Source organism: Mytilus californianus, unplaced genomic scaffold (genome assembly GCF_021869535.1).
Source record: "Mytilus californianus isolate M0D057914Y unplaced genomic scaffold, xbMytCali1.0.p SCAF_12, whole genome shotgun sequence".
Classification (NCBI taxonomy): Eukaryota; Metazoa; Mollusca; class Bivalvia; order Mytilida; family Mytilidae; genus Mytilus; species Mytilus californianus.
Window position 1 is genome coordinate 48,657,926 of NW_026262604.1, and position 137,598 is coordinate 48,795,523.

General features: G+C 32.7%; 1 protein-coding gene across 3 annotated transcripts; it reads right to left on the reverse strand.

Moving 5' to 3' along the window:
* Positions 1–55,648: 55,648 nt before the first annotated feature.
* On the reverse strand, positions 55,649–120,395 carry LOC127721945 (colorectal mutant cancer protein-like). Of its 3 annotated transcripts, XM_052228792.1 has the most exons (17): positions 120,145–120,395; positions 118,427–118,553; positions 112,514–112,637; positions 110,615–110,781; positions 78,944–79,057; positions 78,149–78,291; positions 75,542–75,645; positions 74,169–74,332; positions 72,557–72,823; positions 70,695–70,801; positions 70,186–70,294; positions 67,611–67,992; positions 66,175–66,319; positions 64,721–64,946; positions 63,294–63,470; positions 61,128–61,427; positions 55,649–58,185 (listed from the first exon to the last, which is right to left on the reverse strand). In XM_052228792.1, exons 1-17 carry the CDS (start codon positions 120,294–120,296, stop codon positions 58,108–58,110), a joined length of 2,886 nt encoding a protein of 961 aa, XP_052084752.1. In that variant the 5' UTR covers positions 120,297–120,395; the 3' UTR covers positions 55,649–58,107. The 3 variants fall into 3 exon arrangements, with proteins under 3 accessions (XP_052084752.1, XP_052084754.1, XP_052084753.1); XM_052228794.1 differs by lacking the exons at positions 110,615–110,781; positions 112,514–112,637; positions 118,427–118,553; positions 120,145–120,395 and adding an exon at positions 99,279–100,284; XM_052228793.1 differs by lacking the exons at positions 110,615–110,781; positions 112,514–112,637; positions 118,427–118,553; positions 120,145–120,395 and adding an exon at positions 86,885–87,640.
* Positions 120,396–137,598: the final 17,203 nt, after the last annotated feature.

The following is a 137,598-nucleotide window of genomic DNA, read 5'->3' on the forward strand; positions in this document are numbered from 1 at the left end:
GAAGTGTACGTAATATAACTACTCCACAGAATTTTTTTATATTTTACATGTGGATTCTGCTTGTAAAATTACATCAGAATATAAAATAAAAAAAGGGGGTAACCGTTTTCGTTTTTCAGATACAAGCTGTTAAAACTAACAGCATGATACGCCAGAAATACAAAGGATATATAGGGAAAATCATAAAAAACGGCAGATATTTTTACTTTATCATGATTTTCTAATTCGTTGGTCAACAAAATTTTTTTTAAATTCGAAATGCGATTCAAAAATAAACGACGAATCCGTTGGTGCAAAGAAAGTCCTTAGCAACCGTGCTAGTTTTCAAGCCATATTCTCTTGAAGTTTGATTTTTAGCGGAAAATTATAAAATATTCGGCGACGTTATTGATGTCTGCTGTAACGTCACCACAAATTCTACTCTATAACGCTAGTATACCCATTGTACTGTACAGTATTGTCATACAAATCGTGAGTGTGTGTAACACATTTTCCTAAGTATTGGAAATGCTAAAAAAAATAAAAGCGTAATCGGTTGACATGGTTGATAATGATATAAACTGAAAAATGATTAAGGATATTTCTGCTGCTAAAATAATGCAAATTGGTAAATAAAGTTTGCGAGTGAAAGAAAGTTACTGTATAGACTTTAACTCCATCTTTTCTTGATTAGACAGGGTTCCACATCTTTTTTTTTAAATATTTGTATTGTTCTAATAATTTTGAATAAAATATCGAGTTGTCCAGATTAGTACAGAATGATTCTATACATATTTGAAAAATTCGGTTATGATTTTGGGATCGCTTCTTTTCATCCTCACCATTTCCGGCACTATGCGAGGTATTGCGTACACAACCCATTCTATTTGTCAAGTTCACATATGTGCACGTGATTCTACAATTTTACTTGTAAAACAAAACAGATCGGAGTTTTTTATATAACTTCCCGTTGCTTAGATCACTGCCTGTGTTATGCCTTAGCATTGTGTATATTGTAATGCTAAAGCCGTATTGTTAAGTCTAAGTCTTAAGCTTTGTGTATTATAGTTATATGCTGTAAATGTGCTGGTGTCATGATATAAATGTACTGGTGTCATGAAATAAATGTACGTATGTAATTCTATACGAATGTACGTATGTAATGCTAAACGAATGTACCAAGGGCATCCAGTATGATGCTAAAAAATGTTTCTAGTGTAAATTCATTAGATTGTATCCAGTATAATGTAAGGAGACCACTTCTAAGCAAGGATCGAAGCTCATAAACTCGGCAATAAAATCAGGACCTCTAGAAAGTTCGGAGAGCCGACAACCTTGCTTTGGAAGTTGGCAAGGAGACTGTTCATAATGTAATGCTATACGAGTTTACCTTGCGTATTGTGCCTGTATCTAATGCAAATAAATTGGGTTTTTTAATGTGATCTAAAAATAAGGAGATGTGGTATCATTGCAAATTGGACAACTATCTGCCACAGTTTAAGGTAGATCTATCGGGTGTATTTTTTTCTGAGCGTCCTTTCTGGTCATGTTGCAAAATTACTTACTTCTTTTACAAAAAGTTTACCAAGTATCATTCAATATACAATAAAATACCTACAACTTGAAATTTAAAGATTGAACTATCAATTTTTTTTTTTCAAGAAAATTAGGCCCGTGACCCCCCTTTTTTATATATACGTATATATATTTCAGAAGTATTAATTAACGAAGTTATCTCTTCGAATTTTAGACAATTCTATCGTTTAATGTTTCTTCAATAGGGAAAAACTTAAGTTTCCCCCATATAAACAAAATAAAATACCCTAAATGTTGTTAATTTCAATGAATTGTTACGAAAAAAACAAGGTCTGCGATCCCCAAATTTTATATTGAAATTTGAAACTACGTTGACCGAAAAGTCTTTTACAGAAGCTTACAAAACATTTATCGCCGTAAATTTTGACACCCTAGCTGCCTTATTGAATGAAGTGGATATAAGAATTTATAATAGGCAACCATAAGGCCATCAACCATGAGAAATATCTCTAACGTTTAGTCGGTTATAAAAGGCCCCGACACAGTAACATTATTTTCTTCACCCTCTCCCTTCTTCCCTATACCTTATACTCTATAATTCTATAATACTAGTAATCTTCAATATTGAGACTTGAGAAGAAAAAATTACTTCAAAATTGTATTCTCTACTTCTGAATGATACACAAAAGAACAACACAAGAATGCAAATTTCGCTATCCTTTCGAAATTGGAATTTATCAAGAAAAAAACTGCATGTTCTATTTTTATCATACATGTGTAGTTTCAGTTTCAACCATGGTTCTAAATTTAGATTTTACTTTCCCAAAAAATTGCGGACGGAATAGAAGACACCTGTTTATTTTCTGCTCCTTGAGAACTGAGATTTGGATGAGAGAGATGATTTACTTATTCTGAGATAAATGTCACAGTGCTAAATTCTTAGTTTCTGTGTAATGTTTTGTAGACGGAATCTGATTTTTTTGTTCGTTTTTTTTCTGTAAGCTTTGTCCTTCCATTTATGTATACATGTTAAAAATGTTTCACTTGTGGTCGATTACCCTTTATTATCGTTTATACTTTTCACACAAATATGAATTATCCTAAAATTTTCAATTGCTTAAAAAACGGACATGCCAACGCCTTTCTAGTTCAACATACATATTTACATGCAATCTACCGGTAATTATTCGTTACCTTCAAGATTACGCTACACTGACACTGTGAATTTCATCTTTTCAAATAATATTGCGGGGTCAATTCTGGATTGATTTTAACGAGTATGATACGACTAGAAGCAGAATTGTCACTAGTTTATTTGTTTATTTTTAATTTCTGTTAAAATAAATACGAGCGGTATTATGTACCCGCTCCTGCGTGAGCCTAAAACAAAAACAGTTTCAGACTAACACACAATAGGATACTAAGATAGATCTAAGATTTCTGATTGGAGTCAGCTAATTTCTTTGAAATTTTGACATAGCACAGGAATACTTGTTTGGGTTCATGATAGACCGCACAAAGTCATTAAAATGATGTTTTCTCTTTCATGTGCCCATTTCCCGTTGAGTAGGGGATATAACTTGCGTAACTAACGACGCACGTTTTGTATCCCGAATTCCGCTAGAGGCGTGCAATTACGTATACTTCGCCTTAAGTTCTTTTTACGCTAATTTTTTCAGAGAAAAAAGTCAAATAAAATGAAAACATTGATTAAATAGTTGGTTATTTTCCAGTGTGAAAAACAAGCAAATGGTATTTTAAATGCAGCCAAGGGAAGCAAGCAGATGATACCTTAAAGAGTTACATACCGTCATGTTTTATCCAGAAATAAAGACGTGAAATTGATAAATACCTTTTTCCATGTTGCTATATCACTTTTGATACACGATGGGTCGGCGTCAATTTCATTTCCATCGGGATCGACCATCACTAGGTCACATAGTTTCCAATTTTGTCTGTAATTAATAGACGTGCATTGTGACGTAATGAAACATTCCTTAGCACATTCAAGCAGTGAAAGGTGATGAAATCTAAGAAGTACGCCTGTCTTTGAACATTTACCCTTTTCGATCATACCGACCCCAGAAAGATTTGGTTTCTTGCACGTATCATCATCAGCCGGGCAAACATCATTCATATTCAAACAGTAAATTATATCTGTGAATTGTAGCACAATAAATAACACTGATTTTTTTAAATGCATACTTGTTTATCAACTGTTCTTAACTTTTCCGTCAAACGAAAGAACTGACCTTTTTGTATGCATCACTATTTAATTACAGAAAATATGTAAATTCGTCTAAAGTTTATCAGCAAACGGATGAAAGGCATTTGTTTCAAATCATTTATTGGAAATTTATCATGTTTCTAGTTGGATAAATTAAAACAATTTGAATTTCGCAGACCATAGCAATACCGGTAAACGTTTAATTACGTTCCATGTTCTCAATGCAAATATCAATATTGTGATCATATGTGATATCTTATTTTTCATTATGATGATGAATAAAGATAAGATATACCGGCAATTTATTTGATGCTAAAATGAAGTGTTCTGGAATAAGCAATATTATTACTATGAAATTGCATCAGATCGAATGTTTCATTTTGTAAATTTCTTCTTCACCAAATATGTGTCACAATCTTACACGTACTCATTGCCTATTTCAAGAGGAATTTTTATATATAAAAATCAAATGAACTTATCTAATATGGATCTAAAAAATAGTCTATAGTTATTTGCGAAAACAAAAAGAAAATAGAACTAAACTTATCAATAAAAAATGAATTAATAAGTGGCTAAGGTCATTTCTGCGAAAACATATAGTTTGATCTCTCTGTCATTTATTTTCGAAAAGGAGAATCCTTTATCAAGGGGCAACCAAAAACCTTAAGTCAAAAGGAAACAGACAACACGATAACCAAGAGAATAAAGACGAAAAGACATGCACAAGTTCACAATACTTTACAAAAAAATCAATAGGTTGGGATCAACAACCCAACCAAAAATTGGCTAATACCTCTCTAGGTTCTTTACTCGCATCCGTCGTGTTTCCCATGACAAGTAAAAGCAAAGTATGTCACAAACGGAAAAACGGACGGGTTCTAACTACGACATGTTGATTACAACAAAGAAGTCTTGAATGGTTCAATCTTTTGTCGCCACTTTGATGAGACTTGCACAGCGCGTTGGCTCAAGTAGGTGTTACAATGGGACGAACATTATAATCTATGCGTGAAACCGTCATGTTTTATACCAGAGTTGAATGTACAAGAAAAGAAATTGAATACACGGAATCTTAATATTACATGAAAAAATGGGAATTATACCGAACCCAATTAAAACTGCTATAAAAAGAGAGGCGAATGATACCAAAGGGACATTCAAACTCACAAGTCGAAAATAAACTGACAACGCCATGGCTAAAAGTAAAAAGACAAACAAAAAAACAGTACATAAAACACAACATAGAAAACGAAAGACTTAGCAACACGAACCCCAACAAAAACTGTGTGATCTCAGGTGATCCGGAAGAGTAAGCAGATCCTGCTCCACATGTGGCACCTGTTGTGTTGATCATGTTAGTACAAACCCGGTTATAAGTCTAAATTTGGTAGGTCACATTCGGGGAAAAGGGGACGGGATTGTAGTTACGACAATTGGAACATACCCGTTGTCATCTGTGAAACGGATATTACATAACGGTCAACCAACTCGTGATGGCGTCCGTAAAATTTGCGAAGGGACGATTTCAACTTCATCACTTGGAACTCTTGGTTTAATAGCTTCCTTATGAGCAGCAACCCTATATCATGAAATGATGATAGGGAAAAAACAAGCCCTGAAATATGGTATCAACTGGGAGATATATACTCCGTATGCAGGCGCTGCTGGAATGTTGCTACATAGAAATGGGAAGTTCACAATTGGAAAGCTGAAATCATCTCTTTTGTCATAAAGTTTTGTTTTCAACCTACCATCATTGTCATTTTCTAGATGTAAGTCAAGATATGAGGCCGACTTAACTGTATCTGTTGTATAAGAAAGATGACTGTAAATTATAAATTTTCAGTTAATAAATTATTTATTGAACTAAAATAAGGTTGCAACAACGTTAAACGAGAAGTATCTAACGAAGTATCTTTTTTTTTTCCTATGAGGGTGTATTAAAAAAGCACGTAGAATGATAGAATAAATTTTAATTATAACTTTGAATTATCTTTGTGTACTGTACTCATTTTGACCTTAATCTACAGCATGTGGCGACAGAAAACTCTATTGGCGGAATAATATCCAAATAGGATATTGGATATTTTCCACAAATGCGTATCTCAATATAAAACGAAAAAAATAACAACTATTAGATGAACAAAGGTATAAATATTCAACACAATTGTTAACTGTCCAGAAACTATTTCATTTGCCTTCTTATTATTGTTGCATGCGTAATCAGATTTTAGTAGTAAGTGCAGACACTTCCCTTTGAACTATGTAATCTTATATAAGATAACAGAAAGTTGTAAATTAGAATATCTTGGCTGTCTACATTTAAATGTAACGCGGAATTGCATGAACATTATCAAAGGTGAGTTGCTTTGCGAGAGATACTAAAGGAACATTTAAATTTATAAGTCGAAAATAAACTGAAAACGCCATGGCAAAAAACGAAAAAGACAAATAACAGTATACGAAAAACAAAAGAGAAAACTTAAGACTGAGCAACAACAACCAACCGAAAACTGGGGGTGATCTCAGATGCTCCGGGAGGGTAAGCAGATCCTGCTCCACATGTGGCACCCGTCTTGTTGTTCATTTGCAAACGTTATGTTTTTGATACATAGTGAGTAGTACAGTGTTGCTTCACTTACAAAATGAATCAATTGTAAAAGTTACCTTTGCAGTACCTACATACTTAGAAATGTTTCCTAACTTGCTGTTTGACAAATTATTTTTAACATCCATTTAAAATGTAAAACATTGTACAAAAGAGATAAAACTACCTGCCTGAAAATGGTATCTTCCTGTATTTGATAAAGACGACAGTAGTTACCGAGGTTCAAATATCGTAAATCGATTAGGAAGAGACAAAAAGAGTCGAAAGATACCAAAAAGACATTCAAACTCATAAGTCAAAAATAAACTGGCAAAAAAGAAAAAGACAAAAAGACAATTACTTTAACAGTACTTTAAACACAACATAGAAACTAAAGACTGAGCAATACGAACCCCTTCCAAAAAAGGGGTACCAATTTAAGGAAATTTGAATAGAATTCCTGTTATTTTGGAAACAACTTATTTTTAAGATTATTTACTTCTTCCCTTTTATTTAAAAGGGTGGTGAATATCTCCCTTTTATTAAACTTTTTTGTGTCATAGGATCCATATGACTAGAAATGTAGATCTTTGGTGAAAATTAGTAAATGCCGTATGCATTTTGAAAATAATGAATTTCTAGGTGTAGTAAAGATTTACTTATTTGAGTGGAAAATCATGAGCCCGATCATTTTACACACAAATAAAATAAAAAGAGATCCAACATCGCTCAAAATCTGCCAGGAAGAACATCTTTAGATCAACATAAGACGTTCAAATAGAAAGTAAAGTGTCTTTTTTTATGTGTCAAACTTTAAGTTGTTACAGCAAGTGTGTCAACACTTTCACATGCTACTAGTATTCAATTCCGAAATTTACAAAATGTATACACAACTTTGGCTAACTTCATGTTTTTGAAACACCATATAATAATGATATCAATGTAAAATTATTAAGTATGTATTTTGCTAGAAATAATATAGGGATGCTCAATTTTTGCGACAGTTTTCAATGTTATCCTGATCTTATATATCGTAGGAATAATTTTACCTTGGGGTTAGTATTTTTTTATAATTTTTTTAATTGACAACGGCGATTAGCCGTTTCAGAGTCTAGTGCTTTCTGGGTAAATTTTAAAAAGCGTACACTAAATCATTGTAACTGACTAACACTTTCAAATGCTGGAAATGCATCCAATGATATGACGTTTGGCGGGATTTTTGAGGTAAAAATAGTGATATAGCAAATCAACCGTAAGCTTCTGAAACTGTCTTTATTTTTATTAAGAATCAGATTTATCATACATTTAGCTTGACATACTATAGTGTTATCCAACATTGACGATATTTTCTGATATATATACCTGGATCAAAATTATGACATGGATAAATTAATTGTTAGAAGCAAGTGAACTGTAAAACAATGAACATAAATGTCAACAATACGAAGATTCAGAAGATTTTTTATAAAAACAGGAAAGATTTGACGTTGAATTCATAAGCAGTACCCTTCATCTACGCCTGAAATTTGTAATAGTCAGTAATTGGTCATGTGTTGGAACTAACACCGAACATAACGGAACTGTGTGTCATTTATCTAGAATTACATATTAAACAATTTATATATTTGTCTTTTAATTGCAAACGCTAAACGTCATCGCTATTTTTTCTAAAATCTGATGGTGTCATGTTTAATATGTATTTTGAAGCTTCACCTTACATACGCAAACACAATATGAGTCATGAGCAAATGTATCCAAACTTAATATATACATCTTCCATTGATTTCATTTGCAGGAATGTATTCAATTCTGTTCATTCTGTTATTTACTTTGCACATAAGTATATCAAGTAAGTATCGTATTCAGCATTTTTTAATACCTTGTACAATAACTTGAACATTTGGTAGTTCGAATAATGACTATATACAAGTTCTTGGCTGAAAAAAAGATAAGCAAATAAGTATCATTTTCCTTTTGCTACCCTCAGACATCAATATCCCTAGCCGGATTTGGCCTGACATTTTTACCTTTTGGTGTTCAATTGTCTTCAAGTTCACAATCATTTAACTTTTAAACTGTTTTGAATTTATAATCACTTTTGAGTCTTATGAAGACGAGACATGCTTTTGGCACTAGAAATGATAATTGTGATATCTTTAATGACTCTTGAAAACCGCGATATTTTTATTATTCATATTTGAATGATTAATAATATAAAATTGTGGTTGTGAATGGCAAAGTATGCTATATTTTCCAGTACAAATAGCTGAAGTTAAAAGCGCTATTCCTGCAGTCCGCACTGTTAAACGTGTGTAGGGGTTAATGTGTCATGAATCAGAACATAATTACCTACTTATTATACCATGGCAGGCAAGACGTTAATATATTGGTAATTTTCTAGTTTTTCATAATATTTTGGATAATATACATATTCCCAATATCCCTTCCTTTAATTCCCTGCGTTGCATATAGACGTTTTATTCCTACAGCCGCATTAGTGTTATATGTTTATATTGTGAATAAATCTAACAAAAAGTATAAAAAGATCTGCAATTAACATAAAATTCCCTTCGGGCATTTGACTGGCTCATCGGTCTTCTGGTAGCGTGTTCGCCTCGAGTGCAGGAGGTCGTGGGTTTGAACCCCGTCTGGGTCAAACCAAAGACTTAGAAATTGGTATTTGCTGCTTATCTACTAATCTATATATGAGAACGGGAAAATACTGGTCGACGCAGAATCAGTATAATATGCCCGGAAAGGGTGATATTTCTTCCTGCGTTTTGTTACCTTGTGAACTAGGACGTAAACAAATCCGTCCCATTGTGTCAGTATAGTACAAAGCAGGCTTATATTCATATCATAGTATCATGTTCTAGTCTTGAATATGCAATTCATTTGCCAATGGACATTCTTCAAAAAATCCTACGTCTGAACATATATGGAACAGATCATACATGCTGTGCCTCCCCCCCCCCCCAAAAAAAAAACCGCCAATTATTTGTAGCCAGTTGAATTTGAATATTAAATAAGTATTAAAAATCACTCTTCAATTGTTCACAAGTATGTCAGATAATGGTTTACTTTTATAAATTGTAACTTGGATGGAGAGTTGTCTTATTGGCACTCATACCACATCTTCCTATATCCAGATATCAGTATTCACATTTTCTAATTGTGTCTTACTTGTAACCATAAGGGGCTCCATACTTAAATAAGTCAACATTGTTGTATTTTGCCTCCAATGGTGATTTTACATAGTGTTTGGTCAAAATAGTTATCACCCAATGTTTTACCCAAAAGATATTTATCACACATTAGAATCTTTGTAAAATACATCTTGTAGCTGTTTTGTCCTACTTTTCTTTTTCCGTTGATTTGTTGTCATTTGAGTTCCATTGGAAATTATTATTACAGGAAAAGTTGAAGTGCCATTGCCAAAAAAACATCTTTTAGTCAGAATCTTGAAAATATTTCCTGCTGAATATCTTGTTTTCACTAAAATACATAAGGAATGAATTCGTAGCGTCGTATAGGTCGAGTTCCAAGCACCTGCACGTTTAAAACCATTACAAAAACTGTCTAAGGGGTCCGTAGGTGGCCTGTTGCTAAGTAAAATGCTGCTCCTTTCCAACATACCCTTTTTTCTCAGTGCCAGTCAACATTTTCCACAAAACGTTGAAAAAATTAAGACTTTCTGAAATAATAAATAAAATTAAACAATGTGGTGTCAACTATTTAATATATATTAGAGACCGGGTACTTAGGATTCTGAGAATGATATTTTAAAAATGCGTATTTTGTAGATTGTGGCAGAATTTGCTTATCTTGTAATGGGGTAGAGACTGTTAAAGAGTGTTTAGACGTAGAAATATGTGGAGATGATGAGGTATTAATATTGATAAAAGGAGAAGCGTTTTGTTGAACGTGGTTATAATCTATTCTTAATGTCACTTTCAATTCATACGTTACAGAACCATTAGTAGTACAATTTACTTTGGCCAAGTGAGTTGAAAACTTAGGTTTAAATCAATTTGTAAATTCTTTAACCCATAATTAACAATTTACGATATAATTTATGTATAGTAAACAATAATGAAGACGGGACAAGTACATATATAAAGACAGAAAAAAAGACGAGAATGCAATGACTTCGTTGTATTTTAAATAGTTTACATTATTACTACTGGTTTCGAATATATTCGTGTACATTATTCTTCCTACCTCCGTTGTTGCTTAAAATGTTATCAGTGAAATCGTCTATTGAAATATTGTATTATGCATGTTTAACAGGAATATCTTCTGAGAGGGGTGAAACTGGTAGGAATAATGTAAACGATTTTTAATACAAAGAAATATTTGTATTTTGTTCTTTTTCGTTTTCTTTATTCATATTATAAATCGTATATACTATAAAACAGGAAATTTCAGGATCCATAATACACATAAAGCATAAAGAATGTTAACAAAATAGAAGCACTACTTTTACTTTTCATTTTCATGTGAGTGTATTTTCTTATAGTTTGTCTGCCACACCAGTACGTGTCAGTTGTTAAAAATTATAACAAAGGCTGCAAGAACATATATTACAATCATTTATTAACAGGTTTGCTTTACACAAAAATACCAGACTCTTCTGAAGCAAGAGTTGTATGATTTCGGATGCTCTCTTCATCAGGTGAGAACTTAATCTACTTATAATTATCAGAATAATACTAAATTTATTAGTAAATCATAAACTAATAAAAATTCTTGCATCCCAATCCTCTTATACAAAACGGCGTCTGGCGGACTATATTTCAAGACTGGTATCTTTCATGATACGTTTTACGCACATTGTTTTATTTTTCTGTCGACTTTTAAAACTATTGACCAAATCAACAGTGTGCATCCTATTTGAATAAATTTGCAGTATGTTCAATAATTAAAAAAAAGAACACAACATATTCTCCAAGTAAACTATCTGAATACCGACATTAAAATAAAACAAGAAAATAGAAAAAAAAGAAAAACTTTTTGCGACCAAGGATGTATATAATATCAAAATACGGGAGGAACTATATTACCAAAAGAGGCATAATAGAATATCCAAATCTGGAGATACGAAGAAACATGCCAACTGAATAGAGTGAAAACAGGTATGTGTCACATTGTGTTAAAACAGATATCGAGATATATCAATTAAAAATTCAAACAACAGTAGAATAAAAAAATAATCAGACTTTTTAAAAATATATCTAAAGTGGAAGGAGAACAGACTACACTAACAAGGCGACAAAAATTGTAATATTTTATAACAAACTAAATTGAAGAAACCGAACCATATCAAAGACAAGCGTGAAACCTTATGTCCTGGAAAGGTTATAAAAACAGTTCCGATTGTGATATTAAATATAAAAAAATCTTCAGAGATACCAAGCTCATATTTTGGTAGGCCAGATATAAGACTCGTAAGTGCGCATAAAATAAAACTGTTAAATGGTCATATCAAATTCGAATTTGAAGAGCCTTGGAAAACAATAACTTCAAAACGTGGTGCAAAATTCTACTAAAACGATCCATACTTTGAAGGCACTTGTTCATATCATAGTTTGGCATCTTTAAAAAATATTTATCACTCATTATGTTGAGCAATTTTATTATAAGACATTTAGATTTCCTTGTTGTTTTGTTTTTATACCTTATTATCAATTCTAAATGGAATTTCGAGATTTGAGCATTTGTTATTTATTATTACCTATAATTAATCAAGCATTTTACTATTTTGACAAATAATAATTGTCAGTTAACATTGCATTATATTCTATTATTTTACTTTTTTAAGTACTGTATGTGTTGTGCTCCAACTTATCTTTGAGTATGTATAAACGAAGAAAACTATTAATTCTATTGTAGTATTGTTTATCTGGAAGTTCTGGCTCGGTATTTGGAAAACGTCGCACAGGTCGCCATATACTTTGCCATACTTGCTGCAACAGTACAAATGTATGTAATATGAAAAGTTCATGTGACCCTGACACTTGTTCATCACATGAAACAAAAGGTATTAATTGTCTTTTTATTTAATGTTTATCTTACTTCACACAATATGTAATAAAGGTAAAATGACTATTCAGGTTACACATTAATGTATTATACAAACCAGCTGTTAACCGTTTGTCATAGGAAAAGCATAGAATGGGAGGAGCTTTGAACAGTTCATTAAATTCCTTCTAATAATTGTTATTACACGGTCTCCGGCTCCTTGTACAAGAAGATAATGACAGAATAAAACATAATATAATAGCAAAGACCATACAATTTCCTATTTTCGTATAAAATGCATACAAAACAAATTATCACAACATAACCATATTAAGTTTAGGCTTTAGAGTTACTCTTCCCCTAATTTACCTTAACACCAGTATTACTCCTAAAAATAATCCTAAATGAAAACACGATTCCCTGGACTTGAGGCAAATGAATATTTAATCACTGAGAGGAACTATAGAAAGGTGTAACAAGGTTTAACGTTGCATATAAACGAAGAGGCGGTATTGTTCAATTGTTTTATCAAATATTTAAAATGTTTTTAGAAATGTCGAAACCTCTATACAGATAAATAGGTCGCACGTACCAGAAAATATTGTTCAAGGGACACCATGTCCTCGTTTTTACTCCTTTTTCTAGTGACCCAGCCAAGTGTACATAAAGGAGGAACTGGTTTCTGTTCGGCCTGCTTTGGTTGGATACCTGTTGTTATCAAGACGGAATACATATTTTAAAAGTATATATCACTGGATGTTCAGTCACTTCCTCCGCATCACAAAGGTCTTGCTTCGTGATTTTAGCATGCTTAAAATATTTGTCCCTGAGCTTTACGCAAACAACTACCAATCAATTTATCTTTTTTTACTTGTTAGGAAATAAATAATACCTCCGCAATATGATTTTAAAATGTTTCCTCCTCATCACAACGTTTCCCACCTCTTCCCACTCGCCCTATTTACTTTGAAAGGAAACCACAGTCATTACACATCAAACAAGGTTTTGCATCTATCCCCTAAAGAATTTTAAGCGATGGAACACAATTCAATTATAAAAAATTGGCTCTCGGCTCTGTAAACCTCAATGAAAATTACACGGTAACAGTTCATTTACATTTCCATGTATCCCACTGAAAGCATTGGCTCCATGCATGCATTTTCTGAAAACATTTTGTTGATAGCTAATGATAAGCGCTACTATTTAATTGACATATTTAATTCATGAATAGCACAGTTAGTTTCATTGGTCAGCATTTAACCTTCCACATGTGTTATTACCTATTTATTGTACTAATCATTTATGGCCACGCCCTATTCATTAGCATATTTGTTGCAGTAAGCTATGATTTTCGTGGTTATGTACATTAAATATGTAAATTTGTAAGACGCTTGCAATAAGTATAACTTATACGTTAAACATCATCATATTTACTTTATTATAAGTATCATCACTTTCCAGTTAAGTCAAAAGTACTCTTTTCTTTCATATTATTTAGTTTCTCATAAAATGGGATGTAATGTCAAATTTGTTGTGATCCTTTCAGTAATATGCAGGTCTCCCTGCTAAAGAAATAGCGGAAGCTTCTATTGTTTGATTAAATACAAATAAAAAGTAAGAATGAAACATTTTTTCTATAAATGTCTTTTACAGACAGCAGCCTGCCAAGAGAATGTGACGATTTGTTAAACTCTACCACAGGAGTGTATACCATTTATCCTGATGGTCTTCATCCAGTTCAAGTGTATTGCATTATGGCAAATAATGAGAAGTGGACAGTAAGTTTTAGAAACTCTTTTGTATTCATTAATGAGCATCCACATGAAAACAATTTATCAACAATACAAGGCTTATTATTTAAAAATAATATCTTACATATTTCATGATGTTTTGTCACTGTTTAATCAATGCGATGTACTGTCCTATCATCACTGGTACTGTTACAAAGCTCCTCTCTAAAGCCATAGCCAAAACGTCAAAGTTGTAACATAACAACGTTTTTTATGCTATATTCCTGAAATGTATGTACGACGAAAGTATTACTTATATGAAATTATTATGTTAAAATAGTTCAAAAATAACATAGTTTTTAATTTGTTTTGACAAATTTTAAATTTTGAATATATGATTGTTGTTTGCTTAACATTTATCGGCAATTGGTAAAGCACATTCTGATAGCAGACATATTAAGTCAGTCTTTTTTTTATTTAAACCACATATTAAATTTATTAATGATCAACAACCGATGCATATTGTACCTTGAATATCACCAGGTAATACAGAGACGATTTAATGGTTTTGTAAGTTTTGACCGTACGTGGGAGGAATATAAGAGAGGATTCGGTTCTGTTGGTGGTGAATATTGGCTTGGTAAGTACCTTGTTCGAGAGTCGACATTTTTTTTTAAACAGCACTTACTCATCATAAATTATCGATTATAGAGCTTGACATTGATAATTACTTCCTTTAAGGAAAATGTAGTTTTAATAATATCTGCAGCTCTGTTTAGTTGTGATGGTCTGTTTGTTAAAATTGAATAAACTTAATAGATTTTGGTAATGTATGAATGTCCTTAAAAGTTTATGGACTTTGTGTCACAACTTAATAGATTTTGGTAATATATGAATGTCCTTAATAGTTTATGAATTTTGTGTCCCAACTTAATAGATTTTGGTAATATATGAATGTCCTTAATAGTTTATGAACTGTGTGTCCCAACTTTAATTCTAGAGCATATTTTATGAAGTTATTCCAAATAACTTTTCTTGATCTTTGATATGTTTGTTTGATAGTATTCCAAATATTGTCATTTTGCTCTTTAATTTCAGGGAACGAAAATATTCATCAAATATCCACATCTACTAGTCATAAGTTATCGATTTATCTAGAAGATTTTACCAGAAAATTTGCCTATGCAAATTACTCTGTCTTCGATCTTGGTGACCAGCATAGAAAGTATCAACTGAGGATTAATGCGTTTTCTGGAACATCTGGTTTAAGTATGTATAAAATATTCCTTGATTGTTTTTAGCATTTCAAAATTCGTGAATCTAATTAAATTGAAAAAGCCTAACGAAATCACTAATACAAAAGAGAGGCGAAATATACCAAAAGAATAATCAAACTCGTTATTCTAAAACGAACGGACAATGTTATATGCAAAACACATAGAAAAATAAAGACTGAGCAACACGTACCCCACTAAGAACCAACAACATACCTTTTTAATAATTTTTAAGATGAAACTATGAGGTACCTTTCAAAAGCCTTGACAAATCCGATAAAACGAAAAGAAAAAAAACTTTCCTTGATCAGTAGTTCCCTTTGATAACATGAAAAACAACGGTAGCATTGGGTGTACAAAACAATTAAGAGTAATGTACTTTGTCTATAAAGTGTCTGTATGCCATTTTGTTTTTCTTTGTTGACATAGTTGTTTTTATAGTGATTAAAATTAAAATACAATGTTGCCTGCTGTACCTCATTATTTGACATGTATACCTATTATGTCTCTTTGTTTTGCACTCACATTGATGCAAATATAATTGGATTCTATGCGACTGTCATACAAAAGAGAGGTCTAGCTAGCTATAAAACCAGAGTTAATCCAACATTTTCTACATAAGGACATGTCTGTACCAATTTCGGAATATGACAGTTGTTTTCCATACTTTTGATGTGTTTGCCATTTGATATGGGACTCTCTGTTTTGAATTTTCCTTGGAAGTTTTTTTCGGTATTTTTGTTATTTTTCTTTTTAGATTAAAACAAAACTAAGCTTCAGTGATGAGAATGTTTCTTTACACCATTAAAGACCTTTAAATGTAGGATTGTTTAGATAATGCACAACAAATACAAAACAATCCAGACGGAGACCTTTTTATTAGATTTTCATTATTGAAAAAATTAAATCTGGCAATTTTTTTGTTGCTTAGGTAAAGAAGGTAAAGCTTTAGGCTACATGCCGACGTAGTTTTAAAAGGTCATAGCGACGTTTTGTTCAACAAGGTCCGAAATAAAATTTTAACAGTGAATACAAAGAAATATCAGGTAAACTGCCAGTGATAAACATTTTGCAATAACAAAGTTATTGAGACAATGAAATGTGATTAACTCCCAGTACTCTCAACAATTTTCATTCTAGCATGTAAATGCTTCATCGTTCTTTCTAATCAGTCTTTAGTCTTAGATACATGATTGTTTTAGTCGTTTGGCTTGAAATAGCTGTTAGTAACTGCGAGTACGTTCAAATCTGTACTTCGTGTATTTTTTGTTGTTAGGGATGAGGGATGGATATATACCCTGCCACGTTCTGTCTGTGTTTTTGTTTGATGTTTTTCTTTGTATCAATCTGATGAGTTAAGCCTTTTTTAACTAAGTTTTATAGTTTGTTCTTATGTTGTGCTGTTACACCATTCTGTATGTGCCTGTCCCAAAACAGGAACCTGTAGTTCAGTGGTTCGTGTCTGTCTTATTTGTTTTTCGTAAAATGTTTGGTATAAATATGGCCGTTAGTTTTCTCAATTGACTTGTTTATTATTTTTCATGTTGGGGCCTTTTATAGCCGACTATGCGGTATGGGTTTTTTCATTGTTGAAGGCCGTATGGTTGCCTATTATGGTGAATAGTTGTCTCATTGTCAATGATAACACATCTTCTAATTTTTATATTTAAGACCTGTGACGTAAAACATGTGTTCTAATGTTCCATTACAATGGATTGTCACTATAAAAGTATATGAATTTCAGAGAATGAGGGGTATTTATTAATGAGATTGCATCACAATCACGTGATTGACTTACCTGAGCAAAATCCATTGGATTTTGAATATGTTCTGATTGATATTTTAGTCTTAGATTCATAATTTTTTTTTTAATAGTTGTAATTAGCTTTGAACTAGCTGTTAGGAACTGCGTGTACTCTCAGATCTGTACTTAGTGTCTTTTTGTTGCGGGGATGTTTAAGTACCCTGATACGTCCACTGTGTTAGATTTTTTCTGCTTTGTATCAATCTGGTGAGTTAAGCCCTTTTCAACTAATTTTTATGGTTTGTTCTTGTGTTGTACTGTTACACCACTGTTCACGGGTAGGGGGAGGGTTGGTGCGCCTTCAAACTAGTTTAATCCCGCCACCTTCTGTATGTGCCTGTCCCAAGTCAGGAGCCTGTAATTCAGTCGTTGTCGTTTGTTGCTGTATATCATATTTGTTTTTCGTTCATTATTTTGTACATAAGTCAAGCCGTTAGTTTTCTCGTTTGAATTGTTTTACATTTGTCTTTTCTGGGCCTTTTATAGCTGACTATGCGGTATGGGTTTTACTTATTGTTGAAGGCCGTACGGTGACCTATAGTTGTTAATTTCTGCTTCATTTGGTCTTTTGTGGAGAGTTGTCTCATTGGCAATCATACAACATTTTCTTAATTTTTTTTCATCTCTATACAAAAACTCAGAACTATGTAATTATAATAGTATTTAGTACATTAGAATGCCAATATCTCATTAAAACTCAATTTAACAAACTTAATAAATATTTATCACAAAAATGACAGTATACATGCTGTCAAGAATAATTACCTGTTCAAAATGTACGAATGATTCTGTCTTAAAAATGAACTGAAAATGAAAAAAATCACTCTTATATAAAACATGATTATTTTAGTTAGTATGTATTAAAATCTTTACAATTTATTTCAAGATATTTTTATTTATTTTAGGTGATCATTTAATAAGCGCTCATAACACACATATGTTTTCTACCAAAGACCAAGATAATGACATTGATGGTCGGAACTGTGCTGTACAATTCGGTGGTTATGGAGGGTGGTGGTATAGTAACTGTTTAGATGCTAATCTTAATGGACCTTACATGGCAGGACCTGCTAATAATGTAACATCGATGTTTTGGCGCGGATGGCCGTCTTCTTACTACTCTCTGAAAAAATCAACAATGATGATAAAAAGATATTCAGAAAGACCGTAATCAGGAAACAGTCCTGTTCAAATGATAAATGTTCATATTTACAAACTTTTTTTTGCTTATGCACTGCCGCAAAAGGAAGGATCTGTACAAAAGTTTATTTCAAATTGTTTTTATTTGCAGATATATTAATCGAATGGATATTTGACTATATCAAGTTATGTCTTGAATATATATGCTGTGAAAATAAAACATCTAAACATTAGACGTGACATTAGATCTATGCCCTAACGTCTTGTTCATCTTTTTGTAATTGCTCTCTTGTTGTTTTCATTGGTTATTTGTTATAGTCATCAACGCGCTTCGGATTAGGGAAAGTTGCGTAAACATTTTTTTATAATGTGTGCATTGCATTTTTAATTAATAACTATATGGTTCAAAGTCATGGTTAATAAAGGCAACAGTAGTATACCGTGGTAACACATTGATTGCAGCACATTTGTAAGAAGCACGAACACAAAACAAGCGATCGTTCCTTATTGTACTACCCAATTAACTACAAAACGGTGCTTTCAATAAGAAAAATCTTTGGATCTGAAATTGGAGATTTGATGATTTTAAGACAAGTTTAAGAACATTTTTGGTCGATTGTATGTGCATGCTTTCTATACAAATGGTCATATATTTTGAATGATTCCATCAGTAATATATCAAAAAATAAAAGAGATAAATGCATTATATAATTCGATTTTATAGTTATAGTTCAACAAGCCGAAGTTGTGTGACAAAATTTAATCAAATCTGTGACATAGCCCATTGTACTGTAATCTTAAGTGCTGCGGGACACATATGAAAATTTGCTATTTTTGAACGTTCTCATACATATCAGATGTGATTGAATGTTGAAACTGATACCATTTATTTGATAATTTCTGCTATTCCTTTTAGATTTAAATTTGTCGAAACTTAAGTGTGCAGCTTCAACAAAATATCAATTCCAATCAGTTCGACGACGCTAACAGCACTTTTTCTGTAAAGAACAGACTGGCCTTTGTGAGTCTTGTATGTTTTTTTTAATTTTAGTTCATTTGTATGTTTTGGAGTTTAGTGTGACGTCCATTTTCATTGAACTTATTTACATTTTTGTTTAGAGGCCAGCTGAGGCCCTCCTCCGGGTGCGGATTTTCTGGCTGTGTTGAAGACCCATTGGTGGCATTCGGCTGTTTTCTGCTCTTTGGTCGGGTTGTAATCTCTATGACACATTCCCCATTTCCATTCTCAATTTTAATAATGTGAGATGAATCTAGGGTAACTTAAAGAGTTAAAAATCTTTAAATTCTTTTGAAAAAGGGAGTTTTCTTCTACATAAAATCGGGACCTCGGTGGCATAGTGGTCTAAGAAGGCGAACTACTGTATCACTAGTCTGTCAACACTGAGGTTGTGAGTTCGAATCCCGCACGTGGCAGGTGAAACGACTCCTATCGTAATTGACTAGGAATGTAATTTATTCTACCGAAGATCCGTGGTTCTCTCCGGGCACTCCGGCTTCCTCAACCAATAACCACTGACCTCCACTAAATAGCACAATAGTTGTGAAAGTGGCGTTAAAGACCAACCAATCAATCAATCAATCAATCTTAAAAAAGCAGTGTAGGTTAGCGTTTGAAAATATAGATATAAGAAAGAACTCTAATTAAAAATTTAAACTACAGTAAAGATAATCATCGAAATAAAGTAGAAAGTGTCAAAAAGAAATTATGTATAAAGTTGAAGGTTTAAGACCACCCATTCACCCACTTTAATTTAAAACATATCTAAAAGTAGCACTTTACTTACAGAAAATAGTGCTTTTTATGTCATTGTTTACTTACAAACAAATTTGCAGAAATGAAACTTTTGGTGAAAGAGAAATATATATAGACCATTTGTAGCCAACATTTACTTGTCCATGATTTTCTATTAAAAATTGAGGATTTATGCGCTCTGTAGTATACTTATTTAAGATTTCCAGAAAATCAGTGGTTAATTTTAGTAGCACTTGACTTACAAACATTGGTGATTCACTGCATGACTTTAAACATTGGTTGAAAATTGCCATATAGAAAGGTGATACATGTACAATTAAGAATATACCTGGTTTCTATGAAGTTAAAGTTAAGGTTAAATATTGAGAAAGCTGTGAAAATTGAAAACTTTGGTTGATTATATAATGGTTTTAAATTGGTGGTCTGACACCTTACATGCATCATACCAAATTCACGAATTGAGTATTTGTTGAAAGTATCATATATTGTTTGCTCTGTCGGAAATTTTGCTTTGTAGACATCAAAATCACAACTCATAACTCGTATGAATAAACTTACATGCATCAACAAAGTGTAGTTCGCTTTCCTCGGCATTTACTTGACACTGTTTTCCTGTTGCACATTTGTAGTCTGCACATTTTCCAGCCAACGACATAAACAAATATCAAAGTTTTCAAATATCTATTCCAATGTATATGTTTCCAATGCTCGAATATATTTGTTATTGTCATAAACCTAGACTTTGGAAAGGCATTGTCAATCGACACAAAAAAAACATGCAAAAGAAGTATTATTACTGTAAATGTCACGTTTATGACGTTTTCACCACTTATAATGACATGGGGTTAATTGAGTAGATAACATCGTTAAGTAAACAGTTTAAAAACAGTAGATATAAACATACATTCAAAAGGCATTGTTTCAATTGATATATCAAAACCACTTCAGATTTGTTTAGAATGCATATATGCGTTAAATAAAATTTTCTAAATAATAATTAAGTTGTACTTATGCTTAAATTTTTCAGCGGGGGAAAACAAGATACAAACATTAATAAGATAAATAACTGACCAACATAGTCGGTTTCTTTCCAGTGTTATAAGCAAGCAAATAGTATCTTATATGCAGCCAGGAAAAGTCAGGAGATGAGGTCCGAGTACACAGTTATTTCGTAGTGCATTTCTTTTAGACAATAAATGAAAATTAAAAAAATCCCACCTGCGCTTTCTCAATAATATTTTTACAGTGTGTTGTACTACTTTTGGGACAAATTATATCAAAATTATAGAAAACTTCATCGGCTCTAACTCAAAATATGGACAATTTCATGCTGAGGGGGTCTTCAAATCTTTTGACAGCCTCCGAAGTGCTAATTTTTAACATTTTTCAGCTGGACCAAATCACTACTTTACTTTAAAATTCATGACCCAAATTTTTTTACAGTGTCATTTCACCCCCCTACTTACTATTTGAGTCATAAAACATGGAGAAATAAATTCGGAAGGGGTATAAAAAAAATCGACAAGTAACACACTGTCCACACTAGGGACTATATTCGTGGACAACGAAAATCAAAGGACGATAACTGTGTACCCGGACCTAATAGGGTAGAAAAAGTTGACCAATCTTAATGAAACTTGGTATGACCAAAGCTTATTAAATTATAAGACTGCTTACAAAGTTTCATGGCAATAGGATATATATTATAGACAATATGACTAATTCTATATTCAACTTTGAGTGTTAAATTTAGATGTTAAAATTGAAAATTTTCAACTATCAACATTTGGGGCTTAAAAAATTTAAATATTGCAAAAAAATACTTTTGAAATGCCTTAATATATAATATATTATGTATTAAAAGCAATAGAGTACTCATTTGATTTATCAGACTTATCATAATTATTAAAAAGTCAAATTTATATGAGCCTGTTGCTAAAAATGGAGGTTTTCCAATGAAGGGGGGCCTTACATGAAGATGTAATATTTTCCAGCAATTTTAAATTTGTAAAGCTTTTTGGTTATAAACAATCCTTACATATGTATTTAATGTACTTTAAATGGAAAGAAAACTTACAAATAACATATCACATTAGTTTAAAAGGGTCTTAGGCCAAGTAAGACTGAAAATAATTTAGGGTCAATTTAGGCCGTATCACATATTTACATTTAAAAATGCATATTGAAGCTATATGAAATAAAATTTTGTGTCTTTTCTATCATTTCTATACTCAGGTGACATGATACAATAAATCTGAGCACAAAAAGACTCTTGCATTCAACTTTTTTTGCAAACAGTATGGTCTGATACAAAGATTTTTCACTTTTTAGTGAAAAACATGCATGCAATTTTAGTCTCAACAGGCTTATATTTGAACCACTTGCTATCCTACAGAAGAAAAGAAAGATATTATGTGACATAAAACAGGTACAAAAGACATTGTTAAGTGCTTTTTATACAAATTTAGTGAGGTCTTTATAATGGACTTCAACTTTTATGTTCCAAGCTCCTCACATTTAACTCGATCCAAACAGGGCGTTAGACGAGGACCATATATACAACACATTTTGAACATATTGTCTGAGATAATCTTCTTTTCTGTAGATTCAGAGTTCACAAATGAGTAATACAACTGGATTGAAGCATAGAAACACAAATATTGACACATAAAAACCTGTCAGATAGAAAGTCAGAATGCCACTTATGCATCAAAATTGAAAAAGCTATGAAATGCTTATTTTGACCATAAAATGCCAAAATTGGTCATTTTTGCAGAAATTCTATCAAATAAAAGTTTTAATCCTTTAGTTTTATGCTATTTGATAAATTGACACCATCAAATCATTCAGGGAAGTTGCCAAAGTACAGATTCTATATTTCCTGATTTCACCTCTTAGGTCCGAGTACACAGTTATTTCTTTTAGACAATAAATGAAAATTAAAAAAATCCCACCTGCGCTTTCTCAATAATATTTTTACAGTGTGTTGTACTACTTTTGGGACAAATTATATCAAAATTATAGAAAACTTCATCGGCTCTAACTCAAAATATGGACAATTTCATGCTGAGGGGGTCTTCAAATCTTTTGACAGCCTCCGAAGTGCTAATTTTTAACATTTTTCAGCTGGACCAAATCACTACTTTACTTTAAAATTCATGACCCAAATTTTTTTACAGTGTCATTTCACCCCCCTACTTACTATTTGAGTCATAAAACATGGAGAAATAAATTCGGAAGGGGTATAAAAAAAATCGACAAGTAACACACTGTCCACACTAGGGACTATATTCGTGGACAACGAAAATCAAAAGACGATAACTGTGTACCCGGACCATGATACCTTAAAGAGCGCCATACCGTCAAGTTTTATCCAGAAATAAAAACGAGAAATTGATACACGTTGAGTCGGCGTCAATTTCATTTCCATCGGGATCGACTTTCACAAGGTCACATAATTTCCAATTTTGTCTGTAATTAATAAATGTGCATTGTGATGTAATGAAAAATTACTTAGGACATGCAATGAAAGGTGATGAAATCTAAGAAGTACTCCTGTCTTTGAACATTTACCCTTTGATCATACCGACCCCAGAAAGATTTGGTTTCTTGCACTGTCATCATCAGCTGGGCAAACGTCATTCATATTCAAACAGTAAATTATTTCTGTGAATTGTATCACGATAAATAATACTGATTTTTTTAAATGCATCCTTGTTTATCAACTCTTCTAAACTTTTCCGTCAAACGAAAGAACTGACTTTTTTGTATGCATTACTGTTCAATAACATAAAATATGTAAATTCGTCTAAAGTTTACCAGCAAACGGATGAAATACGTTCGTTTCAGATCATTTAATGGGAATATTACTAATGTTTAGTTTTATCATGTTATAGTTGGATAAATTAAAACATCTTAAATTACGCAGACACCAGTATGCGTTAAATAACGTTCCAGGTAAGATCTCAATACAAATATCGATATTGTGATCATCTGTTATATCTTATTTATCATTATGATGATGAAAAAAAGATATACCGACAATTATTTTGATGGTTAAACGAAGTTCTCTGGAATAAACAATATCAGATACAATTGATGCAAAATACATGTATTTTTGTTTAGAAAAAGTGGGGTATACACAATAATCTGCTAGATGAAAATAAATTTCAAAATATAAAATTCTTTTAACCGTTACATTTTCGTATAGGTTGATACGTTCTCATAAAAGGGAAAACACAATAGGTAATTGTTAATAAGAAAATTATTACTATGAAATTGAATCAGATTGAATATTTCATTTTGTAGGTTTCTTCATCACCAAATGTTTTTTCTCTGTCTTACACATACACATTGCTTTTTCAAAAGGAATATTTATATAAAAAAATCAAATGAGCTTATCAAATATTGTTCTAAATGAAGGCAATAGTAGTGTTCCGCTTTTCAATAGTCATAAATCGATTTAGCTGAAACAAATCCGTGTCACAAACCAAAACTGAGGGAAACATAACATTACGTGACAGGAATACAGTACAAATAAATGCAAGAACATTCTGGACAGAGAAATACATAAATGAATATTAAAATAGTACATTTCAACATGTAAACCACAGAATAACAACAAACACCTAAAATATTAATTTACGACAGAGCACAAATACAGCACAATAGAATAGTGAACTGTGCGTCACAAGAATGGATCAACGCCACAAAAGGTGACGTCATAGATAAATTTCTAAAAATAGAATATAAAATTGGGATTCAGTTTATAATGGTGTTATTTTATGTATTTTCTAAACATTACAAGAATATTAATATAGAATTGTGTTAGTAATGGTGTGATTATTTGTATTTTATAACCATGTCGGTTTTTCTTCTAAATCAAACTGTGTAAAAACAAATAAATCCTGTGGATATAGTTGCTTTAAACTAAAATCATATAAATGAACTAGGTGATTAATATCTTTACTTTTACATACATATAGAAAATAAAAATAGTCTATAGTTATTTGTGAAAACAGAAAAAAAAATAGAATTGATGAATAAAAAATGAATTACTAACGTGGTTAAGATCATTCTTGTGAAACATATAGTTTGATTCTCCATAATTTATTTTTAAAAAGGAGGATTCTATACCAAGGAGCAATCAAAAACCTTAAGTTGAAAGAAACAGACAACACGATGGCCAAGAGAAAAGATATGAAAAGAAATGAAAAAGTTTACAATACTTTTCAAAAAAAGGCAATAGATTTGGATCGAAAACATAAAGAAAAAGTGTCTTATATCTCTCTAAGTTTTTTTATTTGCATCCGTCGTGTTGTCCATTTCAAGTAAAAGGCAAAGTATGTCACAATCGGGAAAAACGGACGGGTTTTCGAACTACGACATGTCGTTTACGACAAAGAAGTCTTACACGGTTCAATCTTTTGTCTCCGCTTTGATGAGACTTGCACAGCGTGTTGGCTCAAGTAGGTGTTGCAATGGGACGAACATAAAAATATATGCGTTAAACCGTCATGTTTTATACCAGAGTTGAATGTACAAGAAAAAAAATTGAATACACAGAATATTAATATTAACTGAAAAAATGAGAATTATACCAAACCCAATTAAAACTGCTATAAGAAAGTTAACTTGTTTATTATAAATTTTCAGTTGATAAATTATTTATTGAACTAAAATAAGCTTGCAGCAACGTAAGACAAGAAGTACCTAACGAAGTATCTTGTTTTTTCTTCTTATGAAGGCGTATTAAAAAAGCACGTAAAATGATAGAATAAGTTTTAATTATGAATTTGAATTATCTTTGTGTACTGTACTCACTTGACATAAATCTACAGCATGTCACGACTGAAAACTCTATTGGCGGAATAATATCCAAATAGGATATTTCCCACAAATGTGTATCTCAATATAAAACGAAAAAATAAAAACTACTAAATGAGCAAAGGTATGAATAGTCAATACAATTGTTTACTGTCCAGACACTATTTCATTTACCTACATTTAATTGTTGCATGCGTTTTCAGATTTTGGCAGTAAGTGCAGAAATTTTCCTTTGAACTTTGTAATCTTATATAAGATAACAGAAAGTTGTAAATTAGAATATCTTGTCTGTTTACATGTTTATGAAACGCGGAATTGTATAAACAAATATAAAAGGTAAGATGCTTTGCAAACGTGATGAAATTGATATATAGTGAGTCGTATTTATCTTTACATAACTGTAAAAGGGACATGCAGTATTGCTTTACAAACATATTAATCTATAAGTAAAATTTACGTTTGCATTACCTACATACATAGAAAATGTTCCTAACTTGCTGTTTAACAAATCATTTTTAACATGTATTTAACATGTTGACACTACACAAAGTTTAGACTACCTGCCTCCTTTTGGATATCTGCATGCGTTTGATAAAGGCGACAGTAGTTCAAATCTCCTAAATCGGTTAGGAAGAGACAAATGAAGGAAATAATGAAATAGAATTTGAAAAGAACCCCTCTAATTTTGGAAACTTAATTTTAATTAGGATTATCAATTTCCGCCCGTTTACTTAAAAGTATGATTCATATTTCTTTTATACTTTTTGTGTGTCATAAAATCATTTACAAGTGCAGATCTTTGGCAAATGCTGTATGTATTTTGGACATTATAATTTTTTTCGAGTACAGATTTATTTATTGGAGTGAAAAATCATGAGCTTGATCCTTTTACACAAAATATAAAGTAAAAGGAGATTTTGATATACATTTATGAAACAGTAATACAACAATGCTCAAAATCCGCCAGAAAGGACATCTTTATGTCAACATAAGGTGTTCAAATAGACAGTGTCTATTCTTATGTGTCAAACTTTTTAGTCCAGACAAGTCTGTCAACACTCTCACATGCTACTAGCATTCAATTCCGAAGGAACTCTGACTGTATTGTACATGTTGAGGATAAAACAAATGAATTCAATACAAAATGTATACTCACCTGTATACATAAATTTGGCTAGCTTAGGTTTTTGAAACACCATACACTAATTATCAAAACAAGAAATATTTAACGTGCTCTTGAATTCATATATATGCAGCACACGTCATCTGCGCCTGAAATTTGTGATATTCAGTAATTGGTCAATTGTTGTAAAGGACAGCGCACAATCGGAACTGTGTGTCATTTATCTTGAATTACATAGTACACAATTTATATACTTTTAATTACAAACGCTATACGTCGTCAGGATTCCTTCTGCAATCTGACGGTGTCATGTTTTATATGTATTTCAAAATTTCACCTTCCATAAACAAACATAATATGAGTCATGATCAAACGTATCAAAACTTCAAATATACATCTTACATTGATCTTATTTGCAGGAATGTATCCAAATCTGTCCATACTATTATTTAATCTACACATAAGTATATCAAGTAAGTATCATATTCAGCAATTTGTAATACATTATACAATAACTTTAACATTTGACAGACTATAGATAAATTATTGCCTGAAAAGGATAAGCAAATAACTATCTTTTTCATTTTGCTATCCCAGCCATTTGGATTTGGTCTGTCAGTTTTTACCTTTTGGTGCTTAATTGTTATCAAATTCACTATCAATTCAACTTTTAAACTGTTTTGATTTAAGCATCCCTTGTGAGTCTAATGAAGACGAGACACAGTTTTGACACTATAAATGATAATCGTAGTATCTTTAATGATTCTTAAAAAACTGCAATATTTTTATTATTCATATTTGAATGATTATAACATTTTGGTTGTGGATGGCAAAGTATTTTATATTTTCCAGAACAAATAGCTGAAGTTAAAAGCGCTATTCCTGCACTCCGAATTTTAAACGTGTATCATGAGTCAGTACATAATTACCTACTTATTATACAATTGCAAGACGTTTATATATTGGTAATTTCCTAGTTTTTCATAATATTTTGGCTTATATACATTTTCCCTATATCCTCTTCTTTACTACCCTGCGTTTCATTTAGACGTTTTATTCCTTCAAGTCACATTAGTTTCATATGTTTGTATTGTGAATAAATTTTATAAAAAGTATAAAAAGATCTGCATTCAGCATCAAATTCCCTTCGGGCATTCGACCGCCTCATCGGTCTTTTGGTGGAGTGCAGGGGATCGTGTGTTTGAACCCCGTCTTGGTCAAACCAAAGATTTAAAAATTGGTATTTGCTGCTTATCCACTAATCTATAAATAATCACGTGGTATTGAGGAGTGAGAGCAAAAACTGGTCGGCGCAGAATCAGTATAATGTGCCCATGTAGGGTGATATGTCTTTCTGCATTTTGTTATCTTGTGAACGAGGACATAAAAAATCCGTCCCAGTGTGTCGGTATCGTACAAAGCAGGTTTATATTTCTAGCATATCAACATGTTCTAGTCCTGAAAATGCAATGCATTTGCCAATGACGTTCTTCAAAAAATTCTACGTCGAATCATATGGAACAGATCATACCTACTGTAACAAAAAAGAAGCGAAAAGTAGAGTAAAAGAAAATACCGCCAATTTTTTTTTAGCAAGTTGAATTCGAATATTAAAATAAGTATTATAAATCTTTTTGAATCTTTAAAAATTCGCCCTGCAATTGTTCACAAGTATATCAGATATCAGTATTCATTATTTCTCATTGTGTATTACTTATAAAAAGTAGGGGCTTCATACTTCCTTTATTTTATGGTCAACAAAAAAACAGTGAATATAAAAGCCTCATCAAATGATCTTGTCAATACTATTACGATATTTAATAAGGTCCTACCAAACACATATTTTTGGGATTATTATTTTATACAAAGATGTTAATTAATGCAAGTCAAATATTTTGTTGGGCATACCTCGGTCAGTAATTGATTTTAACAAAATATTACTCGGGAATAGAAATATGGTCACCATTGGCCTTCTTTCGAACGGCAGTAAAACCCTCGCCAAAGTTGGGAGTCCGTTTGTCTGTGCGGGATGTACAAATTTGCAGCCACGTCCGGTCATATGGGGACGTTAAATCCGATGCCTCGTGTAAAGAGGGTGTCACGCTCTTTGCACGTTAAGAACCCTTTGCAACAACGCTTTGAGGGGTCCGTAGGTGACCTGTTGCAAGGCTAAATTTCTGTCCCTATCCAATATACCCTCATTTCCCCTGGCAGTCTAAATTTCTCCGACCTTAATCCTGGACCCCTCTATTACAGAACCTACCTATTGTATTTATTGTTAATTTGTTCTCGTCCTGGATATGCATGAAATATTTGCTATTGGACGTTAAGCAACAAACAATCAATCAATCCAATTTTGGACGTTTTATCTATTATGTCTGTTTGTTTTGCTCACACATTGTTTTTAATATAAAAAGGATTTTTTTTTTGCGACTGTCATACAAGTGAGAGGTTTAGCTACATGTAGCTATAAAACCAGGTTTAACCCACCATTTTTTCTTAAAATGTCCTGTACCAAGTCAGGAATATGGCAGTTGTTATCAAATAGTCCGTTTCTATGTATGTTGGCGTTTGTTTTTGTTACACTTCAGATTTTCTGTTGTTCTGTTGTTTTCCTCTTATAGTTGATGTGTTTCCATCGGTTTTAGTTTGTAACCCGGATTTGTTTTCTCTTAATCGATTTATGACTTTTGAACAGCGGTATACTACTGTTGCTTTCATTTGGAAAATCTTTGTATTTAATCAGATACATCGATTTCGACATGTGTATGACGTCAGCCAAATGTCCAGATTATATCAGCATATCAATAAAGCTAACCTGCTTTTGAAAGGTTTGCAAATTTTAACTATTGTTGCAATGTCAGGACCCAAATGATTGCCCTCATCATAAATCCTCTTTTCCATATGAAAAAATTTGAAAATGATGAGTTATGATAATATTTGATCACTGAAATGCCAAAAATAATCAAGCGTTTCAAAAGAAAAATAATGCTGTCTATGAATAAACAGGTTTATATAATCTGGACACTTCAGTGCAGAAATATTACTATCGAATCATAAACGAGTCAAAATTGTTATATTTTGCCTAAAATGGCAATGTTACACGTAGTTTTCGATCAAAATAGATATGAGCTAAGGCCTTACCCAAAATTATATTTTACACACATTAGCATCTTTGTAAAATACATTGTGTAGATGTGTTGTCCGATTTGTTCTTTTTCCGTTGATTTATTGTCAATTGTTCTCAATACATTTTGATCTCCATTGAAAATGATTATACAGGGAAGGTTGAAGTGCCATTGCAAAAAAAAATCTTTTAGTCAGAATCTTTGAAAATAGTTCCTGCTGAATAGGTTGTTTTCACTTAAACACATAAGGCATAAATTCGTAGCCTCGTATATGGCGCGTTCCAAGCACCTACACGTTTAAACTCATTGAAAACGCGGTCTTAGGCGTCCGTAAGTGGCCTGTTGACAAGTAAAATGTCTGCTCCTATCCAACATAACCTCTTTTTATAGTGATAGTCCACATTTTCCACAAAACGTTGAAAAATTACGACTTACTGAAACGATAAATAAAATAAACAATGTACTTGGGTGTCAACTATTAAATATATATTAGAGACCATGTACTTAGGATTCTGACTAATAATATTTTTAAATGCTTATTTTGTAGATTGTGGCAGAATTTGCTTATCTTGTTATGGGGTAGAGACGGTTAAAATGTGTTTAGATGTAGAAATATGTGGAGATGATGAGGTATTACTATTGATAAAAGGAGAAGCGTTTTGTTGAACGTGGTTATAATCTATTCTTAATGTCAATTTCAATTCATACGTTATGGAACCATAGTGGTACAATTTACTTAAGCCAAGTGAGGTGCAAACTTAGATTTTAATCAATTTGTTAATTCTTTAGTTAAACTCCTAAATATATCCCTAAATAAAAACATGGTTCCCTGAACTTGTGGCAAGTGAATAATGCATCCATGAGAGGGGCTATAAAAAGGTAATACTTTGCAAACAAACGAATACGCAGTATTGTTCAATTTCTTTATCAAATACATTGAATAGATAAATAGGTAGCACGTACTTGCAAATATTTTTTAATGGAGACCATTACCTTTTTTGCCACCTTTTCTAGTAAACCTGCCGAGTGTATTTAAAGGAGAAACTGATTCTGTTAGGCCGTCTTTGGTTAGATACCCGTTTTTATCTGGTCTAAATAAATATTCTAAAAGTATGTCACTGTTTCCTCCACTTCACAAAGGTTTTTCTCCGTGATTTGAGCATGCTTATATAGTTGTCTCTGAGCTTTATGCAATCAACAACCAATCAATTAATTTTTATATTACATAGCATTTAGTCTATGGTTCAAAATGGGATTTTATGTTTTCAAATTTGATGTGATCCTTTCGGTGCTGTGCATGTCTCCCTATTAAAGAAAAAGCGGAATCTTCTGTTGTTTGATTTAGCGCAAATAAGAATTTAGAATGAAACATTATGTTCTATAAATGTCTCTTTCATACAGCAACCTACCAAAAGAATGTGACGATTTGTTAAACTCTACCACAGGTGTATATACCATTTATCCAATGAGAAGTGGACAGTAAGTTTGTCAACTCTTTTGTATTTATATATGAGCATTCGCATAGTACAAATTGGTTTAAATGGTACAAAATTGCAATGATATTTAAATTGTTTTGACAAATTTGAAATTTTGAATTAATGATTATGGTTTGCTTAGCATTTATCGGAAATTTTTTAATCATATTCTGCAACCAAACAAATAAAATCCATGATTTATTATTGAAACAATGCATTGGATTTTTTTTTATCAACAACTGATATATATTTGACCATGTCTATTATCAGATACTACAGAGAAGATTTAATGGTTATGTAAGTTTTAACCGTTCGTGGGAGGAATATAAGAAAGGATTTGGATCTGTTAGTGGTGAATATTGGCTTGGTAAGTACCTTGTTTGAGAGTCGACTTTTTTTTAAACAGCACTCCCTCATCATAAATTATCGATTATAACGTTTAATATTTATCTTTGACTGCAATAACTTCCTTTTAGGAAATCGTAGGTTTAACAATATCTGCTGTTCTGTTTAGTTGTGTTGGTCTGTTTGTTATAATTGAACGCACTTAATAGATTTCGATAATATGTCCTTAATAGTTTATGAACTTTATATCCAAACTTTAAGTCTAGAGCTTATTTATGAAATAATGATCCTTGATACGTTTGTTAGACAATATTCAAAAGATTTTCATTTTTGTTGTTTAATTTCAGGTAACGAAAATATTAATCAAATTTCCACATCTACTAGTCATAAGTTATCGATCTATCTAGAAGATTTTACCGGAAAATTTGCATATGCAAATTACTCGGTCTTCGATCTTGGTGACCAGCATAGAAAGTATCAACTAAGGATTAATTCGTTTTCTGGAACATCTGGTTTAAGTACGTATAGAATATTACTTTTTTTTTTTAGCATTCCCAAATTCGTGGATTTAGCTAATTTGAAAAGGCTTAACGAAATAACCAATAAAAGAGAGAGGTATAAGATACCAAAGGAATAATCAAACTCATTAGTCGAATACGAACTGACCTTGCGATGACAAAAAAAAACAAAAAAAAACACCAAAAGACAAACAAAAGTGCACAAAAAACATAGAAAACTAAAGAATGAGCAACAAGTACCCCACCAAAAACCAAAAACAATCTTTTTTCAATAAATATGAAGATGAAAATATCCACCTTTTTAAAGTCTTGACAAAACCGATAAAACGAAAAAAAAAACCTTACCTTGACCAGTAGTTACTTTTGATAACACGAAACGCAAAGTTAGCATTACGTGTTCTTTTTAAGACTTATGTGCATTTTATATAGTGTCTATATGCCATTTTGTTTTTCTTTTATGACATAGTTGGGTTTTTATAGTGATTAAGATTATAACACAATGATGACTACTGTATTCCGATTTTTGACATTTTTACCTTTTATATAAAAAGATGTGGTATGATTGCCAATGAGAAACAAGAGACCAAATGAGACAGAAATTAACAACTATAGGTCACCGTACGGCCTTCAACAACGAGCAAACCCCATACTCATCTATAAAAGGCCCCGAAATGACAAATGTAAAACAATTCAAGCGAGAAAACTAGCGGCCTAATTATGTAAAAAATAATGAACGAAAAACAAATATGTATCACAGGAACAAACGACAACAACTGAACTACAGACTCCTGACTTGGGACAGGCACATACAGAATGTTAAACTCGTTTGATTAAGCCAACCCCTTCACCTAACCGGGGACAATGGTGTAACGGCACAATAAAAGAATAAACTATGCAAAACAATAAACGAAAATAAGATTATTACACAATGTTGACAGCTGTACCCCAATTTTTGAAATTTTTACCTTTTATGTCTGTTTGTTTTACTCACACATTATTGCCAATATAATGAAAGTCTATGCGACTGTTATACAAGTGAGAGGTTTAGCTAGCTATAAAACCAGGTTTAATCCACTGTTTTCTACATAAGGAAATGTTTGTACCAAGTTAGGAATATCACATTTGTTTTCCATGCGTTTCATGTGTTTGAGCTTTTGATTATGCCATATGAATCATATACATTCGAATGAGGAATTTGTTCGTTTAAAAAACGAAAGTTCTGCATAAACGCAAGAATTCATAAGGACGATTATATATTTATGTTCACCTTAGCTTACAAACGTACAATCGGTGGACAGAAACAAATCTGTTAAACTATAAATAGGTAAACCAACAAATATGAAAGTGACTAGACATGTAGACATTTTACTATAATAAAATTACCTGTTAATGTGTGTTGCCATCTCAAGCTATCGATAGTGAAGACTATCATGTAACATCGTGTTACTTAAAGGATTTGTTAGTAAAATAAATTGGTTTTATAAACTGGTTTTGCTTTTAATTTATTTTTATCTTTTTTTGAGAAATTCTTAAATTTTGGCAAGTGCAGACCTAAAAACATTACTTTTGTTCAGTGCGAATGTAGGATTTAAAATGCACATCTACGCCTTTGTTAGATACTACTCTGAGGCAACTATCTAAAACTCAGAACTATGTAATTGTAGTAAATCAAATGTCATACATTTTAGACATAGCTGTGTTCGGCATTCTACTTTTAGTTTTTGCTATTGTAGTCATAGTCTATGATATTTAGGTATATGGTTCACTGAACATGTAACATGGATTAAAACCTTTAAAGAACTCTCTAAATCTGCCAGTAGGACTCTTAGCTGTTTGGCTGTGAAATTTTATGCTTGTGGTGGTGGGACGTATCAACTGTTCACAAACGTTTGGTACAACCAATAGTGTTATATGGTGCGCCGATATGGGGACTTACGGAATAAAGACTTGTTAATAACGTTCAAGAAAGTCCTTGGAGTGACTACATTTACCAACAATACTGCAGTACAGGGTGGTTTATGATGGCTGTCATGTTTTCTAAGCAAAGACTTGAAGTATTAAGATTCTATTATAACTTGAAAATACAAATAATTTTCGTATTTTCTAAAAGATACATCTATGGTCGAAACGAAAGCGTAGATTCTGGAACTTTAATGTAGTTTAATTATTTCGCAATATGTCTGTTGAATACCTAATACAGCCGGAAATTACTAAATAACTGTTTAAAAGTGGTTAAAAAAAATACGAATATTAGATGAACATTTGAGGTTTACCAAACTTTGGAATGACAATTCGAATGTAAATGGAAATAATTTGAGACGTTATAGACATTAAAAGAAGGACCTTTATCTTGAACACTATGTTATCAACTCTATGGCACGCCACTTACGCAGTTATTTATGTAAACTTAGATTTGGAAATTTACCTTTGTCTGTCAAGACGGGTCGTTATGCGAAACCACCAATACCGTTAGATGAACGAATTTGTCCATTTTGTCATAATGCAATAGAAGATTGGGTACACTTTTTGATTAACTGTGACATTTATCGTGAGTTGGAGTTTAATTTGTTTCACAGAGCTATGGTCATGAACAATTCTTTTTTTACAGCCTGATTTTGATCAATTGATATTTTTGTTACAATATGCTGAATTACATTACGAGTTATTTGACTTGGAGTATACTAAGTCTATATCAAGGAGACGTCAAGCATTGAAAAGCAATTTGCACTCTTGATTGTATACTTCGTAAAAGTCAAAATTACATTATATATTTTTTTTTAATTTAATTTTATTCATCTTTTATTTTAACTGAGAGACTATTTTTATAAACAAGATTATTTCATTTTATTATTCACAAACTGTTTATATAACCTCTTTTCTCTAATTCTTCGTCAATTTATCCCTTTCTGCACCCGTTGTATATAAAAAATTTAATCAACGTGTGGTTCGTTTGATCTCAGTTCTTCATTGGTTAAAATCCGATTATGACGTCGAATTTTCTTGCTTTCCTCTGAATTTCCTATTGTGACGGCATGAAAAAAGGCGACCATGCCTGATGACGTCACATAGAAAGAACACATCTTTTTGCAGATCATTCGAAAAGAAGGAATAAATTTGCCTGCGTATTGTTTGAAAATCATTAGAGAAACAGATTCCACCACCAAATCTCGTGTAATACGATATTTATCCACTCTCGACAGTTAAATTTTAAATATTTAAAACGCTCGGCGAGCCTCGCGTTTTAAATTTGAAAATTTAACTGTCTCGAGTGGATAAATATCGTATCACACTCGATGCAGTGGTATAATCTATATTTATATGCATTTTATTTAACAATATTATTTTTTACGCCATTCTCAATAGTGTCGCTTTTGTTTACTTTTTTATGTGAAAAATTCTGATAAATAACATTATTGACAATTTACTATGTTTCACAATTTTTTTATTTCATAAAATGGTTTATATATTTGTATGTATAGTGTCTCATCAGCCTACTTAGGCTGGGTATTTGTCATATTTTATTACTGTACAATGTATAATATTATATAATCTGTATATAACTTTGTAGATACATATGTGACACTTTAATATCTCATTAAAACCCAATTTAACTGATTAAATAATTGTTTATCAGTTTATCACAAAAAATGATAATAAGCATGCTGTCAAGAATAGTTACCTGTTCAAAATTTACTTATGATTCTGTCTTAGGATTTAAAAAAATACACTCTTAGACAAAACAAGATAATTTTAGTTAGTTTGCATTAAAATCTTTACGATTTATTTCATGATATTTTTATTTATTTAAGGTGATAGTTTAACAAGCGCTCACAACACAATCATGTTTTCTACCAAAGACCAAGATAATGACATTTATGGTATAAACTGTGCTGCACAACACGGTGGTAATGGCGGGTGGTGGTAAAGTAACTGTTTAAATGTTAATCTTAATGGACCTTACATGGCAGGACCTGTTAAAAATGTAACAGCAATTATTTGGTTTAATTGGCCGTCGTCTTACTACTCTCTGAAAAAGTCTACAATGATGATAAAAAGATATTCCAAACGGCCGTAATCAGGAAATAATATTCCATTTGAAATAATAAATTTGCATATTTACAAACTTTGTTTTTTATCATTAACAGTAGTTGCTAATTTTATGAAAGCAGGACATGTAAGAGAGTAGATTGTCATCAGCGTTTATAATTTGGAGTAATATTAACTGAATGAGCTTTTATTAAGTCGTGTCTTGAATTAATCTGTTGTACTAATAAACTGTCTTTCTTTAGTTAAAGTTATTGGGTTGAAATAATCCGTACAAAAATTTTACGGACGCCATCACGAATTGGTTGATCGTTATGAAATATCTATTTCATAGATGACGACGGATATGTTCCAAAAGAGAGGTGAAAGATACCAGAGGGACATTCAAACTCATAAGTCGAAAATAAACTGACAACGCCATGCTAAAAAAGAAAAAGACCAACAGACAAACAATAGTACACAAAACACAACATAGAAAACTAAAGACTGAGCAACACGAACAAATGGGGGTGATCTCAGGTGTTCCAATTGTCGTAAACACAATCCCGTCCTCTTTTCCTCTAATTTGAATGATACTTATCACCGGGTTTGTTCTTACATGAGCAACACGACGGATGCCACATGTGTAACAGAATCTGCTTACCCTTCCGGATGGTGGGTTTGTGTTGCTCAGATTTAAGTCTTCTATACTGTGTTTTGCATACTGTTGTTTGTCTTTTGGTAGGTTTCGGGGTTGTTTTCCATGTCATTGTCAGTTCGTTTTCGACTTACGAGTTTGATTATCCCGTTGGTATCCTTCGCCTTTCTATTATAAAAAAATATTAAAACATTTATTGTTCTGGACATTGGCAAAAATGATTAAGGCTTCACGTGTCTTCCTTGGAAATATTTTTTACCAGCTGCGCATCTCAAATTGTAAATCTTTTTCAATACTGTATGAATCTTCTTTCATGCAAATCATCAGAAAAAGAATGTATCATTCTGATAAATTAATAGACATTTTTAAAACTTCTAGAGATTTACAACAAGTGTATGACTCCGATCTGAATACGAATAAGAATAAAACTGGACAAAATATGGGGTGATATCTCAAAATAAATTTAAAAAAATAATAAAAACTTTGACTTTTCCTAAAACTATCTATTGAATTTTGGTTGCTAGCAATGATAGAACATTTTTCTGTTAAACTTCGTACACTCTTTCATTCGAGCTAATTATTATCTGGTATAATGTGTCACCACATGATAACAGTTCGTATAGATTTCATAAACGAGTAAATACATTTTGATCTAGAAATGATTCACTTGATTTGTGTGTAAAAAAATTCATTAGGGCTACAGTATCTTGATTGGCGGAAATTTCACAAATCTTGTAGAAATGTCTCCTTGAAAAATAAATCACATTTGGTTGTCTGTCTAAGTATTTTTTATGAAGTTCTAAAAAATCCAAGATAATTTATTCTTCTCTTTAGTGTCAAGTTTACCATTGAACTTGATGGGTTTATTTTAAACAATATTTTGTAATCTTTATTCAACTAGTTGATGGCTAAGATAATTGCCTTTTTTAGCTTAATGATTTAAAAGCATGATGATTGGATATCCCAAATTATTCACATGGCCAAAGAAGCGTTGTTACTGAATTTTGATTTTTTTTTTAAATAAATGGAAACAGGAAGACAGCAATGTAGTTCATCCAAAAAAGGGTTTGATAGGAAATTGCAATAATTCAAATGTATATGTATTTCTTTTCATTTCTCCAAGATTGAATACAGTAAGAAAAGAAAAAATGCCCCCACCCAAAAAATAGTAAACTCAAAACAAGACAAAAATAATAAATCTTACATGAACTACAATATCATTCTACCTATACCAGATTCAACAAAAATCAATGATAACCACTGAACCAAAGGTTATTATCATTTTTTTCTTGTTTAAAATATCAACTTTATAAAAATTCATGCAAACCAAAAAATATGAATGTATGTTTTCGTTATAATTCAAATAAAATGTTTGCGTGCGAACCATAGTCTCCCTTACTACAATAAAATCTACGCATAACGTAAAACAAATATACAGAAACGCTAGACAAGATAGACGAGACTGACAATTCAGACAAGACAGCCGAGACAGACAATTTCGACAAGACAGACGCGACGGACAAGTCAGACAAGACAGAAGAAACGGACAAATCAGATAAGTCAGACAAGACGGACAAGTCAGGTAAGACAAGTAAGACAGATAAGACAGATAAGTCATACAATACAGACACGTCAGATAAGACAAACAAGTAAGACAAGTTAGACAAAACAGATTACTAGAAGTCCTATAAATAAGACAAGACAGAAAATTTAGATAATTCAGACAAGACAGACAACTCAGATAAATACGATAAGATAGACAAGACAAAAAAGTCAGACATGTTAGACGAGACAGACAAGTCAGATAGGACAGATACGTCAGACAATACAAACAAGACCGACAAGACTGATAAGGCCAATAAGTTAGACAAGACAGACAAAACAAGACAGACAAGGCATAAGTTACAAACATTGGACAACATCGGGAACATTCCTACAATTTTCAAACAGATAAGTCAGACTAGTCAGACAAGACAAAACAGACAGATTATACAGACAAGATAGACACATTACACAGACAAGAAAGGTAAGACAGATCATTCAGAATAAACAAACATGTCAAACAAGTCAGATAAGACTGATAAGTCAGACAAGACAGACAAGACAGACAAGACAGACAAGACAGACAAGATAAACAAGACAGACAAGATAGACAAGACAGACAAGACAGTCGAGACGGACAAGCTAGACAAGACAGACAAGACAGGCGAGACGGACAAGAAATTCGAGACAGACAAAACATACAAGAAAGACAAGACAGACAAAACAAACAAGTCAGACAAGTTAGTCAAGACAGATAAGCCAGCCAAAACAGACTAGTCAGATGAATTAAACAAGACAGACAAGTCAGATACGTCAGACGAGACAGATAAGACAAACAAGTCACAACAGACTGATAAAACAGATAAGTCAGATAAGTCAGAAAATACAGACTAGTCATACAAGTCAGACAAGACATACCAGTCAGACAAGACAGACCTGACAGACAAGACAGACAAGTCAGAAAAGACGGATAAGTCAGAAAAGATAGACAAAACAGACAAGACAGACAAATCAGATAAGTCAGAAAAGATAGACTAGTCAGAGAAGTCAGACCAGATATACCAGTCAGACAACTGAGACAAGACAGATCAGACAGATAAGTCAGACAGACAAGACAAACAGATAAGTCAGACAGACAAGACAAACAGACAAGTCATATACTAACAAACGATCCATTCCGATACAGAAATTCAGCAGATAATGTTAATTAGAACCAAAATTTTTTTTGGGATCGCCCCTTTTGTTTATCTGTATGATAGGTAGTCTATTCGTACTCGCAATTTGATTCTGACAGTCATTGTAAACCTTTGTAAATCGAAAAGTCGTCTAGACAGACACTTACAACGACACCGATACCTACACTAACTACAAAAGTAGAGGGACCGTGTCAAAATGTCGAAATATACTGAATGAATGACCTCGTAAAACTTGGTTGCAGAGGTAAAAAATATATTCTGTAATTTGTTATATATAATTTTTTATTTGGAATCGGAGCTAGAAACACCGATATTCAATCTGATTTTTTTCAGTTGTCTCCGTTTGCAACCCTTCAACCGGAATAGCGTTACGGTAGAATATGCAATTGGCGTATTGAATTGCTAGAGAGCATGCATTTGAAATACTGTTGAGATACCGAATGAACAAATTATCTTTCATAAGTGATATTTGTGCAGGCTTAGTTTATCGCCTCCTAAATAAAGTATCTTATTTCTAATGAAGCAAGTGTATATTAATCATTGTGGTCAGGTGGGGTTAAACAAGTGTTGCGTGTGCACAAACCGCCCAGTTTACATATCTATATATTGTATTGGCGTTTTTATATATTTTCTTACTATCCAAATCTTTTCGAACGTACACGAAGAAGGTTATTCGAAAACTCAGAAATCTGTATTATTAAGTTTGTGCTATCATTATAGTCAGTTATGTTTTTCTCTTTTCTGTCATATATTAATTGCTTTCTATGAAAATCTTATTATCTTTGAATCAGGGATCACAACGGGCTATATAAGGCTGGTGCTCCTGCATCCATCAGTAACATGAAATTCTTTTTTCAGTTGATGGGCTTCAAATTTGATGTCTGAGGCCTTTATCTGACAGCTCTCTGAGTTTATCATTCACCATGTCGAGGTCTCCAGTTATAACATGACCAACTGGACTATATTTTACGACGAACAAGAGCAATCGAGAGGTTTGGACTTTACATCCTTGAAGGTAAAGGTCTCTACTACCCTCTTGCGAATGAAAATCTTGGTAGCAATGGGTTTTGTATATATAGGTATATACCGTATATTAAACGACAAGTACAGATTTTTGGTAGAGATAATATTGATAGCATCAAAACGGGACTTCTAAGCGAATTATATTTAAAAAAACTACCCTTTTCATTATCTTTAGAAGTAATTTCAGTGTCCATATTTATTGTGAATAATTTGTATTAACAACGGTAGTGTTTAGTTGTGAAAACCTTAAAAAATGAGTTGAGCTTTGAAAATAATATATGGAAAAGAATTTAGGTCGAATATTTTGAATCTCCAAAGGTTTTTTAAACAGAAGATAACAAACCATCTATAGACACGGTGTTGTAGGATTAAATTATGTCCACCGGACACTTTTTCACAGTAAATTGTGTTCACGGACATAATGTTATCATGAAATATCGTTCGTACAATATTTACCTATGAAATCGTGTCCACATATATGAAAAAGTGTCCTTCAAAGAAAGGACAGTATTTCATGTGAAAAAGTGTCCACCAAAGAAAGGACAGTATTTCATGTGAAAAAGTGTCCACCCTCAAAACCTACACAATGAATACAAGCTTCAGTTTTTTATCTAAATTAAAGTTTTAAAATTAACATGGGGGTTTTTCTCTATTAAAAAATGGTATGTAAACTTGGCTAATTAAGCATAAATTATACAATAAAACATGTATTAATACACACAAAAACAGAACTTACTTTATGAACTATGTGAATAATAATACATGTATACGTAATTCATTTCAATTTACAAAATCATGTAATATTCAAGAATAGTATTCATAAATAGTGTTCTTCCTACATTTGGTCTTTCTTGTTCTTTTCACATGCGTTGTGACAGGAATTTAACACCTTCCATTTTTGTTTATATCAAATTATAACTGGTTCTTAATTGGTTTGTTTTAGTAATCGAAAATTAAATATAGCTAAAACATTTCAGTGACTTTTTGATTATCTTCCTTTAAAGGAAACTTTTTACTGTGAAAAAGTGTCATTTAATTGAAAATCAACCTTTACAGGACAGAATTTAATAGTATTTTATTATGAAATTATGTCCGATTGAACGGACAATATTTCACAGCATCGGACACATTTAAATATACCTTTTATGTGAAAAAGTTTCCGAGTGGACACTTTTTCACAGGACACTTTTATGGCTCACAGTGTGAATTGCAGGTGGTGTATATTTTCAAAAACAGTGAATATTCTTGTATCGAATAATGGTGTTCTAATTTTCGATGAAACCATTATGAATTGGTGGACCGTTTGTCTAGTCCGATGTGTACTAGTGATGTCAACAAATGTAGTTATTCTGTTATCTTATGCACGTGTCTATGTTACCTTGTAATTAGCTGATTTCCATGATAGAAATCATAGTAGGAAACGCCTACCCTGGATTTTCTACCCCAGAATAGATAACGGTAGATGATTTTGGCAAAACGTTTAGGAATTTTGGGTCATCAATGCTCTATAACTTTCGTATTTGACTTGTTTATTTGGACGGTCCATTTCATTTCATCTGTAAGATGATAAATCTTACGGAATTATGACAAAAAAGGGAAACGTACTTATTGTTATGTGTTTTATAACACAGGTTTCGTTCCGCTAAATTATTTGCGCAAACAACATTTCAAGGTCAGTTATGTCTATTTTCTAGTTACGTAAACATAGAGAATTACATGTAGGCAATCATAGAGAATTACATGTAGGTAATCATTAACTGGATACGATACTTCCGGTTCATTGGTGATGGTTGACATATCTTTTGGTGCTGGGAATTCAATGATATTTTTGTTGTATAGTGTGCAATTTAACATTTAAAAAGTACAATTTTGTGACATCCACGAACAACTACAAGTCCAATATATATCCACTTTTATTTGAAATAGAAGCAGTTGAGACGAATATCACACAACTCAATTTGACTTTCGCGGGGTCCGTGCATTTCCGGTCCGCGAACTTCAAAAACAAACTTGGATTTCCTTCATACTTTGACTACTATATCATAAACAAAACACATAAATTCAATACCATAGAACAGCATACATGTTAATTTAAAGAAAATTAACTAAATTTCTGGAAAGGAGCAGGCTTGCCCCCCATGGGACAAAAAATATACGCCCATTATAATTACAGACAGTTAGGGGTACAATCTAGAGTCCCAAGCGTCAACAACAACTGAGCGCAACATTACTTGGTATTGTGCAAAAGGTGCCAGAATTAAAGCGTGTAGAGAGTGGCTCGAGAGTTCCATAGATACCTTGATAGAAGAACACGGCAATATCTGGGTATATGTATGGGCAGGCACATGCGACTTCACTATCAAACATGGGCGATATATATCTTTAAGAACACATGATGACTCAGTTGTAGATGATATAATTACTGAAACAAACCTAATTACACAATGTATTAATGCTCACCCAGGGTCTAAAGTAACTATACCAGAAATACCTTTATACTCAATTGTATATTGGAATTGGGCTGCTGGGATTAGTAAAGATCATATACAAAATTTTTATCAACATGACAAAGATTTAGAGGAACAAATAGTCAGTATTAATCGAAAAATCAGGGAAGTAAACACAAGTAATATTTCCTACTCTCCAAAGTTTAGCTCCGACTCAACATTAATACAAAAACACAGGAAAAGTGATCGCCACAGGGTGACAAGACGGTTGCAGCATAGGTTCGAGCTATACTTTGATGGTGTACATCCAAAACAGCTGCTGTCAAAGGTTAGGTTAAGAAAAATTGAACAGCAAATAATTAAAGACTGTTGGGAAACTTCTAATTAAGCAATCTACGTACCTACAATACAGTAAGCGTGGGTTACACCACACTATACTGCAAAATATATTTAATACCACCAATTAATACAACAATCTGTGGTGTTGCTTTTCTATCTGTAGTAAGCGTGGGTTACGCCACACTATATTGGTACTTGTTCAAAACTGTAATTAACATCTACATCCACATCTGAATGATATTATCTCTCTCTCTATATATATATATGTACATAGTTTTAATCCACCAACAGGAGATTGGTCACTAGATACTTTTGTTGTGAACTATATGAATTACTTTGAAGCATATTGCCTTTTACCACATTAGAGCAGTGATCGTAGGTTTCACTACACTAAACTGCAAAACGACAAAATTGGTGAAAAAAAGAAAAAATATAGTAAGCGTGGGTTACGCCACACTCAACTGAACTGAATTAGATATTAAAACATTCTACTTGGGAAATAGGTGACTTATCAAAATGGCCTTAGTTACAAATAGCCGTGAGAAAATAATTGTTGATCCAAATACTATACAGGATAACTTAAAGGATAACAATCATGTCAATCAAGTACAAAATCAAATTAAAACTAAAACATACTCGCTTGATATAGATAAAGTACTTCAAAACAAGCTACAATCAGCAAAAAGGACTGATATCTCCTATAAAATGACTGGTGGAGGGCTCATCGATACATTAGATTTGGCAACATTTGAGTTATTTATTGCTGCAATATAAAGCTATTGTAAATGCTATCCAATTTCTGCAGGTTAAATTACATTTCAATCTGAACACGATAGAAGAGGTGTATTAGTACAAAAAACATTTAAGGTTCAACTAAAAAACAGTGAATCCTATACCCTAAATGCCTATACAACAAAAGCTATCCTATTGATAAATGGAAAATCTATAACTCACTTTATTGAAAATGAATTACCAACAATCCACCACATGATATGCAATACCTATGTAAATAACCAACAAATGAATACTAGTACTATTAATAAACTACTAGAAGAGCAATTGCAATACATAATGGATAACAGATCAACAAAATGAAAGCCAAATGTAGAAAATGCAATAGAAATGTTATCACAGGAGCTGTACAGTGCAACAAGTGCCAAATGTGGGTGCACTGTCTGTGATAGTTGTAACAATGTTGTACACTTGACATGCATAGCTCAAAACTGCACAACGCAAAAATGTCAAGCATGCTTTGGCTTAGAAATACAAGATGAACAAGTCAAGAAAGTCTCTAACTATGATACATCAAAAGAACTTGATAATGATACAACCATGAAAACACCATATGGTTAACAAACTGAAACTCCATCAATCTGTCTCGACGATAATATGTCAGTAGAAAAACTTAACACACAAGTAGATACTGTCTCAAAAACAAAAAAAAAACAAAAAAGAACTTAAATACAAGCAACAAAACTCAAGACGGCACAATTGCTGAACAAAGAACAATATCTAATAACAAAACAGAAAATGCGTGTATAAATCAGAGCAAAGTAACTGATGAAACACAAATAAAATTTAAAGATTTAAGACAACTTGAGTTAAAACTGAAGAAACGAGAAGATGACATCCGATTGAGGGAGATGAGAAATTCAGAACTTAATACTGAAAACATCCGTCTTCAATCCACCGTTCTCATGCAAGAAACTAAAATATCAGAACTAGAAAATACAATAAGAATTCTTAACAGGAAAATAGTTGTACTAGAAGATACTGAGTCTGAATCCAAAAGAACAGAAGCCAACTCACCATTACAAAACTGCTGTCACCAGAAATGTGTCACTGAAACAGATAATTTACTACTAGCTATGCGTGAAAGAATGACAAAGTTCATACTACAGAGAGTGGATGCCCAAATAGACCAACTTGGGAGCGAACAAATACCTGTACAGTCAACCGTTATAAATAATATGCTGCCAAAAGGTAACACAAATGAGACATTCACAAAGGAACATGTATATACCAGCACAAGCACAGAACACAGAGACACTGTTAGAAATTCTGGGGATATTCCTCTGGCAATGAATGTCGCACATCAGTCGCCACAGTATCATGTCTCTCATCCACCTCCGACAATGAATGTCACACATCAGCCTCCACAGTATCATGTCTCTCTTCCACTGCCGGCAATAAATGTCGCAAATCAGCCTCCCCAGAATCATGTCTCTTAACCATTGCAATCTCAATATTACAAACCAAGCAATAAAGAAGGGAAAGCAATGCAACAACATCAATTTCCTTTACTGAACAACTCAAATATGTTTACTTCAAGTATGATAAATTCACAAGACAGAACGAAACATTTTCAAGGTTATCCACTCTTATACAGACCTACCGAATTGCCCAGGCCAGTATTAAACGATTATAAGGACCAAAATGTTTTTTCATCAGGAAAAACTCTTACACAACGGAAGGTAGTGCCAGCAGAAACCAGAAATGTAAATAGTGATTTTAAAGCTCACCACTTAAACATTTTATCTTTTAACTGTAAAAATATTAAAACCTGTGATCCATTATTTTCTGAAATACTTTTTAATTATGATATTGTATTGCTGCAGGAACACTGGCTATTTGACTGTCAACTGCCACTTTTAGATAATATTCATAGTGATTTTAATGGTACTGGAAAAGCAGTTGATTCCGATGATCCGCTACCACCTACCCACTTACCAAGAGGGTATGGTGGGGTTTGTATATTATGGAAAAAGAGTATTGATCACATTATCACCAAAGTAGTCTGTACTAATAACAGAATTCAATGTATTGAAATAACAAATACATGTGGTAAAAATATTTCGGTGGTTATTGTTTATATGCCATGCAAGGTTAATAGAGTAGAGAAATTGATTGAATTTCTAGATTGTATTGAACAACTTCACTCACTCTGTAATCAATACAACAACACACATTATATTGCTATAGGTGGCGACATAAGTGAAAATATAATTGATAAAAGTGATTCAAAACGCTATGAGGCAGTCAGAGTATTAATTGATGACCATTGCTTATATACAATAGACTTAGGACGAACATTCATAAATTACAAGCATGAAGAAATATCCTCTATCGATTACATATTACTAGATAAAGAGCTGTTTGAGAACAATTCCAGTTATCTTAAACTTGACTCATGTAGTTCCTTAGTCTCAGATCATTATCCTATAACCTGCAGACTAAATATCAAGGTAGAACATAGGCACCAAAGTACAAAAACATTGCCTGTTAATAGGAAAATTAAATGGAGTACTATTGACGTTAATCTATACGAGAAAATTGTCAACAAGTCACTACCAGCTATTTCAAGTGAGATACAATCAGGTCATGAGCTAACTAAAGTGATGACACAAGTTAATACCATTATGAAAAATGCAGCAATAGAATCAGCGCCTAGAGCAAAGGTATACAAAGAAAGAAACAAAAACCTAAGATAAGATCCTTTAAAAACAATTCAAGCAAGTAAAAGATGCAAAGAAGCTTTCGCAAAATGGAAAGCAAACGAAAGACCGACATCACAGGATAACAAAATATACTGTGATATGAAATTAGCTAAATACGAACTTAGGAAAACATGTAGAATAGAGATAGCGCTGAAAGTCCTAAGTGATAGACATGAAATTTTAGATGCTAGAACAAAACATGATCAAATATTCTACAAGTTACTTGGTAAACAAAAAGGAAAGATAAAGAATTGTATATCCGAACTGAATATACAAGGCAATATATATATATCCGACAATGAAATTATAGTGGGATGGAAACATCTTTTCAATAAATAAGCTCAACCAACAAATGATCCTGATTACGATGTGGCACAAATGAGTGACAACCCTGAGGAACTGCAGGTTCTTATCAACATGGCATACAACTATAGTCGAAGGGAGAGATATAAGCTTCAACCAGTAAAGAGTGTTATTCTGCCAGTGTATCCAAATCGTAGAAAACAACAAGAACTTTCCTTTCCTTGGCATATAGGCAACTCCATTATGCCAATAGTTAACCAAACAACCCATATGTGAGTCTTACGCACATCAAAATCAGACGATCCTAATCCGTTATACGAAAACGTGAAAAAAGCAATACGTGCCATGTACAGTCTAATGTCATCAGGTTTGCATGGAAAAAATGGACTAGACATACAAACTTTACTACATATATTTAATATCTATGTCATTCCTGTACTTCTGTACGGCCTGGAATTAGTAACTCCTTCAGGAAAAAACTTGGATATTATTGACATATTCCACAAAAAACGCATTAAACAATTACTTTTTTTACCAACAAGGACAGCTACCCCCGCCATATACATTCTCTCTGGATAAATGCCAATAGAAGGCCAAATACATAAAAAGATTCTATCCTTATTTGGAAATATATGCAGACAACCATATGATAGTATAGAAAAACAAATTGCATACAGACAACTACTTATAAAAACGGATGATAATCACAGCTGGTTTATTAATGTTAAAACTTTCCTAGCGAAATACAACTTACCATCAGCATTATATTTATTAGACAGTCAAATTCAAAAATTAAAATGGAAGACCATCGTAAATAAAGAAGTATCAAAATATTGGAAACATTTCATCGAGGGTCATTGTAAGCTGTTCCCCTCACTAAAGTATTTAAACAGTCAATATATACCAGGAAAGACACATATATTAGTAAACCTAACTGCTAGTAATTCCATGCAAGAAGGTCAGAGGATACCTGTGAAACTGAGAATAGCAACAGGAAGCTATATACTAATGACTGACAGAACAAGGCACTCGAAGAACTATGGACTATTGGCAACGTGTCCTTTGTGCCAAACATCAGATGAAACCTTAGAACACTTCTTACTTCTTTGTCCTGCACTATCGGACCATAGAAACTCAATCTTAAATAATATCCGACTACTACACAAAAAGTTTAGTATTCATTTCAAGCACAACGGGAGTGTAGTAGACCTAATCCAAGTGATAATTGATTCAAGCATAATTGGTTTACTGGAACCCAATTGTGATAATTCAATCCTAATGGACATAGAATTTCAATCAAGGAGACTATGCTTTCTACTACACACAAATAGGTCGAGAATTCTTAATGATAATGATCGAAAATGAAGTCGGCTTAATAGATACTTTAAGCGTGGGTTACGCCACACTTTAATGACACAACAAGGATGAGACTTCAATATTAAAGTAAAATGGGCGTGGGATTCGCCACACTTGACAGCTCAGTCATGGTCCACAACGTCACCCACTACAAACTTATATTAATAGAACAATGTTAAAGCTTGGGTCCCGCCACACTTCTACGACGGTCAACAACATCGTCCTATACAAGTATACGTCAATACAACAAAAGCGTGGGTCTCGCCACACTTTACTGAAAAGGCTAAATACGTGTCATCATTTATTTGAAAGTTAGCGAAGATTACGCCACACTATACTAATTTACTACAACCTACTCCAATGAAGTCCTTTGAAGCAGTAATCGTGGGTATATTGCCACACTATACTGTGCAATGCAGATAAAAGTTAACTACTTAAGTAAAACCAGTGAACTTGCAGAATAACGATTTCCGTGGTGCATATATATACATGTAAATAAACTGTAAATATTGTGGAGGTGTTTTAAATTTTAAATTTCATGATAGTGAACTAGTTCATATTTTTACGCCGGTAAATATGTATATATTTAACACTCTTAATATTAAAACATATTAACATTTAAAGATGATGAATGACTACCTACGCGAATTTTATATTTTAAACATTAAGATACACATGTACTTTTAATCTGGTGGTGGAATACTCATTAATTGAGGTGCTCCTTTATTGGAGGAAGATATGGAAAACAAGTTACAAGTTACAAATTAGGGTCATTATGACATTTGACACTGTCATTTTATCATTTGTTTACAGAGTGGAGACTATCAGTATATTTTATTCTTAGAAACTCTTAATAAATAACAGGGTCCGTAATTTCAAGGAAGTATCAAAAACATGGTAAGAGTAACCAGAATGCGTACTGATTTTACGATAATTTTATGAATGAACAAGAGCAAATTGACCTCTTTCAAAAAGAAACACGAATTAAACAACATAAAACCGTATAAGAGATAATTCAGTCAAATTTTCATTATTAAATCATCAACTGACATGATTCAATATTTTGTTGAAACATCTCAAGAACGAAATCGCAGGTATAAAAAATACGCTTTTTTCTCTCGGATTTCTATGTTCTTTGATAGTCAAACGGTTGTCCCCTTAAATACAAAAATACATCTACAATAACATATGTTGACACTTCTCATACCCACTAATGTTTTTCAACTGTTTCATTAGAAAACATACATGAATGACAGACCAGGAATCTGCTAAAAAAAAAATTTGGCTTGATCTGGGTCACATAGGCTATATGCCATAGCATAGAAGCAATTGCTTTAAAAATTATGTAAATATATTATACATGTTATAAGGCCACACAAAACAAATTAGGCCAAGATAAATAAACATGATAGTTACAATATCATAACAAGATGCGATGAACATCGTCAACAAACTTTAAAACATTCACTGAACTAGCATCATCAATGACGTATAACTGGAATCATGTATTTTTAATAATGTAAACCTAAAGGTTAAGGCTAATCTCTTTCCAATTTTTCGTTTCTGTCCACTTAATTGTACTGCTAGCTAAAGATTGGTCCAAATTCCCCTTTCTGTCTACTTTGTTGTACTGCTAGCTAAAGATTGATCCGAATTCCTGTTTCTGTCTACCTAGTTGCTATTTGAAGATTGTTAGTTACTAGTATGTGGATATCTTAAATGCCACAAATTCGCATTGAATGGATTGGATGATCTTGTTGATTGACATTTTAATATGCAATATGCAATGTTATTTGCATCGGAAAGCATCTGCCTTGTAGCAAATATTTGTATATGAAATAACAAGAAGTTTAAGCAATTATACTAGTAAACGTGACTGAACTGTCAATGTGATGTCAAGTGAATATCCCCATTGACATATTGATGTGTAACTTGTGGTAATTCCGATGGTACCCTTTGGGGGGGGGGGTAACAATATACCAGCAGTGATATCAACCTAGTCCTAATAAATAGAAATACCACTTTATAAATTTCGTGCATTCAAAGACCTTTTCTTGATTTACCTTCATCAGGAACGCTAAAATAAATCCAAGTATTTGAAAGCCAGGAATGTGTAAATACTTTGAAACGTAAGGAGCTATGTGAAGAAAGGAGACCTAAAAGGATAGTAAAATTCAGTTCAGGTCAACCTGAGACATAATATGTTTTTGTATATTATTCACAGGTTCAACTTTGCCTAAGTTTGTTTGAACCTTAGTTTCAAAGTAATGTCTTAATTATTCAACATGGAATTTTGGAAAAGTATGTTTAAAATCATCTCAGTATCAAAGCACTTGCTCCTGTGATAATGATACCATCGGGGATTAACCGTGAGTCCACCAACATGGAATAGACCCAGCGCTAGAAAAATAAAATAACCCTTTATAAATTTCGTGGGTCCGAAGCGCTTTTCTGAATTTACAAACCTGAGGAATTCTCAAACCCAAACATTTGAAAGCAAAGGATGTATAAATACATAGAAACGTTAGAGTTGCTATATATACTACCAAAAGATGGCAACATTTAGCTAAGGTCAACCTGTCTTGAGGGAATTGTGAGTGGAGTTGGGACCTTTGTAAACCAAAAATATTTTTAAAAAAAAAAAGTCAATCAAGGTCAATAATCATAAAAGTTAAATAACAAAAAAACTGAACTCCAAGAAAAATTCAAAACAGAAAGTTCCTTATCAAATGGCAAAATTTAAAGCTCAAAAACATCAAACGAATGGAAAACAACTGTCATATTCCTGACTTGGTACAAACATTTCCTTATGTAGAAAAAGGTGGATTAAACCTGATTTTATAGCTAGCTAAAAGGAGTCAACCAATAATGTCTGTTATTACAACTTTTATGTAGATTTTAATTGGTTGTTCACTTTTGCTTTGACTCTTTCTCTAGATGTCATCGCTTTGAAGTTGTTTTTTCACTATTTTGGTGATATAACTTTTAAAGAAGATACCCAAATAATGCCTGTAGGCAAATTGGGTTCAATTCCTCTCAGCTGTTTCTTCAGAGAAGAATTTAAAAAAAAAGTTTATAGACAGACAATGGTCACCAAGAGGATCTGAGCACTCAAAAAATATTTTTACCTCTACTACATTCTTTAAATGCCGGTCCCAAGCCAGGACCCTATAATCGAGTGGTTTTCATTGGTATGAAGTCTTCCATTATTAACTTTCTTTTAAAAAGAAATTAGCTTAAAAATGGCTACTTATTTTCTCTTTGGAACAATTTCAAGTTTTGTTATTACAGGTCCTTTTATACCTAACTTTACAGAAAGGTTTTTTCTTAGTGTTGAAGGTCATAACCCGTGACCTGTAGTTGTTTATGTAAAATCTACCTGCGGTTTTGTTTTTGGTAGATAATTTTTTCAATGGAAATCATACCATATCTCTGTATTTTTATAGTGGCAGAACATTAGGTAAATAAAATGTTGACACAGAGATATGTCTCGCCTATTGGCATAGAATTCAGAAAAAGACAATCTGATGGACAGCAGCATTGCTTATTAATTCAGTCACTGGACTATGATCTAGTGGGCAGGGCCTGAAAATGGTTGATAAACTGAGATGTACAGAAAGTAATGTAACTTTATAGAAAAATATCGTTGTTTATTGTAAGAAGTCCCTATCAAACTATAAACTTAAGCAGAAAAACTTAATATTGAAAATTGGAAATTAATTTAAAGTCACTGGTCCATATCCTAGGGAGCAGGGCCTCAAAATAGTTGTCAAACTGATATGTACTGTTAGTAATGCAACTTTATACAAAATATCATTGCTCTATCACAAGTAGTTCTTATCAAGCTGACCTAAGCAGAAAAACTGAACATTGAAAATTGCTAATTAATTCAAAGTCATTGGACCATGACCTAGGGGCAGGGTCTCGAAATAGTCATCAAACTGATATGAACTGATAGTTATGCAACTTCATACAAAATATCATTGATCTATCACAAGTAGATCCTATCAAACTAACTTAAGCAGAAAACTTAACATTGAAAATTGCTAATTTATTCAAAGACACTGGACCATGTCCTAGGGGGCAGGGCCGAAAAATAGTCGTCAAACTGATATGTACTGATAGTAATGCAACTTCATACAAAAGTATCATTGATCTATCATAAGTAGATCCTATCAAACTAACTTGAGCAGAAAACTTTACATTGAAAATTGCTTATTAATTCAAAGTCACTGGAACATTACTTAGGGGGAGGGCCTCGAAATAGTTGTCAAACTGATATGTACTGATAGTAATGCAACTTCATAGTAAATATCAATGATCTATCACAAGTAGTTCTTATCAAACTAATTTAAGCAGAAACTTAACAATTGTTGATGCTGGAGCTGTTGCTGCCGTCAGAAAAGCAATCCCTATATCTCGCTTTCTGCAACTTTCGTCGCAGGTGAGACAAAAAAAAACCTAGATTCCAAATAGTGCTGAATAAAATATTATGAATTTTGTCAAAGAAAAACTAAAATATCAAAGTAGTTAAATCTTTTTTAATGAGATTGTCTGCTTCACAATAGACACTTCCTATGTAATTATAAATTATAGATAATAAAGCTACAAACATAGTATCAAAAAATTAAGGCAGGCAATTAAAAAAACGTTTTTCATTAATTGGTTAATATTAAAAAATCACTTTAACCCTATAATGTAAGCAAGTTTAAAAACAAATTGATAAAATAATTGAAGTTTTGGCAATAAATGAATGATTTTAGTATGGAATTTCATCCACAGTATATTAATTTTCAAATTATGAAAAATTCATAGCTTTCAAACAACACATACACTAAAATAACAGTCTTAGATGCTATAACAATCTCTTAATGTTTTTATAAATATAAAACTCAAATAATATCAAAAATAGCACCAATGAAATAAAAATATTTGTTCCCTTTCATCTTACTTACAACAAACACTAGGATATATATATGAGTTTGAATATTAATTTAAATTATATAAGACATTCACAGATATTGTCAATTCTAAAAGCTGCTATCACATAGCTTTAATAACCATTTCTCATAGATTTCATTAAGAAATCAGCATGAGGAAAACACCTCTGCTGTACAACGTGGTCTTGAGGGACATGATGCTGGTGGATGAAAGCCCATGGGAAGTCCACTAGCCCAAACCCTTGCGTACTCCGAACAAAAACATATTTTTAGGAAGTTGGAACATAAGAACAATGTATGCCACAGGTAAAACAGCATAAGTAGAAAGAGAAATGGACAGATTTATCCGGGCCTTAAATGCCGACCCGCATGAAGAGGTAGTGTGAGGTGAGGTGATGTATTTTAACAATACTGTATCTCATTAATTTATTTTTAAAATGCAGCATAGTTTCAAAATTGTTCCCTATCTGTAAAAAATCTTTTTTACAGTTAATCTGTATGGAGGTGTATTAACTTATATCTTTGTCCAAGAAAACTTCCTGTATTTATCATCATCATTCAAAATATTAAGAAAACATCAAAAGTAGGCATCAAACAAACAATAAATAATAAATTAAAATAAAAACTTTGGTTTGATTTAGGTCAAATATTATCATATTAAAAAACAATTGAACATAAATAACATAAAATGTAAGTTGAAAATTGATGAAATATTCTCAATGCAGATTCTGAAATAGGTCAAAAGGATTTATAATAGTTCCAAAAATTCATTACTCTGATCTTTGAACTAAATTTGTTTATAAATCAAAATAATTATACTCTGGAACTGATTTCAGTAACATGTGGTAAAAAAAATCAAACCGATAAGGATCCAAAAGTTCCTTGTTTAAAAAAACCACTCAGTTAAATAATATAAAAATATGTGTACTTAGCATTTCAAAATAAAGTCCAAGCTGCCATGCATTCTAACCATTATATAAGAAGCATTTAAAATATCTGATATCTATCAAAATACTGACCTGTCAAAAGCAATTGAAAGACATTTTAAATATTTACAGTGTTTAACCATATTTTAGCTTTAAAATGACATTTATTCTTTAAAACAGAAACTTATAAATGTGGCACTTGCATTGAATACAGTGGAATTAGTCATATTCCACAAAACAGGAGAACAGACTAATATGTATGTAAGTAAAAGACAAGCCTATACTTTATTTATGCTCTTACCTCTCATTATGGTACGATAAAATGTGTTATTGTGTAGTAAAAGAATATTTCCCACAGAACGTAACAAGAAGTTAGGGTGCAATATTCTCTTATATCGTTCTATATCTATAGTGCAAATATAGCTTAAAATTATTGAAGTGACAAAAAAAATGTTTAAAAACAGTTATTCAAACTTTAATATACAAATCAAAGGTTATTGCATGAATTTATCTCTTGTAGAATATATATTGCATGAACTTGTAACAAAATTTACTCAGGACAATATTCACCCATATACATGCAATAATTCCGATTTATTTTTAAGTATTATATTATATGAAGCCAGTACTTCGGTATTTGCATGAAAACAAGGATATTGTTTTATTTAGATTTGCTGTTATAAATTCAGAAATCATTTTAAATTAAGGAATGTGTCTTCCTAAGGGAAAGCTCTGATTCCTTTCCCAGATTGTCTTTACTTTTGGCTCGTTTGGTTCTATCAGCTCTTTAACATCTGTATTAGGTTTTGGATTTACAAATATTTTGGCCGAGAGCATCACTGAAGAGACAACAATTGGGGAATTGCATTTGATGCAGTAAAATTGGTACTGTTAATGTTGTTACAAATATATTTTAAAGAACCTTTCTTTCCTTTCAAAACCATGCTTGAAGATGACATGTTTTCTGTGAAACAAATATACTTAATGATAAAATTCAATCGTTTTGATCAAAGTGTTTAAAAAATTCTATCATTTTTAACAGAGTGTTCAATATTCCAAAGGTATTGAAAATACAGATATTGGTCAAATCTCAAACAAAAATATTCATAAATGTCATTTTTACACTGAAATATGGTCATGTATTAAATTGATAAAATCTTTATAACTTATAAAACCACACAAATATACCTCCACTTTCACTCTATAAGTTTCATATTTCTGACAATGATAAAAGGTATAACTTATATAAAATCTAATACAAATTCATGGTAATCAACTATGGCACAAAATATAAAGTCTTTGCAAAAGAGGAGATATGATAAGGGCCATTATTTGGCCCCTGTAGTTGCAAAAATAGTAAAATTATCCAAATCTTTCAAAATTTTGTTAATTTTATTGATAAGTGAACTAATAAACATAATCTGAACACTTTAGAGCAGAAAGGTCACTTGTGTGATGTTACTATGACATCATGAACATGACGAAATTTACACATTTGACCTCAAATGGCCATTTTACGCATCGTTTTGGTCAAAATATAATTGAGCTAGAAATTTGCATAAAAAATAAAATAAACATCTTTTTTGGGTAAAGCTGTTTGCTCATATCTAAATATTAACGACAAGATTTCAAATTGAGGCTATTTAGGCAGTTTTTGTTGTTGTGCACTAAATCTAAGAAGTTTGAAGCTTTGAAAAATATAAATATTGATGTTCACCAGACTAATTTCTTATGAACATCTGAATGAAGTTATTTGATAGATTTTTACTTCTTTTTTTATTTTAGAATTCAAGGGGCCAAAAATTGGCCTTATAATACCTTCTCCTTTATATATATATATTTGAATAAAAAAATCAAATAAAAACATCTTAAACTTTCAAAACACTGTGGATATATATACTTACAATGCAATAACAAAGATATATTTCTCAATTTCAAAGCAAAGCAAAACTTTCAAAGATTTAAATAATATGCATAGTAAATTTTCAACTCATCACTGACATAATAAAATATGAAAATGATTATTGCATAAAATTCTTTCAGTTCAACACAATAAACAAAAAATTCAGATTAAAGCACACTTTGTCAGATCTATAGTGGAAATATGTCATTGATATAGAAATGAATTAAAAATGTAAAGCATTTTGACAACGATGAAACATATTTTGGCATTTTGTTCTCTTATAAGAATGATGTTATATAGTTTATTTACTACATACAGGATAATTTAGATCAATTACTGTGTATTAAACGTACATAATACATTTTTCCGAACAAAATATTCCGAATGTGACTGGTCTTACATTATCAAATCCCTATTTCAACTTTTGTATTAGTTGAATAATATTGATTATTACTAATAATTGGAAGTGTTGGCTAATTGAAGCCATCCATAAATTTAAAACTTTCAGTCAACTGATTCTAATCAAGTCAGTGGAGCAATGTTTGATACTCTTGAAATAAAGTATAATACAATTCACTGTCAATCCATCTTCCCTAGCCAAGGGTTAAGATCCACTTCCCTTCTCTCCACCCTTTGTGGATTGAGATAGAATTTCGGAGACACAAGGTAATGATTTTCATTGGTTGCAGTCGAAACTCGCTGCATCCAATCACAAAGCGCCTATAACATAATCAAGTGTAAATGTAGAAAGTGTATGTAAACAATTGGCACGTGCTTATTGTGCAACAAGTCTTTATATCCCTAAACATACGACTATATTTAGTGACAATTTGAATGTTTTTAATCAATTAATAGAAGTTCCTGTGTATGTTTCTTGCACAAATGCATGAATGTCAACGTATATTTTCGTTTCCTGCTTTACCAACTGTGTAGAATCTAGACGCTACCGTGTTTTTACCTCCAAATTGAAGAGTTCAAGTGCTACCATTAGTCAAGAATAATGTATTCGGAATGGGCGTGACTTTAATCTACCAATAGATGGCGCAACATTGTTATCACAAATGTTGGCTTAATCTGCCAAGGGTGAAGAGGAGGGAAGTACTGGATCTTAACCCTTGACTAGCGAAGATGCTGTCAATCAAGCAAACTGAATTTTCTAAAAGTGTGTCACTCTTAAAATAACATTATTAAAGGCATTAAGACAGTGAATTTATCACATTTTAGAACCAAACGTTAAAGGCAATAAGATTGCTGCTACAATGCGTAGTAGGGTGTCACTCTTAAAAAACATTAAGACAGAGATTTTTAACATTTAAGAACCCACAGATAAAGGCAACAAGATTGCTGATACAAGGCAATGTATGGATTCATGAAATTTTGAAAATATTCCAGCTCTGGGTGAAACATGATTCTAAACAGGACACAATATAGAAGTTTAATCACAGTCACATGACATGCAAGCTTGTGCTATAATGACGTCTCGCTGAGGGGGACTTTTCTACACTCCTCCTCCAACATTAATATCTTCTGTTTCATCAGGCGTATCTACAATAAAGGTAAATATGTGAATTCACAGCATGACCATGGACCAGAACAACTTTCACTAAAACTAATACTATGACAAAATGATAGTAAGGAAAAAAAGAATGTCAAACATGAGTCAATTAAACAAGTTATTTTGGTACATGTAATAATAAAGAGAAATAATATTTCTTGCAACATATTTTTAAAAGATAACATCAAAGTTGTTACACAAATTATGTTGATTGCAATGGCATACTGTGGAATCATTTATTATTCGTGTGTTACAATTTTCATCAGTTGAGGATAAAATGATATTTTGAAGATATTTGATTTTTTGGTTTGCAAAAGTCTGTTTACATTGTTAAGAGAATAAATACTTTAACACCGCCACATTCTGTATGTGCCTGTCCAAAGTCAGGAGCCTGTAATTCAGTGGTTGTCATTTGTTGCTGTATATCATATTTGTTTTTCCTTCATTATTCTGTACATAAATCAGGCCATTAAGTTTTCTCGTTTGAATGTTTTTACATTTGTCATTTTGGGGCCTTTTATAGCAGACTATGGGTTTTACTCATTGTTGAAGGCCTTACGGTGACCTATAGTTGTTAGTTTCTGTGTCATTTGGTCTCTGGTGGAGAGTTATCTCATTGGCAATCATACCACATCTTCTTATTTTTATATTTGTTGACATTTGAATTCATGGTTTCCCTACAACAACCACAGTATTTTACCATTCAATACAAAACTAGAAACCTATATCAATCAATGGTCAATAGATTGTCATTACTTCATCCTTTTACCTTTGTAGAAGACATTTGAGACTCAGATCATATGAAAAAAATAGCAAGATGACCTAATTATACTCATATGTGGTAAGGTTTGTTCGATGGTTACAATTTCATTGGGTCAGTAAGAAACATGCACACAATGGTTCTTCCAACAATGGAAAAAAAAATCAAACTGAAAAAAAATTATTCAAATTCTTAGAGAAGTTAACTAACAAATAAATTATAATCAATAAGTACTGCACAAAAGAAAAAAATTATGATTTCAAATTATTAAAAACTGTTGAATACTTTCCACTAATTTCCAAAAAATATCAAATTTCAACTTCAACTTTATTCCTAAACTAGAGGCTCTCAAGAGCCTGTGTCGCTAACCTGATTCTACTTTGGTTTTGGAAATCATGTAAAAATAGATTAAAATCATAACAGATACCCTAATAATGAGTAAAGCCAAACTTGGTTTAATATTGGCCCTGTAATTTAATAAAATATCCTGGTGGCCATCTTGAACAGTAAATCGACAACAAAGTAGCAACACTTGGTCAGCACCTCATAAGAAGCATTTATGCCATGTTTGGTTTCATTCCATTCAGTGGTTCTCTAAAAGAAGACATCTGTATGTATTTCCCATAGGGTCCTATGTTAAACTAAGTCCCCTGCTGGTGGCCATCTTGGATAATGGATCGGCTTCAAACTAACAACACTTGGTCAGCACCTCATAAGGAACATTCATGCCATGTTTGGTTTCATTCCATTCAGTGGTTCTCTAAAAGAATACATTTGTATGTATTTTCCATAGGGTCCTATGTTAAACTAAGTCCCCCGCTGGCGGCCATCTTGGATCATGGATGGGCTTCAAAGTAACAACACTTGGTCAGCACCTCATAAGGAACATTCATGCAATGTTTGGTTTCATTCCATTCAGTGGTTCTCTAAAAGAAGACATTTGTATGTATTTCCCATAGGGTCCTATGTTAAACTAAGTCACTGCTGGCGGCCATCTTTCATTATGGATTGGCTTCAAAGTAACAACACTTGGTCAGCACCTCATAAGGAACATTCATGCCATGTTTGGTTTCATTCTATTCAGTGGTTCTCTAAAAGAAGACATTTGTAAATATTTCCCATAGGGTCCTATGTTAAACTAAGTCCCCTGCTGTCAGCCATCTTGGATAATGGATTGGCTTCAAAGTAACAACACTTGGTCAGCACCTCATAAGGAACATTCATGCCATGTTTGGTTTCATTCCATTCAGTGGTTCTCTAAACGAAGACATTTGTAATTATTTCCCATAGGGTCCTATGTTAAACTAAGTCCCCTGCTGTCAGCCATCTTGGATAATGGATTGGCTTCAAAGTAACAACACTTGGTCAGCACCTCATAAGGAACATTCATGCCATGTTTGGTTTCATTCCATTCAGTGGTTCTCTAAAAGAAGGCATTTGTATGTATTTGCCATAAGGTCCTATGTTAAACTAAGTCCTCTGCTGGCGGCATCTTTGATAATGGATTGGCTTCAAAGTAACAACACTTGGTCAGCACCTCATAAGGAACATTCATGCCATGTTTGGTTTCATTCTATTCAGTGGTTCTCTAAAAGAAGACATTTGTAAATATTTCCCATAGGGTCCCATGTTAAATTAAGTCCCCCGTTGGTGGCCATCTTGGAATGTGGATGGGCTTCAAAGTAACAAAACTTGGTCAGCACCTCATAAGGAACTTTCATGCCATGTTTGGTTTCATTCCATTCAGTGGTTCTCTAAACGAAGACATTTGTATGTATTTCCCATAGGGTCCTATGTTAAACTAAGTCCCCTGCTGGCGGCCATCTTGGATGATGGATCGGCTTCAAAGTAACAACACTTGGTCAGCACCTCATAAGGAACATTCATGCCATGTTTGGTTTCATTCCATTCAGTGGTTCTCTAGAAGAAGTTCAAAATGTAAAAAGTTAAAGACGACGACGACGGACACAAAGTGATGAGAAAAGCTCACTTGGCCCTTTGGGCCAGGTGAGCTAAAAAATGGATTTGTTTTAGTTTTTCATTTTCATTGCCGTCTTCTTGACATTAACCCCAAGTCTACTTTTATTCATACACTTATTTTCTCTCTCTATCACATTATATTCCAACAATCAACACAACAAAAGAAGGATAACTCTGGCTTGCTATTTTTACCTGTGTTTCATATCTTTCTGTTAAGCCTTGCATTTGAAGTTCCAACTTCTTTAATTTATTCTGATATTTTTTCTTGGCTTTATCAAAAGCTGAGATCAGGGCACTATTGGCTCGTTTTAAGTCATTCACAAATTCAGTCGACTGTTGATGTCGAATTTCAGAATTTCTTGACAAGTTTTCCAAAGCTAGCACAAGTTCTTGGATTCTGGATTTCATTTTTTTCTCCCTTCTCAGGGCCTCATTATAGTCTTTAGATAAATCATTTGACATATCTGAAACTGACAGCTGATCATCACCTATCTGAAAGAAATGAAGAAAATATGTTATTTTTTTTCAAAGATGACAAAGTTGTTCAAATACTACTGATTCATTTATTCAGGTGGGTAACTTTTTTTTTGGATTATGGAAAAATTGTATTTCAATGGATACTTGATTTCTTGGTTGTGCCAAAAACAAGGAAATATCAGAAAAATTGTAACTTATCAGATTTCACAGTTTTTTAATAGTGTTTTTATCAAGAAAAAACTATATATTTTTTTTTTAATTTATAGCTTCCGTATTAAGCTTCAGGTACCTATAATTATAATATTTCCCATCCATTGATTGTTGCATGATAAACATTAGTGAGTTCAAAGTTCTCAGATTGCTACTGGACATCTTGCCCAGTTTAGTATTAAGCCTTTACAGGAAAAAACAATGTTTACTACCAGACAATTAAACTTGAAACTGATAATAAAACTAGTTCAATGGACATATGGTCCAATAAGCCAAGGGACCAAATTTACGAGACTTTTAAAATGTCTGATTTTAGGAATGACCATAACATCCAGAAGATATCTTATTTATATTCAGGATGAGAACAAAGTAATAATAAATCAAATAAGTGCTTGGCAAAGTGGATTGATCAGGGTAAAGAGCAGGACATTAGGATCATCATCAATTCTTTACTAGATGTCTGAAAGAGAGGCAAAAGTTACCAAAGGGACATTCTAACTCATAAATCGAAAACAAACTGACAACGCTATGGCAAAAAAAAACAAAAATCTACAAAAAGACAAACAAAAGTACACAAAACACAACATAGAAAACTGAAGACTGAGCAACATGAACCCCACAATAAACTGGGGGTGATTGGATGATTGTTATCATCAGTCTTCTATCATCTGTTTTGAAAACAGACAATGTAGTGCATTTTAGTTAATTGCTTTTGTATGAAAGTATTGAGACTAATTTTCAGAACAATATTTTCCATAAAACAAACACTGAAAAGGTTCCAATCAGTATATTGTGTTGATGCTTGTCATTTGTTGGAAGACCTCATTATAACCTCTAGGTGTCTTGTATGAGGCTGCTGTCAACTTTGGCATTAAAAATACATCTATCTGTTACAGGTACCCATGATCAAATCTTTTAGTTAATTTCTCTTTATTTAAGTTATTCTCAAGATCTCATATTTCATCTTTAAAAAGTTCTATCAAATAAAGTTTAGCAACACAACTTCTGACTGAAAATAGAGCAAAACAAAATATTGATAAAAGTTTGTGTTTTCTTAGTCTTTAATCTTTTGTGTATTCAGATTGATTGATTGATTGATTGTTGGTTGTTTTATGTCCAGTTGCAAATATTCAGAAATACTATAGTTGTGTTGGTCAAATTTCAGACAACTACACTGTTAGCAAACATTGAGGAGAGAGGTCAATATTAAAAGTCACAAATTTAACATGTTTCTGCACATGCTTAGTTAAAAATTGGATACAATGGACAACATTGATGAAGTGGTGGTAACTGTTGGATTAAATGATTACATATGAACAGAAACTAACATTTCCCTTGCAAAAAATAAAGAAATAAAATTGGAAAGGGTACTTTTTTACTCCCTAAATTTTTATCATATATTTTTAGTTCTTTTCTTTAATCAATATTTGCAACACCCTTTAAAACGGGAATACTCTTAATTTCAGATAATTTCTATGAAGATATGAGCCCTAATGTTTAACCTCCATTTATCTCAATGGAAATGTTGCATAACTTTCTTTGAGCAGTATATTTGTGTAAATAGGTATAGAACTAAGTGGTGGAAGGGGAGAAGATTTCTCATTTGTGTATGGGGATATAAAGTGGGGTGTTAAAAGGTTGATGTTACAGCAAGGTAAGCAAGTACAATACCTGATTTCTCCTTCTGTCTGTCAATCTTTGTTCCAGATCTCTTACTTCACCTTTCAGATGCTCTATCTGTACATAATAAGCCTGCTCCTGAGCCTCTTTCCCACTCAGTCGTAACTCTATAGATCGTTTCTCCTTTTCTAATAAATAATTGTGGGATTTCAATTCAGCCTTTTCTTCCTATAACAAAGAATTCGGTCTCTAATTATATATAAAGACCACTCTCAAATTTATGCATTCTCCCCTACAATTTTAAAATACTATGTCACAATGCTTATGTTGTTATGTCACAATGCTTATGTTGTTATGTCACAATGCTTATGTTGTTATGTCACAATGCTTATGTTGTTATGTCACAATGCTTATGTTGTTATGTCACAGTAAGAACCAATTGTTCAATTATGTCATTTACGCCGATTAGCCTTGCTTGGGTCACCTGGTGAAACTGATTTATAAAAACAAGTCAAGATTGGTTTATAGTTTTATCAACAAATACTTACGAATGTGTTCATGTTCCAACATATAAAATTTACTACCATTTAGTGCCCATTTTGAGAGGATTATTTTGCTTATTAAGACAAAATCACGAAAATTTTGCTTGGTGTATGTTTTATCTTTAAGAAAGACCAGAATCAAAGCAAAACAAAAATTAAAATAAAACCTTACTAACAAAAATTTAACTAAAAAATATATATGTATAACTTTACAGTATATCTTTTACTTATTTGCTCATTGTTCAAATCCATATGCCGGCCTCAAAGTCTCTAGTTTATGTAATTACAAACTACCTTAAACCAAAATTATAACCTGATACAGGAGACCGATGGACAATATACAATTATTGACTTTTGATGAGGTTGATACAATGATTTATCAACCCCAGAGATATAATATTCACTGAGGCCAACAGCCGAGGGTGAATGTCAAATCTCTGGGGTTGATAAATCATTGTATCAAATTAATGAAATCAAGTCATGACTTTTTATCCTTCTCCAATTTTCAAGTATTTGTACAAAGATACTTTTAAAACTGCTCCCTGTTTTATACACTATACATGTATATCATCTGCCTTTACAGTAGCTAATTTTCATAAGTTGAAATATTCAATAAAGATTACTAAAAAAATACCTGAAAACAAGAAAAAGAAAAAAACAGGAATTTGCATGACGTCATAAACCTACGTCATTAACGTTGCCTTGGAATATCTATATTTAGGTACACAGACCCTGTTCCAAATCTTACATTAACCTCTTGTGTTTTTTTCCGCAGTGAATATAATGATTTATCAAAGATTTCCTATTTAACAATGAGAAAATAGAAAATTTATAGTCAAATAATAAACAAAGTTATCGTAGGTGGGGCAAAAAATTGTAAAAATGTGCTATAACATCAAAACCGCAAATCAATGCACAAAGATTCATCAAACCAACCTTAATAGCCATTAATTCCTGCATCAACACAGCATTCTCAAGATCAAATCTCTGGGTGTCTCTCCTCGTCTCCATTGCTGGAGGGTCTACATGAATACTCTCCAAGTCAGCCACAGTGAGTCTGATGGCAGCTCGGTCTGTCGTCAGTCTATGTATGTATTCACGTAATCTGGTCTCTTCTATTTTACTAACATCACTGTCGACAGAACTCGTCGTAGAACTGATACTGAAAATAGTCATGTATAGCATAATGAGGACTTTTCCATTGAAATAAATATGAGATGGTAGAAAGAGAAAGTTTATTAACAGATAAGGTTCATGGTTCATTTATGATTGTATCTCCATTTGATGTATACAAAATTATTCCAAGAAAGTATGTTGGTTGTAGGTGACTTTGGATACTTTGGCCACCGTTGCACGTAATTTTTAATGGAATAGCCCATATTGAAATACAGATTCGTTGTCAACACTACTCTACCAAGGATCTGACAGTTCTTGGTTTCTGTTTTGTTGACCTTTTTAGATTCCATAGGTTTTGTTTTTATGATTCATATCTTCACAAATTTAAAGAAAACGTTTCATTTGTTGAAGCATGCATATCTTTTTTTTTTATGCAGTGGCTTGCATTCTAAATGACATTTCAATTTATTGATAAAACACTATCATTTTCTTTCATATTGCAACTCCCTATCATAAAGACCAAATTTTGTTGCTGAAGATTTTCTTTCTATAACTAATGTTAAGAGTTTTTTGTTAAAGTTGTTCGTTCTCTCAATGCTGATTCAGGAAAATATGAAAATTCAAAACATGCAACACTTGCAAATACAACAATTCTGATAAAAACTATAATGAACTATTTGAAAACTGGCAAAAAAAATCACAGTTATATAAAGAAACATATGTTTGCAGATCAAGAAAACAAGTAAACAAGCCCTTATACAATAACGATTCACAAGCATTTCTGAGAGGATGGGGAAATTGCATATATCACCTGAACAGTTATGATCAAAATACAAATGCAGACAATGTTTATAAATATTTAACAGAACATTTTTTCCTCTTGCCAACAAACTAATAGCTGCATATCAATGTTTACCCAACTTATTCTTCTAAATCAACTTTCATTTTCATTGTTTAAATAGCAAAGGACAATAACCTGTTTATTTGTATTCACTGAAATGAGATTCTGAATGTCTGTCAAAAAGAAACAAATGTTAGTAAGCTGATTGACAAGGTAACCTTGATTCCTACCTTACCAGTGTGTGTTTAATAGTTGTGAGAAAATCGATAGAGGTACCGTGTTGTACTTACATAAAAGCATCCTTCTTTATTAAGGTCAACAATATCTATCCGGCTCGATTGTTGTTTTGGTTACGAGGGAAATGGACTGAGTAATTCCTATTTCCCACTTAGGTTGTGGGGGTATAAATATCTAAATGTGTAGTCAAAATTACCTGAGTGTGTCAAAGGGTTGTGTAATAACTGACAAATGTACCCCTGTTGTCCTATCTAACTTCTGTAGTAAATGTCGTGCAGCACTCTCTGAAATCTTCCTATGCTCATGAGCCTTCTTTATCACAGAATTATCTTCTTGTTCACCTGTAAATTCATTATCGTCTGTTACATATACTTCACTGTTTTTTACATGAAAATTTTGGATCCAGTGGAAAAAATTTTCATTTAAGTGATCTTGAACTGATGTGACCGATTGAAATAAAACAATGATGGAGAAATAAAATTGAGAATGGAAACGGGGAATGCATCAAATAGACAACAACCCGACCAAAGAGCAGAAAACAGAACAAGGCCATCAATGGGTCTTCAACTCAGAGAGAAAATCCCCCACCCGGAGGCGGGCTTCAGCTGGCCCTTAACAAAAATGTGTACTAGTTCAGTGAAAATGGACATCACACTAAACTCCGAAACATATAAATGAACTAAAATTAAAAAAACATACAAGACTAACCAAGGCCAGAGGCTCCTGATTTGGGACAGGCGCAAAAAATGTGGCGGGGTTCAACATGTTTTGTGAGATCTCAACCCTCCCCCTATACCTCTAGCCAATGTAGAACAAACAAACACACAGCAATACGCACAGTAATCCTCAGTTTAAAAGAATTCCGAGTCCGATGACAGGATATGTAACAGAAGAAACTAAGCAAAATGACAATGATACATAAATTAACTAAGGACTTCTAGCATGTTTTTTTTCAACTAAAATATGAATATTGTACTAGCTGTGAGTAATATTTCTTTATATAAATGCAATTATTTATTATTCTTACTATTTGAATCTTCCATATATTCAATATTGTTGACTGATTGATTGTTGTTTGCTTAATGTCCAGTGGAAAATAGTTCATGCATGTTCAGTTCTATGGCATAACAATTGAGTTTGATGAGGAAACATTCTACATTAACTTGTCAAAAACCAGGAAAATTTATTTTCAATGTAATCTTTTTTTTTTCTTGCAATGCACATACCGGTAGTAAAGACCATATCTTAAAGTTTACCAAATGACCCTTATAGGTACATCTCTATTGACAATTTCTCTATAATATATAAAGGAAGAACGTAATGACTTGAACACTTGTCACACCAATGCTACTGAACTTCAAACCAAGTATCAGCTGTATCTTAGTGCTAAAGTCATGTGGCGACAATTTGATTTTAAGTGATGTTGAAGCTCAAGATGTCTTTTTGGTTATTTTTGTGTTGGGTCACTGTCTCACTGATGTATAACCGACATTTTCTGATTTCATAATTGGTTGCCATCTCACTAACAAACACATAATTTCTTCTTACATGTAACTAATGCCCGTATTATTTTTTCTATTACCAAGGATTCTTTGATTTTTTTAAAATCATCAGAAAACGTTTCACATTTACCTTCCGGTTTCCAAGATTTTGTAGCCAATATGGCCATTTCACTTTCAACTAAATTCACCAACGTATCGTAAACTTCCATAGCCTGATCGGAATAATTCACCGCAAGTTGTAAAGCTGTCACATTAGATTCATATTTTCCGATTAGCACCGTTAACCGATCTGTCATGGCTTTACTCTCGTCCAAAGTCAAACACAACAAATCGTTCTGAGATTTCAAATTATCAATTTTACTCTGCAATCGTTCAAATTCGATTTCAAATTCACTAACATGGTTATCCATCACTTCAGAGCCACTTGTATAAATGTTCTGTACGATTTCTTGCATGTTAGAACACTCCTGTAGTCCATGAGATAAATGTTCAGCAACTTTTGTATTAGGGAACTAAATTAAAGAAAAAAAGAGATATGCATTTAATTAATAAAGTCAAAGGAATATTTTCAATAAAATTAATTTCTTGTAAAAAAGTATTTCAATTGTGCTGTAATGAATATTTTCATATTTTCAACAAAAATTAACATTAAATCTATTGTTAAACATTAAAAAAGTTTACAGGTATCATTTAGTTGAAACTTTTTGTTCGTTAAAAATAAAGTGATGAAAAATGTTTGCCGTAAGTTTAACTCCATGTAAGCACACTTGGGTAATGTCACAGAAAGAACACGATAATATGTGACTTTGTCTGATAACATGAGCAAGGCATTTTAAAAAAATACATTCTAAAATCAAAATCACAATGCTGTAGTTCACGGTATACAGCATTTCATGATATGTTCAGCATTAACAAAGATTTTAAAAATTCTTTTTAGTGCTTTTTTTTTTACTTTGGTGAAATAAAATGCTCCGCTGGGCGCAGCTTGATACGACCGCAGAGGTCGAACCCTGAACAGTTGGGGCAAGTATGGACACAACATTCAAGCTTGAAACAGTACTGAATTTGGATTGTGATTAAATATTTGACACAGCATAGGTTTCTGACACAGAATGAATGTGGTCTAAGAACTTAAAAATTTTTAGTTTTCCTATTCAAACCATATCATTATTATTTGCTTTCATATATAAATCAGAAATAAACAAATTAAAATTTTAAAGGAAAAAAAAGGAAAAAAAGGGAAAAAAAATCCCTCCCCCAAACTTTTTGAACCCCCTTATGATTCATCACCCCCAAAACTCAATCCCAGCCTTCCCTTTGTGGCATGGTACCTTGCAGTACAATTTCAGAGAGATCCATACACATGAACATAAGTTATTGTCTGGAAACTAGAAAAACGCTTGTTTTTAGGCCCCTTTTTGGCCCCAAATTCCTAAACATTTAGGGCAATTACCCCCAAACTCAAACCCAGCTTTCCCTTTGTGATATGGAACCTTGTGTACAATTTCATAAAGATCTATACACTTACACACAAGTTATTGTCCTGAAACTAGAAAAATGCTTGTTTTTTGCCACTTTTTGTCCCCTAATTCCTAAAATTTGATGCAATTACCCCCAAAATCAATCCCAGCCTTCCCTATGTGGTATGGTACCTTGCAGTACAATTTCAGAGAAATCCATACACTTGAACACAAGTTATTGTCTGGAAACTAGAAAAATGCTTATTTTTGGCCCCTTTTTCCTAAACGTTTTGGGCAATTACCCCCAAACTCAATTCCAGCTTTCCCTTTGTGATATGGAACCTTGTAGTACAATTTCATAAAGATCCATACACTTACACACAAGTTATTGTCCTGAAACTAGAAAAATGCTTGTGTTTTGCCCCTTTTTGGCCCCTAATTCCAAAACTTTTGAGGCAATTACCCCCTTATTCCTTAACTGTTGGTACCATAACCCCCAAAATCAATCCCAACCTTCCTTTAAACTAAAGTTAGAGTGCGAAAACCAATGTGTCTTCGGACGACGACGACGCCAACGTCATACCAATATATGACTGGTCGTATAAAAACATTTAGATATTTTTATAAAAAATTCAAACATCAAACAAACACCAAGGTTAAACAGTCTTTTTCATTTTTCTTTTGATTACAAAATTTCCATGAAGTACGTAATTTGCCAATGCTTATAATTTTTAACTCTTCTCAGACTTGAAGATTCTTGTCAAAAACAATTTCATTTTATTTTTAATATGCCAACCAGATGATTTGATAATTCACCGTTTCAGAATCTAATGAATTCGCTGTAATCTTTTTTTTAAATGTACACCAAAACACCATGTGATTGGCTAACAACATCCTACACAATTTAAATTCAACCAATGATGAATCGTAATCTTCAATTATGTGTATGAACAATGAAATTACCTATATTCCTTTGGATTCTGAAATGGCTAATTATACAAAAATTTTTGATTTTCAGGACCACATGGGAGGCATATTCAATATAAGAGCACTTACACTAAGATGTCGTTAAATGAAATTGGAAACCCTGCATTTATCATGCTTTTCAATAACATATGATCAAATCGCTGAAAGACCCCCTTCCTAAATTATTGAAAACTATCATTCTGCATTGACAATAATATCTTGGTGAAAATTAGATACACCCATTCGGGGTAACACCCTCAAGGTATATCTAATACTTACAGCAGTGTCACTAATCTCAGGTCCCAACATTTTTCTATCACTGGCACAAGTCTTCAGTTTCTTCAGCTCAGCTACCTTAGCAACAGGTGCTTGCTCAGCATGAACACTCCTATAAATAATAAATAAGACAATGTGTTAAATATGATTTATTATTTCATGTTTTGCAAAGGTATACTTTGATCCTTGCGCAAAGAGTATATCATATACAAAAGCGTCACAGAAAATTCACATTATAAAGGAAACATAACAGGACAAAAAGCGCAAGAATAATTAATGCAATTTCTATGTAATTGTCACACACACTTTTATGACCATTTTTCCTGATATTGGGAATTAGAGTATAGTTAGCACATTGGATACACCAATATAGTAATGTTATACACAGTGCATAGCATAATAACATAAAATTTAGATACAATGCTGATCCCTTATTTGTTTCGTCTTGAAATTACAATGAAATACAAAAACTTGGGTATAGAGGTCCTTATCTGTTGTAGACTGGTACCTACCTTTCTACGGATTGAGCAGACTGTTGTGACTTTGTTGGTGTAGATGTCCTACTCTGTTGTGGACTGGAGGAATCATAAGTTTGTACTTTATTACAAGTCTCCTTCCACTACAAAATAAATTGGACAAAACTTAGTCTTAGTCTTTAGTTTTCTATGTTGTGTTTTGTGTACTGTTGTTCGTCTTTTTGTGGTTTTTTTCATTAATGTCCCTTTGGTATCATTTGCCTCTCAATTATCCAAATCTGTTTTTCAACTTTAAAAATAATATCTTATGGTTTTTTTAACCCTTATGTTAAGATTCAGTCAATCAGTGGCTGCAAGGAGTACAGAACTTGCATATTTTATAATAAAATGTAGTACCTGATACTGAATTCTAATGTTAGAATGAATTGTGTGAAACTGTATATCTAAGCAGCGTTTCTATGAACATAGGATCTCTGATATATTTTTTAAATAAAAATACATGAATCTTTGTATTAAAAGATGTGATGAGTTGATTTTAAACACTTATAATGCAGTCAAGGCCATTACATAATAAATGTTATATTTACATTGGCTTTAGAAAAAAATTGCAATTACAATCTCGCTTCTTACTTTTTTTGCTGATCAGTTAGCAATGCAACTCACAATATTCTTAATTTTTTAGCAAAAACAATCATATAATCTAGGCTATTTTCAGTCAGGGGCGTTACTTAAACAAGTAATTTTTTTTAGTTACTTATATAGGTAATTTTTGTTTTTAAAAATAATAAAATAACTCAATAGAGTTATTTTAAATTTCAATAGAAGCATGGACTAAATGTAGTTTTCATGAATTTTTACATCATTTTATATCATAAAATAAAGAATTTATTAGATTTGAGAGGAGTATAGAGATAAAGGGTTACTTTAAAATAATGACAAAAATATTACTTGAATAAGTTATTTTATACATCTTTGAAAGAATTAGTAATAACACTTATTTAAGGAATATATGTAATTGTTTTGGGTTACAAATTATAAATAACTTCAAGTCTTAATTAATTCACAAGTTTCTATCTATTTATATCTGTCTACCTTCAAGATTTTCGAGGAATATTATATTTTAATAGTCCCAAGAGACCAATCTTTGACCCAGAAGCGTCGATATGAAAGATAAGTGCGTCAGAAAGGCAATTAGTGTTTCAGAAGGATTAGATTTTATATTTCATGGCAAAAATAACCAGATGACTGTGAAAATTTATTAAAGCTAGTAAAATCTGTATAATTGGACACCTATAAAAATAATGTTTAGAAAAGTTACTTATATAAGTAATATTTAAAATAGCCTCGTTTTCAACATTACTTGTATAGGTAATTTTAAAAGCTACTTGTTTAAGTAATGCCCCTGACTGATTATAGGAAAGCTTGTAATAGAGGTCTAGAAAGTTTAAACATGTAAATAATATGAATCTGTGATGCTTAACTGAATGTATGCAAATAACAATTAGTTTCTACTCAGTTAAGATATAGAGTAAATTCAGAAGTTTTTGTGTGCATTCGTTAATGCAATTTTTAAACAATGGACAAAAATGCGAAATCAATTATTGCCATTTCAAAAAATACTCCTTAAAAATAATGCTTTCAAAGATTTATAATGCAAGATTTAACTTTTGTTTATCTCATCACAATTTTTCACAATAATAAAAACATCGCAAAAATTATCTGAATTTTCAGAAGATTCTGGGTATGAAAAAATGCCTTTAAAATATTAATTTTTTTCTTGGTAACAATCCTATTTGAACCTACTTCTTCAAATCGTCATATATATCTGACCAATTAAAAACATAAATTCAATTTTTTTGTCATTATTAATTTCATCACCAAATAAATTTACTACATACTTTTCTATAATATCTGTCCCTCTCTTCACGTAAACTTCCGAGGGCAGCCCTATGTAGGTTCAATTCAGCCTCCTGCTTTCCTATTTGTTCTTGTAGGATGTAGGTTTCAGCCTTAAGGCTGTTGATCTCCTCCTGTAAGTACGCTGGCTCTGGGTACTCATTGGGAGGGGGTGGTGGCGGAGGATGGAATGTAGCAGGGCGTAGTCCTCGTGGGGGTACCTCAGGGGGTTCTGGATCAAAGTCAAAAGCATCCTTCAGCTTACAAGCCTGAAAAATGGAGAATAATCTAGCAGGTCATTTTGCTGTGTTTGCCAATTTCATTGGTCTAGGTCCCATATCTAACTGTTTGAGTCTGCTTTTAATTAGGTAAAATTGACAAACAAATGAACAAGTTGAATATGTCTTAGGGTTGGATACGAGTCAATAATTACCAATCTGCTATTGCAAAAAGTCTTATCATTGATATAACCTATCAGCATATTTTATAGGAGTAACATGATGGGTGTCACATGAGGAGCAGGATCAGCTATCCCTTCCAGAGCACCTGAGATTACTCCATTTAGGGGGGTCTCATTGGGGGGTTCTGATCCCGGATCCCGCTTACTGTTTTGTCAGATTCCCGTATCCCGCTTACACTATGTACGTAAGCAATTCTCATTTTTTTGTAATTTCCTGTGTCCCGCTAGACTTCATTTCCGTTTTCACGGCACATTAATTTGACTTTCACGTGTCACGCTTACAATAAATCGGCATTCCCGGGTCACGCTTAGACCCCAATGAGACCCACATTTAGTAGAGTTTGTGTTAGTTTTCTATGTTTTGTCATGGCGTTGTCAGTTTCTCTTTTTGACTAAGAGTTATAAATGTTTTCTTGGTATCTTCAGACCTTTTTTTGACCTGGTTCACTTTGTTCCGTACAGATGTTAATTTGTTGCTATTTACATGACTGTCTCTATTAACATTTTTTCCAATCGTTTACTATCTTTTTTTAAACAAAAGTAAACTAGCTATATGTACACAGCTGTCAATAGTAACAATTACTATAGTGTTTTACTTTCAGTATAAAAAATTAATTTCTTCCAGACTAATACAGTAAATAATTTCATTTACACAGTACACAGAAAACAGTGTGTATCTACCAATGCTTGTTAGCACTGAAGGGTAAAGATTGCTTTCATTCTGCAATGTCAACTTAAAATAAAACAGTGAATTGAAATTGAACACATTTAGGAAATATTTTAAATTGGAGTTATCCTCCCCTTGCCTTTAATTGTTGTAATTGAATTGAAACTTTTTTTTAAAACAGAGTTTCATGCACCTTGAACTTTATATGTAATTTTTAATAAAATAGTTTTCTTGACAAGTATGGTTGTACACATCATTTTCTTAATTGAATATCTGATTATTTATAATTAATCAATTTCTTGGCATGGGCCATGGATTAGACCTAAAAATGTTCACCTCATTGCAGTATGGTGATTGAACTTTCAAAGGAAGAGATGGGGAATGGAAAATAAAGCTATCAACCCATCAACATTATGGTTTTGATTACATTTCAACCATTCTTTACCCAAAAAACGCTTATTTTATTTTCAACCATTCCCCGATTTACCTCTAAAGCCTTTTCCTCTACCCCATCATTAACCTCTTGTTGTATTTCATCTACATTTTCATCTTCATCTCCCTCCTCAGGACTGTTCTTTCTTTCATCGATGGCATTCTCTAATTCTGACACAACTCTTGACAATTCCTCATTTAAATTTGTCACAATGTCTCCTTTGAAAATAAAGTAATTAAGCATAATATAGTGACAAATGAAAACATTTTATTAGAATACATACATGCATAAAATATAAACAATTGAGATGTTGCAAAAAGTCCCAAAGTTTATAAGATATAACTTATGCTGATACTGTCACAAGGTTAATTTTAGCAGTTTAAATTTCAGAATTTCTTATTAAGTCTGTTTATTTTTCAACCTTATTTTGTTCATGATGTTGGTTTTCTTTAAAGACATAACTTACGTAATCAGACATTTTCATTATTTTATCTTAATCAAAAAATTAGCAAAAATAACCCTAGCAAATATTGACCACTTTACGGCATTTAAATTTTCAAAAATATCCTAAATGATGTCTTTGTCAATCCATAACACATCAATATACTGGAAAAATTAATATACAATATACAGGCCTTGTTTTTTATATAAATATTTGAAGATATAATTTTTGGCAGGAAAATTTGTGTCTATTTTCCATATATGCAAATACAACTCCTGATATATCTTTGAGGGATTGTTTCACACAATACACTTTTCCTGATAAAACTTATATACATATGTATACCAACACTAGCAGCCTATGGATTATTTCATACATATTATATCCAAACTATTCCCTATGTATCTACTAGACTCATTCAATGTACTCTTACTACGAAATCTGAGTCTCAGTGTTCTCATGCATACCTCCACTAGGAGAGGTAGCAATGACTGATGGGGCGAAGTCAGAATAATGTATCCAGGTAGGGTGACATGTCTTTCTGTAGACTAACCTTGTGAACTAGCCAAAAAATTCTAGCTCAGCGTGTTGATCTAGTACAAAGCAGGGTTCATACTCATATTACATTTACAAGTTCCTGTCCTGAATATGCATTTGCCATGATTGATTGATTGATTGGTGTTGAACGTCACTCTCAGCATTATTGGCTATATTGTGGAGGTCAGTTTTAATGTTGGAGGAAACCAGAGTGCCCTGAGAGAACCACAACCTTCGACATGAAAACTGACAACCCTAGTTAATTAAATCTGGAGTCAGATAAACCTGCCAGGTGGGGGGTTCAAACTCACAACCTCAGTGTTGAGAGGCTAGTGATACAGTAGTTGGACTACTTAGACAACTCGAACACCAAGGCCCCATCAAACTATGAGGGATTTTTTATAAGCACACAGAGACATCATTCCTAATATATCTAGTATACACCTACCAACACTAGCAGCCTGAGACGGATTATTTTCGTCAATACTCCTTGGATTATTACTCTTAGTACTCTGTACTCCTGGATCTGATTCTTCATATTCTTCTTCTTCTCTGAAAAGAAACAACAGTAAGTTAAAATGAAATAAAAGATGAATGTGTCTGAGGACATGAATGCCCCTGCTCAAGCTTTGCAATTTTCAAAGTTGAAAGGGGCATAACTCTAGAATGGTACATGACTCACAACCTAAATTCGAACTCTGTCTGCATGTTGTGGTTCTTAGCATTGTGTATGAGTTTCATAAAATTTGGATGAGACAAACTTAAGTTAAGAGTCTGGAAACGAAAAAATTTGCAATTTTCCAAGTTATAAAGGGGCATAAATTTAGAACGGTGAGTGACCCACTGCCCAAATTCTGTCTGCTAGTTTTGAATTTAAGCATTGTGTATGAATTTCATAAAATTTGCATTGGGCAAACTTAAGTTAGAGTGCGGAAACGAAAATGAAACGTTCAGAAGGACAGACGGATGGAAAGACAGACAGAAGGAAGGACAAAAAGACAGATGGATGGATGGTCAATGGTAACACTTAATGCCCCTGTTGCCTAACTGTGGGGGCAGAAAAATGATTGAACCAACTCTATTCAACGATTTCTGTTAAAATTAAACTGTGTGTAAACCAGGGGAAAAGTCTAAACTCAACTCTTCTGTCAGGATATATGAAAAAGAAGGTGGGTATATGTCAACGAGACAGCAACCAAGCAGCAAAAATATCCAGAGAGCAATATACAGCCTTCATTCAGATAAGGGATGTTTAACTAGTGAAGAGGGTCTACCTATGTAAATGACACAAAAACTTTCATCCTTAGGGGAAATAAAGGACTAAGTAAGATGTTTCAGCAAACTACATTAATCTCTTGATTCCTAGTTATTACTGTAAACAAATTAATTTTTGCGAGCTATTTATTGTCATGACTTTCAAAAATAAAAAAAACAACATCAATTGAAAATCATGAAAAAATTAACTGCAAAATCGTCTAAAAAAAGTATCTGTAAAAATAACTTTATTTAGTTTTTTGGCAATTCTCAGCCATGCAGGAAAAGAATAAGTACAAAGATATATAATAACTTTATAAATAAACAAAATGAGAAGGATAAAATAATTTTTTGATACAAGACATCAAAATCAAAGTATATCTCAACTAGCTTGATGAGTAACTTATTCATATCCATAAAGTAATCACGTTTCCATCCTACTGAATATGCATGAAATTTTTTGCCACTGGAGGTTTACCAAGCAACAATCAATCAATCTTATGTTTCTTTTTGTTTTTCAGGTTTTTTTGTGTGTTTCACCTGAAAATATTCCACAGAACAGAGTGTTAGGTTTATGATACCTAGAAATATCATTAATCATACCAGGATTTTGTCTCAAAACTTATCAACAACCATCATTTCACACATTAGCTATCTTTTATAAAATTGAGAATGGAAATGGGGAATGAGACAAGAACCCGACCATAGAGCAGACAACAGCTGAAGGCCACCAATGGATCTTCAATGCAGCGAGAAACTCCTGCACCCGGAGACGTCCTTCAGCTGGCCCCTAAACAAATATGTATACTAGTTCAGTGATAATGGACATCATGCTAAACTCCAAATTATACACAAGAAACTAAAATTCAAAATGATAGAAGACTAACAAAGGCCAGAGGCTCCTGACTTGGGACAGGCGCAAAAATGCGGCGGGGTTAAACATGTTTTTTGAGATCTCAACCCTCCCCCTATACCTCTAGCTAATGTAGAAAAAACAAACGCACAACAGTACGCACAGTAAAACTCAGTTCAAGAGAAGTCCGAGTCCGATGTCAGAATAGGAAACAAAAGAAAATAAACAAAATGACAATAATACATAAATAACAACAGACTACTAGCAGTTACTGACATGCCAGCTCCAGACCTCAATTAAACTTATTGACAGATTATGTCCTTATCATATGAATATCAGGCACAATCCCTCCCGTTAGGGGTTTAGTATTATACCATCATAAAATATATGAGAAGAACATAACCCGTGTCATGGCAACAACTGGTTTTAGAATAAATATGTTTAATTCCGATGCAAAGACCCTATAAGTGAATCAATATTAAAGCCAAAATATGCAATCTTTAATGACCTGACAACAGTATCGTAACTATAACCCTTCTTAATAAGTCTGTTTAAAGGTTTTGTTAGCTTTTGAGGGGAATACTGACATTTTTGTGCTTTGTAAAGAATATTACCATAAAAGATTGGATGTGAAATTACTGTACGTATAAGATGTCTGCATGTTGAGTTATATTTACGAATGATGTCCTTATACAGATGATAAAATTTAGTAAATGTTTTGACTAGTTTATGATATCGAAAACCCTGGTGTAATAATTTTTCAGTAATACATAAATTTCTCTCGCTAAAATCTAATACGTTGTTACATACATGAGCGAATCGTACAAGTTGAGATATATAAACACCATAAGATGGTGACAAGGGAACGTCACCATCTAAAAATGGATAATTACCGATAGGAAATGAAAAATCATCTCTTTTATCAATTCATTAAACAAATTCCAATACCTAATGACATTAATTTGGTGTCTCTCTATCTTCTTCCTTAGTTCAGCTATAACACTGTGCAGTTCTGTTATCCTTTCTTCATACCTTCCAGTTGTTTGTTCCAGTCTATCTTCAAAGTCTCTTTGCTGCCGAAGTTTATCAGTCTAAAAAATAATACAAAGATTCAAATAGTGAACAAGGGGAACTAACTGCAAGGCAGAGCATCTTTTTTTTCAATCGGACATATGTATTTCTATCAAGTGACTTACAAGTTTTGCCGATGACTTTGAAATAAAATATTATGTTGATGAAGAGGGGATGCAAAAGTGGTACTGTAGAGGTCAACATGCTGAAAATTTCGAAGTACTTTTGTGACCTAAACCTTTATTCTCTAACCTTATAACTTCATTTGATTCAAGTTCTGGTTTAGGTTAGGCACTAATAAGCATAATGAAGACTAAATGCATAACTAAAGCTAAATGGTGCTTTCAGTATTTACAGATTATAAAACAACAACTTTAAAACTACATGAGCATTTATATTATTATAGAACCTTTGTTGAGGCAGACAATGAATGAGTTCTGACTTCTATTAAAACTTATCAAAGATACTAGGCCTATAATTAGGTATGGCAGACATGCCTTTTGTCTACATAAAGACTCATCAATGGTGCTCAAGTCAAAACAGTTGCAAAACCAAATCAAATATTATGAAATTTGAAGAGCATAATAATCTAAAATTCTGAAATGTTTTGCCAAATTATATATGTTTTTCTTTAATGAGTATTTTTTTTAAAGGTACTTATAATTAAATTACCTGTAATTTGTTAAGTTGTTTTTCAAGCGCATCTCTCTCACTAATCACACGATGAAGTCTGTTGTTGATTTCAATTATCTCCCCTTTCAATGAAGTTAATGCTGCCAGGTGGAGCTAAAAAGAAACAACTTTCTGAAAATATATTTGTGTACATAAAAAAAGATCAACTGTCTTCATGATAGGGTGCACATGCTCCTCTCGTGTATGATAAGTCATGAGCTCGTGCCCAGCCTGGTAAAAAAAACTTTAAAATTGGTAACTGCTGCTCATCCAAGCACACAACATTAAAGAACAAATTTGGGTCAGCTAGGGTGCCAGGATAACTTTTATGGGAAGAGTCACTTTTGTTACCTTAAGAGCTACCATGTTTAAAATCTGGCTCAGTGTGTCAGTGTGTCAGTCTAGAAGGAAGCAGGTGTCATGTTCACATCAATTAAAACAAGTTATCATCCTGATTGAGCCAGATATATTTTAAACCTGGAGATTAAGCAGACATTAATCAATCAATCAACAATTATTACTAAGAAGTATGGGATATTTAAACTTTTTATATGTGCTAATGAATCAATCACATGTTTTCAAATACTGCACTGATTGTTCTGATTGGCAAAGTTTTCTAGTAACATCCTCTGAACATAAAATTTTTACAAGAAACATGGAATATTCAAACTTTTATATGTGCTAATGAATCCATCACAGGTTTTGAAATACTGTAGTAATTGTTCTGATTGCCAAAGTTTTCTCGTAACATTCTCTGATATAACATTACAGTAACTGTATGTAATATATTGTGAATATTATAAACCAAGCGGGGTACACTGTACATCTATGAAAACCTAGCAAATAAAGCAATAAAACAAACAAGAAAAGGGTATAATAACAATGCATAAAGCAACCAATGTCTTTTATTTCTGTGGATGCATAAATTTCTAGAAGAAATATATTGACCTCGACCTCTGGTCTTGGTAAATATAATATTCTTAAGTTCTTAAGTAACACCCTTATATATCCATCTTATTAAAAGTTGTTCATTGCACAAATAAAACATTTTTTTAGGCCAAAACAAAAAATGGGAATGTTTTAAATCTGTCACCCCACGTCCCCACTAACCCTATTTTTAACCTCTTAATATAAAAATAAGTAGATGTGGTATGATTGCCAATGAGACAACTATCCACCAAAGTTATCCTACCCTATCTTACCCTAATTTTATACCATTTTCTATTAAGTGCAAATAAAGTCACAATGTCATATAGCCTCAAGTAAAAAATATTAAAAAAATTCTTACTTACCAATTTAACCTATTTTTTCTGCATATAACAGTTGACATGTATTTTTTTTACCTTCTAACTGTTAACATAAACTACACACACATTAAACACGAAAATAACTTTACTTCCTAAATTTGCTACTTTTCAATATAGAATATTAAGATATAACAGGGAAATTATACTGATTATTATAATGATTACCCTATTGTAATCTGAAATATATATATGATTTTCAAATATTCGATATCTTCATAAATTGTTACATACTTCTAGCCATAGTCAGGGAATTTAAAGGCACAATAGCAAAAAGAATATGAAATGCTGCTGATATAAGATTCAATTTGAAAGACCATTTAAAAATATGCAAAATATTTTTGTTTCAGCAACAGAATAATAATATATTATACCATCTATAAACTCAATGTTGTAACCAAGATTCCCTGGAGTAACAATTATTCATTAAGTTTGACATTTTCAAGCATCATTTCCATATTTGAACAGAACATGATGAAATACTGTAATATTTACAGAGCACTTATAAATAGAAAATGAATAGGAAAGAAGAGTCTTGATTTTAGATAAGAACTGAATTAACTACTCAATTACACTTTTCCTGTTTAATTTTCCAGTTTAAAAATTCCTGTTTTTTTATATATTTTTTAACCAGCTGTTCTGATATCCTGACACTCGATATTTGCTGCTTAAATTAAGAATACATGAAAAGCTAAATGATCAAAAGGGATTTAAAAAAATTACTGTGTATTCATTATTATTGGTTGGATTCCAATTTTCATGTATTTCCTTGGTATAGGTAAACTTTGAATACAAATGTTCAAGGCAGTATTAATTGATAATAGACTGAAGGTTGCAGACTTTGACAATACCATAAAATCAAATATCCATGACTGGTGATTGCTTTACGCCGCATCAGCACAAAAAGCATCATCACAAAAAGACTATATCTCAGAGAGTCCATGAAAATACAACTTTTCCTCTAGATACACAAAAAATTATATTTAAAAATAAGAAACTACTGTAACAGTGGCCAAATCGTAACCAGTGGTCATCTAGCTTTGCCTTCGGAGGAAGTTGAAATATGAGTTTCTTAATACCAGTAATTTCTGCATTTATAAATGGAGAATTTAAGAAAGATATGTAACAAAAAAGTAAAATAACAAAAATACGGAACTGCAAGGAAAATTCAAAATGGAAAGTCCCTTATCAAATGGCAAAATCAAAAGCTCAAACACATCAAACAAATGGAAAATAACTGTCATATTCCTGACTTGGTACAGGCATTTCCTTATGTAGTTTACAAGTTATGCCAGTTACCAAACCATGGAGTAATGAGCTGATGATACCCTCCAGTATATGTTAAAAATAGAGGGGTAAGACACCAAGCTTAAGGGATCATTCCAAACTCATACGTTGTCGAAAAACTGACAATAAACACCATGGTATAAAAGGAAAAGGACAAAAAGACATACAAGTCTACAAAACACTTGATAGAAAACTATAGATTAAACAACACGAACTCCACCAAAAAAAAACTAGAGGCTCTCAAGAGCCTATGTCGCTCACCTGTATTTACTGATGCTTTGGAATTCATGTAAAATAGGGTTAAAATCATAATTAAAAGTATTAGATATTAGATATTATAATGATAATTAAGATAATAACAAATAAAATGCTTCGCTGGGCGCAGCTTGATACGACCGCAGAGGTCGAACCCTGAACAGTTGGGGCAAGTATGGACACAACATTCAAGCTTGATACAGCTCTGAATTTGGATTGTGATTAAATATTTGACACAGCATAGGTTTCTGACACAGAAAGAATGTGGTCTAAGGACTTGAATTTTTTTAATTTACCTATTATGGTACAATGTCCAAAATCAAAATACATGGTTAGATTCAGCATATCAAAGAACCCCATATATTCAATTTTTGTTAAAATCAAACTAAGTTTAATTTTGGACCCTTTGGACCTTAATGTAGACCAACTTAAAAAACAGGACCCAAAATTAAAAATCTAAATACACGGTTAGATTTGGCATATCAAAGAACCCCAGTAATTCAATTTTTGATGAAATAAAACAAAGTTTAATTTTGGACCCTTTTTACCTCAATATGAACCAATTTGATAGTGGGATCCACAAATAAAAAATCTAAATACATGGTTAGATTCAGCATATCAAAGAACCCCATATATTCAATTTTTGTTGAAATCAAACAAAGTTTAATTTTGGACCTCAATTTGGACCAACTTGAAAACTGGGCCAAAAATCAAAAATCTAAATACATGTTTAGATTCAGCATATCAAAGAACCCCAAGAATTCAATTTTTGTTAAAATCAAACAAAGTTTAATTTTGGACCCTTTGGACCTTAATGTAGACCAATTTGAAAACTGGACCCAAAATTAAAAATCTAAATACACGGTTAGATTCGGCATAACAAATAAATAAATGTGGTCAAAGATTTTACAAATCTAATGCGCCATACTGTGCAATTAAAGATTACTTCTTGAAATTTTTCAATATTTGAAATTTGAAAAAAAAAAAATATTTGAAGAATAATTCTTTTTAATTTCTGAAATCTGAAATGAGAAAAAATTGACCTCCACAATTTCTTTTTACCCCACCCCCCCCCCCCCCCCCCCCTCCATTTTTTCCCCAAAAAAATTCTTTCCTTCAAGATATGGTCATAATCTCAATTCAAATTTCCAATGGAGTTTGCAACCATAATTACCCATTTAAATTTACCATAGTGCTAACTTAATCTATTTTATAATAGAATTTGAAATATAGTGTCAAATCTTTCATATGGATTTTTTTGTAAAAAAAAAAGATGCAACATTTGCAGATATTTTTACTGGCCTTCCTTTATAAATATGCATTTCTTTAAACATAATTTAAAAGCAGTGTAAGGGAAGTAACAAAACATTGTATTTGGATTACCTCCCTTACACTGTTTTAAATTATCTTAATTGTTCATTAACCATTACTTTATACATAATTTAAAAGCAGTGTAAGGGAGGTAATTTCAATGATGTATTTGATTTATCTCCCTTACACTGCTTTAAATTATGTTTTGTACTAAAGTATTTGTCCATTAACCAGGACAACCTTGTTTTTCCCCCTTTTTTTGTCCCTAATTCCTAAACGGTTTGAGCCATAGCCCCCCAAAGCAAATCCTAACCATCCCTTTATGGTATGGAAACTTGTAGTATAATTTCAGAGAGATCCATACACCGTTCCACAGTTATTGTCTGGAAACTAGAAAATGCTTATTTTTGGCCCCTAATTCCTTAACTGTTGGTACCATAACCCCCAAAATCAATCCCAACCTTCCTTTTGTGGTATTTAACCTTATGGTAAAATTTCAAAGAGATCCATTCACTTAAACTAAAGTTAGAGTGCGAAAACCAATGTGTCTTTGGACGACGACAACGACAACGACGACGCCAACGTCATACCAATATACGACGGTCGTATAAAAACTGCAAAATTTCTGTAAAATTACTAACTCAGGGGCAGCAACCCAACAACGGTTGTCGAATTCATCTGATAAATCTAAATCTGATGAACATTTTTGCCTCCTGTCAGATTTGCTCTAAATGCTTTAGTTTCAGAAATATAAACCAAAAACTGCATTTTACCCCTATGTTCTATTTTTAACCAAGTCGGCCATGATGGTTGGAAGGCTGGGTCATCGGACACTATTTTTAAACTCTTAATATAAAAATAAGTAGATGTGGTATGATTGCCAATGAGACAACTATCCACCAAAGTTATCCACCAAAGTTATCCTACCCTATCTTACCCTAATTTTATACCATTTTCTATTAAGTGCAAATAAAGTCACAATGTCATATAGCCTCAAGTAAAATATGTTAAAAAAATTCTTAACTACCAATTTAACCTATTTTTTCTTCATATTACAGTTGACATGTATTTTTTTTTACCTTCTAACTGTTAACATAAACTACACACACATTAAATACGCAAATAACTTTACTTCCTAAATTTGCTACTTTTCAATATAGAATATTAAGACATAACAGGGAAATTATTCTGATATTACCCTTTTGTAATCATATATATATATATATATATATGATTTTCAAATATTCGATATCTTCATAAATTGTTACATACTTCTAGCCATAGTCAGGGAATTTAAAGGCACAATAGCAAAAAGAATATGAAATGCTGCTGATATAAGATTTAATTTGAAAGACCATTTAAAAATATGCAAAATATTTTTGTTTCAGCAACAGAATAATAATATATTATACCATCTATAAACTCAATGTTGTAACCAAGATTCCCTGGAGTAACAATTATTCATTAAGTTTGACATTTTCAAGCATCATTTCCATATTTGAACAGAACATGATGAAATACTGTAATATTTACAGAGCACTTATAAATAGAAAACGAATAGGAAAGAAGAGTCTTGATTTTAGATAAGAACTGAATTAACTACTCAATTACACTTTTCCTGTTAAATTTTCCAGTTTAAAAATTCCTGATTTTTTATATATTTTTTATCCAGCTGTTCTGATATCCTGACATTCGATATTTGCTGCTTAAATTAAGAAGCTATTATCTTTTTAATGGATATAACTATGAAAGATAAAAGGTATTAAAACTTTGATTATCACCTTTTCGGTCACAATATTGGCCATACTTCTATCGATCTATATATATATTGAGTGTGTTTTATTCTTTGGTTGTGTTTGTGGTTATAATATGTACTTAACAATTTCTTAGCATGTGTATTTTATTAAGCTTATCACATTACAACAATTCCTCTGTTCCTGAGCAATGGAATTTACATTTTAAATTTGGTGTGTCTGAGGCACTTTTCTGTATTTACCATTGTTGAGGAACACTCAGGACAAACCATGAATTGAAAGCCAAATAGGATGTATACATATAAATAATTACTTGAATACATGAAAAGCTAAATGATCAAAAGGGATTTAAAAATATTACTGTGGATTCATTATTATTCGTTGGATTCCAATTTTCATGGATTTCATAGGCCAGTGTTCCCACCTGCCCAAAATAGAAGGGCGGACCGCCCTTGGTGCCCTTACCCCCGCCCTTCTGCCCTCCAAGGCAAAAAAATGCACCCCTCTGCCTTTTCAAAAAATAAACTTTTCATGGCATACAGTTAAATACCTAGCCTTTGGCAATTTTATCACCTCTGTTAATGATTGTTTTCTGCTAATTAAGTGATTAAAGATAATTGAACAAATAATTAGATCTTTAATACAAAATGAAAGTGTCCACATGTTATCCATTTGTAATGTTTATGTACAGCATGTACACCTGAAAATTTTATCTAAGTAATCTATTAGTAATAGGTATAGGTTAACCTTGAATTCAACTGTTCAATGCAGTATTAATTTATAATAGAATGAATGTATGCCGCAGACTTTGACAATACCATAAAATCAAATATCCATGAAAATATTGATTGACTGGTGATTGCTTTACGCCGCATCAGCACAAAAAGACTATACGCAGAGAATCCATGAAAATACAACTTTTCCTCTATACACAAAAAATGATACCTAAAAATAAGATACCAGTGTAACAGTGGCCAAATCGTAACCAACGGTCATCTAGCTCTGCCTTCGGAGGAAGTTGAAATATGAGTTTCTTAATACCAGTAATTTCTGTATTTATAAATGGAGAATTTAAGAAAGATATGTAACAAAAAAGTAAAATGACAAAAATACCGAATTGCAAGGAAAATTCAAAATGGAAAGTCCCTTATCAAATGGCAAAATCAAAAGCTCAAACACATCAAACAAATGGAAAATAACTGTCATATTCCTGACTTGGTACAGGCATTTCCTTATGTAGTTTACAAGTTATGCCAGTTACCAAACCATGGAGTAATGAGCTGATGATACCCTCCAGTATATGTTAAAAATAGAGGGGTAAAGACACCAAGCTTAAGGGATCATTCCAAACTCATAAGTTGTCGAAAAAAACTGACAATAAACACCATGGTATAAAAGGAAAAGGACAAAAAGACATACAATTCTACAAAACACTTTATAGAAAACTATAGATTAAACAACACGAACTCCACCAAAAACCAATAACCTTTCATTGACACTCTTTAAGTACCAGTCTTTGTAAGGATTAGGCAATTCAAATAAAATTCAAAACATGGTCAGAGAAAACCCGCCAACCTTACCATGCTATTTTGAAGAAACCATCATCCTGAACTAGAAATAATGTCTTTCATTTCTGTATTTCTGGTAATTCAAAATAACTCAAGATAAAATTGGTTAGAATGATAGCATTACTACCTATTATGAACTGAAATGCTATAGTTGTTAATTTCTGTATCATTTGGTCTCTTGTGAAGAGTTGTCTGATTGGCAATCATACCACATCTTCTTATTTTTTATTCAGTGGGTTTTTATTTGTCATGTTTTCACCACTGCCTGATTCTTAGGCAGACTGGCATTCAAACGTTTGAGGACGCTTGACTATAATTTAAAGTACTACACTCCCCTCTGAAAAATGTAAGATTATGTCACATTTAAGCAGGAAATGACTGAGTACTTTTAAAAGTACTTTTCTTTTATATATGAATTGTTTTCAGTATCAGTTTCCTTTGAATACTAACATACTTATGTACCTTTAAGTCCGAACCACTGTGAAGTCGATCCTTTGATGATGACAATGTATGATTTACTTTGGACGGTGACAAGTCAAAACTTGACCAGGACTTTTTACAGGTTATTATCGGTGGTCTGTGTTTAATGTCACTGTTCTCCTCTACAGAACGAGAATGAATTAACTTCCCCTGTTTATCGATAAGACAATAGTAAGACATTGTCAATGTTTAACTGCTTCAACTTTGAACTGATATACAATCAATACTGTGTCTGAAGTTCTTACTACAGTAAAAGTGTCACATGGTTTTAAACTTCAGTTTTCAATTTCTAAATTTTTCTTCACCAATACCGAGTGTAACATAGTTTGGTTCTTTGTAAATTAATCTAGCTACATTTTATCAAAGGCTGCCTAAAGTTTCTATTGTTGTATCATTAACACGCTTCGCTTCATAGTATAGCAAAATAGATCCACTACATGTATGTCAAAGTTCAGATGTCCAAATTTATACTTTTTCATAATCAAAACAATAACATTATTAAGACTTTGGTTGTCTCACTATCAGACCAAAACAAAACTGTCTGCATAAAACATTTGGTGATACGATCAAGTGTCTCTCTAATTTAGTTCTTACTGTAAATTCATTATACAATGTCAATATTCCGATAGCTTTGCAATCTTTGTGAAGCAAAGCTATAATAACAGTTTCTGTTGCTTCCAGTTGTTTTTAACTATTTCCATCACCAATATATCATCAAATGTTGAGCTAAACTGTTTCAAACAAGAAATGATTGTAACAGGATGCTGTTACGAAGTCTCCCAAACGAAGCTTCCATAATTCGTAATTCCCAGGGTCGTCTGACATTGGGCAAAGTCCAGTGAAAATTGGTTTGGTAAAGTTGTATGCATTAGTGATGCCTGGGGACTAACCCTGTATATCATTCAAATCATCTTGGCATGACAAACCAGAATATATATGGTTTAGGGGTGGGGATCTCGACCACTTACAAGATACTAGAACATTGGGGGTGGGGGGAACCCCTGGTGACTGACCCTATACATCATTCAAATGTTCGAGACATGAAGATCAGGAATATATATGGTTTAGGGGTGGGGATCTCGATCATTGACAAGATATTAGAACATTGGGGGTGGGGGTGGGGGGGGGGAACCCCTAGGGACTGACCCTATACATCATTCAAATGTTAGAGACATGACGAACAGGAATATATATGGTCTAGGGGTGGGGATCTCGACCATTTACAAGATATTAGAACATTGGGGGTGGGGGAACCCCTGGGGACTGACCCTATACATCATTCAAATGTTTAAGATATGACGAACAGGAATAGATTTGGTTTAGGGGTGGGGATCTCAACCAATTACAAGACATTAAAATTTCTCAAATGGCAGGGGGTAGGGGATGACCCCTGGGGACTAACCCAGTATATCATTCAAACCATCTTTGCATGACAAACCAGAATATATATGGTTTAGGGGTGGGGATCTTGACCACTTACAAGATATTAGAACTTTCTCAAATGGCAGGGGGTGGAAGATGACCCCTGGGGACTAACCCTGTATATTTTCAAACCATCTTTGCAAGACAAACCAGAATATATATGGTTTAGGGGTGGGGATCTTGACCACTTACAAGATATTAGAACTTTCTTAAATGGCAGGGGTATGGGGTGACCCCGGGGGACTAACCCTGTACAACATTCAAACCATCTTTGCATGACTAACCAGAATATATATGGTTTAGGGGTGGGGATCTCGACCACTTACAAGATATTAGAACTTTCTTAAATGGCAGGGGGTGGGGGTGACCCCTGGGGACTAACCCTGTATTTAATTTGATTTGCTTTATAATGACAAACCAGAATATATATGGTTTAGGGGTGGGGATCTCAACCATTTACAAGATATTAGAACTTTCTCAAATGGCAGGGGGTCGGGATGACCCCTGGGGACTAACCCTGTATATCATTCAAACCATCTTAGCATGACAAACCAGAATATATATGGTTTAGGGGTGGGGATCTTGACCACTTACAAAATATTAGAACTTTCTTAAATGACAGGGGGTGGGGCGACCCCTGGAGACTAACCCTGTATTTCATTTGATTTGCTTTATAATGACAAACCAGAATATATATGGTTTAGGGGTGGGGATCTTGACCATTTACAAGATATTAGTACTTTCTCAAATGGCAGGGGGTCAGGATGACCCCTGGGGACTAACCCTGTATATCATTCAAACCATCTTAGCATGACAAACCAGAATATATATGGTTTAGGGGTGGGGATCTTGACCACTTACAAGATATAAGAACTTTCTTAAATGGCAGGGGGTGGGGGTGACCCCTGGAGACTAACCCTGTATTTCATTTGATTTGCTTTATAATGACAAACCAGAATATATATGGTTTAGGGGTGGGGATCTTGACCATTTACAAGATATTAGTACTTTCTCAAATGGCAGGGGGTCAGGATGACCCCTGGGGACTAACCCTGTATATCATTCAAACCATCTTAGCATGACAAACCAGAATATATATGGTTTAGGGGTGGGGATCTTGACCACTTACAAGATATAAGAACTTTCTTAAATGGCAGGGGGTGGGGTGACCCCTGGGGACTAACCCTGTATTCCATTTGATTTGCTTTATAATGACAAACCAGAATATATATGGTTTAGGGGTGGGGATCTCGACCATTTACAAGATATTAGAACTTTCTCAAATGGCAGGGGGTTGGGATGACCCCTGAGGACTAACCCTGTATATCATTCAAACCATCTTAGCATGACAAACCAGAATATATATGGTTTAGGGGTGGGGATCTTGACCACTTACAAGGTATTAGAACTTTCTTAAATGGCAGGGGGTGGGGGTGACCCCTGGGGACTAACCCTGTATTTCATTTAATGTGTTTTATCATTTAGAACATTTTCAATTAAAAAGATTGTGTCTATCACAAACGGTTTTCAATTTATAATCATTTGAAAATTAAAAAAAATAAAATCCCATAGGGTTCTATAGTAAAACCCTCCTTTCTTTCGCCCCTCAAAGTACCCCTTTATAAACCCTATTGCACAAACAAAACCCTGATTGCACCACTAGACATGTTAGTCTAACATATTGTGAAATCCTAAGTTAATCTGACAAGCGGTTTTGGAGAACGGGTGCGGACAAGTTCAAATTTAAAAGTGGCGGAAGAGGAAGAGGAAGAAGAATAATAATAATAATAACTGAGCAAAAACAATAAGTCTTCCCAAACTTCGTTTGGGAGACTTAATAACACGTCAGTAAGAACAATTTACAAAATTGAAAAAGAAGATTGAAAATGATCACATACTATCAGTTTCAAGCAGGAAAATCACATTTTAAAAACTCGTTTAACTTCAAAGGTAACTGAACTTATGTAACAATAATCCTCCTTCCTCTTCCTCAAAATAAATTTTAATGTTAAATCTTCATTTTATAATTTCTTTCCTGTGTTTATTTTTATATCTTTTCCTGTTGTTAAATAGAATTCTTTCGTTATTGGTCATCTTCATTCAGGGCTATTCCAAAATTTAAAATATTGGGGGATTAGAAGGCACTTTTTCGAACCCATAGAATTTCAATTAGAAATGTAATATGTTATTGTGTGGAAACTATGAGCACATTTGTTTCTAACCTAAACAATGTAAACGATTACGTGCTTATTCGTTTAATCCATTTGTTTCTTACATTTTTTGGTCAACGTTGACATTGTTCACGTAAACGATGTACACACAAAATAGTCGCGCGAGCATGCGCTGTTTTCGCAAAGTCTTGGTCGTTCATTTCCCGCACTTTTACCTGTCTGTTTGTAGTGCGTGTGTGTAATCTCACTACGCAGGGTCGATAAAATTCATTAAACGATGTATTTGTTTCTAGCAGCTGAACATTTACTAAACGATAGTCATCGATGACAAAATTTCGGTTAGAAACAAATGCACTAGTACTCTTAATTATCAATTTTAGGTACCTTACAATCTCCTCATCTATGACTAATTAAGGAATAGCCAGTTTTCTATATTTCTTAGGAACAGTATCCCCTTAGAGAAATAAAACTGTTTCCTTTTCAATGATTTCATTTTATTCAAAACTACAGTAATCAATTATAAAAATGTACTGAATTTTAAAATAATAAAATTTAACTTTTTCAGGACTTTTAATGAGACACATTTCATACTTGTTGACTCTTAAATGGGAAATATAAATACAATCCCCTTCTCTGACATTGCCTACAGATGTCAAACGAAAAACATGATACTTTTAACTGAATTAGTAGTAAATGCATAAAACCAAGTTGAGTAAAATTTAAAAGACATTTATAGTGCCAAAGATACTAAAGACATTTCTCTTACATATGTAATTTCATTATCATCAATACTGAAATAAACATGAATTAAGTAACGAATTAAGTAACTTTTGTGTAATTACAACATATCAAGCAGACAGGCAACAGGAAACAGATTTTCTGCAACATGTATTAGCTGTTATTGATTATTCATCTTAAATTCTTGTTAAAATAATTTTCTGTTTACATTTCCTTGTTGATGTGATTCTTTGCTCTTTCTACATTCAGTTAAAATTCCTTCAAGTAGCACTGACATAATTAAAGATTATCTAAAGTTTTGAAATGGAGAAGGATTTTCTTGTGATTCTTTGCTCTTTTTACATTCAGTTAAAATTCGTCCAAGAAGCTTTTAATACAGACATCTATAAGTTAAAAGGAAGTAATTAAAGATGACTGGTGCCACCTAGATTTCAAACAAAAGATAATAGGTAGAAGTAAATTTATTTTCTGCTGCCCTGGTAATTAGAAATCAAAATTGAAATAGTGAGAAATGAGTGTTGGCCATTGGTGTAGAAATAGCGAGAAATTTGGAGGAAACTCTCTGTGACGAGCAACATTTTCTGCGCCAATTCAAACAAGGGGTGTTCTTCATTCATACTATTTCGAAAATTCAGGAACCGTTGAGTACCCTAAAAAAATGCCATTTTTCTATCAAAAAAGCTGCGGCACCATATGTATTTTGCAGTTTTATTTACACCCAAAGGTGTTGATAATACAGAATTTGACATTTTTATCAACGATCTTTTAAAGTGAAAACGCAGGACCCAAAAAGGCTACCATTGTCGCCTATGTAAATAATTACTTCATTTTAACCATTACAGATTATCTATGGTTTTCAAAACGAGAGGTAGTTTCTATGCTGCAATCTCATTGAAGGGAGATCAAAACTTCCTGGAGTTGAAGTAGCATAGATAATCTGTTTATCTATGCAATGCCAATAACGTTGGCTTATGACGTCAACATGTTCATACTTTACTCAAATGTGAAAAAAAACATTCTATGTTTACATTCAGTTAAAATTTCATCCAAGAAGCCCTAATTACTGGCATCATTACAGTTTATCTATGGTTTTCAAAATGAAAGGGAGTTTCTCAACTGCAATCTCATTGAGTGGCGATAGAAACTCGAGCTAAAAGACGGTAGATAAACTGTTTATCTATGCAATGCCAATGATGTTGGCTTATGACGTCAACATGTTCTTACTTTACTCAAATGTTAAAATCCATTCTCATTTTACATTCAGTTAATGTTGATCAAAGAAGCTCTGACATAATGATTTATATTGGAATGCCCAGTTTTATTTCATCTGCTTGGAGTATTTTAGAAATTATTTTAAGGGTTGGCGATTCTTTGAAAGGATCATGTAGTCATGTTTTTGAAGGATTTGGGCTTACATGTATATAAAAAGAGTATGAGGGAATTTCAAATTCTAAAGTATTCGGGCATTCATTATTTCATGGGGGACCCTCTGTGCATAAGCCCTCTAGGTAAAACACACTGTTAGCTATACACAAGGTCTTTATATTGGCACAAGCCTTGATATTTTATGATAGGAAATTTAATTTTCCCTCCCATAATTTTTGTATTTGATGTGCCTGCCATAATAGAAAATGCTCCGCAGGGCGCAGCTTGATACGACCGCAGAGGTCGAACCCTGAACAGTTGGGGCAAGTATGGACACAACATTCAAGCTTGATACAGCTTTGCATTTGGATTGTGATTAAATATTTGACATTGCATAGGTTTCTGACACAGAATGAATGTGGTCTAAGAATTTAAAAATTTTAAATTGGACATTCACCTATTATGGTCCAATATCCAAAATCTAAATACATGGTTAGATTCAGCATATCAAAGAACCCCAAGAATTCAATTTTTGATGAAATCAAACAAAGTTTAATTTTGGACCCTTTTGACCTCAATGTGGACAAAGTTGATAACAGGGCCCAAAAATCAAAAATCTAAATACATGGTTAGATTCAGCATATCAAAGAACCCCATATATTCAATTTTTGTTGAAATCAAACAAAGTTTAATTTTGGACCCCGATTTGGACCAACTTGAAAACTGGGCCCATAATCAAAAATCTAAATACATGTTTAGATTCAGCATATCAAAGAACATTAAGAATTCAATTTTTGTTAAAATCAAACTAAGTTTAATTTTGGACCCTTTGGACCTTAATGTAGACCAATTTGAAAACGGAACCAAAAATTAAGAATCTAAATACACGGTTAGATTCGGCATATCAAAGAACACCAATAACTCAATTTTTGATGAAATCAAACAAAGTTTAATTTTGGATCCTTTGGACCTCAATGTGGACCAATTTAAAAACGGGGCCCAAAATCCAAAAACTAAATAGACGGTTAGATTCAGCATATTAAAGAACCCCAAGAATTCAAGAATAAAACCCCATTGAAATTGGTCAAGAAATAAGCAATTTATACGAAGTATCTTCTTTTGCACAATACTGTGCAATTAAATATTTCTTGCTATTGCGCAATACTGTACAATTGACAATTTCTTGCTATTGCGCAATATTGTGCTATTGGATATTTCTTGCTATTGCACAATACTGTGCAATTTAAGATTTCTTGCTATTGCGCAATACTGTGCAATTGAAGATTTCTTGCTATTGTGCAATACTGTGCAATTGAAAATTTCTTGCTATTGCACAATACTTATTATATAATAATTTACACATCCTGTTTGGTGTGTATCTCCTACCATATCATTATTATTTGCTTTTAAATATAAATCAGAAATAACCAACTTAAAATGGAAAATTTTAAAAGAAAAAAAAAAGGAAAAAAAGAAAAAAAAGGAAAAAAAAAAAATCCCCCCCCCCAAATTTTTTGAACCCCCTTATGATTCATCACCCCCAAACTCAATCCCAGCCTACCCTTTGTGGTATGGTACCTTGCAGTACAATTTCAGAGAGATCCATACACTTAAACACAAGTAATTGTCTGGAAACTAGAAAAATGTGTTTTTTGGCCCCTTTTTGGCCCCCAATTCCTAAACGTTTAGAAAATTACCCCCAAACTCAATTCCAGCTTTCCCTTTGTGATATGGAACCTTGTAGTACAATTTCAGAAAGATCCATACACTTACACACAAGTTATTGTCATGAAACTAGAAAAATGCTTGTTTTTTGCCCCTTTTTTGGCCCCTAATTCCTAAAATTTTGAGGCAATTACCCCCAAAATCAATCCCAGCATTCCTTTTGTGATATGGAACCTTGTGGTACAATGTCAGAGAGATCCATACACTAACACACAAGTTATGTCTGGAAGTTACAAAAATGTTTATTTTTGGCCCCTTTTTGGCCCCTAATTCCTTTACTGGTGGTACCATAACCCCCAAAATCAATCCCAACCTTCCTTTTGTGGTATTGAACCTTGTGGTAAAATTTCATAGAGATCCATTCACTTAAACTAAAGTTAGAGTGCGAAAACCAATGTGTCTTCGGACGACGCCGGACGACGACGACGACAACGACAACGACGCCAACGTCATACCAATATATGACCACAAAAATTTTTTTGCGGTCGTATAAAAACAAAGGATATGGGGTATCCATCCATGACACAAAATCAGTACATGTACAGCAAAATACACACATAAAGTTAAGGAACAGCACTTTTATTGCTGTTCTTCATCTCAAAGTCACAGTGTCAGGCCTTCAACACAGAGCAAAAAAAACCAACTCATGTTTACTTCTTTTTTTTTATACAATTAAAAAAGAATTTCCTGAACTTCAGATTTATATTTTAATGACTTGAGTATGATTGGCGGAGAGCTGAATGAGGGAGTCTAAGGTTCATGAAGGGTTTGCATAGCATCCAGCCCCTTAAATTCAGGAAAAGACAGGCCCTTGACGTTAGACCCACACTAATTTGTACCACTGAATTTAAACAGTAAACATGGTTAAAAACTGGAACATTATAGTCATACAAGACCATCAAAAGCAAACAGCTAGTAAGCACAGTACTCAAAAACATTTTTGGATTATCTAATTTTGCACATTGTAGATTATAAATTTTGGTTTTCTGAAGAACAATGACATAGTTCCAATTTAAGGGCCAAACTTAAGAATTTATTTTATCTTTTAAAACTAATTCTGACACATTTCATCCATCAAATTAACATGAATATTTCAGACCATGAAACCTCCCTTCAGATAAATTTTGACAGGTTAATTACCCATTTGATATGAAACGTTTTTTATCTCCTGTCTTTATACAACTGCCGAGAGAGTCGATATCTATTTTGATGTATACTGAATCATCATCTTAGTCGCTACGTCAATTGATTCTTTGAAACATACATATTTCTACATCAACTACCAAGTGGTTCTCTATTTCAAACGGACAATTTGGTTAAGAATTGATGCTGAAGTCTTAAGGATGATTAACTAATTATTGATATTTTTCAAATTTCTGCAGAGTCAATATATATTCCTTAAATGTTTTGATCTTATTTTGATCTTATTCAAGTATCCAACTTTTTATATATTTTTTTTTAAACTGAATGCTTATGGATGATTAACTAATTACTGATGTTTTTCAAAATTCTGCATAGAGTAATATAATTATATAACCTTAAAATGTTATGATCTTATTTATGTATCCAAGTATTTACATATATATTTTTTCTTTCTTTAAACTGAAGTCTATAGGATGATTAACAAATTATTGATATTTTTTCAAGTAATATTTTCCTTAAATATTTTGATATTATAATATTCATGCATCCAATTTTATAGTTATACATATTCTTTAATCTGCACCTTCTTTAATTATTCAAAAACCAACAATTTTTTTTTCTATCATAAAGATTCCAAACTAAATTTCCACAAACCAAAAAACTCCACCAAGAAATAAAATTAGATGCATTCAAACTTTTACACAATAACATCATTCCTGTTTAATTTCCTCAAAACCCTACTATGTTCCAAAAGGAATCACACTATTTTACAAATTATCTCCCCTTGGTATCATACTAAATGTCAGATTTGCCTCTGAATTTCAATCGTTGAAATATATAAATTCCAGGCATAAACTATCTGTTTTATCCAAACGGAATAAATAAAAAATCTCCTCCTAATCCTATTCACAACCACATACAGGAATTATTTCAAAACTTCAATCAAATAAAAGTCCTGAATTTTAAACACACTTTTCGTAATGAAACAATGTGTTTGTTATATTTGTTACCCTTGTTTGTACTAACAACACTAGAGTACAAGCTGTAATTTCCTTTAACAGGAAACTTATCGTAGGATCATGACGTTTCCTATGCTCTTACAAGCAGGAACATTTACATCTTTTCTGGTTATCTTTACTTAAACAAAAGGAAACAAATGAATTGTTTTTATTTAAATTATTTGTATTAATTTGGTCAACTAATACTTGGAGCTGTTTGGTTTCCTGGGTAAGAAGCATAGGCTAACTTAAGAACTAGTGTTGTCAAATCGAAAAGTTTTGCCAAACCGATTACTCGGATAATCTTTCAACCGATTAACCAGTTAACCGTTAGTTTAAGTTGATGTTAGAAGGCCTTATCTATAGTACCCTAAAAATGTACGTTTTTATGCTACGATAAATTGAAGTTTACCCTTTGGCATTATAAGACTTTCCTGGCGAAGTTTTAACTTTAATAAACCAATACTACTGTTTTTCTACTATGACATTTGTAATAACTTCAGATTGAAAAGATAAAAAACCTTCTTGATCCTGCCGAATTGATAATGTCTGAAACCGTTGATTTTTTCATTTTCTCTTGATGTCTAAGAAAATAATGTGGGGTGTTTCAATTTGAAAGGATTAAGCGTGTTACTCATACCATCAAGTATACATTAATTCCATTCAAGTTGATTTGCATTTCATCATTTTTGAGATGGCATCTTGTTTAAAGTTAGTATTACAAAGCCTTGCACGATGGAGGTTGCACATTCAGATGTAGGTCTATGCAATATCAAATCAAAAATGAAATAATGAAGTAAATGGTAAAATTTAATCGGATTACAACAGTTACTGTTAAAAAACATGTACCCTAATAATGTTTACTTAAGATCTTGCCCCGAGCTGATAGACAAGTTGTCTTTGTTCTAATTGATACTATGTTTTTTGGGTTAACAATACCAATCAATATATACTGGACATAATTGATCTGTCAAATTAATTACCAGGATCATTTTTAAATTGAACAAAATTTATAAATGATTTCAATACACATTTATATCAAATCTTTAAAAATTGAAAAAAGATCAGGTTAACCGGTTATCGTTTTTGGTATTCGATATTCGGTCCTTCCGACGGTTAACCAGTTAACCATTGACAACACTATTAAGAACACAATATTCAACAACTACATGCATTGAATGAGGATGTAGATCAAAAATATAAGCAACATTTCTTTGATATATGTTTTTTAAGCATTTCCAGAGGTTCTTGTCTTGTACATGTATATCTTATTTCTAAAATATACACAGGAATGCAGATTTTAAATGGATCTGATCAGACAAAATTAAAAGTTGTGATAAGTTTTCAAGAACCAAGCAGTAGCCCTTAGTCTTAGTGACCTATTTTTCTTCCTTTGTGTTAAAAGCTCACCAAACTCAGAAATGACAACGATAAATTAAGAAATATTTCAGATAGTAGAAAAATTGATTTGCAAAGTTAGTGTCAGATTATAACAGTGTTACATTTGGAATTTTATTTTTAAATCTCTTGGGCAGAAATAAGACATCCTCCCATTACCCCCTCCCCCCTAGCCGGCCTCTTCAAAAGGGGTATTGGAGTTAGCATCCAGAAATGAAAATTACTAACTGACTGGCGATGGGTCAAAAACTGTATCCCTCACTGCTTCTTTTCGATGGGTATTATAAATAAAGAGATTGCTATAAAGTATGCAATGTCCCCTACGATAATATTACTGATGTTTTCAAAGGACAGAGCCCGTGCTTATTTTCAAATTCTTCAGAGTCAAGAGCCCATGGAACTTGAAAACATAAATTTCATTAAACTTCAATAAAGAATCAAATGCTATTCATTTGTAAAATTATATGTGAAAGCAAGTGACCATCAATTTATGCATGAAACCTAGATAACTGTTAAACCATCAGACACTGTCAATCAATCAGACAATGTTAAACCATCAGACACTGTCAATCAATCAGACACTGTTTAACTTTCAAAAATTGGCAAGCCATCAAACACTGTTAAACCATCAGACAGTGTTAAACTATCAAAAAGTGTTATTTCATCAAACACTGTTAAACCATTAGAATGTGTTAAAACATCATACACTATTTAACCACTAGAAAGGATCAAACCATCAGACACTGTTAAATCATCACAGTACTAAGCCATCAGACATTGATAAACTATCAGAAAGTGTCAAACCAAACCATCAAACACTGTTTAACCATCAGAAAGTGTCAGCCATCAAACACTGTTTAACTATCAGACAGTGCTTTTAAAACCATTTAACACTGTTAAACCATCAGAAAGTGTCAGCCATCAAACACTGTTTAACTATCAGACAGTGCTTTTAAAACCATTAAACACTGTTAAACCAACAAATACTAATAAACCATCATAAAATGTCAAACCATCATACAATGTTAAACCATTAAACACGTACTGTTTTACCAAAGAATTTCAAAACAGGTTGCTTCAGGACACAAAAGTGTTCAGATAAACAATTACAGGCCAATCATTAACATCCCATCTTTTTACCCAAAATCTTTATATCATTATTTCACAGAAGTAAAAAAAAAATAAAAAGTTCAATACAAGAGGGTCTGGATGGGGTTTACAGAATAGAGAGCAATGGTTAAAACTTGCAGAATAATGGACAAAAAATAAAGAATAGAGAAAAATAGAATACAAAATAATGGGCAAAAAATATAAAGAATAGAGAAAAATGGTCTTATAAATTAAAGAATAAAGAAATTAAGGACCCCCACCCCCCAAAAAAAATCCTACCCTCATACATGAGTACCACATCCTTACCTTACAAGATGACTTTTTAGGATCACAAACATGACAAGCAGACTCATCTTGTATACCATTACTGTAAATATTCTCTTTTCTGGCCATACTAAGTCAGGTGACCAAACATTTGCAGATCACATGATCATCATGTGCTAATTTATTATGTCTATGTCTAAAATGTAGTTCCTCTTCAGAATGTTCCAAGAATAAACATAAATAAATCTTGAAATATGTCAAATAATATGACCAAACATTTGAATTCTCCTGATCATCATGTACTTATAGTAATATATCAAAAAAAAATCCTCTAGAATGTTTCAAAAACAATTAAGTTTTTGAAACATGTGAAATATTTTATCTAGATACTGTTTCTGAAAAATGTAAAAGTATCGTTTCTACAACTAAATTCACTATTCATAATCAATAATACGTTTCTTCCATTCCACACGGAATCAAATAATTACATGTACACGTAACTGTAACAATGTTATGTAATCTTAAGTTCCAGGACTGATATTAAAGTCAATCATTATAAATGAGCAAATGTAACTATTATATAAAAAACAGGTGCCATACTAAAACTTTGGTATAAAGTCTGTTAAAACACTTTTAATACTTCCACGATGTGTCATTTCTCTCTAATTTCAGTAAAACAATAAAGTCTCTTCTAATCTTGTATAATGGCCGAAAATTATGTAACTTCTCAATGCTTTAGAATGAGTTTTGCACTTTGGTACTTCATCTCTTTATTGTATTACGACATAACTATGAATAATTTAGCCATTTTTGTCCATCATTTATACACAGAAAAAAATAAACATTGTCATTCATATCATCCAATTTTGGATTACTACTGAACCATTGTGAATTCCAATTACATTAACTATAATCCAGCTAAATTTAGTTTTACATAGGTCAATGTAGGTCATTTTGGTATGGTAATTTAATCTCTTGTGACATTATAAATCCACTCCATTTGATGGAAATTAATATATCCTTGGAAACTTAACACTTACAATGCAAAAAAAAATTTCATATTGATAACATATTCCAAATTTTACACTTTCATTTCAATGAATGCCCAAAAGACTTTTCAATCAAGATAACTTTTCAGATACATTTCTAACTGTAGATTGTCTATTATTAAATATTTATTTGTGAATAATAATATTGCTGTAATAAATTGTGTTGCTTCCAAAATTCATCTCAACTTTCACTGATTAACGATCAGTTAGATCACATCCCCTTTTTCTGTAAAAATCATTTTCATGCCGTAAATTAATTGATTCCATTATAAAAGTCTTTTTATCTTCTCACTTAAGAAGTAATCCTCCAAAACTTGCAGACATCTTATTTCTGTTCACAGTAAACTGTCTGAATCGCTAATCAATTAATAACTAAAGAAGTGTGTTCATTTTCTCCAAAATATCCCAAGTTGAGTCAGTATACAGTATAATTACTTTAAACAAAACAATTTTCTCATTTGCATTTTATGCATTTGTACTTAATGCACAAACTATTCAATTACAGAAATCTAAATTTCTCAATTCCAAATTATGCATGCATGAGATCCTCAAAAACATGCATCCAAATGAGTAAAATTTCTTAGGATTGGTTCAAATGTACTTTTAAACTGCAAGTTAAAGTTTCTATGCTGACATAAGCTTGTTAAATTCAATTCATATTTTTCAATAAAAAAAAATTATCTGTGATTTCAACAGGTGGCTTCAAGAATCAATATCAACTTCAAACATGTTTTTTACGATAATTTAATCTCTAAACCAAAAATATGTTTGCATATCTCATCAGAAAAACATATTTTTCCCCATCCTGTCTAAATACCCATTTATCATAGGTCAATAACCATATTATTACACACTTGTATGGTCAATAGTTCTCATCATTTAGAGCTAATATTGTAGACAAATATCCTACAAGCTATACTGGAATCAATTCTCAAATGAATTTTCAGCACTATATATCCTTTTTTAACAGGATAATGTTTATATAAATATATATCATGTGTATATTTATATGCCTTCAAACCAATTAATTGGCTTCCATTAATTTTATTTCTCTCCTGGAAAAAAGTGACACCTAGCTGTACTAATTCTTGCAGCAATAAAGATCTTTGAAATACTATCTTAAAATCTCCATCTTTTTTGAAGTATATATACATGCATTTACATATGACTTCAAAATAATTGTTATGATTAATTTCCCTCCTTAAGAAAAGTGACAAAATGATCTTTGAAATACTATTTTAAAATCTCCATCTTTTTTTACAGTATATATTTTTATATGTGACATCAAAAGGATTTTTTGCCACTATTTATTAGATTAATTTCCCTCCTGGAAAAAAGTGACACCAGTACTTCATGCAACAAATTTATCTTGGAAATACTATCTTAAAGTCTCCATATTTTTATCCGTGACTGAGCGTATATATTTATATATGACTTCAAAATAATTATGTGTCCACTATTTATCAGATAAACATGGAAATACTATTTTAAAGTCCTTGTCTTTTTTAACATTACATGAATGTGACATACATGTATATATATGAATATTTGTATGCCTTCAAAATAATTGTTGGCTACCATTTTTTAGATTTCCCCTCCTGGAAAAAAAGACACCTGTAATCCTTGAAGCAAAAAGATCTTGGAAATACTATTTTAAACTCTCCATCAAGATAATTATATAGTTTCTATGTAAACATTAGATCATAAAAGCTTATAAAGTTCCCTATACACTTTAAACAAGAAGACTAGACTTTCCTCCTACATTGTCAAAAGCTGCATCTTTTCAATCCTTCACAATTACTTCTCCTCATTAATCTCACCACCTTTGACTACCTATATATTCACATCAATTCACAACTTAGTTTATCTACAATTAGCCAGGGGTATTGATACATAACAAGCACCTGTTCACTTTTTATGTCAGGCCAAGTACATATATAAATTGTAAATTCTCAGCCAACCTAATAGAAACACATGCTCAGGGATGCATAACATTTCATGGTTTTTATGCTCTTTTTATTTTACAGGGTTGGAATTCGAAGGGGGGATACTTAAGAATGTTCAATTCTATCTTCCACAGTCATTTCCAAGGTTGCTAAAAATTTGGCAAAGTCCAGTAAAAATTGGTTTGATCTTGTTAAGTGATATGCATTACTGGACCAAATGACTTGTAAAATTTTTAATTTGGTCCAAATCATATGTGTAAATGTCCAGTAAAAAAGAATCTGGTCCAGTTAAGAAGGATGGTTTACTGGACCAAATGTCCAGTTATTTCTCAAAGCCTTGGGAACCACTGCTACTAATATGGGTTTCCTTGTCTTTCATGAGGATGTGTACTTTTCCTGTTTGTAGGAGATACTGTACAAGTTTATTCATAAAAGATTTTAAAAATTACTTGTTTGAACATTAAGAAGCTGTGTAATTTTATAAGCTTTGAATATTGTTGAGGTAATTTGAATGATGCCAATACTGTATGATTCATCATTTTGATATGTTATAGAAAAGGAATATTTTATTATAATTCTCATTTGATTTTTCTTATGTGTGTGTTTGTTTGATTATTTTGTAATTTTCTGTATGTTATATTTCAATGTATTTCATGAAGAATTATTATTATTATAAAGTTTGACATTTGAGTTGGTACTTATTCGCATTGTAGAAGAGTAAAAGTACTGGGTACCTTCTCTGATTATAAAATATATGGATATAAATGTGAGTAGAAAATCATTACATTTTGTATTACATATATGGTATTATCTAGTGTAAAAATATTTTTACTTTCATAAAATATTCAAATATATATTTGTACCAAATAAAATAATCCTTCACAGAGTCATATACCCACACTTATTTTTACCTTGAAGAAAAGTTTCATTTTCACCAAAAAAATTGAGGTATCATCAAACAGGAAGTGATTTGACTCTCAGATCTAATAATGGCTTACATGGTTCCTTAAAACAGCAGCAAAGAAATATGTTATGAAAATTACAGACACACACTCAGACTAAGTCTCACCAACTCTGTGAAGGGGTTATAATATCTTTTTTCAAAAGTAAAATAAATTGCTTCGCTGAGCGCAGCTGGATACGACCGCAGATGTCCAACCCTGAAAAGTTGGGCCAAAATGGACACAATATTCACGTTTGATACAGGTCTGAGTTTGGATTGTAACTAAATTTTTGACACATAATAGGTTTCTGACACAGAATAACTGTAGTCAAAGAACTTCAAATTGGTTATATGATTTGAATTTATATTCAATTTATTGCTTTTGTGCAAAACACTATGCTGTTGCGAATTACCCCCCCCCCCCCCCCATACCAAAAAAAAATTATTTTACCCCGGTTTTTTGCTTTTGTGCAATACACTATGCTGTTGAATATTAACCCCCCAAAAAAAATATTTGAAGAAATTTTCTTTTAATTTCTGAAATCTGAAATGAGAAAAATTGTCCCCCCTCCAATTTTTTTCACCTCCCCCCTTTCCCTTATTCCCCAAAAAAATTCTTTCCCTCAAGATATGGTCAGTATCTCAATTCAAATTTCTAATGCAGTTTGCAACCAAAATTACCCATTTAAATACATCATAAAAGTTTTAAAATATAAAATGACATACATACTCATGGCTAAAATTAATATTAATTAATAGTCACTACTAAAAATAAATTGACAGCTAATCACCTCAAGACAATCATCATTTCTTAATACAAATGTACATAACTTACAAGCAGTGTAAGGGAGGTAATCAAACAGTGTTCTTTAATTTGAATTGGATTACCTCCCTTACACTGCTTTTAAATTGTCTCAATTGTCCTTTAACCAAAAAAAACATTGTTTTTCCCCTTTTTTTGCCCCTAATTACTAAATGGTTTGAGCCGTAACCCCCCAAAGTCAATCCTAACCATCCCTTTGTTGTATGGAAGTTTGTGGTATAATTTCAGAGAAATTCATACACTTTAACACAAGTTATTGTCTGGAAACTACAAAAATGCTTATTTGGGCCCCTTTTTTGGCCCCTAATTCCTCAACAGTTGGGACCATAACCCCCAAAATCAATCCCAACCTTCCTTTAGTGGTTATAAACCTTGTGTTAAAATTTTATTGATTTCTATTTACTTATACTAAAGTTATCATCCGGTAACCATCTGTCTTCGGACGACGCTGACGACGACGACGCCGGACGACGACAACGCGATACATGTACCAATATACGACCAAAAAAATTTTAATTTTTGCGGTCGTATAAAAACCAAAAATACCAAACTCCAAGGAAAATTCAAAACGCAAAGCTCAAACACATCAAACGAATGGAAAACAACTGTCAAATTCCTGGCTTGGTACAGGCATTTCCTTATGTAGAAAATGGTGGATTAAACCTGGTTTTATAGCTAACTATTTATCAGTAAGACATTGCTATATAGTTCAAGGTTATGTACTGATATTTTTTTCCATGACTTATTTTTTCTTCTTTACTGTGGATTTATATCAATTCTTGAGGAACAAATTTTTGTGAATTTGGTGGGTAAAGGTTTAAACCATGAATTTAAATGTTCAACGAAGTATATACTTTCTATAAGCTTGTTGGCAGACTTTCCAAAAACATTGAAATCAAGTATTCGCAAAAATACATGTTTTCCTAACTTCATGAAAATTAATAAGCCCAAAGAAAGTTACAACTTGAATTCTGTCCTTCAAAAGAAAATTATAACTTGTAACCATTGCAACCACTTGCAACTTTGCAAATTATAGTAAAAATGTACTTAAGATACAAATCTGTTGACAGACATATAATAAAACCATAAGTCTGTAGCTAAATCAATGGTCTACTACAAACAGTTAGATCTTGTGAAGTTTCTGATGTTTACACAAACTCCTGAAAACACTTACAGCACTGCATACTATCCAACTGACAGTTCTACTCTATACTAAATCAATACCATAGGCTATCAACTAATTCTGCATAGATATTTTCTACAGAACTACAACCAAATGCACTTTTGGGCAATCAACTGTATCTGACAATGTTGACACTGATGAATGAATATTTGTCCCCTAAGGTCTCACAGATTCATCTGTTAATGCTTAAAAACAATCTTACAAGAAAATATACTTGTTTAGACATTTTGGACTTAAACATTTAATTACAACTTGAGATAATTTTTCATCACCATGTTTTTTGTGAAAAAAGCTCAGGGGAAAGTGATATGGCACTAAAATAGTTAATTAATCATATATAATTTTTTTTTTTTTCTTTATTGTAAAAAAAACATAATAGTTTATAATTGAAATGGAACATACTTAGTTTTTAATTGACATGGACCATACTTATGAGTGTTGTCATGGTTATGATGATTTTGGAAAGATGGTCTGGAAAATTTTGTTGTTTTTTTCTATACAATTTAAGAATATTTCCACTGACATTATTGTAAATCTTTATCCAGAACAAAAATAATAAAGAATATACATGCAATAAATTTAATAAATCAATACATATCTTATCCATTCAAATGCATTGAAAAAGCAAAGATAAGAAATTAATGAAACTTTACTCATTTTATTTGCTAAAGATAAAGCAAAAAATATGTTCTCTATAGAGGCCATTCCAGATCCTATTTCGTCATTAGGTATAATGTTAATAATTTCTATTAATGTTTGGGCTTCTGACAAAGTGGCTTTAAATTCCCCCCATGTAATTGTTTTTTCTCGAAAAGTTTAGTAGTTAGTGCAAATAACAATATTTGATTTATAAATTACAGAATAATAAAAATAATCAAAGGGAGATAATCCAATTCATTTCTTAACTACTGATTAAGATGATCAGCCATTGTAGGTTACAATCAACCATTAGATTTTATGGGTGCAGCCATTTTATGAGCATATCATGGTATTCAGAATTAAGAGTATAGCTAATCCTGATTGGTTGATATGTACGCCCGTTATATTTTGTTATTAGAGACTTCGTGCATTCTGCATTATACCAAAGGCCAAATAAATTATTTTCCTTAGCCCTAACGGAACTGAGATGTCTTTTAAACGCTAGGATGAGACACGTATTTTTAAGTGCAAAATTGATAGGCATGGGAGATAAGTACAAATTACGCTAAGAAAAGCAACACGAACCTATATTTTTTGGACCAAAAAATACTGTCCTAATAACTTTTCTTTAATTCTAGCAAGGTTTCATTAAAAAAATCAACTTTCTAAAGTCTGTATCTCGAAAAAGGCTATCATTGTCGCCTATGGGGAAATTAATTGTTATATATATTTCAATCTGTAACATTTGGTAAAAAAATGTCACAGAATGCCCTATTATGAAGTCTGTAATGTCTATGTAAATCCTTCAATAACTTTGAATTACATTCTTTCCTCAAATTGATTTATAACTTCCAGTTCAGAGCCAAACCTCTCCAACTTTCACAAATTTATATCGTTATCTAAATTGAAACATTTAGTTGAAATTCATGTATAATCTTTAAGCTAGTGTACACAACCAAAATATCACTTCTGATGTGTCACAATTTATAAAGATGGTTAGTAGGTTATTGCAAGTTAACATCAATCTAGATGTTATTTAGATTCTAGGCATATTGTATAGTGTATACAATGTTGAAGTAAATGCAAATGCTGAAATTAAAATGGCAATACTTTAACATGTAAACTATGCAAATTATCTGAAGTTAATGAGTCCTGACTGAAGGTTCAAGGCCAAATAATCTCTGTTTAAATGAGATATGCCAATTCAAATGTAACTGCATAGGAAATATCATTTATCAACTTATTATTAGTGGTCTCCCTTAAACTACCCTAATCAGGCCATGCACAAAAGATTGTTGGTCTCCCTGCCAGGTTTGTTTTTAACCTCCTGGGTCAATTCTTTTTTTTAAGAATGAAAAAAAAGCAACATGTTCATTTAAGACTATTATCAATGATGCTTTAATTGTCTGACAATTTCTTTAAAAATTTCATTTATCATTCTTAAAATTTAAATAAGCTTATTTCACAATATACAATATAGATGAAGATATAGTGTCAAACAAGTATTTCTCAAGAATTTCCTGTCAGTAGTTTAAGAAAAATTCTATGTACAGTACAACTGAATGTGCCTCCTTTGATCTTCTCACACAAAAAAATGAAATAAATTAATACCTTCTTCCTGCCTGTCAACCCTTTAAATTTTTTTTGTGTTAGGGGAAACGAACATTCAATTTTCAATGGCCTCACAAACTTCAACATGTTCACCACTATGCAAAAATTCTAAAGCCAATTAACCATTATTGAGGGGGTGGGGCCATATAATTCCAATGGAAATGAGAAGTGCTTATATCAATACAACTACATACTAAATATCATTGACTTACCATTAGTGGTTCCCCTCAAACTGACCTAATCATAGCTTAAAAATGTAAACTATATGCAATAGTTTTAAAGACAATAAACCATGACTGAGTGGACAGGACAAAATAATCACTATGGATATGAGATGTGCTATTGGTGATGCAGGGCTCACACTACTTCAGAATCATAGGGAGAAGTGACTTCTCTTTTTGAAATTGAGAGGGAGAATTGGTGAGATTTGAAAGAGAAGTGCGTGTACGCTCGTGGCGCTACAATGTTTGGTTTTTACTATAATACATTAAGGGTCATATGTTTCTTATTTTTTTTATATTGTTCAATTTGTACCGGGGTATACAATTAAAATAACTGTTCAAATTTAAAGTTGTTTAATTTTATCATATCTAGTTGCACAATCATATGAGTCCTCTTGTCAGAAAAATTAATTAAATATCTGGCAATAATAAAAAAGATTTTTTTTTTATATCAAAAAGGAAAAGAAAGTTGTTATATTAATTAAAATTCAATTAAAAACATACTCTGTTATCATGTCCATGAAACTAAGTATTTCTCATTAAAAAGATATATAAATTTAACAGTTAAGCTTGGACATAATATAATTATATTAGTGTAATAGTCCCAGAGTTGAGCAACTTTAACTTATAAATTGAAACAATGCATATACATGGAAATATATACATTAATCAAGAAGATCTAACCAAAAGTATGTTTATGCATGTGGAATGCCTAATTTTTCTTTTGGGATCAATTTTTGTCTGTCAGCAGTGCCATTCATGCGTCCGTAGTCATTATTGTAAGAATCCAGATTTGGATCATAGCCTGTCCTTTTCCGATGAAATCCTGACTCTGATCAGTAATTGTACAATAATATGCCAAATAATTTAAATGGCGGATGAAGAAAAATATACAAAAAGAAACAATGTTTGACACTCTATTTGGAAAGGAATATGACGTTTTTAAAGCAATACATGGATAAGAAATTTACTTTAGGCAAATTTCATCAAGTTCTAATGAAGAAACAACTTATTTTGCTGAAAGTTAGAATGATTTGATGTACGCTCTCCGAGTAACAAGTACCAGAAGTGATAAACAATTGTTTTTATGAAATAACATGCCACCAACTTTAAAATCAATGCTTTGACCTCTTTTCTGAAGAAAATAAATTGTTTATGCCTTGAATTTCTTTACTTTAAAATGAAAAATTGCTGTTTCATCCACTTGGTAAAAATTGAATATTGCCGATGACGAAAGCGACTGAAACTGAAAGTGAGTATCGTAAACAACAGGGCGACTTGTTTTTGCTTTTGAGGCTCAGGCAAAGCGAAGTGACGGACGGGAAGCGACTTCTTTGCCCTAGTCGCCTGGTAGCGTGAGCCCTGTGATGCATTTACAACTTCACACCAAATATCAATGACTCACCATCAGTGGTTCCCCTTAAACTGACCTAATCATAAACTTTTAACACAAACTAAGCAAATGTTTCAAGTCAATAGACTATGACTGAGGGGGTGGGCCCAAATAAACTCCATCGAAATGAGACATGCCCATGCAACTTTAGCTGCCTACAAAAGCATCACTGACTTACTATTAGTGGTTAGTGGTCCCTCTTTAACTTACTTAATCACAAACTTTAATAAATTACTGATGCCGCTGCTGGAAACAGCACACCTAAGTCAATGTAAGTCTTGCCTTTGTGATTTCTTCAAAGCAAGACAATCAATGAATCCTGAAATCTACATGGGCTAAACCTTTAAGTTATTCTCTACATAAGGTCACAAACCTTTTTTGTTCAAAGAATCCAAATAAATTATTTAGAAAGCAAACAGAACTTTTCTATCTGAAAATAATGTCTAATTCAGTGGTTGTAATTTAAATACAGTGTTCTCCCCCAGGGTCTGATAACACCATGATATAATGGTGCTATATTTTTACCAATGCACTATATGAAAAGGTGTTATAAAAGAAAGTATTATAAATGACATAGTGCTATAATTTTTGGGGAAAAGTGCTATGTACAATGTAAACAATTTACTATCTGCTAAATACCCAACAAATATTTAAAGAATCATCACAATGAGAATTACTTTTAATGATTCATTTTTAATCATGGGTATCAATTTTCGTGGTCTCATGGATTTAGGTGAACCACTAATTTAAAAAGTTCAAAGAAGTACAAATTTTCTATAGGCTTGTTTGTAGACTTAGGCAAAACCATAAAATAAAATATCCATGAAACTATTTATTCCTAAATCCACGAAAATTAACAGTTTCTCATTTGGAGATAAGGATAATATCTATAATACTAGAATAACGAGGTCCAATTTGTTAGCCGACATGGCGTAAAAAAGACGAATCAAAGAATTCAACTTTATATATAACTAATATAGGACAATGGTGTTGATTGAAAATTACAACATTCCAGGCCTTTTTGTTTTCCACTTAATATTACCAATAATTAACAAGTTCTGGGTCCATTCCCGATACTGATACCAATAGTACCTGTTACCTGTTACATAATCTGTACATTCCGCCTCTGTCAGACGCACCACCAAATGGTGTATTTGGGATTTGCTATATACATGGATCATAATCACACCTGAACTTCGTCATTATACAGGAATTGACACTTTGACCCAAAAAATATATCTACAAGTAGTTTCCGGTTGTAGTAAGAAAAGCAGGACAGGTTCAAACAGAAAGATTTTGAAAGCAAAGAAAACTGTGCACCTTACAATCAGCATGACTTTGCCAAATGACAATACGAATACTAAATATCCAGACTGAAAATAAGGGGTAGATCCTTTAATTCAGTCACGTGTTGTCGCAGGTGTGTTCTAGTAAAGTAACTCATTAGGATGTTAACAGTTCTGTGGTCTGCCAAAACCAATATTGGCCTCAGCTTTACCTCAGTTCGTTTTATATTTAGGACATGTCCTATTTGCAACTTCTAGTGAAACTAAAAATTTCTGAAACTTACCCTATTTGCAACCTCTAACAGATCAGTTGACTTTGTATCTTCTTGTACTATTTTTAAAGTTGTAGGGTCATGTGACTCCATCAACTGGTGTAAACTGGTTGGTTCTGGACTAAGATCTCTTGCCCCACTGTCATAATCTAAACTGTCAGGCTTACCAGACAGGCCACCTATAAATTACAATGTGAAATTTTAAATAGCATTCTACTCAAGAATGAAATGAAAAAAAACTCGCAGCTCTTCATGTACTGAGGATAAAAACCTACTAAGAAATTAGAAAGCAGATAAACAGCCTCTTAGGAAATAAAAAGTTTATTTGCATTACAGTAAATTCAGAAATTATTGCAAAGTTTCTATTAAAGGGAATAATGCTACTTGGTGAGTATCACAATAATAAGAACTTGTATTCTGATATATGTCACATGTACAATGATGTATCTGTATGCGGAATTTCATGGAATTGCAATTATTAGTCTCGCATTTTTGTCAATTCTTCAAAAGTCGCAATAATAAATGCACGCAATCATTTCTGAATCATTTACAGTATCAATATACTTATATACATTTGTACATGAAAAACGCTTACATAAAATTTACATGTACACTTTACTTGAATAAAAATATGGAGATGCGGTAAGATTGCCAGTGGAAACAATCCAGCAGAGACACAAATGGATAATCATTTCAATACATTTTGTAACTTAAGGTCACTGTACAAGGTACAGTACAGCCTTCAGTAATGACCAAAATCCATACTGCATTGATAAGAAAGCTATTTACAGCACTAAGATGAAGTGTGAAATAATTCAAAAGAGAAAAGTAACAGCCTGATTTAAGCTTATAAATGATTTGTTGAAAACTGATTGTCCACCATAAATCTGGAGAAAGAACATACAGTTACAAATGTATGAGATTCAGCTTAAAATAGGAGCAGTGATTGGGTTAAGTAGGATACACAGGATTGTAGTTCCATCGGAAGAATACAGGGGTAAATCGGTTTACATGTACATAAGTCGACAGGCTGACAGTTTCAATTTTTATGTACATAGGTTGACAGGTCGACAGTTTCAAATTTTATGCACATAGGTCGGCAGGTCGACAAGTTGACAGATCAACAGTTTGAAAGTTTTAAAATAGGCTGACAGTTTTAATTTTTATGTTCACTAAGTCGACAGGTCGACGGTTTAATAGGTCGATATACATACATATGGGTATTATTGGTCTCGACTGTCAACCACTATATAATAATTATTTTAGGATGAATTCAATTTCAATCATTTCTTTTTATAATTTTTTGTCAAGTGACGACATTAAATTGTCAACTGTCTATTAGTTAATTGTTACCACTTAAGCATTATTCTGGCGTAACGAAATAATCTGATTTTGTCGACTTAATTTACGTCAACTGTCGACCTGTCAAATTGCAATTTGTTCTTGTATATTTTAAATGTCTTTATTGTCCAAGAATACACAAGGGTATGAATTTATTATAAAAGCCGAAACTATAGTACCATATATCCTACTCTTGGTGGTGAATATTAAAAAAATTCCTGAGGGTCTGGATGGGGGTCCTTTACTTCTTTAAACCATTTTTCTCTACTCTTTATCTTTTTTCCTCATATCTCTCTATTCTGTAAATTTGAACACTCCAATTTTCTCTATTCTTCAATTTTTTTGTCAATTCTTTTTCTACTCTTATATTTCAGCACTCAATTAAACTCTATTCTTTATTTTTTTGCCTTCATTTCTGTACTTTTCCAACTGTTCACTATTCCTTTAAAACCCCCTCCAGATCCTCCTTATTGTGATTGTGGGCGATTCTCTTACAGATTGCCAAATAACTACTTTAATCTGAGATGGAGATATAGACAATTTTACAGAAAAAAGTTTTTTTCTATTTACCAAAGCTATCACTGCTCATCGTTGGCCATGAGGTAACATTAGTGTGCTGGTTCCCTATACCACTTGTATCCAAATCTACAGTAGGATCTTCTGAAAACTGACAGGCATCCAGGTCAGACATTACCTAGTGTGAAAGAAAAAGAAATCACATTTTAAGAAAAATATTGTAACTATTCAATTCATACTTAGCAGCCTATTTTGATCATCTAAATTAATGGCAAGTTTCTTTTTCTGTTTGCTTAAGGTAATGAAGTTGGTCTTTTAATATTTCACATGCATCTAGATACAATGTAACTTTAAGATGAATAACAGCAATGTTCCTTGAGCTTTAAATTTTAAGATCAAAAACAGCAATAACACTAATAGTACTGTTCCGTTGCTTTTGGTTGTATCAAGTTTGTGAAGGGATTATTTTGTTATGAATAAATAAATCATATCTTTTGTTTTCCTTTTGTCTGTAGATCAATCTATTAAGTTGTCATTGTGAATTATTCACTTAAAAGGTAAGTTGAATTTTTAAGTTAAAATTTCATATAGTAAATGCTTTTAAAATCACAAAATATACAATGGACCCTGCTACCATGAAACTCATTTCCAAATCATGCCTAGTGTTCTACCCAGAAAGATTCGATAGCTTGCACATGTGGATCCAGGATTTTGAAAAAGAAGGGACCCTAAACTGGGCAATGTTAGGAGTCAGACATATAAAAAATCTATGCATTAACCTTAAACACATGTGATACATGTACAAATATATGTAGCTCCATATGGGGGCCCAAGCCCCTTCACCCCACCCTACATTCGCCTCTGGCTTCACATAAGCCAAAAAATGTTCCAAGAGTTATGTTAAATCAAAGAGCTGAAAGCTCTGAGGAAAAATGACGCCACTGTCTCTAATATTGTGATATTTTTTATGCAAGTCTTGATTTTCACATACCGTAATAAGTTTAATATTGCAACATGTCTCGTAAGCATATAATTGATATTCGTATATGTGTCTGTTTTTTCAGTACAAATGAATAGGTCAAGACTAACTGAATGATCTACAGTATCCAATTACTACTGGCTGTTTTTTGTATAAATAAATAGGTCAAGACTACCGGAATGATCTACAATATCCAATAAAATGCTCCGCTGGGGCGCAGCTTGATACGACCGCAGAGGTCGAACCCTGAACAGTTGGGGCAAGTATGGACACAACATTCAAGCTTGATACAGCACTGAATTTGGATTGTAATTAAATATTTGACACAGCATAGATTTCTGACACAGAATGAAAGTGGTCTAAGAACTTAAAAATTTTCAATTTACCTATTCATACATGTGATGGACTGTGAAACTCAGATCAGGAGATTGGGAAATTTTGGTCAGGAGATTAGGACTCAGATCAGGAGGTTTTTAATCGACATTAATTTTGTTGTAAATGTAACCGTGTGCAGTAAAAATGGTCTTTTAAAGTGTGTTTTCTTCAACTTTCCATCCAATTTATTATGTTTATAGTACCCTTGTACTTATAAAGTTTCTCCATCTTTATATTCTACATGTTCAATCTAACATTGTTTTTTTCCAGTATGTTCTTTAAATTTTTTACTTCATATTCTATAAAACAATCATTGCAACCAGAACATTTTTTTAGCTGTCTGCAAATAGTTTTTATGTATTTTTTTTTTCTCTTGCAAATAGTTTTTATTTGCAAACTCAGAAATTCATTCTATCTGTAAAGTTAGGGTCATAGTTATTATATAAATTTCAATTTAAGCCTTAAAAGGAAGTATAGAATCCTCAAATAATTTTCAAATTATTATTTTTTTATTTGTCCTAAGACATTTAAAATCATTTAATAACCATCCTTTTATGATTATTTGTTCAATTTATATTTTATTTATATTCTTTTAAAAATTTTCATTATTAAAAGGAAAGTAACTTAAAACAGGATAAACCAAGGGAAGTAACCCAATAAATACACAGTTTTTGTTACACAACGGCAGTTAGCCTGAGGTAAAAATCGTTGCTTACCAGTATGTTTGACACCCAAGCTGACAAGTGAAGCCATATAATTATGCATGTTAATTGATTTACAGGTAAAATATAACTTCAGGTAATGTCAGTTACACCAGATGCCTGAGATGATATGATGGGCAGAAATTTTTCATGGAAAATGTTAAAGAAAAAAAAGGAAAAAAAAAATCCCCCCCCCCCCCAATTTTTTGAACCCCCTTATGATTCACCGCCCCCAAACTCAATCCCAGCTTTCCCTTTGTGGTATGGTACCTTGCACTACAATTTCAGAGAGATTCATACACTTGAACACAAGTTATTGTCTGGAAACTAGAAAAATGCTTGTTTTTTGGCCCCTTTTTGGCCCCAAATTCCTAAACGTTTAGGGCAATTACCCCCAAACTCAATTCCAGCTTTCCCTTTGTGATATGGAACCTTGCAGTACAATTTCATAAAGATCCATACACTTACACACAAGTTATTGTCCTGAAACTAGAAAAATGCATGTTTTTTTTGCCCTTTTATGGCCCCTAATTACTAAAATTTTGAGTGAAAACCCCCAAAATCAATCCCAGCCTTCCCTTTGTGATATTGAACCTTGTAGTACAATTTCATAAAGATCCATACACTTCCAAACAAGTTATTGTCATGAAACTAGAAAAATGCTTGTTTTTTGCCCCTTTTTGGCCCCTAATTCCTAATATTTGGAGGAAATTACCCCAAAAATCAATCCCAGTATTCCCTTTGTGATATGGAACCTTGTAGTACAATTTCATAAAGATCCATACACTTACAAGCAAGTTATTGTCATGAAACTAGAAAAATGCTTGTTTTTTGCCCCTTTTTGGTCCCTAATTCCTAAAATTTGGAGACAATTACCCCCAAAATCAATCCCAGCATTCCCTTTGTGATATGGAACCTTGTGGTACAATGTCAGAGAGATCCATACACTTACACACAAGTTATGTCTGGAAGTTACAAAAATGCTTATTTTTGGCCCCTTTTGGCCCCTAATTCCTTAACTGTTAGTACCATAACCCCCAAAATCAATCCCCACCTTCCTTTTGTGGTATTGAACCTTATGGTAAAATTTCAATGAGATCCATTCACTTAAACTAAAGTGAGAGTGCGAAAACTAATGTGTATTCGGACGACGACGCCGGACGACGACGACGACGACGACGACGACGCCAACGTCATACCAATATACGACCACAAAAATTTTTTTGCGGTCGTATAATGACTACTGGCTGTTCTTTTGTACTAATAAAAAGGTCAAGACTATTTGAATGATCTACAATATCCAATGACTACTGGCTGTTCTTTTGTACATATACATAAAGACTACCTGAATGATCTAAAGTATTCTAAGTAATGTGATTTTTTTCTTGCAATTACATTTTTCTAAATCAAGAATATAGACTACTAGTATCCTTTTCAAACCAAATGATTATGAAGAGTCTGTTGTTAGCAAGCTCTTATACCCCACATACTCATTAAATAAGTTACTAGTGACCTAGTTATTTCTGTTACTTGAAGCAAATTATATTTCTGTATATTTAGACAATAGTATAGTATTGTTTTACTAGTTTTATTTCACCTTGAAGATTAGACAAATAGGGATACTCCCTCGATTTTTTATTTCATGTCAGTCAGGTCGCTTTATATGAAACTTGAAACCACTTCTCTGCCATATTGTTATTTTATAACAACTCTGCCCTTGACCATGTTGACCCATGTAATTGATATTCATTCTTTAACCATATATCATAGTCAGTTAGTTTTTGATTTTGCCTTCCATGTCTTTCAGGTCAAATGTCTGTCTCCATTTAAGTTAATGACATTAAACACAATTTCAATAGTGATAATGCTGTTCTTGTGGGTCACCATATATTCAACTTGGGTAGCATTCCAGTTATTGAAATTTGTGTCACATTAGAACAATGATCTAGATCTTTAGGAATGGATCTTATAATTTAATATTTAATATTGAGCCATAGTATGGGACCCCTACACGGTAACAAAAAAAAACAAGCTTGAAAGGATACAATGTCAAGCGGCAAAATCTATCACCAGAGATTACAAGTCAAAAGAGGATGGACGGGATACGTCTCTAAAATGCTTGCTGAACTGGAACTACACAGCAAGATCTCCAGACAAGACGAACAAAGCGTTAAAAGTAAAAAGTAGTTGAGGGGCTGATTCCCGCTATTGAACCATACTGTCATTCTATAATATCATTGCGTAAGTATTTCTGTATTGGTCCATGTCTTGGGTGTATTGGTCTGAGGCGAAGCGGAAGGCCAATACTGCTGGCCGAGGACCAATAATAAGGCCAATACAGAAATACATGTAATAGTATCTTTATTAATTAACTACAGTGTTACAATATTTTTTTTATTTCATTTCACAAGAGATAAACATGTTTACCTTAAAGTGGAACTATCCAAATCTCAGTTTCCTTTTATAAGATGCAATATCTAATGATTCGTTGCCGTTTGACTGCTGACCGAGAACCAATAATAAGGCCAATACAGAAATACACATAATAGTATCTTTATTAATTAACTACAGTGTTACAATATATTTTTAATTTAATTTCACAAGAGATAAATATTTTTATCTTGAAGTGGAACTATCCAAATCTCAGTTTCTTTTGATAAGATGCAATATCTAATGATTCGGTGCCGTTTGAAGTATCTTCAGCCTTTTCCCATCTGATGAATTTTTCTACCCTTTCCAGTCACTATAAAGTGTTACCACTTTAATTTAGACACAACACATACATAGTAATTGGAAAGGTACTGCCATTGCATGTGTAATGCAAATATATTTAATAAAAAAATAATGTAAGAGTTTAAATTGATACAACTATCCATAAGCCAACTGACCAAAGAACGAAGATTTGCACAATTACAGAATGCATATGCCTGGTTCGGGTTTAAAAATAAACGACCGTTTAAATTTTAAATACAAAACATGAGAAGCGACAGTGAACAGTAAAAATCGATTTGTACCATCGACATGATGAAATTATGAGGTCGTCAAGAAATGAACTTTGTGATAATTTACTCGTTCCCAAACCTGAAATAATCCCATCGTCTACTTTCAAAATGCTTTTTAAATGAATGGGACCGTCTTTAACCTAAAATATACGTTTCAGCTTGTTTATGGTGAGTAAACCTGCTACAAACAACTGTTTACTTTCAGTTTGAGTTTATCGTGACTTACGATCTAAAAACTAGAGACTTTCCGAAATCCTGTTTTGTAAACAAAGATTCATACGCACCGCGTGGGTATATCCATATAACTAATTTCCGATTTTTTTAAAACTTCGTAAATCAGGATAAAGACCAGTTTCTATCCAATGGATATCAAACATGTCAAAATGATTCCGTTTTTCACTTTTTTTAATGATTGTAAAGTTGAAATGGCATGAAAGGTTGACATTATTTAGGAGAACTATTTTGTCTAGCGATTGCTGATCATTGGAGGGTAAAAAGTCCAACACCATGACAAAACGAATCTATTTATCATGTATACATACCGATTGTTTACGATTGTAAGACATGTGCATAAAAGTGAAAGCTCGAATAAATATGAAAATATAACAAAGGGATAGCTCCAAATACCATTTAATAACAAAAAACATATGGACAGGTCAAGATATCTTTTTGGTAAATAAAATAAAGTATGTAAATTGGTTCCCGTCCGACTACAACACTTTGTTCGAGTGTAGCATTATACAAGCAGATTCCAGTTAGTATGTAAAATAGTAAATATGAAACCGAGTGCGGTAGGCGGAGGCAATAATCGACTTCCGGTTCTGGTCAATGGTATCGGAAACATGCCGCTGATAGCGTCATTTTCCAAAAATCATTGATGTCACTTCTCCCATTGAAGTTAAGATTTTACCTGTGTTCGGAAATGTATAAAGTCTTGAAAGGTAAGTCGGCTGTTTGTGTTCATGCCTAACTGGTTCATGATTTCATGGGTGGATTCTTCCATGTTCAACTGCTGGCACATGAATATGAAGTCATTTCTGAAATTAAATTTATATTTATTACTAAACAAGTATAAAAATAAAAAGATGTGGTATTACTGCCAAAGAGAAAACTATATTACAGAAACCAAATAAAGTGAGACCATCTTTGGGGTATTGCGGTAGTGTGCTTACCCCAAGGGCTGGAGGTCGTGGGATCAACCCAGCTAGGTCAAACCAAAGACTTGAAAATAAGTATTAGCTGCTTCTCTGTTAAGCAAGCAGCATTTTGAAATAAGAGCAAAGACTGGTCAGCTCAAAGTCAGAATAATGGTAGTGTAACATTGACTTTCTGCAGACTGTTACAAATGTACATCTACCATGTTTACCTTTTGAACTACATGAAGCACATTAAAAATCTGGCTCAGCATGTCAGTCTAGTACAAGGCAGGGTTAACATTCATGTCACAATATCATGTTCTCACTCTGAATATACATTTAATTTGCCACTGGACGTTAAACAGCCATCCATCATCATCCTCATCATCACCAAATGACACGGTTGTACATTATGTACATGTAATCATTCAATGGCCACAATACAGCCTTCAACAATGTACAGTACAGTAGTACAGTAAGCTGCATGTATTAAAGGCCCTATATATATCACAAAAATATTCAGGCTGATATGAAATCAAAAAGGACTGTAAATTTCTTTATTATACGATAAAAGCAGGGGTTAAAAAATTTTGTTACAGCTCACTAGCCTAGGACTTATTGGTAGCAGGCCTAGGATTTTACAAGTCCTGTTGGAAGAACTGCTATCCCAGAAAAACAGACCTGATAGCCCGGGCTTTGAAAACATACATGTATTTGAGCCAGCCAGACATTTTTTTTTTTATTCCGATTTCAATCCATCCTCAGTCATCTTGAAAGTTAATTAGATTGGGTCTCAGTCTAAAACAAGAGCTGTTTTCCATACCGGATCTGCATGATCTGTACACCTGAACTATTATTATCAGTAGAAAGAATGACATCTCCCATCTCAAAAACAATGCTTCAAAGTTTTTTGTGGAGATTTTATCCTAGATTAGCCTTTTTTAATTAATTCTACATAAAGTTGCCACCTATCAGTACATGTGAGTAAATTACAAGTGAGAAAATATTTTTTACACATGAGACGATTTGAAGTACATGTACACAGGGACCATCTATACTAACAGAAAGTCCCTGATGTACATGAGCAACAATCCAGTGTCAAGAGAGGCACCTACAGGTAACAGAGGGTAGGAATGACCTTTATTATGTTTATCATCAAGCAACAAATGTCCTAAAATTGGCTTAATTCTTTATCATCATTCGTCAAATCTCATTTTGTAGCTACCGTTAGCCTCAAATGGAGAAATTTTTTATCGTTAACGTTATATTTACAAATATTTTACGTCATATATCATTCGTCAGGAGGGGTATCCCATTCATACCCTCATAACAGATAACATTAAGCAATGTAGTCTCAAATTTATACAAGAAATAAATAAATCAATTGTGAGACTATTCAAGTCAAATAGTGTCATGAATTCGACAGTCTTTGCACCCTTCGTATACTAAATTTCTAGATTTGAATAAGGTATAAAACCAATGAAATCCCCACCCATCGAGATAGCCATCTCCATCCGCATCACAACTGTTGAACAGCCTCAGCAGCCGTTCCTCTTCTCCAGTGCTGCTGGAATTACTTCCAGAGCTACTTCCGGTCTTTATTGATCTAGGCGATTCCTGTGGTTCTTCAGGACATTCTGCCATTGTTTATGAGGTATCATACTGTACTTTGACATGCAAAAGTTTGCGAAATATTAGTTCAAAAACTTCACATTGTCTTAACAGGAAATAGGTACTCGATGGAATCTATCAACTTCCGGTCTAGACAAGTACAAAAAGATTGCAGTGCAATCACCAATACAACACCAGTTGAGAGTGAAAACTGATTTTGAAGTTTGAAAAAAAAACATAGTTTGTTTCAATTGAAAATTCGGGAAAAATATTTTGAACATTAAGTTTTAAAATAAATTCTTTATCATATGTTAGTGAAAAAAATATTCTCGGTATTTTTTTTTAATAAATTCTGAAGAGAATAAACTGTCCCCATATATAAGTATTTGTATATATATCATACCATCAAGATTACTGTATTCATTAAGACCAACCGTAAAAGAATGATAAAAACTGAAAATTCGGAAAATAAATGAAAATAACGAAGGCCAAATACTTAATCATTAAACGCCGTCGATCATCATTGAAACCAATCACTGTTCCAATAACATAAACAGTCACCAATTTTATTGCACAAAAATATAAAAATAAGGAGATGTGATATGATTGCCATTGAGACAACTATCCACCATAGTTCAAATGTAGTTGATGAAAGCAATTATAGGCAACCGTACGGCCTTCAACAATGAGAAAAACCCTAAAGACTATTATACCGTTAACTTAGTTATTAGTATAATAGTCCGAGACAAGATGCACATTTTCACAATTAATGTCTCTTCAGTAATGTTTGAGGCCAAAATATTTGAAAATCCAAAGCCATATACTAACGCCATAATTCTCAAATTGATTGTAACTAACGCCATAATTCTCAAATTCACGGATTGTATTGTAAATACGTTTCCACTATAAGCCATATGCGTCACGTACGTGTTGAAGGCGGTCACCACCTTGAAAGTAGAAGTAGAAGTAACGTTGACGATCGAGCTGATCAAACAAAAAAGGGCCTAAAGTATAGCTGAATCCGGACAATGAATCAGAGCTTATCAAGAGGGAGCTATATATTCAAAACTACTTGTCTCTGAAAATATCTGTATCAATATTAAGGTATGTAGATACATAAAAAAGATCAGAGACAAGTGCCTTTGGATATATATTCCTTAATTAAAAAAATCCAAAATTGTATAACAGCAAATTTCAATCAAAAACTATATCCGTATTTTCATGCCAGTATCGAATGACAGCAACCAATCTTGTGCGCAATTTGTTACCACACCCCTGCCTTGTTGAAATTCGTTACACATTCTAAATAGTACTGTAAATATAACTTGAAGGATATCATTTTTTGTTGATTGTTTTAATGTAGCGTGAATTCCCTAGCACGTAGGAGATTGCTATCGACTTATAACAACACCAAACCATAGCCGCTGACCAAACACTGAGGCAATGAATCGTAAATGAGCCATATATTGTGTGGATGGGGTTTATACAGAATAGAAATTAATGGACAAAATGTGCAGAATACTGTAAGGGCAAAAAAAATTAACGAATAGAGAAAAATAAGCCAAAAAATAAAGAATAGAGAATAATGAGCAAAATTCATGAAGAACAGAGAAAAATTGCTTAAAAAATTGAAAGAATACATAATTAAAGGACCTTCATATATACACAAATTACAGTTGCGGAAAAAAAGAATTAAAAGATATTTTGTAATACCAAATATTAAATCAAATTTCTAATTGCAATCAAGTTGATTATTTGTTCACTATTGTTAATCTGTTGTACATTCAAGAGATAGCTGTCTAAATACATGCAGCGCAACCTGTCGACGTAAAACAACAGATCCAGCAATATTTATTCGTCATTCTTATAACTGTAAGATATCACAAGATGGCGATTCATACGACCATAATGTTAATTTCATGTATTTTAGTAATATCTGGATTTATATTTGTATATTCAGCTCCAGTTGACGGGGATGCGGGAACGGCAGAAACTTCGGAAATTGGAACGGATGGGCAACCCGTTCCAGATATAACGGAATCGAATGACACAGCGGCTCCACTCGACGACGTCCTCGGAAACCAATTTGTTGATGATGGTACCGTTGTAGATGAAGATGTAACTGAGTTTTTAGAAGATATAGCCAACGAGGAAGCAAATGATACTATGCCATTCCTGAATACCAAAAACTTAACTAATGCATTGGTGGCTGAAGCAAGAAAATTAAATTTTTCTATGAATATTTTCAACCCATCTGCTCCCGGTTATAATGCAAGCGTTGCTTTGAAACTGATAGATATCCTTACAGAAGGCGTACGTAAGTGTTTAAATGAGAGGTTACAAGTGTAGTAATGCAGTATTCATATGAAATTATTTTTTCTTCTTACAATTTTTAAATGAATTGCATATATATCTATGAATACTTGAAAGTGATTGGTCCATTCGAATTTTCCCTTGGTTTGCACTTCGATATACCATGTTGCCGAAACTACGTCCGTAGTCTATAGCCTACGTATGTCAATTTCATTGTGATACATAGTCATGCCCGATACACACGAAAGAAATCCGCTGTCTATATACATGCAGCGCAACCTGTCGACATAAAACCACAAATTCAGCAATATTTACAAATGATTTATTCGTCATTCTTATAACTGTAAGATATCACAAGATGACGATTTCAAGTTATACGACCATAAAGTTACTTCCATGTGTTTTGATAACATCTCGATTTATATTTGTATATTCAGCTCCAGTTGACGGGGATGGAACGGCAGAAACTTCGGTAATCGGAACGGATGGACAACCCGTTCCAGATATAACGGAATCGAATGACACAGCGGCTCCACTCGACGACGTCCTCGGAAACCAATTTGTTGATGACGGTACCGTTGTAGATGAAGATGTAACTGAGTTGTTAGAAGATATAGCCAACGAAGAAGCAAATGATACTATGCCATTCCTGAATACCAAAAACTTAACTAATGCATTGGTGGCTGAAGCAAGAAAATTTAATTTTTCTATGAATATTTTCAACCCATCTGCTCCCGGTTATAATGCAAGCGTTGCTTTGAAACTGATAGATATCCTTACAGAAGGCGTACGTAAGTGTTTAAATGAGAGGTTACAAGTGTAGGAATGCAGTATTCATATGAAATCTATTTTTTCTTCTTACAATTTTTAAATGAATTGCATATATATCTATGAATACTTGAAAGTGATTGGTCCATTCGAATTAACCTTGGTTTGCACTTCGATATACCATGTTGCCGAAACTACGTCCGTAGGCTAGCCTACGTATGTCAATTTCATTGTTATATTTAGTCATGCCCGATACACACGAAGGAAATCCGCTATCTATATACATGCAGCGCAACCTGTCGACATAAAACCACAAATTCAGCAATATTTACAAATGATTTATTCGTCATTCTTATACCTGTAAGATATCACAAGATGACGATTTCAAGTTATACGACCATAATGTTACTTCCATGTGTTTTGATAACATCTCGATTTATATTTGTATATTCAGCTCCAGTTGACGGGGATGGAACGGCAGAAACTTCGGTAATCGGAACGGATAGGCAACCCGTTCCGGATATAACGGAATCGAATGACACAGCGGCTCCACTCGACGACGTCCTCGGAAACCAATTTGTTGATGACGGTACCGTTGTAGATGAAGATGTAACTGAGTTGTTAGAAGATATAGCCACCGAGGAAGCAAATGATACTATGTCATTCCTGAATGCCAAAAACTTAACTAATGCATTGGTGGCTGAAGCAAGAAAATTTAATTTTTCTATGAATATTTTCAACCCATCTGCTCCCGGTTATAATGCAAGCGTTGCTTTGAAACTGATAGATATCCTTACAGAAGGCGTACGTAAGTGTTTAAATGAGAGGTTACAAGTGTAGTAATGCAGTATTCATATGAAATCTATTTTTTCTTCTTACAATTTTTAAATGAATTGCATATATATCTATGAATACTTGAATGTGATTGGTCCATTCGAATTTTTCCTTGGTTAATTTACACTTCGATAGACCATGTTATATATACCGAAACTACGTCCGTAGTCTACGTATGTCAGTTTCATTGTGATATATAGTCATGCCCGATACACACGAAGGAAATCCACGGGCTCCAGGAAAGTTGAAATTGAAACAAAAAATTACTAATGTTTTGGTTGAGAATTATATAATAAGGATTAAACCCATTTTCGCTAAAGATAATTGATGTGTAAACTCAAACTCGAGAAACCCGCATCCGGCGGTAAAACCGAAAAAGGGAATCTGTTTATAAAACTGAATGGGGTGTATAACTACGCAGAAATGTTCAATTAGAATGAGGGCGTTAGATTCGCTGTCAATCCAGTGCAATGCCTATCTTCGCGCGCGTTAAAACTATATGAGTGATCCGTTAGTGGTCTGTTGTAAGCATGGTAAGGTAAAATGTCTATTCCTATCCAACATACCTCATTCAAGAGGGTCTGGGTGGGGTGTATAGTCAGAATAGAAAATAATGCGCAAAACGTGCGGAATAAATGTCAAAAAATATAATATAATTAAAAGAATAGAGAAATATAGGCCCAAAAAAAATTAAAAAAAAAGAATTATGGGTTGCTAAAAAATAAAGAATAGAGAATAACAGGCAAAATCTATAAAGAATAGAGAAAAATGGCTTAAAAAATTGAAGAATACAGAATTGAAAGACCCGTCATCCATCCAGACCCTCATTCATAAGGAATCCTACATGAATACATGATAATTATACTTATAATATTCTATTCCCCTATTGATATCTTTTCTCTCTTTATCCAATAAATCCTCAAATGAATTAGTTACAACATGTGAGTAGACCATGTTGACTTCGGAGATCATGTCAATATTTTACTAATTTTATACAGGGGTTCTGGCCTGTGAAAAACATAGTATAACAGAGGTTGACTGTCCGGAGAAAGATGAAGAAAACGACTGTCATTATCAGATATTCACACCCTTGGATGGTTATGGTGGACTTGCCTGTCGTACTCAGTGCATTGCAATGTCTTGTCAAGATGTGGTACGATAAATTTACTTTCTTCTTTTTCCTTTACAAAATCCCCGTTCGTCTCCTTCATCGTTTTCTCCGTTACAAAACCACTGATCCCGTCTCCATCACCCTTTTTCCTTTACCAAATACCTGCTCTCGTCTCCTTCGCCCTTTCTCCTTTACCAAATCCCTGCTCCCGTGCCCTTCATCCTTTTTCCTTTACCAAACCCCTATGCCCGTGTCCTTCATCCTGTCTCCTTTACACAGTCCCTACACTATCCTTCATCTTGTCTCCTTTACCAAGTCCCTGCTCTCCTCTTCTTTCTTCTTTCTCCTTTACAAAGTTTCTGTTTCCGTCTCCTTCATCCTGTTTTATTTACCAAATCCCTGCTACCATCCCTCATCCTTTCTCCTTTACCATATTACTGCTCCCTCTCTTTCCTACTGTCTCCTTTATCAACTCTTTTTTTTCCTCTCCATCATCCTTTTTACTTTACCAAATTACTTCTAGCCTCTCATTCATCCTGTGTCCTTTACCAAATCCATGCTCTTCTCTCCTTTATCTTGTCTCCTTTACCAAATCCATGCTCCTCTTTCCTTCATCTTGTCTCCTTTACCAAATCCATGCTCCTCTTTCCTTCATCTTGTCTCCTTTACCAAATGCCTGCTCCACTCTCCTTTGTCCCTGTTCCCCTCTCCATCAACTTTCTTTTGTACCAAGGTCATGCTACTCTCTCCTTTATCCTATCGCCTTTAGTTGACCCATTTTATTTTTTTCCTCAAATATTTGTTTAATGCTCGATCGATAAGGATATGTTCTTGACTACTGATGATGCATAATAACATTAAACAGTACTAATTTCATTAAATTTTTCAAATGTAGTTGATTAAATTCGTAATAGCTTACAGAATATGTCAAACCATTAAACACCTCAGCTGCTATCTAGTTCGTAAATACCATTCTGTACAAGTCTATTCTGAGCATTGCACTAGATAGCATAAACTATACAATCTCCGATTAGGATATAGGACGGATATTCTTATTACATATCAACAGGTTAAGTATTTCCAACTTGCTTTCAGTAACTGCAAAATGTTTTATATATATACTGTATTATACTGTTTTGTTTTTGTACTTTGCTTGTACTTGTGTTTGAAATATAGTATATAGATGCGGATAGGGCCCCTAAACTAGACAAATTTTGAAGTGGAGCCGGTACAAAGTCTGGATTAACCATAAATGTAGCTCCACAAAGGGGACGGGCACCATGCCCCCCTTAATCTGCTTCTGGTTATACCGTTATTTTAGAGTTAAGTGCGTATACCTGTACTGATTTTATTGTACATTCTTTTTGTGTACTTGTCTTTTCAATTGTCGGATTGCTGTCTAATTTGAATACACCCCCGAATTTCCTCTTATTCAAATTAGTTATTCACTAATTGCGATTAGTTCGAGATTTAAACAAGAGCTCATGAGAGCCTGATATAGCTCACCTGTAATTTCAGTTTCAGGCATTTGACTTATTTGTAGATCTTACTTTGCTGAACAATTTTGTCATTAACACTTTCTCTCTTTCTATAATAATATTAAAGAAAATACATAACACAAAACTGTAAAATTTCTTAAAAATTAACTATTTCTGGACAGTTACCCAACAATAAGTTGTCCTATTGGTCTGAAGATTACTTGACAGGTAGATCTAAACCTGTTTAACTCTTTCACCTATGTCAGTTTTGCTCTTACTGCTTTAGTTTTTGAGATGAAAGCCAAAAACTTCATTTGACCCCTATGTTCTATTTTTAGAAACTGCCGCCAAGTTTTTGAATGGATCGAATCCCCGAATACAATCTATAAACTAGATACCCTAAGGAACATTCCATAAAAGTTTTTAAGTATTTAGCCAAGTAGTTTCAGAGAAGAAGATTTTTGAAAAAGTAAGTTGACTCACAAAAATTAAAAAAAAAATGTTTTAAGGGCAATAACTCCTCAAGGGGTCAATTGACTTTTTTTATCATGTTGACTTATTTGTAGATCTTACTTAGCTGAATATTTATTGCCATTTATACTTTCTCTCTATCTATTCTAATATTAAAGAAAATAACAAAAAAAAACCAGTAAAATTTGATAAAAATAAACTATTTCCAACAGTAACCCAACAATGGGTTGTCGAACTTTTCTGAAAATTTCATAATAGATAGATCATGACCAATTTATCACTTTAACTCCCTTTCACTTTTGCTCTAACTGCTGTAGTTTTTGAGACATAAGCCAAAAACTGATTTTGTCCCCTATGTTCTATTTTTAGCCATGGCGGCCATATTTGTTGATGGATCGAATTTCGGATACAATTTATAAACTAGATACCCTAAGGAACATTCAGTTAAAGTTTGGAAGTATTTGGCCCAATAGGTTTAGAGGAGAAGATTTTTGAAAAAGTAATAGACTTGACGAAAAAATGTAAAAAATAAACGTTTCAAGGGCAAAAACTCCTTAAGGAGTCAATAGACTATTTTTGATCATCTGACTTAGCTAAACATTTTTGCCATTTATACTTTTCTCTATCTATTATATTATTAAAGGTGATAACCAAAAACAGTAAAATTTCAAAATATAAACTATTTCGGACAGTAACCCTACAATGGGTGTTCCAATTGATCTGAACATTTCTTAGCAGATAGATCTTGACTTATTCATCACTTTAACTCCGGCACTTTTGAGATAAAAGCCAAAAACTGAATTTGACCCCTATGTTCTATTTTTAGCCATGGCGGCCATGTTTGTTAATGGATCAAAACTTCGGATACAATTTATAAACCAGTTACCCTAAGAAACATTCAGTTAAAGTTTAGAAGTATTAGGCCTAGTAGTTTCAGAGGAGAAGATTTTTAAATTTTAGCAAACATGATGAACAAATTGTGTAACATTGTCTTTAAAGGGCAATAACTCCTTAAGGGGTCAATTGACAATTTTTGTAGATCTCACTTTGCTGAACATCTTTGCTGTTTACAGTTTATCTTTATCTTTAATAATATTAAAGATAATAACCAAAAACTGCAAAATTTCCTTAAAATTACCAATTTATTGGCACCAACCCAACAATGGTTTGTTCGTTTCGTCTGAAAATTTCAGGGCTGATAGATTTTGACCTAATGAATATATTTCCTCCATGTCAGATTTGCTCTAAATGCTTTAGTTTTTGAGATGTAAGTAAAAAACTGTATTTGACCCCTATGTTCTATTTTTAGCCATGACGGCCATGTTTGTTGATGGATAAAAACTTCGGATACAATTTATAAACAAGATACCCTAAGGAACATTCAGTTAAAGTTTGAAGCTATTTGGCCCAGTAGTTTCAGAGGAGAAGATTCTTGAACTAGTTTACGACGACAGACGACGACGACAACGACAGACGACGGACGACGACGGACGCCAAGTGATGGCATAAGCTCACATGGGGTTCGTCGGGGCCGGTGAGCTAAAAAAAGGGGGGGAATTGAGGAATAAAAACAACGAGTTAACACTGCCGTATGTGTCTTTTCCTATTCAGGAACCATGTAAGTCGTTGTCTTTTGTTATATAACTTCATTTGGTGAATTTTGTGTTGATGGCAGATTTTTAAAAGTCTCTGAAATTCCCCTTTAAAGTTTATAGCATATTGTATCTGGCTATGTTTTTGTCTAATACTGTGTGATGACCTATAGATGTTTTATGTCGTTGTGTTGCTGTTTTATTAACGTGTACTCTACCTATTTTATTTATATCGTAATCTCTTCTGTTGATTTTTATATTCGAACTTTATCCGATTCTTGTTTGGACCAACACTTTAGGTTATATTCAGAAAAAACTAATTGTGCCTGGTTAATTTGTGTGTATATAAGGGTTTATGTGGGTGTTCCACGGTTTTGAATGAAAACACTTTTCACTAGTGTTCCCCACGATATGCATTTTCTGCTGGTGTTGAGCATTGAAAAGTCCGTTAGAGTCTGTTGGAATCTGGTAGACGGTCTGATGGTGATTGATTGAGTTTAACGTCCAGTGGAGTCTGATTGTGTAAAATTGCTTTATTTGTGTTAAATGAATCATAACACCCCCCTTTTTATCGTAAATAATTGACTTATACTGATTCAAAATAATAAACCTTAAATAATATCTTATTGTTATTAACGCAAATAAAGCAATTTTAGACCAACAGACTCTAAAACAGACTTGACCAGGGCAGACTCTGTTCAGTATGACCCCTCCTATAAATTGGTACTTATGTTTAAAATGTTGTTTAAAGTGATGAGTCATGAGTGATGACTTCACTATGATTTCTGCAAATAAATTCTTCTCAATATATTTTAAACTACACCAAATCAATTTCAATTTTCGTCAGTTTAGCCAATGGATGAGCGGGAATCCGAAGAAAATGGGACAAACATCCAGGAAAACATTGAAGGTGGGACAGCAATCCAGAAAAACCTTGTAGATACCATAAATGCAATGCAATTAGAACACACAGAGCCTATAATGCTAGCGATGGCGTACCTGAATGACCATCTTAAAATGGTTGGCAATGAAACCGTCGTAGACAAGTCAGTTGGTCAGGCCGAAACTGAATTGGCGGGATCAATTAACACATGACTTTGATTTTCGTCGAGCTGCCTATGTTAAAGTTGATTAAATAAACTTTGATTTCCTGTTGGGTTTTTGTATGAAAAAATAATTTATTTTTTTACCTTCTTCGTCTTCTTGTCGATTAGGAGACGTCATTTAAGAAAACAACTTATAACACAAAAATCAAGAAACTAGAGGTCAAACATATAGTTAGCTGATTTGGTTATTGAAAAAAAGTCAATGGATGATTAAAAGATTTGTTTTAATGTTATTGAATTGATATAACATATTACCTCAGGTTTTCAATAGCTATTCAGTTGTGAAAAGAAAGTCACGTTGGATTTATTACTCCTGTCAAAAAATTCTTCAATTGCTTCGTCGATTCTAATGCTGATGACAGGGCAGAGTAACTACGATTCAAGTATCTGAATAGAAACATACAACTATCCGTACTTTACAAACACAGCTTTGAACTGCACGCTCAACGGAGCCTGCATCGTTCATCTGGTAAATTATGCCAAAAATGTTAACCCTTTTCAACTGATTTTTATAGTTTATTCTAATGTTATGCTGTAACACTACTGTCACACTGTCACAGGTAAAGTGGGGGGGGGGGGGGGGGGGGGGGTTTGAATCCTCACAAACATATTTAAACCCGCAACATTCTTTAGGAGCCTGTTGTTCAGTGGTTGTCGTTGGTTCATGTCTGTCAAATTTTTTTTTCGTTAATTGTTTTGTTATGAATTAGGCCGTTGGTTTTCTCAATTAAACTTGTTTCATATTTTTCATGTCGGGGCCTTTTATAGCCGACTATACGGTATTGAGTTTTCTCATTGTTGAAGGCCATACAGTTGCTTATAATTGCTTACATCCACTTCATTTGAACTTTGGTGGATAGTTGTCTCATTTGCAATCATTCCTTAATTATTTTTATAATAAGATATCCAAATAAAATCAGGACCAACAATTATACAAAAAGTTTCTTTAAGTTTTGTGGAATCCGATCTTTTATAGCTGATCATTTTTGTTGTTTCCGTCGGTCTATAATGATTGTTAATATAAAAGGCAAAATGTTATAATTTGTCATTAGGCAATTTTTTAGATCCTGTATAGCTGATCATTTCTGCTGCTAAGGGTTTTGTCTCGTCTTCGACGAAAGTTGCAGAGATAAAGGGATAACAATCCGACGGTACCACGTGGATGCGACGACGGCGTAAACTTAAGGTATTTTGTATCCAGGTCTTCTGGCCTCTGAAATGCGTTGCCTAGTTTGTGGGCTCCCCTTTTTTTCAAAATCCTGGATGATTGATTGGTTGATAGATCGGTGTTTAACGCCATTTCCGGACTTTTATGCTATTTCGTGGTGGTCAGTTTTTATTGGTGGAGGAAGCCGGAGTGACCGGGGAAAACCACCGACCTTTGGTATGAAAACTGACAATCCTAGTCAATTGAGATTAGAGTCGAGCGCACCTGCATGCCATGTGTGGGATTCGTACTCACAACTTTAGTGTTGACAGTCTAATGATACAGTAGTTCGACTACTTAGACCACTAGGCCACCGAGGTCCCTCAAAATCTAGGATCCGCATCTTCTATCCACCAGAGTTTAAATGAAGTGGATGCGGCAATTATAGGCAACTGTACGGCCTTCAACAATGAAAAAAATCCATACCGTAGAGTCGGCTATGAAAGGTCCCGACATGAAAAATGTGAAACAATTCAAACGACTTAACTAACGGCCTAATTGATGACCAACAATTTACGAAAAACAAATATAACAGACATGAACCAAAGACAACCAGGCTCCTAACTTATGACAGGTACATAAAGAATATTGTGGGGTAAGCTTAACAATTTCTTTCGCCCCCCCCCCCCCCCCAAATCATGATCATACAAGCAGGCGATACATTTAAGCGTGAGCACTCTTGTTGTCTAATCATGATCATACAAGCAGGTGATACATTTCAGCGCGAGAATTCTTGTTGTCTAATCATGATGATTCAAGCAGGCGATACAATTCAGCGTGAACACCCTTGTTGTCTAATCATGATGATTCAAGCAGGCGATACAATTCAGCGTGAACACCCTTGTTGTCTAATCATGATGATTCAAGCAGGCGATACATTTCAGCGTGAGCACTCTTGTTGTCTAATCATGATCATACAAGCAGGTGATACATTTCAGCGTGTGCACTCTTGTTGTCTAATCATGATCATACAAGCAGGTGATACATTTCAACATATGCACTCACAGACAGACAGACAGACAGACATACAGACGGAGGGAGTGCAAACCTAAAGTCCCCTTCAATTCGTCGGTAGGGGACTAAAAAAATCACACAGGTCTCGCATTATTTTTCAAATTCCTTTCATGTACTTCCATCATTTTATTTTAAGATTTACTCATTTAAATATTCTATAATATGTCTATATAATACCTGCCCACATGTTACCAGTTCTAGGTAGACTCCCTCACTTTCCTTACAAATTAAAAATCTTCCACTTTAGGACATGTCACCTGCAAGGGAGGTCAATTTCTCCATCTTTGAAAAATCACCCTAATCTTAATCCTTTTCTTCATTTGAGTTATAACTTGAAAGTATTCTCTGTGCTTGATTTTCACTGTATTGCAAAAACAATTCTTATTTGCATATCAAAAGACATCCCATTTCATAAAGAATCTTTTGCATTAAATAATCAAAGAAACTATGTGAGCACGCTCATATATCCCCCACCCCATATTGTCACTGGGCAAACAAAATCTCGCTAGATTCCTTAGTTCAAAAACTCCTACAAATGACAACTGATAAAAATTTCTTGTGGATATGCACATCAACATATTATATCCTTATTATCTACAAAGTTTCATGAAATTCTGTTATGACGTGGTTTCAGAGAAGTTTCGATTACAAACTGTTGCAATGGTATATTTAGGCCAAAATTCTAAATTCAAAGGGGCATAACTCTTAAAAAAGTAAAAGAAGAATGCCACCACTCAATTAAGAATGGGCATAACTCTAGAACAGTAAGTGACTCACTGACCAAATTCGAACTCTGTCTGCTAGTTTTTGGTTCTTAGCATTGTGTATGAGTTTCTTAAAAATTTGCATGAGGCAAACTTAAGTTAAGAGTGCAGAAACAAAAGTGGGGCAGACAGAAGGACAGAAGGACAGAAGGACAGACTGACAGAGGGAAAGACGGATGAAAGGAAGGTCAAGGGTAACGCTTAATGCCCAAGTTGCCTACGGCGGGGCAGTAAATTTGAATCATAATTTCCTGTCAATATGCACATCTTCATAGTATGTCCTTATTATCTACAAAGTTGCATGAAATTCTATTGTGTAGTTTTCAGAGGAGTTGTGATGACAAGAATGGGACTGATGGACCATTGGGTCAAAAACATTATACCCTACACAACTCTGTTGTGTGGGGTATATTTATTTACTTTGTATCCAGAAACAAAATGTTGAATGAAAATAGGTTGTCACACATAAGCCTCCTTTCCTTAGTTGAGCTGCAAAGAGGGAGATCTTCCCGCAGGTTGGCAGGGACGGTTATTGAAGTAAACGCTGGATATATAAAAAGACACCAAACTTCAGTGAATACATTTATTACAAGCCCTTTGGGCACATGATTACCTAGATTACACCAGTAAACAATCTGCTGTACACAGTTCTATAAATATTCATGACAAAAAACATGCATACATAAAAATAAAAATACCCATAATTCCAACTTCAAAGATGACTCCGAGTCATCAAAATGTTTATGATTAGGCACAATTCACTGTGTGCATGACAAAATAAAGCAACTGACAATGACATATTATACCTGACATAAATGACCTGATTTACTGAAAATTTGTTAAGACTAATAATCAATGAAAATGTTTTCACAACTTTTCTACTTTTTGAAACACCAGTGGTTTTTTTTCATAGTATTGAAAACACACTAAATGTTGATAGTCATGTATAATGGATATCAATGGTGGACATACTCAACATAAAACAATAAATTCTATGTATGAGGGTCTGGATGAGGTTTACAGAAAAAGAGAATAATGGACCTATATTAGAGAAACATGGACCAAAATGATGGAGAAAAATGGGCCAAAAAGATAAAGAATGGAGAAAAATGGGCCAAAAGAAAAAGAATGGAGAAAAATGGGTAAAAAAAAAAGAATGGATAAAAATGGGCCAAAAGATAAAAAATGAAAAATGGACCAAAAAAATAAAGCATAGAAATAATGAGATGCTAAAATATAAAGAAAAGAGAAAAATGGGCCAAAGGATAAAAAATGAAAAATGGACAAAAAAAAAAAAGCATAGAAATAATGAGATGCTAAAATATAAAGAAAAGAGAAAAATGGGCCAAAAGATTAAAAAAATGAAAAATGGACCAAAAAAATAAAGCAAAGAGATAATGGGATGCTAAAATATAAAAAAAAGGAGAAAAATGACCAAAAAATAAATAAAACAGAAATGAAGCCCATCCAATCCACACCCTCTTTTGGTTTAAATTTTACTGTAACCCTCTCAAGCACCAATCATTCATCTTTTGTGGGGTCAGGCATTTTAGAAATAAACTGTTCGATTCAAAATTCTTTGGAGATACAAAAATTGTTTCAGAAGGAAAGTGAAAACAAATAGCTAGTTTCTATGGAAAATAAGTAAACAAAAATAAAATAAATTTGATTTTATAAAAAAATATGTTTTTCTTGTTCCTATGTGTTATTGAAAAATAGAAATGTTTTTTTTTTTTAAATTAAAGTTAAGTTTTGTTTTTTTTTACAGTTGAAAAAATAGTTTGTTTTTGATTAAAGTTGAAAAGATTGCTTGATCCATGCCCTCCTCAAAAGCTGAATAGTTTGTGCCTTAACTTTTTTTGAAGTTTGCTAAATAGAATGAGAATTTACCAAAGTCATGTCTTTGTACCTGTTCCCAATTTTTGGTGAATTTCACAAAATATCTTCAAGGAAAAAGTAACTTATAAATCATGCAAGTCAGGAACAAGTCAGTATAACTTTACAACCATTTTTTTTGTTTAGCAATTACTTGTTCTGTAATGGTTTGGATGTCTTTGTGTTCAATGCATTTTCTTATTTTTGTAAACTAGAATCATTGAAGCCAAGAAATGGTTTTTTTCCCAATGGAAAGTTTTGGAGCCTTGGTGATAGTAGATATCTCCATTTCTTTGAATATATCTACAATATATTGATTTATTGATTGGTGTTTAATGCCACTTTCATCATCACTATTGTGCTTTTTCGTGTTGGCAAGTTTTTATTGGTGGAGGAGGCCGGAGTGCCCGGAGAGAACAATGACCTTCGGTAGGAAAGCTAACAATCCTAGTTAATTAAGTTTGGAGTTGAGCGCACCTGCCACATGCAGGATTCGAACTCACCTCAGTGTTGACAGGCTAGTGATACAATTGTTTGACTGCTTAGACCACTCAGTCACCGAGGCCCCTCTAAAATGTAACAGGATTTTTTATATCAGATATATTTTTTTAATATCAATGCTGATCCCTATTATAGGACTATAGAAGATGATACAAGAGGGTCTGTATGGGGTTAACAGAATAGAGAATAATGGCAAAAAAAAAAATAATGAATACAGAAAAATTAACAAACAAAAAAAGAATAGAGAATAATAGGGTGCAACAGCCTAAAGAATACCTATTGAAAATAAAGGAATAAGGTAATGCAATAATGATTATAGAAAGGAAGGATGTACAGATTAATGAAATTCTCTAATTACAGAAAATTTTAATTAAAAAATCATTTTCTTTAGAATTTTACAGAATAAGTGTTTTTTTTAAAGATAAAGAAAAAATGCCAGAAAAATTAAAAGAAATATAGAAATGAAAGACCCCCATCCAGACCCTCTATTATTGTTCTACAGAAGATGATGCAAAATAATAGATGACAAGGAAATGTTAAGTGATGACAATAGCTCACATAGAACCTTTTGCCAGGTGAGCTTAACATTAATTACCACTTTGTGTGCATCATTCATTCATTGAAAAATATCGAAAGTACCTTGACATTTAGGCAAAGTAATACTCTCGAAACTTCAAAGCATATGGTAAATTTAAAATGTCATAAATGATTTAAGGATTTTCTCAACTATTTGAGATTTAATTGATCCTTCAAAGTTATTAATACAATGTAAAACATAAAATAAGAGAATTTTTCTGAAAAATGTTTTGAAATGTATGGATGAACACATGCTGCAATGATAGCCAATATGTGAATAAAAGAAAGATTTGAAGAAAAAAAAGAATTACTCATGTCACATAAAAACACTATATATCAATACATGAAATAAGGACAACCTAAAATAAAATATGCCATCATTAGTCATTAGAATAAAGAAAGAAAAATCTATATAAAACAAATGATAAAGGTAGTTAACTCTTCCTATTACAAAGGGAGCTAACTTTCCCAAATACACAGGTAGTAAACTCTTTCCTATTATAAAGGGAGCTAACTAAATCAATATATATGACCATGTTTACAAATATCTTGATGAGATGAGGCAGCACTTGACAAGGTAGTCTCCGTTGATATTCTCCCTGAGACGAAGAGGTTACCATGACACAGAGGTAGTTGACTGGAGGTAACTATGGTTACCAAATTTCGAAAGTCAATTTTGACATACAATTATTTAAAATTTCTAAATGTTCAATTTAAATAAATTAATATGAAGCAATGCAGCTGATCTTCACACACAATAAATAAATTGTTTAATTAACATTAAAGTTGTTGGTACAAGAATCCTTAAAATTCTTGAGGCTAGTGATATAAGGATGAGCTGTTGGAACATTTATCAGGAGATTTAAATGAAATTTGGCCAGGTACAGAATCAGATGGACAGGTCACCCCTCCTTCCCCCTAAAAAAAGAAAAATGCAATTTATAGCTAAAATTCGAGGCAATTTTTTGTCAAAATGTGGTCCTAAATTAACTCCTAATTCACAGTAGGGCCCTCTCACTAACATCAAATCCTGGTTCCTCGCCTGTTGGCTGAGGTTTGATGATAAGTTTAGGGAAGATATATGATAGCTGTTTTAAAAATTCATAAGCATGTGTTCCCTTATCTTTGGTATTGGTAATTGTATGTTAAATAGAGAATTCCATTTTTGTCTTACTATACTACTGTTTATAACTGTCATGGGAATACTGACAATTTAAAAATTAGATGTTAGTTAAAGAAACAATTTGTGAATCTATTTCTATTAAAAAAAACTACAGAAACTTGCATTTTTGTGAATGATTTTAATATTGACTGAGTGAAAACAAATTGGTAATATCTTTGTCTTATGTCTGCAGAAATTACTTTCCGTTTCTTTTATATGATATCAATAACATATTTTTCTTACATTATTGGTGGATAAAAGAATGTTATAAGCGTTAAAATTTAGAAACATATTTACTTAAAATACCTGAAACTCGGATAATTATAAAACTATACTGTTAAGTAGAAAGGTTTTTTACGGGGTTTCTTTTTAACTTAAAAACTTAAAATATCATCTGTGAATTTGACGATGTACTAAGATTAGAACCAAGGAGAAGAAAAACATGAACATATATTCCGCTTCAATTTAATATTATTCAATATTATTGATTTGATATTTCAAGGTTACAAGGTCAGCTTTTATCTAGTTTTACTAATTTTATATTTCAAGGTCATAGGGTCAGC

Excerpts from the sequence above, each read along its gene's own strand:
- LOC127721945 (XM_052228792.1), bottom strand. The coding sequence starts at position 120,296 with ATGGCAGAATGTCCTGAAGAACCACAGGAATCGCCTAGATCAATAAAG. Across the intron at positions 67,993-70,185 it reads CTGAGATTAGTGACACTGCT|TTCCCTAATACAAAAGTTGC; the intron begins GTAAGTATTAGA and ends TCTTTAATTTAG. Across the intron at positions 66,320-67,610 it reads AAAATCTTGGAAACCGGAAG|GTGAACAAGAAGATAATTCT; the intron begins GTAAATGTGAAA and ends ATGAATTTACAG.